General features: G+C 36.4%; 1 long non-coding RNA gene across 1 annotated transcript; it reads left to right on the top strand.

Annotated features, from left to right (window-relative positions):
• The first annotated feature begins 78118 nt into the window (after positions 1-78118).
• LOC138723480 (uncharacterized) lies at positions 78119-139304 on the top strand. Its single transcript, XR_011337876.1, has 3 exons — positions 78119-78497; positions 108382-108755; positions 137520-139304. It is a non-coding gene; the product is annotated as an uncharacterized lncRNA (long non-coding RNA).
• The last annotated feature ends 4875 nt before the right edge of the window (positions 139305-144179 follow it).

Genomic DNA, 144179 nt, shown 5'->3' with positions numbered 1-144179 from the left:
ATGACCCTTTCTGTGAAAAATTTTTTCCTAATGTTCAGCCTAAACCTCCCCTGGTGGAGCTTGAGGCCATTCCCTCTTGTCCTGTCCCCTGTCACTTGGGAGAAGAGGCCATTTGTGTACGTGTGTACATTTATATATTAAACATACATACAGATTTATACATACATACAAATCTATGTATATTATTTATTACTATATATTAAAAAAATTGTAATATAGGGATTACAACCTTTTTTTTCTTATTTAAAGACATTTGCTTTAAATCCTGCTTAAACTTAGAGCAGAAACAGTGAAACATGTCACAACTCCATGGCTTTGCTAATCATACTTTAGGACAGCTTCCCAAAGACATGCTGGCCTGGCAGGAAAAATCGTGCCACACCTACAGAGGATTACCCAGGGCATCCCGGGGATCAAGCCCACTCAATACTTCTCAATTTGTCGTTGGAGCAGGTCACGAGGCGCAGCCTGCTCTGTTTTCATCCGTACTAAACAGGGACTCTGCTAAGAATTCCTGACACATGCATATCTGTCTCGAAACTACTCACAATAGGGATTAAAGAGATGTACAATTTTACCTCAATTCATAATCCCGCTTAAATCAAGAGCAAAATAAATCACAAAAAGCAATGACAGTACTGTTCTCAGTGCTCTGCCTGTAACCCTAGCAGGTCTCTTAGGAAGTACAGGAAAGAGCACTGCGCTCGCTAAAAGAGCCTGCTGCCTGTCCACTGACTGCTGCATGATTTCCATGTTTCCAACGTGCAAACCATGGTACAGTTTGCAGTCACAGATGTATTAAGTGGACTTTCTCAAAGACCTAAATAACTTACTAGATGAAGTTAACTGAATCCCAGATATATTCCCACCTGCTACATTGGGCATGTCTCTCCAGAGATACAATCAACAGCTTCAGGAACTGCTGCTTACTCATAAACCCTGACTTTCTTCTGTTTTATCATTACTAATATTAGTAGTTTTCTGATTCCCTGATTCTAAGTGCCAGTGGTGTCAGGATCCTCTGTAATCTGCATGCTCCGTTAACTGGGCAAATTTACTGAGCGTGGCAGACATTTAACAGCTAGGATCACTGAAAAGTTGAACTTCCAGACTTCCATCTTTTTGGGAGCATCTTAACTTTTGCAGTTTACTGGGCACTTGTGATTAGTTTATGTCCTTATTGAGGTCAGAGCTGACAAAGCACAGAATTTTTTTTCTTTTAAATAGTGAATTCCTTCTCCTTATTTTGTGAGAAGGCAGGATTTCTGTAGCATCCACCCAGACAAATACAGAGCTATAAATTTATTCCAGTAACTGCATTTGTATCAAAAAAATGAGGACCAGATTGTCATACAATGCATACACTGTGCACACACTCCCCATCATGTAGAAATGAGTTCACACTCTGAGTTAGACTTTATAGATGCCCTCTCTTTGCCTTTAATAAAGTGCATCATCTCTTTTTGGGGGATAACTGGAATACTATTCCCTGCCAGAAGCTTATGGCTCTGGAAAAAAAAAAAATTGTTTTTTAAGGAAGAGCGTAATCCTATTACAAGGTCTGATGCAGCTGCAGGAGAGATAAACTGGACAACCATTTAAAAAATTTAGGCTGGTTATAATAGCCTGAGCTAATCTATTTCTTACTCACTGTATTTCCTAATTCCTTTCCTAACACATTGCCAACAGAATTTCATGGCAAATTATTATTTTTTAAACATTATATGTTAGCAATAACTGGGATGTTTGGATCTGCACTTTCAGAACATTTGAAGGCAAGTTCAGAGAAGAATTTTTTCACCAAGTGCGTTGGATGGGGGATGGATGCAAAGTTTCTATTGATCAGATTTATTCCTAGAAATAATTTCTCAGAAATTTGACATTTAAGCTGATTTTTTATAGCCTCTAGGAATTATTTAAAAAGCCCCACCCAAACTCACAAAATCTCTCTCATTCCCTAAATCCATGCTCAGATGGTCTAGCCAGTAGTCTGATCCAGCCGTGCTCTATTTTTACACTGAGGGACAGCAAGTGAAAAGGAGCATTTGTATCACTTTGAGCTAGTTGCAATCACATAGCTGTAACCACTTTGTCTTGCATGGGATGAGACAGAAGGTTTCTCATGTGCCGCAGTGACTGCAAAAATGTATTTCTAATACAACACAATACTGTGTTATATAGGTACCCGTACAAAGATGGTGTAAGGCAACACCATTCAGATTCAGTAAGAATTTATGCCTATTTTGCTGAGTTCAGAGTGGTTTGCTACTCTGGGTGAAGCACGGCAATGGATTTATATTGCCTTTGCCGTGCATATATCAGTGAAAAGATCATGGAATGAGAAGATGCTTTTTGAATGTATTTTGTAAAAGCAGAGGAAGAACTATTTTTCTCTTTAATTCCATAATAACTTCTTTCAGATTTATAAAACATTTATAGGAAAAGTTTACCAGAAAATGCTTCTGCTTCTCCTGCTTGAAAATGGGAATATTTTATATTTTTTTTTCCGAGGATTTTTTTAGTTTATTTTGACTTAGGTGTTGGTGTTTGCTATTTTATTCTCAAGCAGAAACAGAGCAAAAGTTACAATTAAAAGAAAATTCCCATTTTTTTAAAAAAAACTTACTGCTTTCACCAGACAGAACTTCTGGTTTTGATTTAAACTCTAACTTTTGCTGGCAAAATGTTTTCAGGCAAAATATTCCAGACTGCTTGAAAATTGAAGATAATTTGAGAATTAGAAACATGACCACCTACCACATCTGTAAAAGTTACTTGTTTCAAACTTTTAAAATATGAATGCCCATCCATGCATGTAAATGAACTTGCTCATGGGCAGATGTCTTTTTATCCTATGTAACATTACCAAAATCTTCTTGACTCATAGATCTTGTGCTCTCAATAGCCCTGTTTGTAATGATGGAGCACTTCTGTGCAGGAAAGATGGAGTCAGCCTTGCCATGCAAAGGTTTCAGTGGCACACCAAGAACAGCCTGGAAGAACAGAGACCCACTGTTCCTTGGCTCTAGAGTTTTCCTCACGTTCATGCTCAGCGTTTACTTTTAATGCAGTTTACATACTAAAGAGGAGCAGATCAATCTTTTGTAAATACCGCTTTTACCACGCAGCTTTCAGTCTTGTATTTTAAATCAAAATACATATTTTCATACAGATGTAAAATGCAGTTCAACCAACATCTACAGTTTTCCATTTTAGTAGACACATTTTTATCTCCAATGTCATGGAAAATAATTGCCGTTGTTCACTATGGTGCAGATGCAGTAGTGTGGATTACAGTAAAATACATGTAATATCTTTCATTTCTTTGTTCTGCCCTAGTGCCATTTAACTGTCTCCCTCTTTACACATATCTACATTGCTTTTATATATCCTTCATTTTATAAAGTGTGCTTCACCAACAGGCTAAGTAAACATTTACAGTGATATATAATGCTTACTGACAACGTCAAGCCAAATAGACTGTGATCCAAGAACAGGCTTGATTTCCCTCAGTCTCCTCTCCTCAGGCAAAGGCTTGAGCCTTATTCTGCACCTTGAAGGTCAAGAGAATAGCTCTGACAAACCAACAGGGAAACAAATTCTGGAGCTGACAGGCTTCCTCCAAGAACCTTTTGCTTCCAGCATCCCAATAACCAAACTCAAAGATTGATAAGAAAATATCCTGCTTATTATCTATTGTCACAGCACAGAATGAGAGAAAATCACTGACACCTAGATAATCGGCATGCAAACTGCAGACCCATACCTTCAAACGAGCATTTCAAATTAGGCTGGTTGCAGGTTTGGCATTTGAGAACAGATTATTGTTGCTGTTACGTGGTTTTCATGCAATTGTACGGACTTGAATGCTGCTGGTCATTATTTTTTTTAACCTCTTCAATGGTTTTAAGATATTTTAATATCAACTTGAATTAGCAAGTGGCAATAAACCACCCCCTCTGTACTATCAAGCTGCTTCCCATTTTTCTTGATTTAGCACCCATTCATAACCCTTCCTTAGATCCTTCCTTCTCCCCTAAAAAGCGTCAAATTCTCTCTCAACCAGTTCTCACTCTGCCTCTGATTTCTGATTGATTGCACAGAAGCAACAAGAGTTTGTTGAACAGACTACACAAACTGTACAGTCAGGTTCTTTGCAGGAAGCTGCAGCTCCCCATTCTGGCACAGCAGTAGGTACTCACCAGCCCCACTCAGGCAGAGGCACTGATCCTAATGAACCTGTGCTGTGCAATTGCCTAATTCCTGGGAGCACACAGTTACATACTTTAGCCTATAACTGAGTAGCTGAGAGGCCATGTAGGTGTGCTGGACGTGGAGCCCTGATGCCACTTCTGTGGCCACCCTTCTCTCACACCTTGCAAGTCTAGGCTGTCTTTTCAGGTCCTCACAGCAGTGGAGGTATTAAAGAGAGAGTATGGCAAAGAAAAGCTGGCATAACGCCTTCAGGGAAGTGATGAAATAAAGAGGAAAGTAATGTCTGGCTTTTTGCCCTCCTTTCTTGTTAAAGTCCCTCATTCATAATACTAATATTGTTATTTAAAATTGTTTAGAAATCAATTCATCTACGCTTTTCCTTCATGGGTTTCAGAAGTCAGGGATTTTTTGAAAAAAACCCAATGATACAATACCAAACCAAACAAACACCCAGGAAACATTTAAAAACATCTTTTGGAAAGCTATTCCCATAGTCCAGTCCCTACCTTTCTCTTCATACCAGAGTCTTGGTGTCTTATGTCATAGTGTCTTGTGCCATTTCACAAGTCTAAATATAGCAGGGCCTTGCCATTGATGCCAGTCACAACCACCCTGAGCATGTATGTTTCAGACCTCTTAGTTCAAAGAAAACTCCAGGATACCAAAGCAAAAAGTATCAGTTCCATGTTCAGGCAGTATTTGCAGGGGTATCCCCACACAATGCCATCAGGAAAGTAAGAATCCCCTGCAGTTTCTTGCGGGCATCCCCAGCCAGGATGCACTGAGCTGCTGCTGGGGCAAAAGAAGGCCAGCTGTGCCTGTTTGGTGGACTCATCAACAGTCATTCCTCTCTACTGCTTATTCCTCTAAGCAAAGGGAAGTGAGCTTTTCCAGTTAGTCCGTTTACTCCCACCTCTGAATCTTATAGAAATTCTACTGCTGGTCATAATCTAAACTTCTAGATATCTACACTAACCCCTACTCTTGCTTTCTTCTTGTTTTCTTGTTTGTTAATGAGGGAAAATAATATACTCCTGTACACAAAGTCACTGAGAATTCACTATTTACAGTGTTTTATTTTCATTTACAGCTTAAAACAAGGGACTAACTTGAGACTTTTCTGCAACATAAATGTAACTGAATGCATTTTATGCAATTCATATCTAAGTCTTTCATTTACTTAATTTATTTTATTTCTATTCCCTCCATTATCATGATTTTTGCCTAAGGCCCTAGTAGATGGGTAAATAATTTCAGTATAAAATATGCTATCCATACTTCTATAAATTATTTTCACATTGCCAGCTAGCCAGCAAAGAATGAGGGGAGACTTCTGCTGTAAGCTTAATGTAGCTTATTATTTTCAAGCAGATGCACAGAGCAACAAATACTGTAGCAAACATCCACCTAGCCTGTCTGTTGTAACTATTGTATTTCTGCAACTCAACTTTATCTAAGCTAGCTAATTATACTGTTCTCAGTAGGTACCCGAATACAATGCACCCATCATTCCAGGACAACTATTAATCTAATATTTGGTCAAGGAAGAATGTTGACTTTCAGTTAGAAATCATGTTGGCATTACAGATAACATGATTGTCAAATGAAAGAGACCCATGCGATTGTATCTCTGTCAATGAATCCTGCAGCTTTAGATTTACTATGGTCCTACAAACCTATATGAGGTTCTTTTTTCAATTACACTCCTAATTTCTTCCTTAGCAAAAAAAAGCTTCATCTTCTCCAATGACTCGTACATTTCTTTTTTTCCAGAAATTTTGTGAGAGAAAATGCCTCTTTGGTCCCCTTGGGACATCACGTAAGCGATGCTGCCTAAATAACTGACCCACTTCTTAATGGATTCAGCTTCTAAATGTTATTGACTTTTTTTAAAAAAACTTTAGTGAGGAAAACTTTCAGTTTCAAGATAGTGTCTCTAAAACCTTCTAGGTTACTTTGAAGGTCTAATTGCAAGCTACTTTTTCAGTCTTGGATTGTTCGATTTTCATGACAGAGGCAATTTTTTTGCACAGTCCCAGCATATTGCAGGGTTAAGTGCACCATGCCAGAAATTCTGAATTGAATGAATGGGAGCACAATTTGCATTTCCTTCAACTTCACCCTCATGAAGCTCAGTAAGCTGGATTTAGTCCCTTATTACCATGCTGGCAAGAGGAATACGCACAAACTTGCCAGAACAAGCTGATATGGCACATCTCCTTCTTTTAAGGCACATACGGGGAAAATTGCAGTAACACTTTGGTCAAGTTTGCTCTCTAAAATTATTAGTTTTTACTACTAACTACGCAGCATCTGCTTTTTCACAGTATTTACTGCTTTTTTTTTTTTTACAATGGTATTAAAAAAACAAATATCTGTTCTTAGTTCTCTCTATAGCAAAGATAAATAAAAGCAAGATCTAAAACAAGGAAACTTTGTGGTTTGGGTTTTTTTAAGTTAACTATAAAATTTAAAATGCCACCTCCAGTACATGGCCGGTATTGAGGCTTCGTTTGTATTCTTATTTGTAAGTAGTATAGAGTATCAGTCTGCATTAAAAAGCTGACAGTCAACAAACCATGTTGTGTGGTTTAAAGTTTCTCTGTGGCATCTTTTCCCAAGTAGAACAAAGCAAAAAAAATAAAAAAGACGAATTTTGCAGTCTCATTGTGCTGTTTACCTACTGAAGACAGCAAAGGCCTTCTAGAGCTAAAGAGGATTAACATGGTATTGTGTTCACTCCAGCAACACAACTACTAAAACCTTCATGAGCTACTAAGTTAAATTGTAAACAACCCTAAGCTGTCTAACAATGACCCGTTAGGGATGATCTCTGTAACCGTTGTTATCCTCGGTACTGTCAGAGGCACAGCGCACTGAACCATGTGTCTTCCCATCAGTCTTTCTTGGCCGCGACAGCCAACTCATTGCACGTTGTTTTATTGTGTCTGTCCTGGAAACAGTAGTGCTCCTGCAGTGTTAACGTGCCTCTGCCTTCCCACACCGTCCCTCCACTACTGCAGCCTCTTTAGCCCTGGGCAGTACAGATAACTATAGCATTTTGGAAAATGCTAGATCCTCTGTGTTTGTCTGGTAGTTGGACTGACATGAAGCTATAGGAAATCCAGCACCAACACAGCTGTCCCTTAAAGTTTCTAGTTCTCATACAAATGTGTGAATACAGGTACTTAAAATCATATCTGGAGGGATGAAAGGAACCCTCAGTTTTACTTTACTTCTTCAGGGCTCCTTGCAGACAGCTTCACACATATGACATCATGGGGGAGGGCAGTCCTCCCCTGCTCTGAGACACCACAGCTTCCCTCAGCCCCTGGCCACCACACCACAAAGAATTAGCTTCACTCCCCCGCACCGCAGCATCTTGGAACACAGTTGTCTTGGAACAGTGTCTCCCTCCACACAGCCTCACCTTCTCTACCCTTTCGAGTCCATTTTTAAATGACAGGTTTCTTCCTGCTGTTGTGCTGACCCTTGATCTGCAGCGGTAATGGTGCAAAGACACCAGTCAACGTTTGATAAATTTAGTGATGGGCCTGAGGGACAGTTTGCTTTTTAGAAAGAGTTTTCTGATATCACCTCTTGAACACTGCTGTGAAAGTAATCTGACCCTCTGCTTCCAAAGATGTGTGGTGGCAAAGAAACAGAGTGTTTTCTGGTTTGGCTAAAAATATCCTATAAATACTTAAGAAGTTAATCATAGTGTCAAGTGTTAGGATTTGGAAGAAAATAAAATCACTGAGATTAAAAAGCAGTCAGTAGTACATAGCATTCATTATTTTTCTGACTCCAAACCTCTATCTCCCACTTTATGGAAATATTATCTAGTTAACTTATTTATTTACCTTAGCACTATCCACATATTATCTAGCTTTCATTTCTCACCTGCCCAAATTACTGATAAAATCCAACATACCGACTTTTTTTATTAGCTTTTAAAATTGAATGTTTACTATTTCAAAATAGAGTACATTCGAAAGAACAGACTTTAGCTTTTTAGTATCATAATCCTGCTACAGGTCTGGAGGCTTCGCAGAGTAAGAAGAAGACATATTCAGCTTATTTTCACTTTTTCTTTTTTTTTCTCCCTTTCCCTCCTATTTTATGCCATACACAGAAAAAAACACATACTATATCAAGGAAAAACTGATCTCTGGTATGTTTACAATAGTCATCATCACTCAATATTTTGGTTTAAGGGAAATTCTGTGCAAGCCCATCTGAAAACATGAATACATATTACATTATTTTAACACTCAAAACAAGAAATTGAAACTTGGGCTATATAGTATAAAGACAAACCATATACGCTGATGATTTGAAAGAGGTATAATTGAGATTTATTTTCATGAACTCTTTGCAGTGCAATAATGTTATTGATGTAGAGTATGGAAACTTCCTAAATCAGTTGCTATATTAAGACCAGATATGTCCCACCAGTATTTGCCAAAAGTATGTTCTAAAATATCATTATTCTTTGCCTTGTTATCACCTTTTTAATTACAGATCTTCTGTCATCTTAAAACTGCTATGAGTAAGTAAGTGAACACATTTTAAAATTATCTTTGATTTATTACTCAGAAAATAAGGATAGATCAAGGTCATGTTTCCTAATGGCCTATATAATTTCAAATTTCCCAGTAAAGTAAGAAACTGCAAGAACTTCTACCCGTCTTCTTGAGTAATTTGTACTTCTACATTTATTCTCTCGGTGTATAAAACATGTTTAAGGTTTCTTCCTACTAATAGTAACTGTCATATAATTTTAGCAATCCTTAGGGATCCTTGAGGATGGGGAAGGTGAAGGGTCTCTCCCAAATCCCACAGTACACTCCATAGTACACCCTGTACTGGTGTTAATATGCAGATATCAGCTGTGCTTGATAATATCATGTTTAGTTTGGAATTTCAGCCTCAGGTTGTGGTGCAGCCCGCACAGTGCTTATGACCAAGAAGAGGAAAATAGTATCTCCTGTTACTGTGACCCAAACATGCATGACTGCTCTGCCCTGGGGAGGAGGGTTAACCTGCAGCCCCCTGCTTGACCCTGCTGTCTGCCCCAGACTAGCTGGGAAATGGCCGACTGCTGCTTCAGCTGGTTTTCCTTCTAAAGCTCGTGCCAGATCCTAAACAATTCCAATCCAGATTTTAGCAATGTGGCTAATACAAGTACAAACAAAACATGGTATAGAAAAAAAGACTAGGTACTTAAAATAACCACAGAATTAAAAAGAGGGAAGCCAAGATAAATGTGTCAAAATAATAGTACAGTTCCTGAGTGTTCATAATTGCCATGAATCAGAGAGATTTATTTTGACAAAAGAAAACTAGGAGTACTGTAATATGGGTAAAGATCCTCCATTGGCTATGACACTGTTAACTTGTATTCATTCCATTTGTTGAATATTACTCATACTCATACCATACAAACTCCTATGATTTAAACTCACATCATGCCACAGAAGACAATGGTAAAGAATTCAATGTTTAAAATACACAAAACCAGAAATTGCAGTTTTAATCATGAAAAGAATTAATTTGAGTAGATGTTCAGTTTGAATATATTCTTCAGCTTTGAATCTGCAAATCTGTATGGTGGTTAACTGTAAAGTTAAATGCTGCAGCTAATGTGAGATGTTTAAGCATTATTTTGTCTCCTAAATTAAAAAAAAAGAAACAACAAAAACCCCACAACCAAGTAAAAAACAAACAAACCACCCCAACCCACAAGATAAACCAGAAAACATCATAGTCTAAGAGGAGTTTCACCTCCTTTGACTCATTAGAGCAGAACTAGTGAGCATGAACTGAGCTTTCAGAAAGCAGAATTACTTCATTTATTTTTAATCTGTATCTTTCAAAAGGCAGAGAAAGGCAGAAGCAAAATACTTAGGGTTACAGATGACAAGTGACTGTGAAGGACTGTGAAAAGGAATCTTTGGCATCTGAAATGATGGAAATAACTAAGGAGAAAAGAAAGCAGGGGTCAGAAGAAGCGCTGCGAGTAAGATGGTGCATTTCCCTCAAGGCTAAAGTAAATGTTCTCGTGAAAATGAGAAACAAGTGTGTTCATTTGTCCCTTCAATGGCAGAAACTGTCTTGTTTTCTGCAACCGATTGATTCTTATCTGATTTCGAGGAGGGAGGTGCCAATGCTTTACAGAAGATGATCTATTTACCTTCAGAATATTTTAGTGAAATAGGGCATTCATGCTTTTTTTCTACAGATGGAGAGGACAGAGAAACTAAATTACTGACTGAATGTCACACAAGTCATCCCTGGTAAGGCACAAAATGGAGCCCACATCCTAGATTATGTTGCTAACCACTGCAGAGTCATCCTTTCAAGCTGAATCATTCTGTCAATTAAATAATACCATAATGAGGAATAGATAACATACACAGTTTTGGGGGTTTCTTGGCTTTGCCTTTGCATTTTTTAATATACCAAACATCTCATCAGCACGCAGGACAGTTTGGAGGGGGGTTTGTGACTGGCCAAGGAAAGTACTGGCTGGCTGATAGACAGCTGAGCGTTACAATATACATCTTCATACCAAGAAAATTATGCAAAGATTTTGTAATACAATCTCAAAAATAAAACACCAAGTGGAAAATAAATTCTCCTCAACATGTAGCAGGAATAAAGCAGGCTTTATTCTTGTTCATGAAAGAGAGAGTTAAGATGGTTTACTAAAATATTTTACAACATGGTCTGGTCAAGAGGTGCCCAGAATGTTTAGTCCAACATTGACAACAAACTGAGCAGTCTCTAAGGTGTAAGGGCAGTCAGGAGGCTAACTAAGGAACACTTTTGTCCAACTATTCCTTAAAAATTAAAGGGCAAATTTTTTCAATTTCATACCCATCTTCTTAAACTCTTAGTTTAAAAAATAGTCTAGGCTGGAGCAATGCACTAGATCTACCTGAAAACACCATAATAATAAAAAAGTAAAATCATCTTCACAAAAAAGTGTATAATTTAGTCAACATATAAATATAGAAAAGAAGTCAAAAACCATGAACAGACAACTGTACACACTGCCAACAAAAAATCTCAACACACCATACATACATCTTCAGTATCTTGAGGACTCATATGACAAAGGCAGTATAGCCAAATGAAAAAGAACAAATGTATAATTCATGAGGAATGGCTTTTTAACACACTAGAGCTTTTGGCTGTCTAGAAATAGAATTGTGAAACATAAGAAGCAATAGTAATGTCTCTAAAACTACAATCATATTTTATTTTTCTAATATTGTCCTCAGTGAAACCTATGATTTGAAGCTCATTCCTGTGTTTTATAGAGACTTTTTCTTCTGTTGATTTATGCATCTTCACTGGAAGGCATAACCTTATTCTTACCTTTACTGTGCTCTATGTAAATGATTTAGAAAAGCATATATTTACTAGTAGGTTTAAAATGTTCCTTTGAGTTATGATTTTTTTTTTTACACATGGCACATATTTGACATTAGATTACATAGTGCAGGAAAACATATTTCATGCAGTGAAATATTTCTCTCATGGTACATCATGTATATAAGATAAGTCAACAGTTGGGAATTAATGCAACATAATGGCTTTCTGATCTGACCTTCAGTTGTCCTTTGGATTCCCTATTCCACCTTCCCCCTGCCTGCTTTGCCTTTTTCTCCTATTCAATATAAACATCTGTCATATAAGTGAATTGCAATGTTACCAAAAGAAGAAACACGTCTTCCTGAGCATTTGTGCAAAAATTAGAGGAATTAAGTTCTAAATAATGGGAAAAAGCTTGACAACAGAAGCAAGGAAGATCAAATGGAAATATATATATATACACACACACACAGAATCTGGTAAAATAAAAGTAGTACTGTAAGAATAATTTGAAATTATCTTTTTGTTTTAAATATAATTGGCAGGTACCTTTGAAAATGAAAATAAACCTCATATAGCTGAAAAGAAAGCACCTCTTATAGGAGATTAGCACAAGTACACCACTGATGTTAAATACTGGAGATTTCCATCTTTATGTTAATACACAGACTCCAAACCTGCTACAGCCCAATGGACATACAGTAGCTCAACGCCAGAACTGTCAGGGTACATTATTTTCAGCACAGCAATTATTTCAGTGACCTACTTTTTCCATGACCAGTTTCCTACTCTAGGCAAGAATCAAAGCATAAAGCAGGAAAGTTTTTATTAATGTTATCAAAGATTCCCTCTCTGTTTTAGGCTCTACATTTGAATTAACAGGAAAGAAATTTAATGTGGACATTTTGGTGAAACTCTAGTGCAAATCAAATCAGGTAACACATTCAGTGCTTCCTCTGCAACAAATATGTTTCTATGTTGATTCCTCTTTTAGATTTTACAGTGATTAAGTGATGAATGGAGAGGCCAAGGTGTGGAGTAGCTGATGTCCCAATAACATAGGAAACACTATTCCATGACTTAATGCAGCTTATCACTTTAATTTTGAGATGTACGTTCAGTCTGAGGAGGAAGACAATTAAGAGGAGTCTCATCATTTACATGTCATGTCCTTATTAAGAGAGGTTTACATTTCGCTGTTATTCTCTGGTTTCTTCCTTGCTTCACATAGAAAAAAGTATAAGTAGCAGTGTGTCTACTGCTTGTGCAGGACCACTTGCACTACGAATATATTTGGCCAAAACAAGGGATACATTTGAGAAAGACTTTATCCTTTTGTTTCATATAAGGGGTGAGATTCAATCCTAGGGGACTTGCTTCCTCCCACCTGTTGCTGAGCATGACCCATTCATAGGAGCAGCTGTAATGTTACTTCCTCAGGTTTCAGGGTATTAAAACTAAGAATCAATCTTCTACCTAATTAAATCTTTCACGTATATCATCAATATAGTTTTAGTCCATTATTTATCTTTCCATGTAGAAAGAAGCCTTGTTCACAGCTGCCTGTAACCATTTCACCATCAAAACTGTCACTACTTTTAAACTTGCCAAGGGCTACTTCTCTGAGCTCTATTGTCACTGACTCATCAAATATGAAATGATGTCTCTGACCTTTGAATCAGTTGTCTTACTTCTCTTCTGACACCAATGACAACTAGAGGAAAAATGTAGATGAAACAGTCAGTAAATAACAGAGAAAGCAGGCTGACAATGCCAAATCCATACAGGAAACCATCAGTTCTTAAAAATGTTGAAATATTCCCTGTGAAATAAGGATGCTCTCAACAATTGCCACTTCCCTGGAATTCAGTTGTTAGGTTCTAAATATTTTGAATAAAAAAAATACAAAAAGCAGAATGCCTGCAGCCTCCTTCAGTGACTTTCTGTGAACACAGAAGAGTCAAAATCCCTGCGTAAGGCCCAGTTTTACCTACAGCTCAAATCTCTCATACAAAGCGAGGACAGGGAAGGAAACCTTACAGAGCACCTGGGAATAGTCAGTCCGTTTCAGCTGTCACCCGCTACAACTGTGGTCACTGTACCTAGGTAACAGAAATTATCAAAAATCAGGCTGTGAGAATGCTTCCCCAGGCAAAATGATTTGATCTGTCTCTGTCCAATATGTTTCCTGTTTTGTATCAGTTAAAATTTATCAAAAAGTATACAAGCTGTACAACACACCGCAATACATAATTAGCTTTGCACAAAGCCTGAAGTTTGAAACTTGAATGCTAAAAAATGCTAAGCTGCTAAATCCTTGTTTGGGGTCATCCAGCCTGAAATGTTGCGCTGAGATTTAAACAGTCAAAATTCACCCAGGCTATTGATCTGTATGATGAATCTCATTTAGGAATTGTGAGTCCCTTTGTGAATCCCTTTGGGCTCTCCCAGGCAAATAGAAGACTTAACTTTCCTATGTTTAATGGCTAATATTACCCAGAAAGGAAGGCAGCCCTTGCATTTGCTCATAAATCAGTTCTGAATAATTCTCACTCCAATGTCTGTCCTTCTGAACTTTGTACTCCTTGCAGGGTTTCTGAAATGAGGACATCACCCCTCCTTTTTTTTTTTTTTCATTCTGTTCTCTCTGCCAGAGATTATCAGAACAAGGTAGTAAACATTTCAGCAGAAAATAAAATGCAAAACACAAGGGACAGCGCTACCCTGAACTGTCAATTACAATAAATCTTGAGGATGTAATAGATCTCTACAAGATGAACACATTCTAATATACTGGCAAAATCTGGGTGCTGGAAAAAAATGTACTTTGGTAATAAGAAATGCGTGAAGGGGAAAAGGGAGAAATTCCAGAAGAGGAAAGAATTTCTCCTACTTTTTTGATGTTTTTTAATAAATTACACATTTCTAGTTTGAAGCTGAATTCCCCCAAAGAACTATCATCCTTCTAGATTTTGTACCATAAAGTTCATGATGCAGATTAATCTATTATTGACAATATTAGAGAGAGAAATTGCCCTTAAAATCAGACCATGCTGTTAACGATTACTAAATTTAGAGAATTAATGGGAGCTGTAAAACAATTTATTAAAAAAATCCCTCATTACATGATGTTGTCTCAGAATATGTAATTCATGTACTCAAACAGAAAGAGTTTAGTAATGAATGAATAAATTTTACTCCGAGCTAAACTGGGTACCAGTGCATTCATGCAATGTGGAGTAAAAGCCTAAAAGATAATTACTTGCTCCAAACAGAAACTTTTCTTGCTCCCTTTTCTAGATAGTCTGAAATTTGTCTTTTGAAGTTTCATAGCTGTGCATGCTTTGGGAATTATTTTAATTTCTGTTCCAGCCACAGGGTTCTTCCTTCTAAGTATTCATTTCCAATAAATATTTCTGAATAAAGGTGTTTTATGATTCTCATCCACCTGCTTATAGGCACTGAATCATATTTTACTTCATTTATTTTTTGTGTTGTCTTCTTAGCAAAGTAAATCTAGTTGTTTCTAATAGGACCTTTAGGATAGGCTTTGATGGAAACAGAAATCTAATTATAACTCTCATTTTCAGTGAAATAAACTATATAATGACTATTTTCATGACACAGAGTATAATGAAAGAGGAGTGAGCACAGTTTTGCACACAGCCTGAGCCAGTCTGTAGTTCAAAAAGAAAATCTCATGCCAGACTTGACTATTCCACTTGATTTAATTCTCCTCCATTTAAAACTTCTCAGTACTCAAAATCAATCATCCTGCATATGTATAATCTCTAAATTTAAAGTTATCAGCTTCAGGCTAAAAATCAATGTGGTTCCATAAGCACTATGTAACATCTCATGTCACTGAACAATAAAAAAAAAATGCACATGTTCTGTACTCTAAGTGGCTGGTACAGATATTTATGACACCTTACTGAATGGAGTTTACTCCTGGGTGATTTGGATTTTTAAAATATATTTTAAAAAAATTTATAGCATACAATTCCATGGTTTCCATACTCCACATGAATTCTTGCCTTGTTCCTTTTATGACTTCTCTGACTGCTAAGCATTAAGTTTAAGCAATGAGAGAATTCATAGTTTGTCTGCCTAGTCACAAGAAAATCATGCCAGAAAAACCTAAAGATTTGGAGATCATGTTACACTCACTTAATAACGTGTTTAAGCCACGGTGAAACTGCATTATTACATAGGTAGGCTGAGATTTTGAAATCTGTATTAAGGATGTACACACCAGTTTCTTGATAACAAGTCATCTAAACCTCTTAAGCATTAAAAATGTTATTCAATTCATGAAGAATCAGGACAAACGTTTGTTGCCAGAGATAGTTAGCATTGCTAAAATCATTGCAGTTCTGAATGTCAGCAACATTCTCTTCTCCAGGTGTCAAACGAAAAACTTCTGTAGAAACACTTCATTTTGTTTGAAACATCCAGATAATTCCAATAAAAATTCTTCAATTTCATCCTACTGAATTATGCAAAAGAAATAACACCTACTTAACAAATCAATTTGTTGGGATATGAATCACACATTTCAGGTTCAAATATTTTTGGTAAAACAGGTTTCCAAATGTGTAAGTGCATTTGTAGATTTTGTGGAGACAATACAGAGGTAACATCAACGTTTTTGCAGGGTATGTTGTTAGGAGTGTTACAATATTTCACAGTGTATCATAGATACTAGTCCTACGATAATTTTGAAAACATCTTTTGTTAAAAAATGGGAATATCAGTACGTATTTTCTATTTCAGATAGAGTCAGTCTGTCACTTTTTACGAACACTATGTGCTGGAAAATGTGCAATTTTTTTTTTTAAACAAGAACAAGAATTTTCTATTCAGTCACAATAATCACTTTCGAGCTAGCACATTCATCAAACAATGAGCAATTCACTAGAGTAACATATGCAGGAGCTTTCTTGTATATATTCATATTGTCTTCTGCCTGAAAAGAGTTAAATAGAGCATATAAATGATGAATACAAAGCATCTTGGGATACAAAACAACCAAAATGGGTTAATTAGTGAAAAACATGCATCAGCATATAAGGCTCAATTGTAAATGTTATGGTTTTTTTAAACCTATTATATCTACTGATAGCATTCAGGATTATGGATAATATCAAAATAAAAGATGTTAATTTTCAAATGGAGTTGAGCAAAACATATTAAAGAGTAAGAAATATTCATTGTTTGAATGAAAGTTCAGATGCATTCACATTAAACATACATTAGTGAATACATTTCTTTGACGTGCTCATATATAAGCATAATATGTAAGTGACCTAGAAAATACAGGCATCGCATAGTCAGTGACAAAAACATTGAGACAGATAAGCCCTGAGATCTTTGATCAAATATATTCTTTGGCGAATAAACAAAACATGTTACCCTGACAAAAAATATTCTTTGGAGTATTGCAACTGTGAATTCCCCAAGCGGCGCCCTCAGAGGCGCTGTGCAGCAGGCTTGCTGTCAGTGTTAGATGGGTGAGAAGATACTGATCTGGCTAACAGTACCCCCCTTAACTCCAGCCCCCTTGTACAGGGGAAATACTCTAATTCCTGTCTGATGTTCCCTATTGCCAGCTTTCCGAGTGAAGGCTGCATATCTCTTTGTGCTTTTTCATGATACAGTGAGCTGACCTGACTGCTGTCATTTTGACAAACAAGAAATACACTTTCAGGCTTGTAAAAAGATAAGTTTTATGCAGAGAAATAATGATCTGGTTCCTCTCTATTCCAATGCTGGCAAGATGTTTTAGGATTTTCTATCTTTACCTAAAAGGGTCCTCTCAAGTCCTGCTGCTGCTAAATTTGCCTATGCAGTTCTTGCCACCATATTAGTGAGATTTGCAGGTTGGATGAAATGAGTACTAATGTGTCATTGGTATTTAATTATAAATGCTCTGAGTGTTCTCTGCTCGACTTGCTGTGTACCTGTCTGTGGGTTTCTGGAGGAAGAGACATCAGAGTATTTCTTTAGAAGGGATAAATCTCCTCAAAGGTCTGTATTTGAATACAAGCGTTATGAGAGCCTGAAATACACTAACTCAAGATAGTCACAGCCATTTTGTTAAAATAATCTTCTGGAACTCAGAAAATTTGCAGTCATAATACTGTTTAATAAAGTCTTTGGAATATATGCATCATGACATAGTTGTTTGGCCATCCATGACCTGTGACCACCCTGTTAAATTTATCTTCTATACAACATGCTTATACAGAAATCTACACAGGAGAGAAGAGCAATGCTTATAAAACATGAACTTGTCCATAGAGCAGTAAAGTTTGCCAGTTAGAACAAAAGAATTAATGAACTTTTCAGCATTTAAGAAATACCTATGATTTTTAATGCTAACACTAAAGTAGAACTCTTAATTCCTCTTGTTTAACGTATGCATTTTTAAAGTAAAAACCACATAATAATTCCAAACATGTAGACGAATCTTTTTTTTATATGGCTGATCTCAATTTGTGTTAGGCAATTGACATTTTAAATAGAGGTTGGAAGAGGATATACATCAGGCTATGCAGATAGAAATGTTAAAATACATATTTTATTTTGACAAGCAAAAGCTCTGTCAGAAGGTCTTTTATTCACAAAGCTGGAATGCATTCATAGTTTTGAAATAAAATCCTCGATCATATTCACTTCTTAGACAGGTTAATGTTTTAAAAACAAACAAATGCTCATCAGACAGAATCCTAGCCTGATTTTGCTTGAAGAGCTGTGAGAGTAATAAGAAAAAAACTATTATTAAGTAGATTTAGCATCAAAAGGGGTAATAATTTTTTCAGTTTTTACCTTTTTGTCTGAAAAATGAATTATGATATTATCATGTCTAATACATGACATATCTAATAGGAAACACATTCAAATTACCATTTTCTTCATTCAAAGGTGTTGTCTAAATATTTTCTATTGTCCAAATATAACTGAAGTCATATTCCAAACAAATATATTTCAGTGTAACCCAAATAAATTAACATGACAAAGAAAATAATTATGGTTTATACTAAAATATTTCCATTGGAGAGACCAGATTATAGCTGATGCTCAACAAAAGCTTTTTAAAGAGGAACACTGCATCTTCTGGAAATGCCTTCCCATTGCTAAGTGTATTTCAAATCCTTTTTAAATACTGTAATTGCAGGTTTATTTTTTTACTCCCGATTTTTAGTCATCTTGTAAATTATCCAGATAGATTCAATGTTTAACCAACACTACATATGTATAAAATACTTAGAAACTAAGAATGTATTTTCCACCTCCTCTGCAAAAAAACACCTTCTTTTCAAATTTCTGCTACCCCAGTCATGGTGTGTAGTTCCTTATTACACCTCAGGACAACTTCTTTTTGTTGACCATCCATGGTGTGAGCTTTGTACTACCAGAACTAGATAGCAGGACTTCGGGGTCTTTGGATTTAATTTATCATATTCACTAATGGGCAACAAAATCAGAAAAGTGTCTTGTAAAATTCTGCTGATATGTTTATAACAGGGTCACAAATCTGCTAATTTGAGTAAAAATATACTGAAGCCAGAGGATAAGCGACAATGTTCCTGTGAATCTGATGTCTGACCAAGATGCAGAAATACAGAAATTTTGTGATGACAGCGTGTAATAAGTAAAATAGACACAATAGAACAGAAGTCTGTCCACGGATTTGTATTCCCAAAGTGAGACAAAGTCAACAGCATAACATTTTATCTATATTATTCTCAACATAATTCCAATATATACCAAAATTCTCACTTGCCCGTGATGGAGATCTTTGAACTAAACAAATATAGATAAATAGGTGTGGAACCTATCCATGTGAAAGTTCCAACAGTTTTCTGTAGGAGGTTTCAGAAATGTGTTTACCTGTCAAAAATCTGTGTCTTTTACAACAATTAACTTGACATTTCTTGAGGCAAGACATGTTTTATTACAGCACAAGCAAGCATGTACCCAAATCACCAGCAGATAAATTACTGAAAGCTACCCCTACCTCTCTTCTGTATCCTTGTGTAGTCAAACATCGACTGAAATAAGAGTATCAAGACTCTCCAAAAACAACCAGAGCAATGAAGGGACTTTCTCACCTCACATTTAAAAGTCAAAGGTTAGCTTTGTCACACTGATCCTTCTTTCTTTAAGTCAAAATTGAAGCCAGTTTTGTAAGAGCCAATATATTTCTAAGTCACAATCTGAAGAAAAAGACCATGTGTAGCTCCAATAGCAATTGGAGTCAAAGATGTGTTTTTCACTGCAAAATTGTACAAGGACCAAAGCCTCAGTTAAGCTCATATAAAGAATCTATGGAGCTGATAAGTATCAGTAGATGTAGGAATGAAATAAGACAAAACATGAGCTGGTACACAGAGAGGTTCATCTGTTTTTTTCTCCACTGTAAGGGAGAGGAAAGGCACGTGGGCTCAGGCTTTCCAGAGCCCTTGTCACTGTGACAGAGGTGCTGAGGCTGGCTGGTGGTGTTTTAGGGAGGGCTGCTAACACCAAAGCTGTTGCTTGACTGGAAACATCAGATGTCACATTGATACCATGACCATGTAGAATTCAAAAACAGGCAGGCAAAGAAGCAGGAGGACATGAACAGTACTGTGAACATACAGAGGCTTCATTTCTGGGAGATGGGATGGTGACAGTTACCTTTCTGTGGCCTTTGGTGGAAGGAAAATTCCCATGTGCTTTCAGGAGGACTGTTGGACGTAGAGCCTTATTAAGACCCTGGAGCTAGGCGCTGTGCCTGTGCACACACAGATGTGCCTCAGTAGTACTTCTTGGTCAATTCCCATAACAAATACAGTGTAAACTGAATATTTTACAGAGGTATATATGACAAATGGATAATCAAGATGTCCCACACCTGCACAGCAAAACTCCTCCCAGCATTGCAGCACATGTGACTATTGGCATGATCCAATCACACAGCCAGGAAGGAATGGCATGACATTTCTCAGCAGATGGTCAATGACAAGCAATCGGGATATAAGGAGCACCTGTCTTTTTGAATTAGTATTTTTTCCATCTTCCTACCTATCACTTCATATAGTCATCATGTCTGTCTCTTTGGTGTGTTTCTCACTTTTTGGTCCAGTAAAACTAGTTTAGGTTGTTAACCTGATCCTCATCCAAAAGGTATCTTGCTGGGACTGATTCAGTTCCATACCTTACTTTTTGGTGACTGGGTCTATGAAGTGATGACTAACATTGCAAAAGAACAGGACAGCCATCTACAACAACTAGTGGACTATTTATATGTATAACAAGAAGTTTTGTGTATTTCCTTGTATCTTAGAGAGGCCCCAAATATCACCAGAAACAGACTCATTCAGATAGGTCACTACTTCTTTAGGAGTTAACCAAGTCTTTCTGGAGTGGGTAGAACCTTTATCACATATTAAAAGAGCTAAATGAAAATAGCCCTATCTTATTTTTGGCTGGAGACTTCCTTCAAGTACCTGCTCATATATTACAATTCCAAATGGAGAAACAAAACAAAGCAGCCTGCATAAATTGTCTGTTAGGAACAATGCAATTAGAAATATAACCAGAAATAATCCTGCATTTGAAAAATAATGGTGAAGCTTGCCTTATTAAAATCTAATGTCTTTGCCACAACCACAAAGTAAGAGTCTGGATTTCCATAATAAAAATTCTGTTCTATTAAGGGAATATTTTCTATATTAAAAACCAATTGATTTGCTGTAACTAAATTTCAGTAAGTCTCTTACTAAAAGAGAATGCAACAATCAATTAAATGCCAAGAAAAATGAGAGAGAAAAAAAAAGAAAACAAGATGAGATGTTAGCAGATGAACATTCCAGGATTTAGGCTTTTCTTGTAGATAATTAACATGCTCACATCATTTAATTAAAACTTCATGCACCCTGCCACATGTTGTTCCTTAATCAGTCAACACATATGGACTAGGCTTGCAGCACAGAAAAATTCTTGGGAATCATGGATTTAAAGGTAAGATAAAAATGACAGTTGCATTTTTAAGTGAGGATATATAGGATTGGGTAACTACTAATGGTCACTTTAATTAAAAGCATGGCTATGTGATGAATTTACATTGCACAAGAGATTATGAAACATATATAGCTAAATTTTTGTGTTCTCACTTTTGATACTTTGACAGATTGCATATAAACTCTAATTCTAATAAAATAAATATTGAAATCTGGCAACCACTATGACAAACAGCCTTGTAAGTGGCTGAGTAATTCCATTATTCTCTCCTAAATTTATCTTCCTCATTAGTGGTGGTGCAATCCGATAAACTAGAAGAGCAAGGTAGGTCAAACATTTTGGTTCACCTTATTCTAAGCAGAATGCCAATCAGAAATCAATCAATCAATCAATCAATCAATCCATCAAGTCCGAGGGTTGCATTCCAGCAATTACCATGTCTGAAGAAAGAAAGGACTACGTTTTTTTGTTTCATTTTGTAACATTTTCTACTAATTTCAGTATGTTTTCATCATTCATACATCAAAAATATGGAGCCTTGTCTTGGTGCACAGCTACCTCAAGACAAACACACTGCCAACATATATCCAATAGTATGACTTGAATCTGCATGCTTATGAAGAGGACTAATAGGTGACTCCTCTACTCCTCCCCACATGCCTTGAGGATGTTACTTCATAATGATGGGATATGTGCAAATTAAATCATATAATCATAGAATAGTTTAGGTTCTAGCCAGACTTCTCCCAGTCTGGAGCACTGCATAAAGTTTTTGTGCCCCAAGTGCAGGACCCGGCGTTTAGCCTTGTTAAACCTCATGCCATTTGACTCAGCTCGTTGGTCCAGCCTGTTCAGATCCCTTTGCAGAGTCTCCCTACCCTCCAGCAGATCAACACTTCCACCCAGGTTAGTGTCATCCACAAACTTGCTAAGGGTGCAAGGGTGTTGTGGGGGACTGTGTCAAAGGCTTTACAGAAGTCTAGATAGATCACATCTGTTGGTTTACCCATATTCATTGCTGTGGTTACTCCATCATAGAAAGAGATTAAGTTGGTCATACAGGATTTGCCCCCGGTGAAGCCACACTGGCTGCCACTAATCACCTCCATGTCCTCCATGTGCTTTAGCAGAGCTTCTAGGAGGAGCTGTTTCATGGTCTTCCCAGGAACAGAGGTGAGGCTAACAGGTCAGTAGTTCCCAGGGTTGTCTTTTCTACCCTTTTTAAAAATGGTCACAACATTACCCTTTTTCCAGTCACCAGGGACTTCTCCTGATTGCCATGACTTTTCAAATATCATGGAGAGTGTCTTGGGAACGACATTGGCCATTTCCCTCAGGACTCTGAGAAGCATCTCATCAGGTCCCAGAGACTTATATGTGTTCAGGTTCCTCAGGTGGTCATGAACCTGATCCTCCTCTGCTGTGGGAGGGTCTTTAACCCCTGGTCACCATCTTGTTGTCCCATGACCCATGAGGGGTGAGGAGAGTGGTTGTCAGTGAAGGCTGAGGCAAAAAAGTTGTTGAGTACCTCAGCCTTCTCCTTGTCTGTTGATACAAGTTCACCATTTTAAACATTCTCTAACCTTCCTCTTCTGACTGACGTACCTGTAGAAGCCCTTCTAGTTGGTCTTCACTTCCCTTGCCAAGTTCAGCTCCAGCTACGCTTTGGCCTTCCTGACCTCATCCCTACGCAATACATGTCCCAGGTTCCCTGTCCCTGCTTGCACTGCCTGTGCAGTTCCCTCTTGTTCTTGAGTTTAATCAGCAGGTCTTGAATGAACCACACCGGTCTCTTCCCTTGCCTGACTGATTTCCTACATATGGGGACTGAGCGCTCTTGTGCCTCATGGAAAGCATCTGTGAATATTTTCCAGCTCTGTTCTACTCCCTTGTTCCAGGGGTCCTACCGAGTAATTCCTTGAAGAGCTGGTAGTCTGCTTTCCTGAAATTTAGGGTCCTGACTATTTTCCTCACCTGTCCCATGTCCTTCAGGACCTTGAGCTCCACCAGTGCATGATCACTTCAGCCTAGGCTGCCTCCTAACCTAATGCCACTGCTCAGTTCACTTGCATTAGTGACCATCAGGTCCAGTATTGCATCCCCTCAGGTGGTCTTTATTAGCTGGACTAAGAAATTATCTTCAGTGCACTCCAGGAGTCTCCTGGATTGCCTACAACTTGCCGTCCTCCTTTCCAGCATATGTCAGGGTGGTTGAAGTCCCCGAGTAGGATAAGAGCTTGCAAGCATGAAGCCTCCTGAAGCTGGAGGAGGAAGGCTTCATTGGTTGGCTTTCCTTGATCGGCTGGCCTGTAGTATACACTAACCACAAGGTTCCTGTTGGTCAGTCTTTTATTCTGACCCACAAGCTTTCGCTTTGTTCGTGGCTACTCCCTTTCCTGACATGGAGGGGAGCACCGCCACCTCTCCTCCCTGGTCTGTCCCTCCTGAGCAGCCTATAGCTGTCAATAGCCACACTCCAGTCATGCGATTCATCCCACCAAGTCTCCGTGATGGCAACTAGATCATAGCTTTCTAGAATGTAGCAAAAAGGAGCATGCTTCGTGTCTACGTAAAGGCAACAAACAAGAAGATGTAAATCTCTTATCCTGCAGTGATATGATGCTCAGACTGCACCACTTTTGTCATGTTAGAGGAGAAGGGAGGCCCTAGATTTCCTTGCAGCTTACATTATTGTAAGGGGACACAGAAACAGTTAAATACACTTGGCAAATTCTGAAGGATATGAGCATGTCCTGAGGGTTTCTGATTTTGCCTAGTAATTTTATGATAAACTGCAGAGAGCCTTTTATCTGTGCTTTGCACTCAGTGAAGTCACATCAAAGGAAAGAACAGATCATTTACATCCATTTGGAAGCTACTCACCATACGCCTGGGCAAATGCACTGCTGAACACCCTCTCCTCAACCCCCTGTCATTAAGAGAAAACTTGTATACACATAAAATCAAGCTTCAGGAAATGCACAGGCAGCCTATGCTCCCTTCACCAATCTCTAATTACTCAGAGTCTGAGGCCTCTAGAAACCCTCACACCAATCACCATGGTTTGTGCCCCCAAGCATCCACACAGCCACTTCATCGCTGGAATGTGGCAAGGTCTTCAGATTAAAGCAATGAGATGCAACTGAGACTGAAAAGTTGACTGATCACCTTTATACTGCATCTAGACTTACAGTGAGGTCACTAAGCTCACAAGGTTCTTCTTGACTGTGCATGGAACTTCATAAGAGAGAAATATAAAGTTTTTGGGAGAAATCTCTCCTAAGAAGTTTAAGAAGAAAGGAGCAGAGTTGATGCAATGCCTTTTTCCATGTTCTAATGAAGTTCTTTGTTCAGTGATAGGAAAAAGATGACTGCTTTTCACAAGGGAATATTTCTCTGACTAAATTAGCACTAATTTTAGAGCCTCCAGTGAGGGAATGGAACAAGGGGGCTATTATAACCTCTGGAGATCTTAAAATCCCAAGCATTTCTCCTGACATAGAGGAATAAACTCCACATCTAGACATAACTTAAACATCTCATCAAAGTAAAAGTAAAACTGAGCTGGTTCGTAGAAAACTTTTGGTGAGACAAAATTGAAGTTCAGTTGAAGACCAGAAGTTTCTAATTCTCTTAGTTGCGAAGGTTACATTCAGAGTTTCAAAGGCTGTGTTCTAACAAGCAGACAGCAGAAATGATAGCTCTAAGAGGAATTGTCCATTCCCTAGGGGGATGAATTAACTTCAAATCCAGTCTGAAGTATTGATGCTAAAAGAAAAGAAACTTAGAAATATTGGTGCTTGCAAACATCTGCATGCAGTTTTTCTGTTATACTTTTCTGAAGTACTGAAAAGAATTTAGAGAAGTTCCAACATAATTTTTATTTTTTGATAAAATACCAACAATATATTGTTCAGCACTTGAGGACTGAGCTCAAAAAGACCATTCTGGGGACAAGAGCTACAGTAGAAGAGCGAAGCTGGTGTCTGAAATGACTGTTGTTTACTAGTGTAAAGGTAACTACAACACATTACCTCTTTAGTCACACATGAGATGTAGGCATTGGAGGTCTCAAATGGTGTTTTTGAGTAACAAGTAAAAAATGGAGAAGTTACTCCTAGTCCATCTTTCATACCAGCTCAGTGACATCATTACTGAATCACTGATACAAACTACAGAGTCGATACTCAGTTCTGGGGAACATGAACATAGATTTACTCTCTGACCAAACCCCAATCAAAAAGATAAAAAACCCCAACAAACAGTGCTGTCTTTACCCAAGTTGCATCATTCTCGACCTGGAATCCATTCTACACCTAAAGTTATGAGCACGAGCCCATCTGTCTTCTCAGGTTCCTTGGTGGTTTCTATTGACAAAACTTGGTCTTTGTCAGCCTCTGTGTGATAGATTAAACGTATCTAACATTCAAATTATGTCTCTTCAAGTTATACTTCTCTACAGCCTTAGATACACACACAGAGTATACAGATTAAGAACAGACAAATATTTCCTAATATACTAATTTTGTTAAGAAAAGAAGTCTCTTAAGATAACAGGCCATTGAACATTCAAATATTACTTTGTTTCTGTTTAAAACTATATGAACTTATATTGGTCTAAATGATAGCTAAATTACTAATAATAGAAAAGTCATTTGATAAAAAAGATATTTCCTTATTTACAGTTTTCAAAAGAGAAAAAAGTTTTCTCTCAGGTGAATTCAGACTCTTCATTCTTATTCATATTGAAGACAACATTTGAAAAGTCAGGATCTTAGAATGTTTCTCAGAAAGGAAATTTTGATACATTGTATTTTAATGTATTGTCAAAACTAAATTTGTAGCAATAGTAGAAGTTATACTTGAAATATGAATACAAGTAAAAATGAAATTATGATATAACGGTGAAAAAAATTAACTCACTGTTAAAATGGATTGTCTAACTGAAAACAGTTCCATCAAAACTGATTTATTCTTCTTTCCTATATAACTGCATTGTCTTTCTGCTTTCCCGTAGAATGCTTTTATATTCCACATCTTCCAATTGGTAAAGGAATTATTGATTTAAAGAATACAGTGGACTGTTATCACTATTCACTTTTTTTTTAGACACAGATTATTCCATAAACAGTTTCCCCCCAAAATATTAGTGTCATACCTAGGAGTCTTTCATGTGCTCTACAAAGATCTTTCAGAAGGGTTGAAGACTTCCAGAGACAGAGACAATTTTACACATCTATAAGTAAAATCACTCAATGTTTACAGAATAAAAATGAAGCAGAATCAATTTCTGATGTAGGAACATGTATCAGTATAATAATAACAATCTAAAGAATTAAATATGATAATTTCAATTTAGATCTAAAATATATATCCTTGTAATTAAAAAAATGTAAATATGCTAAAGCTGATTAAGACAGAATAAACCAGAAGAAATATCTGTAATTCTTACTATAACCAACTGTCCCTTCCCACAATTATCTCTTTGAATACTAAAATATAAACTAGAAAGGTTTTGAGAATGAAAAATAAACTATGACCAGACCTGTTTGCTAAATATTTCAAAAAGTTTCAGAAAATGGTATGACATTTCCTCTAAATCCCAAATAAAACAAAATATGACTACGTATACCTAGAACATACGGCATGTCATCTTTAAAAGGCAACAATCAAAACAATAAAATAAGCTTTTCTAAAATAGGAAAGACTTAAACAGTGAGGGTTTTTTTAGGCGCTGGCACATTAGGAAAAAAGTGAAGCTCCAGCCATGCTTGCAGTGTTAAGTTTTCACAATTTGGAAATGTAGTCATCACTTCTGCTGAAAAACAGCCACTGAATCAGGCTGTGCAGAACGATGCCTTTGTTGGACTTGATACGCACTGACAAAAGGCTAATTCTTTGCATTGTTAGGGGGACTGACTGCTTCAGAACAAACCACCACCATTCAAAGTTGTCAGAACAAGCTTGGAGAAAACTAGATAAGAGCACTTGAGTGATCTGTATACAGAGACAATTGAACTGGAAGGGAAGTTACATACACGAATGATCTATTGTGTGGTGCAGCTCCCACTGTCTGAAACAATTCCTTGGTTTTGTTCATAGCAATGATATTCCGTTTACTAAAGGTCTTATTTGATGGATGTTTCAGGGTATACAGCTTGCATGTTAGTGGTCTCTAACAAATAGAATGCTGGCAACTTGTGACGACAGGTATTTCACATACGATATGGAAATATTCATTTCTGAAATATGGAAGCTTGTTTGAATTTAAATACAGTAATTATTTATTTTAAGTAACTCTGCCACATGTTAATCTGTGTACAACACATGAATTTCAGAAATGGCTACAGAGGGAGCTTTCCTGCACAAAAAATAGATCTTTATGAACTGCACCTATTTCTAGCAGCAGAAAGATCTTGCACTGTAGTTCTTATGTTGCACTAACAATTAACAGATTAATATTTAACTGCTCTAATCTAACAGTTGGTATTAACTGGGGCACATACATCCCTTGAGGTTTTAGCCAGCAGCAACCTAAGCACGTGTTACTGCATGCATACTTGTAGTCTGGGATGTCAAACAAACGCTGAGCATAAAAGAGAAAGGTATGTTCATATAATAAGGAGACACATTTGTACCTCTGAAGCTCTGACTGGAAGAGGCTTTAAGGGAAAGAGAGATTTCTCAAAGTGTAAGCTAAATGTGGAGGTTTTTATTCAAGTGACACAGAAAGAGGGGAAATGGAGGGAATGGGATTTATGGTGATGTTGTTGATCTAGATTAAATTTAGAAATAAAGCACAATGACATGCACGCAATCAGTGTAAGTGAAAATGAACACACAAGATCAGATGAATAAATATAGACCTTCTGCTGTTTTCTATATTTTATTCACTTAGTAAAAACAATGGGTGTCTAATCCCATACAATATTTTCTGATATCAGATCATTGGTAGTTTCAGGAAGCAGTAGCTTAATTAGTTTTGCATTATGTGTATATAGCTATCTCTGGTTCACATGTATCAGAATAATATATATAATAATTTTGACTGTCTGGGTACTAACTCACATAATTATATCAAATAATACCTTTCAAAATACTTCAGTGCATCAGCACATTGATCTGAATAAGCACTTAATACTTATTTTCATGCTTAGAAAAGGTCTAGAAATGTCACTTGACCATCTGAAAAGTCATGTTAGTCCATAAACAAACGCATAATACTGTATTATAGCCAAATGGACAGAGAATCCTGCACACACATTGGTGAAATAATCAAATCTGCTATAAAGTACATTCTGTGTTCAATGCTTCTACCTCAGCCTTGGGAGATAATGTGAGACACTTTCAGAAAATCTTGTTGGGTTTCTTAAGTTCTTCAGGAATTCTCATTTTAACTATGAAAGCTAACTTCTTTTCATGGTATTTCTTAGTATTTTTCTTACATGACTGATGACATAAATGCCAGGAGAACAGTGTGATTAGGTGAATATAGTTTTTTTCTCATTATAGCTATTTTAACAGCAATTTAGATAAATGATCATATTTCTAAAGGGTAAATAATACTTTTCATGTGTAGAATCCTACATTCATAGGTGAGGTGCGCTTTACAGAGATCCAACTGCAATAATACAAGTTGAGGCAGGTATCCTAATTTTAAGGTGAATATTCATCAAAATTTAATACCAATATGATTTTATTTCTTTTTAAACTCTCATCTTATGTTTCATTCCAATTTCCTCTTTTGATTCTAATTTGCGTTTATTGTGGGAACATAGTAACTGACAGCTTATTCATTAATTACGTCCTGCATACTGTTTGCGACAGCTGTAGACTTGAATCATCCCCTGCGTGAGCAAAACAAAAATTTCCTAGACGTGCATCAAACTGTATTCAACCTAGATGTGAGTGAGATGACTGTTAAAACTATAGCCCCCAAGTCTTCAGCAAATGTAGAGGCTGTCATGCGAAATTCGATGTGGATCTTAATGCATGGTGTTCTATTGAGCTACTGTACTCGGCTCAAAACTAAACTTGGATATCAGATAATAAAATTATAATCACAAAGCCTTAAGGGGAAAAGAGAGAACACAAGAATAAAGCATTTTTTTTCCCTAATGTAGTGGTAATGAAGAACCTTTCCATATAAAGATAAGGTCTTTTTTTTTTCCATAAAAGTCTATGGCCAAATTTGCTCCTGATATTATTCAACGGACCTCACTCTCACTGCTCCTGTATTCTTAGCTGGCATTGTTACCATTTACTACCTGTGGAAAAAAAAAGGGGGTTTCTTGGTTCATATATGAAATGAACAGACTTAGACCTGGAAGAAAAAAAATAACCTATCTGTATTTAGTCATTGTGGACAAAAGCCTCAGGGATCAAAAAGTTTACTCTAAGGTAGACTGGAAAACTGTTCATGTAAAAGAAACACAAGTCAACTTTCTGAAGAAAGCTCAAGGGTTTCTAGAACATCACTTAAACCTGAGACACAGTATACAAATTTAAATGATATAAACTTCCACTGTTTTATGGCTATATTAAAGTGCACAGAAGTGTGGTAAAAATTTACTGAGGCTACAAAAATATCAGCATTTTTATATCAAAACTTCCTCATTCCCTCCAATAAAAGGAGAGAAGTTACATGCTTTTATACCACCCCCAGCAAGCAGATGAACATTTTCTTTGAATCAGCAATTGCTGGACAGAACTATGCAGTACTTGGTTTTCCAATATTCTCAGCTTTCACAGCTCTGAATTTACTCAGAGCCACTGTAATTTAAGATCTGAATGCACTGCAACTCCCTCAAATGTTGAAGGGGGGAAAAAAGCAATTAAAAACTCTACAAAAAATTGTGTTTCAGATTTGTTTCGTATTATGTGCTTTAGAAAATTTTAAGTTTTAAACTTATACTGTCACCCATGCTACACCTATACCTACTGTATGTATCAATAATTCTGCAGAATGATTTTCAGCCCAGTAAGTTTAAGAGCCATAGGGGTACCTGGCAGCATAGTAAATGGGCCAGGGATAACAATGTAAGAAGCAGGGAAAGTGCAGATAAGGGCAGAAGGAATTTAGTGATATGCAATGTAAACCCATTGGATTTACAGGGTACATAGACTGCTGTTCAGAGAACAACTTGTTTGGGTAAGCCACATTCCAGATGGCTTCGAATAAGGCAATATGTATAAATCCTACAAAATGTACTGAATCACCCTAGGTATATACTAGCTATAACTGTCCTCCAAAGGTATTTCCATCAAAGCTCAAAAATCCCTACCTTTAGAATTGAAAACCAATCCCAGCCTATTGTATAACTAGACCTGGGTGATGCTTGAGTCCAGTGCCTTTCAAACCTTAGCATTTGGCCTTTGTTTCTATAGAGTGGGTGACCCAATGCCCTATATGGAGAGAGCTTCTGCCACGGGAAAATCTGGATTCAGAGCTGAATTTTTGGGGTCTTGGGCTTATGTCATGAGCTGGTTTGGACAGAACATAATAATATTTTAGATAGTCTGATTCAAAGCTTTCTGGCTGCCAAATCATACTCATTCTTCAAGTATGCATATGGAAACTGGTCTCAATCTTCTGCTTAAAAATACACCAATACTATGGTTTATATAAGGCTGGGATTAAGAGAGTTGGATAAAATAGCAAGACATCCATCAGAAACTGAAATTAAGCCTCCTTTAACATCTTAAGAAGAAAGGAAGTGGGTCACTCAATTATCTGTGCTTAAAATTAAGCATTTAACTTATTTCAGCTTATATCAAATTCTTTAAATCATTCATGGGAATTCATTGATCATTCAAATTAAATATCTGAAGTCACAAGAACTAGGCATTTACAGACAGCTGTATCAAACACACAATGGTTAATAAACAGGTTTTGATTTATCAATCAAAAATTAATCAAACTTTTTAAGGGTGAATTCAAATTACCTGTTTTTTGAGGAGAAAGGAGCAAAAGATAAAATGGTCAGGCCTACTCAGGTTGAGAGGGGAAGAACAGGCTCTGTGAGGAGAGCTGGACTGCACAGCCCCATCATGTTCTTGTCACCACTGTTAAGCTGCGACAGAAAAATGGGAATGAAAAGTGCCGGGTAGAAAAGGGTGCTCAACTTCAGTGTTAACGCTACAAAAGGCCTATAAATAAAGGCTCAATAAAGGCCTAATAGATGACCGTATGTCTCCTTGAAGTTCAGAGTAGCCTAGAAAACCAAAACCAGGCTAACAAGTGCTAATTTCAATGAAGTACAGTATCAATTAAAACAAGTTTGATAGGAACGGTTGGACTCGATGATCCGGTGGGTCTCTTCCAACCTGGTTATTCTGTGATTCTGTGATTCTGTGAAGTCAGTATTATTAATATGTGTATGATTAATAACCACCTCAGTAATTGATTCAACCATAACAGAAGCCAGTTGCTGATATTAGCTTTGATCTTCACCAAAACACAGAAGAAGTACCCTTTCTACATTTCTTTCTAGCCCCACGACTCACGATCACAGTGACCAAACTCCAAAATAAGCCTCATGTTTCCGACCTAATTACTTGGTGGGAAGGGATGCAGAGCACAAGAGAGACAGATCTCTGCAGATGCAGACCATTTCCATACCACCACACATTTTTTTCCATACCACCACACATTTTTTTGTCATCACCCTCACAGGGTGATGACAAGGTGTTTCAAAAGGACATTTGTATTAAGCCTATATTCCCCTTTGCTTCAACAATCTCACTGATTGCTGCAGGATCTATAGCTTTAGTTTCCATCGCCTACACTTCCCCCCCAGCTTTCCACAAGGCGATGCATTAGCTAAGTTCTGGGGTAACACAGCTGTAGCTAGGAATAGGAACAGAACACTTCAGTTGGTATGAAAATCCTTGAAGCTTGTGTGATGCTTGTTTCAAGCACTTATTGCCTGCCAGATTGCAGCTGGGAAGGCATTTCCCCACAGGGCTGCCTGGCAGAAGTGCCTGGGCTGTGGGTCTCCCCTGCTAATGCAGAGCCTGCCCTGCACCTGAGGCTCACCTGGAAATTTCACTTAGCAAGTTCCCTGCTAATGTGGTTTCCTGTGATACCAATAAAGCTTCTGAGGTCTCCTGTATTCCTCCTCTGGCACAATTGTAATTGGGACCATAGATCTTTCATCATGGGTTTAATCTTGTTACAGGGTATTATAAGTGCTATGCAGCCTCTGGGAGGAGGAGCAGCAGATGTGCCCGGGGCCCGCCTGGATTAACTACTTGTTACACAACTGTCAGTCTGACAGCCCACTTGCTCATTCTTATGGTCAGGTTTCTAACCTCTAAGTCATGAACCCAACCTAGTAACAAGAAAAAAGAATATTCTCGATTTTTTGTACATTTTTTTCTGTTTCTGTTGGTTTTGTTTTGTCTTGGCACCACTTTTATAGACCCACTTTTACTCTTCAGAGAGAAGTCATAAGGAAATCAAGCTTAAAAAAACCCCCAACCCTCAAACAACTCATTCTGTTTAAATAGGTAGCTTAAAAACAATGGCTTAAAATGCCCTATTAACCAATGTAAAAGAACCTTTTTTATAAGGAAGAGCTACATTTTGTAACATTGCACATATATCTTGCAGAAGCACAGAAACTGAAGATGGAATCCCATCACATTAATTATTCATTCTCTTCCAAGGCAGTTCCCTGTAATGCAAGTTTTGAATAGCTGAAAAGTTAAAAAGGTTTTAAAGTTAGAAAAGTTCAGAAGTTTAAAAGGTTTTAAATACTTGTAAATGGCTGATAGAAATCAAGCTTTCCCAAGTTTCTCAGCAAGGCAAACCACATGGATATTAAAGCACTGTTCTAGTCTCTCTGTTTGTGTTTCTGTCTTGAATTGTTTTCTTTTGCTAAAATATAGCCTTTACTTAGAATAAATGAGATTAATTTTGTTTCTTTTCCCATAACGATATGAATGATATATTTGCATGAGGGAAATTTATGCTGCCTTCTGATAGGAGAGAAGAACATAGATTGGACATAGAACCTGAATACAGGAGATGAAAAAACCACAAACTACATTGCTGACTTTCCAATTTGTACTAAGAAGACACACATCATTGGCAGACCAGATTTATAGTTTCCTGTTTGTTTCTCAGAGAAAAAAAGAGGTTGACAAGCATATTTACATGTATGAAACAATGTGAGTCATGTTCTGTCACTAAATGTTTTCAAGTGAGTGCTTCCTCTGTAAGTTTGCAGATGACAACAAATTGGGTGGGAATGAAGATCTGCTTGGGAGTAGGAAGGGGGGTGGTGGACAGGCTGGACCAATGGGCCTAGGTCATTTGTATGAAGTTTAACAAGGCCCCATGCCAGGTCCTGCACTTTAGTCACAACAGAGCCATGCAGCGTGAGAAAAAGACTTGGAGGTGCTGGTGGACAGCCAGCTGAACATGAGCCAGTGGTGTGCCCAGGTGGCCCAGAAGGCCAACAGCATCCTGGCTTGTATCAGAAAGGGTGTGGCCAGCAGAGTAGGGAAGTGATTGTGCCCCTGTACTCGGTGCTGGTCAGGCTGTGTATCAAATCCTGTGTTCAGTTTTGGGCCTCTTAGTACAAGAAGGACGTTGAGGTTCTTCCAGATAAGGGCAATGAAGCTGGTGAAGGGTCTGGAGCATAAGTATTATGATTATGAGGAACAGCTGAGGGAACTGGGGTTGGTTTTTTCTGGGGAAGAGGAGGCTGAGGGGAGACATTACAACTACCTGAAAGGAGGTTAAAGTGAGATGGGTGTTGGTCTCTTCTCCCAAGTAACAAGTGATAGGATGAGAGGAAATGGTCTCAAGTTGCACCAGGGGAGATTTAGATTGGATATTAGGACAAAATTCTTTACTGAAAGAGTGGTGAAGCATTGGAACATGCCGCTTAGGGAGGTTGTGGAGTCTCCATCCCTGGAGGTTTTCAAAAATGTGTAACTATGGCACTTTGAAACATGGTTTAGTAGGCATGGTGGTGTTGGGCTGATGGTTGGACTTGGTGATCTTAAGACGTCTTTTCCAACCTTAATGATTCTATGAGTCTATGATTGAGTCAAATGACAGTATAATGGCAGAAAGATTAAACTTGCACATTTTAATAGTCAGTCAGAAGAAATGATGACTTTTCTGAGCTGCCTGCACCATTTCTGTACAGATCTATACCTTTTGTTTCACATTTATAACATGCATTTCTGCATTGCAAAGACCATTTGCTTCATAAAATTCAAATATCTGTACAGTGAATAGTAAAACTGTATGTTCACACATTATGCAACATCACTGCCAAATAAATTCTTGGTGCTACTTGGGCAGCATCATTACAAAAGATTAAATCACAGCTTCACTAGTAATCTGTGAAATTTTGTATATTAAGAATGTTTGTGAAATGTTTCTGAGTTTTGAAACTGCTGTAAAGGACCCACTCTTCTGGTTAAGAACTAACAGTCGAAGAACAAAGCATAAATCACTTTTATTTGGCAAATATCATTCAAGGGTATATTCTTAGGTAAAACGAATTGATCCCTATACATATACCACTGATAAACAATATACAGTTTATGTGCTATTTTTTCAGTGGAGGCCATGATTTTTGCACAGCAGTACAGGCTGCATAAGGATTTTGATTTTAGATGCTGAAAAGTTTCAGAAAATTATGTCCTTGAGGCCAATAATCATTTCAATTAGTGGAAAAAAAAAACCCAAGCCCAGAATTTTCAGGGTAAGGAAAAAAAAAAGATTATTCCATTCCTTAAAAACTTTGTAACCACACATCTTTTTAACACCTCATTGTGTAGTGGGTGAGAAATCCTGAGCAATGTGTAAGAGTCAGCTTCTACCTGATCTGTATCAGTACCTTGATGTGTAACTTAGTAGATTATTTTTGGAAATGTCTATGCAAAGGGCAGAGGAAATACTGTTGCACTTCAACTTCTTCATGATGGCTATAGTTAAACATGCTCCTCCCTCATTTTCCATCAGGGAAAACAAGTTTGCTCTACCTGTCTAGTTTGATCTATACAAGCTAGAATCAAACCTCTGCCTTGCTATCCAGTAAAGCCTGGAAAAATAAAGAATGAGGGAAGAGCTGCCAGTGCTGCGCATTTCTCCCGCTAAATGTTTCACATTCCGGTGAAGGTGAGGCTGCCCAGCTGCCCTTCTGCCTCAGTGTTTGGTCAACAATGAGCAAAGTACAAGGCAGTACAGCAGTACAGCAGGTGACTGCCTAGTGTCTTTCTATGCTTCACACTTCTGCTCTAAAATGGAATTGAAAGTTTTCCTTTATTCAGTTTATGCAGGATGATATCAGGGTTTATTTCATTTTTTTTTTTCCCGACTCTACTGTTCATTTAAAACAGCAGCATGGAGACTGCATGTCTGATATTAATTATACAGTGGAATTTAATGCCCTTCCCAGACTTGTTACGTGACTGCTATCATGAAAGGGAATTTTGTTCACAGTCTTTTGAAGACTGAAGAAAACTGGAGATTAGGTCAAATAGAAGATTTGTTTTAGGTAACTTCTGTCATTACTTCCCAGCATCAGTGAGCATGCTCAAATATGCCCAATGAATTCACTTGAATTTCCCTCTAGGCTAAAGAGCAAATGCAAATGCATGGTTAAAACCACGCAAGTGCAATGGTTAAAATGCATAAAAGATGTTTGATGCCTGTTAGAAAAGACAGCAAGTCTCTTTTCTGGATTTTCCTTTTCATGTTATTTATAATTCAAACATACTTTCTGCAGTTACTTGTTTAAAAACAGAAACTCTAGTGAAAGGAAACAACGCATTAGGAAGAGGCACTGTGATACACAATCACTTTTCAGTTGAGACTTCATTTACCATACTGAACTAGTTTCACACAGTACGACAACCTTATGACCAAAGAAGACAAAAGGAAATCCCTTGTGGGGATGTAGGACTGATCAAGGGAACTTCTTTTGCCAGAAAAGACAGTTTCATCATGGCAGTTAGAGGTTTTCTGACTAGGAAGAAAATTGTGTTGGACAAACAATTCTGCTAGAATTGCATATACCACATTGTTATGACAGGGACTTTAATTTATTTTGTACTATGCTGTAGTGTAGCTCTATAAAACAAAAGAAAATATTATGGGATATGCTTATATTTTAGTACTGAAAGGAAATTAAATCTTTACATGAAATAATTTTCAAGCTAAATATGTACTTCCATTCCACTTTGATAAACTAATGCTATAAATTATCCTTTTATTTGGAAAACTCTTTCAGTGCTTTGTTTCAAAATGCTAGATTTAAATACATCCAGATACAAAGATCTACAACACTCTAAGTGGTCCAAAGCTTTATGACAGAATCCTCTTTCACAGCATTCCCATGGTAGAAGACAGACACGTATTGCGAGTTTATAATTTCAGATTGCTTCAACCTTTGCTGCAAATTTTAGTAAATATTCAGTTAAGTTACTAAAGCTTTGTGGGAGGAGGGCAGGGTGGCCACTAACCATACCAGACAAGGGCAACATTCACTTTCTGATCTCAACAGAAACACTAGTTTGAACCACAAAATAAAACCCATAAAAGAGAACATGCATATTTTATTGCAGGTCCCAGATTTTCTCTGTAGTTGTATCCCAACAACGAACTTTGTATTTCCCTCATCACAGCATATTGTCATACTGGTTCTAGCTCTTAGAAAAAGGGAAATGCAGTACACACATGTGAAATAAAAGAAAACACATATGTTTTCGATTAAGCTGATTTCAAGATGTTAAATCCCAGACCTGCTCCATAAAAGAGCAAAAAGAGTATTAGCACCATATGATAATTATTCAGCTTGAGACTAGACTGTAAATTGTAACATGCTGTTTTTCCTAGATAATGCATCCTAATTTGGTTCCATCTTACTTCTGAGAGACATTGTCTCGTCAACATTTATTCAGTTACATTTACTGCACCAGTAAGAAGTGCAGCTATTTTTCTGGCAGCCTGCTGCTACTTCGTTTTATCCAGTGCCAAGTGAGATCATTTTTCTCATTTACTGAGAGTCAAGCAGGGAGCTAAGTTATGTCTCTTGACCTTAAATATTTATTGGGCTACAAAAGAAGTTGATTCTATAGACACCTTTGATTTGATCATTCAATTGTGATGTGGAAGGTTTAAATATTTGACTTTTCCCTACGAAACATTTTGTTTTAAATTTACTTTGTGCTATTGATTCTTCTACTTTACAATAGCTGAAGAATGAAACATACGAGATTTTCATACCTTTTCTTATCATGTAGATATCCACCAACAGAAAAGAAAAACATTTAGCCTTATTACTGAAATTCTTCTCATAGCTTTTTTATATTTTTGGTTCAGACTGTAAATTCTCTAGATCACTAAAACATTTCAGATATGTTCTTTGGACCACCTATCCCTCGGCCCAGCTTTGAGTAAATTATAACATCTAATCTTCATAAAATAGTTGTGAAACAATATATACATATATAACTCAAAACCCCCATATGTTGAAGTAACTAATAAACATGCCTAATTAGAATGACATAATTTGCAAGAAATATCATTAAGTAATTCTCTATTACAGCCAAGAGAAAAAAGGAAATCATAGGACTACATAAGATCTAACGTTTTCCCCTAACTAGGCCCAGTTGAGTATGGCTGGCAAGAAACCAGGAATTATCAGGATTACAGCATTTTTTGATGTTCCATAATTTCATTTTACTACACACCAAAATAAAACAGACCTTTCACAATCAACTAAAAATATAAGAAGATTAAGAGAAAAGGTTCACTTATTTTCTGGATTAAAGCTTGGACCTTAATTTATGTCACTGTATGTTAAGTAATCAACTCAAATAACTGGGTCTTCTGGGTTCCTCTGTTCCCCCTCTCCTCCTTATTTCCAGCATAACTTTAACCAAAGCCAAAAGCTAGCCCCGAGGGGTTCTGTTTTCAAGTGACCAAGGCTTTTGGACAGGGACTGTTTAGTTACAATACTTCTGACATAGAATGGTTTAGTTTGGAAAAGAGCTCTGAACATCATCTGGCCTAACTCCATGCTCAAAGCAAGGCTAACTTAGAGCAAGTTATTATATCATTGGTTTAAATATAGATGCTGATAACCCTTTTGCAGACTTTTCCCTTCCTTAGATATGTCTGATAATTATGTACACCTCCTTGCAACTATAACAATCAGAAATACTCTGGTGACTAATAGTAGATAATTTCAAGCCATTACCTATGTAGTTCTGATTTATATACCAAATACGAATTTCATTCTCCTCCCTAAAGCGTGTCAGCTAAAAGCAAACTATCCATAGGTGTTATACACACAAACACACACAAACTAACATTTTATTAAAAACACATATAGATTATGTGATTTCCAGACAAATCAAACTCTACTTCTACCAACAAAAATATCATTATTTTTCAGGTAACACTATATCTCATTTCCCCACTGTGTTTATTAGAATTATTAGTGGACGCCAGCACTTTTCAGTTGCTCAGCAACTCTCCAACTGTTCTGTCAGGGTACTGTAAGGAACAGTTTGTACTGCGTTCGAAGGGGTCTGCGTAAGAGGACACATTGGTGAAATTGGCCACAGTCCAATGTTGAAGACTTCTCTTCTGGCACAGAGCTGATCCAACTTTTGGTCAATGCTCTACAACATTCTCTACAACTCCATGATATTTATATAGCCACTTTTACTCAATCCAGTCCTTCAAAGTTTCATCATTTGTATTGGAAACATTCAGAATTTTAGTGAGATGTATGTACTTTCCAGTAGGTCTAAGTGAACAGTGAACAACCACAAAACAGATTGCACCGCATAGTATATGAACAGTTTATATACAATGCAAGAAAACTCTTTATCATACCCATTCAGTGAAATTAAGGAATAATAAATATATGTGCAGAAATAAAACTCCTTTCCAAAGCAGGCCCTTTTATGTTACTTTTTTTGTTTGTTCAAAGACTAATCAACCAGTTCTTTAATGCTATCAGAAGTGACTAACAAATGAGTATCAGCAGTTCAAACCGAATAATTTGCCTGACAGGCTAGCTACTCAGACTTTGAGATTAAAACATGACCTACATAGAATTAAAAAAAAAAAATTAAAAAGCTACATGTACATTACTAAAGTGTTGTCATTGTTGTTTTAAATGACAAATTAGTGGGATGGAATTAAAGACACTTAATTATCACATTAGTTAGCCAGATGGCTTATTTGAAATCCCAGCAGATGAGTATCTGATTTTTACTTTAAGTTGGGCTCAACAAATTAACAAAGGCAAAGGACAGCAAGAGTGTGTGACTTTTTTTTTGCTTGCTTGCTTTAACAAATACAATTTTGTCTGCTCAAGCCCCTGAGCAACATTTTAAAAAAAAAAATATATATAGAAATAGTGGTAGCCAAAGAAATACTAATGTTTCACAACTCTTCAGATATCTTTGGTCACTTAACAGTCTTTTTACCTCTATGATACAAACTTTCCACAAACTTTCACTTTTTTAAAGAAAGGGATTTAGCAGCAAGCTTCCATAAAAATGGAGACTTTTTTTAAAACCTGTGAAATGGTTTAAATAGTCTACACTATTTTTTTTTCTCCCCTAAATGTTTTGGAAACAAATAAGATTCCTTTTTGGATCACTTCGGGGTGGTGGGGAGGAGAGGAGTCATGCGTCAATAATCATAGAATAAAAACTGTTGGTACGACTTGGCTTAACTATGCTGTTTCAGCAGTTAGCTCTCTAGTGGCTTGTTCAAACGGTCTCAGCACATTCACAAGAGTTTCCATTAGTGTCTGCTCCAGACGTGAGAAGAATCCATCAATTTCATTTTCTAAACGTCATAGTGTGTAATAGCTGCCTTTGCTCAAACAGCTTCTCTTAATAGAGAATGTTGAATTCTGTCTGGTAACTGCATCCTGAATAAGTTTGTCTTGGGGAACAACTCATTATTCTTGGAAGACTTTCAGAAGTTTTTTGGCTTTCACAGGCTGCCTGAACTATGGACAGATACCATCTGCTTTTATAAGAATGTATATCTCTGGTGTATCATCATATGCATGTATGAAGCATATAGGCACAGAAGGGCAACATCTTTAGCCCCACCCCTACTGTGAAATTAAGTGGCAAAAATCTTGGTACGTGTTTTCTTTTAGTGGTTGAATTAAAGGAGCTCAAACATTAACAGCACCGCAATTCATTGCTTCTAAAATGTTTCTCAGATGACCCTCTGAGAACAGAAGTTTCACCTGATTTACCCACTTAGGTGTAGTCGTTGACAGGGCTTTCGTCTCTGAAGTTATAATAGTGGTATAATATGTGAGAACAGGGTGTCTGTCAAACAAATAACCAAAGATATTTTACATACAAACACAAATACTGTAGCTTGTGTAAGGTGATATTTCCAAGTAGAGAAATACCACAACTTTCCTTTCCTTAGTGGAAATGTGAGGAACAGAAACATTAAATGACTCATTCAGAATGATATAAGTATCTGTGGAACAGAAGAGAGTCATGCATTGTCTCCCATGTTTCAGACCACACACCTTCTGGATATCTGCCCAAAGAAGTTAAACTCTTTGTTTTATGTATTGCTCTGATGTAGTCATTTGTGGAACTTAAGAAAAACCAAAACAATATCAACCTCAAAAATTCAAATCCCAGTGATTTTCATTGTGACTAAAAATTTTTAGCAGTGAAATGCAAGTACTTTGAGGTGTTGCCCATGATGATCAGTACATGTAGATACTAACACAAGCAAAACATTAACTAGGATTTCCAGTAAAGACAGCACAGTTCTTGGTATCAAATAGCAACATCTATACTGTTGTAAGCGTATACTACACCCACAACTTTTTTTACTTCACTTAGAATGTAGATTGTCAGTACAAGAATGGGTATTTCTGGGTCAGAACATAAAAGTTGAGCTACTGCATACCAAATGCATCATTTATGTGTTTTTAGAGTTCTGGGGTTGCTTGCATAGTAGAAAAGTTGTTTTTCCTAAGAATATTCTTGCAGAGGCTATATAACATGGAGAAACATTGTAGACTATGCAGTGTCCTTCTTTCTTCAGTCTGGGGTCCTTCTCTTCAGTTGATATTCAGGTGCTCAGTTTTCCCTGGCTGTGAGAAAGATTACACCATGGTCTCCCTGCTCGAAGAACGATATTCCTGTAAAAACAATATTGTCTAAAACTTGCACATGCATTATTTACTATGACCACAGTATAGGTATGACCAAAGTAATCTACAATAATACTATAGATTATTTGAAAATAAAATTCCCTGCAAGGCTCTTCTCTATTATTATTTTGCGATCCTGAAATCCAAAGATGGTCAAAATAGTCCTCTGTGCAATCATTAGGTTTCCCTCTCTCAGTCAGGCCCTCCAACTTCTGACTGTAGCAAAGTTTGGATGCTTGCACCATGTGAAGACATGTGTGAACTATGACATTTGATACCTTCTTTATCATCTTTTAGCATATGAAATTATTTAGATTAATCCTAAATAAAATCTGTAACTGTTAAATTAGAAGCATGCATCAATACAGGGTGTCACAATTATCTCAAAACTAACAATCATAAATTAAGTTATGGAAATACACAATCCATAGAGAAATCTGAAGTTTGCACTATAGAAGAAGCATGAAAAAACTTCAGCTCTGTTTAATAGCTGAGACTGCTATAAACCTTATAGGATAGATAAGTAGTTTTTGGAGAACACTTTTGCACTGTGCTTTTGCTTTAGAATGTTGCTACAAACATAAACACCACAAGTGCAGCCTGGTTTTGCTGTCATTAGAGAGAAGCTCTCCCTTGTGCTTGGCAGACACCTTCATATGGATTACCCTGAGAACAATGGGATGTGGCTTCTACTCAGGGGTCGTGGGGACACAGGCTGTCCTTTATAGAAGAATGTCACTCTAAGCTGTTACTGAAAAATGCATTTCTAAATTCTGAAATATGATGACCAAAATCAGGACTGCAAATCTTACCATCATACATACATGAACACACATCCACTACATAGGACACAATTTACTAAATGCTCTTTCAAAATATAATGACAAAAAAAAAAAAAAAGACCACCCCTGTCTTGGAAAAGACAAGAACAGAGATAAAATAGCTTGCTTATGAGGATCTAACAGGTCAGTAACAGAAGTAGGACTATAAAATGCACCATCAGTTAAGTGAATCATATGCTACTCTTAAAAACTATCATATTGCTTCTCTTAAATCTCACTTGAAAGAAAAACATTGGCTTAAAGCTCATGCTGTTCTGTTTTGTCTCCAAACACATACTTCAAAGAAAAGTTGCAAATATTTATTCCAAGGGTGTTAGTGGGCAATCTTTTAGAAGCAGAATAACTACTAACAATACGTCATGTGACATAAGTGTTGAAGTTACTTAGTGGCAGAGCAGTGGGCATTTCTATGGGAAAAATAGCCTTTCTAATTTTTGAAATAGACTGAGAATGAGGGAGGAAAAGGAACTCTGAGCTGTCAGCTCAACACACTTGCAGATAACTGATTGATTCAAAGTCACTGAGAAATCTTGAACAACCCTTAAAGCAAAATATAATAGCTGAAAGAGTAAAGAAATCATGAGTGGGTGAAGGGGACTTATGACTTACAGTCATAAATGGTTTTAAATGTCATTTTTGCAGAAGTTTCACTGGGTATTATATCTTGGCGAATAGCTTGGTAATAAATTATGAAGCTAGATTCTGTTTCAAAAATCAAAGACCCACTAATTTTCTTTCATATTTTGTGATTTCCTTTGAAAAACTTGAAGGCCATCCTGTAAAATTTGATTACGTACTTGCAATTTATTGTTTCCCTACTGTTAATTCCATCTTTTCTGTGAAAATGCTGAGCTTTTGTGAAAGCTGTTAAAAGAGTGCAGCTAATCAGTCCTTTTCTGGATGGACTTTCTCAGCTAGAAATGAGGTATAAGATCTGTGGCTTTCAGATCCTACTCTCTAAATTGATCTTCCGCAACAGCTGGAGAAAATGCTTTCAAGAGTTTTATGCTTCTTCCTGTGTGGTGATGCAGCTTTCCTCTAACGACTATTTCCCATCAATACCCACAGACACCTACCTTCTTAACCACTGGTTTAACGGTTTCTTACCACTTCCACCTTTCCGAAAAAAAAAAAAAAAAGAAAAAAAGACGTGTTTGGGAGAAGGTTTACAAGTATCTGCACACCAGGCTGTTGAAGGAGATAACATCTCTAAGAACTTAAAATTAGGTGTACAATTCTTGTCTAAACAAAATAAACCAAAATAGTTCTGAATGGGTGCAGGCAGTGCATGCGGCCAAAACTATCAGTGTATACACTCTTTCCCATGCTAAGACTGCAACGGTCTTTACTGAGAATTCACAGCAAGAAAAAATAAGTGACCCTTTTCCATGCAATATAACCGTTATAAGCTTAATAGTTAATATAGCAAAGTCCACTGTTCTGAATTATGCAATATTCTTTGGAATTACAAGAAACTTTAAAAAGTAAATCTTAACAGCTTTGTTCTATCCAAGAGCTGTTATCTACTGACCAATGTATGTTGACTGCTCCGGGAAATGTAGTGTTTGCTTCATTTTCCAGAGGACTCTGGAGATCCACCTAATCGACTTCTTAACATCATGCAGCATTAAGAAAAGTGTATTTTAGCTTTATTCGGGTAAAAGTTTCACCTATAAATATATACAAAATGGAACTGAAATATTTAACTGGCGTTTCCTTAGTAACTGAGAGTATCATATCAACTCAGTAAATCAGTGTGTTTTAACATTGACATACATTCAAAAGTATTACAAATATTGTATCCTCTCTATCATGCTTATTGCTATACAGCAAAGAACAAGGGCAGCTGCAGCAGAAGAGTCTGTACATGACACAGTCTGGTAACTGTTGATATAGACCACTGTTTCATGTAGCCTGCCTAAACTTCATTTAGGGTAAAAGATTATTGCAATTCAAAAATTATAAACTATTACCTGGTTTTAGACCTGACTATCAAACCAGTTTCTATACAGAATGCTAAAGATGCCTATGCACCCCCTCCCAAAAAATACAGAAGTGCTTTTCTTTAAATCAAAACATGTAGACTCAGCGTGATGACAAAATGTAAGAGATATGCCTTTATAAAATCAGTCAATCAATAGGTAATGCCAAAAAGGAATATAATATAAAGTCATTGCTGATATCCTCTGATCTCATAAAACACAGACTGTTGACATTTCTAAGAAAGTTAAACAGATCATCTGTAAGGACTACAGTTGAAAAGTGTTGCAGAAGTATTTACTGAGTAGTAGAGATAACGTCTGCCATGAAAGAGGGGGAAAAAACCCATTAAAATATCTATTCTAAAACATTTTTTTTCAGTTGAAAATAGCTTATTCACAACCACAGAATTCCACAAATTAACCATACAGAGGAGTGAGTTAAACTTAGATTAAAAAGAAATTCTTATTACAAGAAAGAAAAGTTCTGAGCTATTCATTAACAAGGCAGCAAAATGATCACGGTTTATAGGGAAACATCTGATCCATGAACCTATTGGCCTCCCAATAGCCCAGTGCTCCGGCACTAAAAAACCTACCCAGTGCAGAACCTCAGCTACAATTTTTGTGGCAGCTGGGAGCGCTGCCAAGAGTGGTCTCTGTGGCTCTTGCAGACTCGAAGGGGAAAAAGAGCTCTGATCAATTCATGTTTATCAGTATCACTTGATTATGGACAGTTTGTGCTATTGCTTAACCACAACAGTCAGTATCTCCTCTCTCTCCAACAGAAAACATTACAAATGAATTCATAAGAAGAATAATACCACTGTTTTATCACTAATATTATTAAATGTGTTAATTTGCAGGTTTTTTAATATAAAATGCAGCAAATCTTTTAAAATACTCTATCTTAACATCAGAATGAGATGCTGCAAATTCAGTTTTTCTGCTTAGAGCATGGATTCCAATTTATTAGTTCCATGCTTCTGAGAGGTTCAGTGTAACAGGAATGCCGGAAAAATAAAGAATGGAGCTCATGAAGAAAGAGGACAACATTGAAAGTTAGATGAACAGTTCAAACAAACACTTAGTTTAATTCTTAGAAAGCTTCTTATGGTTAAGACTGAGAATTGTTTGGACTTGCTTGGATACTACAGCAATATAGGAAGGTGTGCACTGGATACTGATTTGGGAGGGTTAGTAGGAGAGAAAGGACTAAAGATCTTACTGTAGGAGGGAAAAAAAAAGCAGTACCCAGAATCTCTCACAAAATAGATGCAACAAAAGACAGCGACGTAAGTAGGTGACTGATGGTTTTTATTTCCTCGGTTATTTAGGATGATATTTCAAAGAAAAATTCTGATATTGCAGGTTTGTATTTTCCACTAGAATTTTTATAATGCAAAAAACTGAAGATGCTTCTCAGAGATGTTTTTATAACATTTAGTGAAAATAGCTTTATTCTAATACATAATTATAAGTTTTTAGCAGGACATCATGATTTTTCAGCTCCCATAATGATTATGTTAAAACATCAGAAAAGTTCATCCCATGGCTTATTTCCCTGTTACTTTTCTAGTTCAAAAAACATCTCATTTCTTGTTTTTATGCAAGAAATTAAAATGAGATGTTTAATAGAAGTGATACAGAATTTTTCTACTGCAAAAATCTATCTGATTTTTTGCATTTACTACTCTCAAAAAAACTACTTATTTAATATTTGTCAGTTTAGTACATTTGCGTTAACTATTCTATATATATGACCTAAATTCAATTTAAAGTTGTAATTTAGACACTAAGAACGTACTTACACGTATCATTTTCAGAAATTTTATTTTATAATCTTTTTCAGTTAATGAGAACCTTCATCAGTTTTAAGAGTATGGACTTTGGTCCATAATGACTATTTTCCTTGCAAAAATCTTAAAATTACCACATATTAATTAAACAGTGCACGTAACTAGTCTTGTAAAGAAGCAGCCATTTTATACATTTTTGTTTTGTTTTTAAAACAATGAACCTGTAAACCACTAAAATTGGAAATAGCTCATCATTTCATTGTAGAAACCCTACAGTTGTAGTAAAACGAGACTCAGACTTCAACACACACGTTCAACACTATAAGTAAATATGTGCTGTTATCAGTCTGTAAGTATTTGATTGTTTATTTTTATACATCACTAAGACCTTGTTTGGAAATTTCTCATACATAGTTATGCATATATTTGTCAATACAAACACTAAACACCAGCTTGTTAGCTATCACACTTTCCTTCTCTCCCTCCACAAGAAAATGTGCACAGAAACAAATGTGCCCTTTCCCCTCTCCAGCTCACCAGTGATATGCCAGAGAGCACTTTGTCAGAGCAGAGAGTCTAGCTTTCAGTCTGCATTTCTAGACTTTGTGAAAACTCATTTTGCAATATTAAAATACAGTTTAGATTTTGTAATCAATAGTCACACAAAAACAGTAAGATTATAAGAATATAAATCAACCTTTTCTCATTCCTGTGCCAGCAACTGCCATAGGATGAGGAGCTTTCACTGACGCTCCTTTCAGCCCTCATTCACTGCTCCTGTGCACTGTTATTCACAATTTATCCCTGCTTTCATGGCTAACAATAGCATCAGCTGATAATATGCCAAACCAATAGAGTCTTGTTTCATTCACTTAGGGGTAGCTTAAAGTCTTAACTGATGGGTTTTTTTTTGGTTTTAGACTAAGAAACTGGGGTGCAGGGAAGGCTGGATTTTTCTATTCACATGCTTTCTTTTGTATACATGATGGAGTATTAGCAGAGGCTGATGTATGCATTTTTTGAAAGTAAAAAATATCAACATACATAAGCCAAGGAAACAACACAGCAATGTGAATAGGGGCCATTCACACAGAATATTGAGTAAAAATAATCTGCCTGTACTGTAGATATTTTTATAGGTGGCTGATACACCAGCTATTGTTGTACTTCTTCAAAATCTCATGGCAGAAGGAAAATGTTACTGTTTGTCTCACCAAAGCAGCCTACAGAGAACTCCATACCTTCAACACCACTAGAAGATGCCTAATGATATCACTGCAGTTTTAAGGTGATTTGTCCAAACCATACCAGAAAGAACATCCATAAATAAGGTGAGCAGCTCCCCAAGACACAGGCGTTAATACGCCTCATAAGCCTAGTCTTCATTAGGATATAAAGGTTACAAAATAACTTGCCACTAAGCATTTTTTGAGTGCATAATTTACAGCTGAAGAATTCCACCTTTGGTCGTTCACACTAGCAGCTGCTGTTTTCAGCCCTCACTGTATGAATCAAGTCTGGACTGAAATGTCTCACATTACTGCCTGCCACCACTCAAATCCAGGGGCATGAAATTCCTAGTAAGGAGGGTCACAAGAGTTTCTGCTGTTCTACTGTATATTTTACATTTGTTTTATTTTTTTAAATAGTCTACCTCACTTAATTCATTCAGTTTTGTTGAGACAAGATGTCACTGGTAACATTTCACTAATTTTCACTGCTCACCAGGTTGGCACAAACAGCTGACAAAATATATCCTTGCTTTTCACCCTTCCTTTTTTTTGCTTTCCTTTCCCCTCTTTTAAACATAAACCAAAAATATTACCTTTGCATTATACAAGCAATCCCTTTCCTGTACAGTCAAGAAGTATAGGCCTCGATCAGTCTTTTTCACCACACTTTTAAAGCCTCTTTAACATTAAGGAGCTCCATAACTGCATGGCAACTGGCTGTCTGCCAACCACTGCAAAGCGAACGCATCAGGTATTGACATTAGACGCTCCTTGATCATATTCAATAAAGGGCCTTTGATGTTAGCACTGTTAGGTAATATCATATTACAGGGTCTTGAGGTACAGCTTATCAAGCCTGTAACGTAAATCATATAGACAGAAAGGACCCTCTAGTGTTAGAATAAAATAAAGGTTGTGTCTTGTGAAGTAAGAATAGTATTTATAGGTGAGAAAATGTTAAAATACACATATCACCTATGATTCACCATTTTTTGCATAACATTTGCTGGACCGCAGATCCCACCTTGTCTAATAAATACCAAGTAGTTTTCTCTTGTTATCCAGCCCTAACAGAGAAGTCTCCAGGGGACACTAAACGACCAGCCATGCTTGAGTGCCTTTCTGCCACTCCATACCTGCCTGACTGTCACCCTGTATCCTCCTAAACTGTCTTTGCCATAGCCAGCTAGCTGGCCCTTTTTCCCCCTTTCTAGCATTCTCTCAGAGCAGTCTGTCACACAATGTGGGACTTCAGCACTTGGCAAGCACAAAGCAAAACTTCTAGTGCTCTGGCACTGTGGGCTGTCTGGTTTAGCAACACCTCATTAAGTACACGAAATTGTGAAAGTAGAGAGACTAATAGGCCTCCCAAAGTTTTCCAAAACAAAAGGGACACTGGCCCAAGGAAAAAAAAGATGCAACACACAATGTCTTGTTTCGGCATCCTCAGTGTTGGGGAGTGACCTCTGAGAGGGTAGAAACCTTTCAACATCCTATACTTCAGCAGAAATCATCTCCATTGGCAACTCAGTGGAGTCACCATGTTTTTCTCACATCTTCAATTTTCCGTTCTGCTGTGGGAAATCCCCCAAGGGTGTAGGTGTCTTGTCCTCTTTTTCAGCTATTGCAAAATTTCACCTTTGCCAGCCCCCTAGAAGTAGAACAACTTCTTGCCGAATATGACCTGGAAGATACCTTCCAGCACTAAGCTGGAGAAAACAACTTCTCGAAAATACTAGTAATCTCGTTTTCATCTGGGCCAGGTCTGTTCATAAGCAGGTAAAATGACCCTGCTGGAGGAAGCCAAAGTACTGTTATAGCAGACTTGCCTCAGACTTGCCTTGCTGGCTATCAAAAGATGCTAGTGAAGTGTATAAATACCAGGCAGTCATATAGTGATAGTTTTTCTATTATACTCTTCCAGCTTACAATAACTAGAGGTTTACTAGCTCAAAGATCTCTGAAAATTTCTTTTCCTTCTTTTTTAATAACAGAGAAAGAAGACAGAAAAAAGCTATCACAGATAGCTTACAAGAGAAAATAAGACATTCTATTTAATTTTTGTGAAACCACACAGACATAGATGGAGATCATCATCTACTAAATGCTGGATTATGCTCTCATATTGGTCTGACTTAGTCAGAACAGCACAGCCATTCTATGTCATTATACCTAGCCCCATATGAAATAGTTCACATTATTCTACTCTTTGGGACATGTCTTTCTCATCCTCTGCCTCCCCAGTTCAACAACAGTTGCCTTTTCACACCCACCACCCATCCACATTCAGTGATATTTTCACCTTAGGCTCAGCACCTCATACACACACAGGTCAGCCATACCTCACACTCAAGGAGCACTGATAGCACAACGCTCTCCACTTCTGAACACCAGTGAGAAAATATCTCACACCTGCAAGCTCTGAAATATGACTATCCTATGTAACAGTCCAAGACACTAGAAATGGCCTTTAAATCACAAAAAATATTTCCTTATGAATCTGAACACTGGGAGGAACAACTACGTATTTATTTTCCAGCTTGCTGCAGGAGCCATAGAATCCTAGAATCATTAAGTTTGGAAAAGATCTCTTAAGATTATCAAGTCCAACCATCAGCTCAACCCCACTGTGCCTACTAAACCATGTCCCAGAATTGCATGTCTACAGATTTTTTAAAAACCTCCAGGGATGGAGACTCCACCATCTCCCTGGGCAGCCTATTCCAGTACTTCACCACTCTTTCAGTAAAGAAATTTGTCCTAATATCCAATTTAAACCTCCCCTGGTACAGCTTGAGGCCATTTCCTCTCATCCCGTCACTTGTTACTTGGAAGAAGAGACCAACACCCACCTCACTTTAACTTCTTTTCAGGTAGTTGTAGATCTCCTGGCTAACCTGCACTTGCCTTGTGAGCGCACTCAAGATGAACCACTCTACGACCTTCCCTGATGCTGAAGTTAGGCTGACAGGTCATTTAGCCTAACTGATTTGATGCCATATGAAAAGATATTGTAAACTAAATAACAGATGTATGCACTTCCTTCAGACGTGAACTATTCAGGTTACCACATTACATACATAATATCCAAACACTGTCTCATGAAATAATCTTAGCAGTGAGGAATTTCCCAGTGCCACAGTCTCCAAAAGAAGAAAGATCTCTCATTTGTCCATTTTTGTATCATTCTCCTTCACAAGCTCCATTCTTCAGGTGAACATGGTCTTGTGAGTTGTTTTACATTCACTTCAGTAAGGTTTCCTTAAAATGTCATATTTTCTTTGAAATACAAAACAGCAGAATAAAATAATCAGAATAAACTATGACCATACTACAATTAAAATATTTTTAAGAGAAAAAAATATCTCATAAATCAGTAATATTTCTAATTTGGTAAAGAACTGAACTCAACTCCACAAAGAAAGTAGAAATGTAAGATTGCCCAAATGTTTTATACTACGACTCAGTTGCTTTTTAACTATGTGCATTAATTAAATCATTAAAAGCTGACAGTTCTTATTAAAATTAATTTTATATTCCTTTTTAAATAAAATATTGCCTGAGATTGAAAAATACATTTCTTTAGAAGAAGAAAGAAGATGTTAAGAGTGGCCAGCAAATTATATAGTTCTGATGAAACACAAATAGTACATCCAAGAGTGTTAACTTAATAAATTAATTTTAACTACTCTTTCCAGATATTCACTTTAGATGTGGCGACTCATAGGAATGAATGCAGTTAAATTTTCTCAATAAATCAATACTTATATGTTGTTTTTTAAAAAAAATTAATCTTCCTAGACTGCATCTCTGTCCCTTTCTCAGTCAGTTCCATGGAAGAGCCTACAACCCTTATAAGTACAAATAGTTATGGAAGGCAAGTTTAAAGGCACGTGTGTAAACATTCAAGAAAGTATTCATGTTCAGGCAAAAATATTTGCAAAATTGGTACCTGTCCATTTGAAAAACAGAAGCAAGCATTATCACACAGAATAGCTGATCGTCCTGATTTCAATGGCACACACCAATTGCTTGCACAGAACAGCTGATGGTTAATTTTGACAGACAAGTTATAGCTCCCAAAAAGTGCTAATGCTCCCCAAATAGTCCATACACTTTGTTAAACAATTTTCTGAGCACTGGAAAATGCTTTTAGTAGTACCCTTAGAAGAAGGGAGATAGGGTTATAGTTGAGTTGTAGTGGAAAAAAAGGAATAAAGAACATGAATCCTTGCAAATGTCACTTTCACTATATTTAAGAAGGGGTACAAAGGCAAAAGAAGGGGCACACAGTGTCAAATTGCCAGACCTGCAATTATCACTAATGGTTTCAACTGTAAAAAAAAAAATCGCATTTACAAAATAATTATGTCTGTCATAGTTGGTCCCCTTTCTAAAGGAAATCCAGGGTAAATAAGTTGTATATCTTAAAGAACTACTCCTAATTCTGAAAGCTCATGAGATCTCCAAATGAAAAGCTAAAATGTCCAAAGAATCTAAAGTTACTTGCAAAGACAGCTGGTTTCCAGGTGAGTCAGTGTGAGAGGAAAGTTAGAAAGGGTTGAAGTTGTGATACTTCTAAATAAATTAATAGATTTGAGTTGAGCCAAAATAGAGCAACTGGTGCGCTTTAAAAACTAAACAAACAAAATTAGATCTTTTAAAAATGCTTTAAATGTTTCCTGCATTTTCTTCATTTCTAAATCTGATTTCTAGTACATACTGAATTAATATTTTATTAATTCTGGCCTTACTGATCTGACTTCCACTTCTGCTAAGACAGAAGGAAAACAAAAGTATCCCCCTTCATGTTTGCAAGGGTTCAGGTAAAGGATTAGGAGCAGAATTTTTTTTAAACAGTTATTAAAACAAGATAACTGCCTCAGAAAGTCAGAGGTATTTCTAGCTTATGAGAAACTTGTCTTTAAAGGGCCACTCTTGTTTTTGCACATTTCTTATGTTTGATAAACATTAATACATGAAAAATAAATGGTATTTATTTAAAAACTAGATGTATAGGAGAAATTTTTGACAACTAGAATGATTTTCAGCTTTGAACCAATGAAGTTCCTTTTTATTGTGACAAGTTAATGTGACAGTCATATGTATGTTTACAAACTTCACTTAATATTAAATACTAAAGAATATTAAGAGTGGAATTTTAAAAGGTAGCACACGTGTTCATTAATATAGCTGGAGCAGAGGTGGAGATTTTTGTTTCTTCAGTGCAAGACAACTTTTAGTTCGCATCATAAAATAACTGAAACCAAACAATCTGGGTTTTCTTTTCAAACCTACCATATGTTTTTCTAAAATAACAAATTTAACCTTCAAAGATATGTATGGCATAAAAGAGGCAGTCAACTGGTAGTTTACTTTGCTTTTTATAGCCACATTACTCTCTATTTTCTCTGAACAAGGCCACACATGCTATTTTGAAGTCTGATGACTCTGGTCTTTTTAGTGTAAACCCTCAGCCCCTCCCTGCCTTCTCCACAAATCCTCAGACTGTCTGGTGACTTGAACAAAGTATTGCTTTTTCTGCACAAGCATCTCTCTCCTAAGTCAACAACTATATACCGATCCGAACACCGCAGCCCCGCCTATACCCTAGTGAAGGTAGCTTCTCATTTCCTGTCACAGGATACCTTCTAAATTACCCTTTTCTTTTTAGGAGTTCAGCAAATCATGTTTCAAGAAATGACCATTTGTATTTCCTTTTTTATTTAACATGTTAAAAATAAGCACCAGTTTTCCTTCATGGTAAATCCAGAGCCAGATGAAGGTATTACAGATCAAAAATAAACATAAAATTATTTCTTCTCCCAGCTATAAAAACTTACATTTGAAGTTACAAAATAAAGCAATTTTTAGGTTCAATATTTTTAAACATATACAGAATAGTAGAAAAGGGATTTGAGGAAATTACAGCTTTTTATTTTTTTAAGATTTTATGTTGGAGTACGCAATCTTGATAGATAAAAAACAAATGTCTATAAGAATGCTTATTATACCTCAGATTTAAATTTTAGTAATCCAAAAGGTGTTGAAAGTAAAAACAGCTAGTTACAGGCTTCCACACCAAGAAGTTTTCTTTGAAGTTTACAAGATTTTAGAGTCGGATAAGAAATTGCCACACATGCTGTACGGTTTTCACAATTTTAATCTCAGAGGAACTGTTACAGCCTCAAATTCCATGCAATGAAATTGATAATGGATTCTATGAAAAATGTGTGTCTCAACTGAGTGGCCAAATCAAAACTTTTCTAGGTTTAGGCGTTATGGACAATTTAAAACTATAAATGTTTTTAAGCCAAAAGTAAAATATTTACTTTTCCAAGAAGTCATTGTTTTCTTACAATGAATCAGCTATTCGTTCACATTTTCCTTGACAATGAAGTCAGGATATCTCTTGATCTGTCATCTTACCAATTCACAGGTCACTAATAATGCCAGCTTGCTGGAAGACAGCTAGGTAGGGTGTTACCTGGCTGCACAGACTCAACTGCAGTGGAGTGAGCTGAACTTGCCAGGATAGGGGCTGGGCCATGCCAGAGGAGTCAGAATACAAAGTGATTTAGGACACACTCACCCAGAAAAGACATTTTATACAATCCTAAAGACCTTGCCATAGGAAACTGAGGACTATGTTTTAACTTCCCTGTCTCTACAACTGGTCATGTGAATACTCCAACAGGTTTAGCCTCTTCTATGCGAGCAATTTATTTCTAAATTTAAGCACATGCAGATTCTGTTTCACTAGTTTCCAAATACAGTGAACTTCATGTCTGTCAAGATAATTTTAGAAATATTTAAAGTTTAGATCTAAGAAAACAATTAGTCACCATTCATCAAAAAAATGCGGCTTTAAAATATTTATGTTCTGAGGAGAAAATGAAAACACAATGAAGTTCTCCCATTTCTTACCTCTAACCAATGCTGCAAAACCAGTAATATTCAAAGGCTTTTTTTGTCTACTGCCATCCCTAATCTCTGAACATTTTTTTTACGTCTGTTATATATTGCCCTTTTACTACACTTGAGACTCAAAAGTGGTGGTGGGACCTAACAAATCATCATTGTTCCTTCTCTAAATCATAAGGCAAAGTGCTGACTCTGCGTATCTTCTTCTCTACTCTTTATTCCCATTTTGGTGGAAAAGGGGGCAATACAAGTTTAAAATCCCTCTACAATCTACTTCAGCATAACAGCATTAACCTGAAAAGTAAAATGTCTCATGCCAATACAAACATATGGATATGTTTCAGAACAGGGATGTTCTACACAGTACCATACCACATTAGTTCATTTAACTTTTACTGCTAACCTGGCTTTAAAGTTTTGGTCAGTTTCTGAGGTCTCTAATAAGGTCTCTGCTCTAAAGTATGGACTTTTTTTTTTATAAATTTGTTGAAGGTTATTGAACATTAGTTTCAGTGTGGAAAACTGGATGTTTTAGAGAAGCACACAGACAAATTTCCAAAAGTAAGAAATAGCATGGCTTTGCCACATGTTGATTAAGGTTAAGGAAAGCTATGAATGTCCTAAAATGTGACCATGACTACATTTGTGCTTTCCACCTTTACTGGATTTGTCCAGATCTCTCACATGACATCTCTTCCTCACAGGTACCTGTCCTTCACTAGTTAATGAACACTCCAGTTTATTCAATTTGTGAGTATGAGAATCTCATGAAATTTCAGAGACTGCTTTTCTTCTCTGGTGTAACCAAAGTCATTATTAGCACATTCAGGAGAGTAGTGCAGTGCCCTGTGTACTTAATGCCTTTGCTTATCAAAATAGAATCATAGAACCATAGAACCATAAAATAGTTTAGGTGTCCCTCACAGTGAGTAGGGACATCTTCAACTTGATCAGGGTGCTCAGAGCCCTGTCCAACTTGAATGTTTCCAGGGATGGGACATCTAACATGTGCCTGGGCAAATTATTCCATTGTTTCACCACCCTCATTGTAGAAAATGTTTTCCTTACATTGAGTCTACATCTACATTCTTAGTTTGAAACCTTTACCCCCTGTCCTATCACAGCAGTCCCTGCTAAAAAGTTTGTCCTCATCATTCTTATAAGCCTCTTTTATGTACTGAAAGGCCACAATTAAGTCTCCCCAAAGCCCTCTCTTCTCCAGGCTGTACAGCCCCCAGCTCTCTCAGCAGTTCTTCATAGGGGAGGTGCTCTGAAAATTATCTCTGATAATTTTTGTGGTCCTCCTCTGGACCTGTTCCATCAGGTTCATGTTTTTCCTGTGATGAGGCCTTCAGAGCTGAATGCAAAACTCTAGAAGGGGTCTCACCAGAGCAGAAGGGCAGAATCCCCTCCCTCAATCTGCTAACTATACTTTTTCTGATGCAGCCCAAGGTATGGTTTGCCTTCTGGGCTGGATCACACATTATTGGTTCATGTCCATCTTCTCTCAAGCTGCTCTCGATCCCTTCATCCCCCAGTCTGTATTGATACCAGGGCTTGCCCCAACTGAGCTGCAGGACCTAGCACTTGGTCTTGTTGAACCTCACAATATTCACACAGGCCCACATCTCAAGCTTGTTCCTTTGGATGGCATCCTGTCCCCCAGGTGCAACCACACCACTTAGCGTGGTGTCATCATCAAGTGATGACAGTGCACTTGAACATGCTGTCTATGTCATTGCTGAAGATGTTAAACAATACTAGTCCTAATAGAGAATCATAGAATCACCAGGTTGTAAGAGACCTACCAGATCATCGAGTCCAACCATTGCTATCAAACACTATACCATAGCCCTCAGTGCCTTGTCCCCCCGTGCCTTAAACACCTCCAGGGAAGGTGACTCAACCACCTCCCTGGGCAGCCTGTTCCAGTCCCCAGTGACCATTTCCGTGAAAATTTTTTTCCTAATGTTCAGCCTAAACTTCCCCTGGTGGAGCTTGAGGCTTGGATACTTGGGAGACAACACTTGTCACCAGGCTCCAGTGGGACACTGAGGCACTAACCGCTACCCTCTGGATGCAACTGTCCAACCAATTCCTCACCTGCAAACAGTCCACCCATCAAATCCATCTCTCTCCAGTTTAGAGAGGAAGCTGTAGGGATTGTGTTAAAGGCCTTACAGAAGTCCAGATGAATGACATGAGTAGCTCTTCCCTTGTCCGCTGATGTAGTCACTTCATCATGGAAGACCTCTATGCAGATCAGGCAGGAGTTGCCCTTGGTGAAGCCAAATAGTATTGAGACATCAGTAAAAGAACTACTGCTACAACAGTAAACCCAGTTAGCGTAGGAAAATGTGATTATTGATATTTCTCTTTATTACGAAGTGAAAGAAAAGCTTTAGGGTAAAATAAAGCTTTTCCATTAAGCTCTTTTTCCAACTATACAAAAATGATGCTATAAAAACTACAGTGGTTTTTGCTAATACAGTGACTGTTAATTTACAATCAGATCAAAAGTAAGATTAGGTGTTTGAACTTTTTCTTTCCCCACTGCTGTATTTTAACTAATTCCATCAAACCAAATATCAGCCTTACTTTATTTAAACAAAGCTCATAATTGCTTAAATAGAAGTTGAGTAGTTTTATATTTGGACCCAAAGTACAATCAGGTTAGTAACAATGCTCTCATTAAGTTTAAAAGGGCTCTAGCTCAGGCATTTGCATGGTAATAACTGGACAACCAAGAAGATGGATGTCTGTTATAAAGCTAGGAGCATTTTACATCAGCTTTGCCATTTATCGTGTTAACATAAGGATACCAATGACTTGGAATACAAACAAGAGACTACAGTATTTCACTGAAGGGACTAATAGCTATTGAAGTTCTTAAGTGATTTGATGAGGGGTCTATTTTTTAAACTCAGGAAACCTAAACAGATGAAAATCCTGTTGTTATATATGGAAGAATATGGACTTAAACTCAGAATAATTGCAAACAGAGACGCCTCTTATTTCACTTTTAACTGCACAAACTCCAAATGTTCAACTGGTTATTTCTGTCCTTTCCTGTCCCTCTTCCATGTTCTCAGCTTTTCTTCTACACGCGCAGTCAAGCCTTAATTCCAATATTCCTTTGACTTTAATGAAGATGATTACTGTGTTATAGATCCTAGACTGTTTGTCACAAATTTTCATCCTAGTACTCCATGTCAACAGTAAGCCACTTACCCATGTTGGCATGTCAGGTTACCGTTGGTTGTTTTTCTTTGCTCATGCATGCAAGTGCATAATTCGTATTTTAAAATCAGCACAATCTTTAGTCGTAAACATGTCACATTTACCACTTATTTTAAAGCCAAAGAAGCTGTCAATGCAATGTTAATGAATGACTTCTAGTGTGGTTAACATAATTTATGAAATTATGGAATGTTCATTAATGGGTTACACTGTGAATGGCATAAGATGGCTACGGAAGCCAGCTTGAGTGAGCACAGGCCTGACTACAACAACTAGCCACATTTGCCATAGACTAATTCATCTGCTGCTAGCCACATTACAATGAAAACCAGTAACATGGTAGCTAGATTTTCAGATCCATAGTCCTTCCGTGTAATCCCCTCTTTCACTGCCAGCAGTGTGCATAATAAATTAGTAAATAGCTTACCACGCTTAATGCTAGTCAGACAAAAAAGAGTGTAAAGGAGTGGAAGAGCAGAATCAAAAAGCTTTAGACATCAGGCACTTACCTACAATTTGCAAAGTGAACATTTTAGTTCGATTGTGTTTTAAAATTTCTGCTAAGAAGAAAATTGAAGCTGTAAGTGTGCTCCTCTTTGAAGAGGTCCCAGGAAGCACATAAACACTTGCTCAAAAACCTTTACTCACTGTTGTCCAGATTTCCCTTTCCTGTAACATTCATTTTGTACCTCTCCTCCATTTTTCAGGCCTCCCAAGTTTCCTCTTTTATTGCTGTAAACTTTCAATATCCTGACATTTTCTTCCTACTCATTACCATTTTCTACCGAGAGGTTTCTCATTGCCTCTAAGGCTCGCTCTTTGCACAGATAAATTTTGCGCCATCCCCCCCAGTTTCCAGTCAACTGTGCTAAATCCAGACATTCCAGATGCCACAGATACTTGTCCATTACATTATCTTCCTTCAGCCCATCTGCTAAAATCAAATTTGCTGGATCGAGGACTAAACAAATGCTTCCCCTTCCCTGGCCTCTGGCAGCACTAAGCCAGCTTAGGGTCAGTAATAACAACAGAACTTTGAACTTGGGACTTTTGGTTTTGCTAGAAGATGACCAACTCAACATAATTAAAACTAAATGAACAATTCAGTTCTCATGTTAAATACTGTTAGATTGTTGGAAAATATATTCAAAATCTCGTTTTTGCACTATTTTAGGACCTAAAAGGCCTAATGTTTGAGCCCTAGAATGGAATCGGAACTTGCTAACAAAGAAATAGTAGCGGTAAGTATTTATCAATGCAGTCATCTTTGTAGTCCTCAATAACCACACTGCTATTTTGTATACACATGCACTGCATACCATCTGCTGATGTTTACTTTAATTCACCAGGAAAGGCCTGTGTTTAAGCTGGAATTTAAGTGACAGAATCAGAACAAAAGGAAAAGGGCAGCAGAATAAACTGAATAAATTCCAAATATGACTTGTAAAGGCAGACAATATAAAAGCTATAATCTTAGTTTAATCCCTACATTTTTAAACATAGTAATTACTAGACATCTGCTGGTAACACTGCCTTGCTATTGGATAGCCTTAATTACCCTGTAATATTTCCTTACACTCCCCAAAATATGCCCTATGGATAATAATTCATTCACGGTTCAGCCCCATTATCAGCTACTAATTCAAACAATCAAGACAAAGACAACGAACAGATGACCTTGAACAATTACCCACTCACTGAAGAGAATTTATTTCATGCTTTTCAAAGACTTTACTGCTTTCCTGGTTTCATGAGAAGCACTCAAAAATTAACAAAATGCAAGCAATAAGGGAGCTGCAGAATAAAAGAAGATTTGCTGGTGTACCCCAGCTCCATTGAACATAATTAGCCTACATTAACAACTTAATGGCTACTGCAATATATTTACTTTTCTAAGATTAAATAGGACCTAGGCAGACTAGGTGCAAATCTCAATACTAATGTTTTATTAGACTGGATTTGTAAGATCTTTAATTATCTGCAGGAAAAGTATTGGGAGAGATGGAATAAAAAAAAAAAAGAACTAAATTCACACAGGTCAAATGAATAGAACTCATGCAACTGTTGCAGAAGCAGATACAATATCATTGGCTCCAGTGCTGAAGCAGAGGGCTACAGAAGTCTGAGGCTTCTCTGTGGGCTGCCCAGGAAATATTTCAGGCCACAGATCATACTTTGTCCTCAATTTGAGCTTCCATGACCTGATGACCTCCTTTCTGACTTTATAGGTAAAACCAAAGCAAAAGATGGACCAGCATTGCTCGATAGACCTAATTTGTACTAATTTGGATGTTACTTGTCTAGTTTATTTTGAGAAATTATTGTTGTAATAAATATGAAGGGGGACATGGCTTTTTAAATTATTATTATTACAGTAGTCCATTTTTGGATATTCTGTCTTCACATTAGGATGAGAAGAAGTTACACTGGAGAGTGTATAAAGTTGTCCTTTCCTCTGTACTTCAGTTAATTCTCTCTTGCAACCTACCTGAAAGTCAAAACATTTGGGTTTAGCTGAAATAGGAATGGAAATACTGAACTGGGAGGAAAATAAGGTTGAAGTAAAATATAGGTAAAAAAGAAAAAGTAAATGACAAGTCAAACTCAAAATGAAAGAATTATTTTTCAAGGTGGGTCTGAGAATGACAATGTCATTGTTGAAATGTAGTTGAATTTCTTAAACATGGGTTGAAGCCTATGGCAAGAAGAAGATATAAATAAAATAAAAGCATAGAAAGACAGATACTACAAAATTTCCCCATGTAAAATCAGAACTATGATAAAAAATGGCTTTGAAGACCTATTTTTTTATTTTTATGCGCTAATCACAATGACTTTAAAGATATTTTTTACGTTGTGAAGTTTAGGGTGGGATAGTTAGTCCTAGTTCTAGCCAAACAATAAGAAATTTGTAGATAAAAGGAGAACTACAGTTCTCTTTGATTTGAAAGGCATGCATTCTGCAAATATAAAGCATTCCAGGAAAGGTGAAGTAGAAAAGGATTTTGTTTTCCAATGTAAAATGTGAGACTATAATATCTTCAAAGAAAAATACTTATATCTATATGGCTTTATAGACTATTTGAGGCTTCTTGTTGAAGCTTTTTCCTTTAGCACACTTTTCTTATCTACATTACCTAATAAAATTTCTGAGATTTAAAGGTCCACCTCCCAGAGATGGGATATATGTGACAAGTTTCTCTTCTAGTTCCAAGCAGGTTTGTTTGGGTTTTTTTTTCATGTTTCCATTACCCATCTGAATGTCTACTTCAATGATGGCATTGAAGTGTAGTAACTCTAAGAGTGACTTCTTCATGAAATCCTGACATCAAGATCAGAAATCTTCCTAAAAGACAGTTCTGGAAGCATTTTCAGTAGCGATATACTGGATTAAATTTGGTATAGTCCTTTTGGGATCAAAATTAATTAATTACATCAACATTCCTCTTTAACTTCTTTTCTTTTGGTCATATTTTCCTGTGTACAAGCCAACAAAATAATCTGTTGGCCATGGGTCAGGAATGGCCTTTTCTAATACATAAATATTCATAGTATTATTTTTGATGGGAAATCTTGAAGTACACTTGTGATTAATTTCTATACAGACCAAATTAATGGAATTTGCCTGAAGCTCATGTCCTTGTTCATTCAGGAACTGAAATGCCATGCACAGAAAGATAGTTTTACTTCTAATTAATGTGGTCATGAAACAAATGAAACACAATATGCAAATAAGAGTTGTGATGATTAGATAAAATGCTGTCCCTCCAGGAATAAAATGCTCAAAATAAACTATTTTCATACAGTTGAATTTGAAAGGCCCATCTGTTAAAGCTGAAAGTATTTTGCTTAAATTACACCTGGTTACTAATAGGTACTGTATTTCAGTTATTCAGGGACGCTTAAAATACAAAAGTTTTTGCTAATTTTCAGGTCCAGGATGAACTACATTACTGTGTTCTCACATGTTTAGCCTGAGATGTTGGGCCAAGCTCAAAATTAAAGTAACAGTTCTGTTCGCATCTGAAAAGCCTCCTATGAAGTTATATACCAATCTAGATTTCCCTTTTGTGAATGTTATAAGCCAAAAGACATACTAAAGTATATAGAATCTAATTTTTAACCTCTTAGTCTTATGTTTGCTACTGAATGCCGTAAATTCAATGCAAAACAACCAAAACTATGTAAAGAGTGAAGAGTCCTTAGAAAAATATGATTCTAAGAAAAATTAATGTCTTGCACCAGTAGTTCCATCATCATTTAGCACGTTTGACCTATTCTTCTGGAGCACTCAATAGTGAGGGTCTTGCATGATTATTTAGTAAATAAATTTTTTAAATTAATTCAGAAATAGGGCAGAAAAGTGGCCAGATTCATTAACAAGAATTCTAATTCAAGCATTTCTCTAGACAACTAGTTCAACAGGGGATGGTGTCCCCTTTCAGACTGGAGAGTGTCAAGCTGGTAACTAACACCTTCATAGTAGAAATTAGACATTCCTCCTTTTTATCTAATGGAAATTTTACAATGGTCCTACCAAGAGTTTCACATACTGGACCCTTATGGGGTGAAACACCATATCCTAGAGTCAATAATTTCCTGTTCCTCATTAAAGCTTCGCAGAAAATGGGTTTTTCATTCTGTGACCCTGGAAGCTTTTATGTTTTCAAAAATATTCCATTCCAATGATCCCTTTCATTCCAATGATCCCTTTCAAGGTGGAAAAAAATACAATGGAGAAGATGACCATTTCCTCCAGAAAATCCAGTAAGCCAGTGGATTTGCCTGACATGTAGGAGCCCAGCATTTCCTGGAATGAATCAGGTACAGCAAGACTTGGTGTGCAACTTTCTCCATCATAAGCAATTAATCTGACCACCAAATTGTATTTTTAATTAGTTTTGTCCATCTAGATAGAAAGATTTTTTCCAATGGAATCCCATCAAAACTGTTATACTCCTGTTAGAATTTTTAAATTCAAGATATCGGTATTTTTCAGTAACGAGTATTTCTGCTGAATTTAATTTTTCAAGTAAGAAGTTTAAAGCCCCTTGGAAAGTTATAGAAAGCAGTGTTACTGAAGTATCATCTGAATACGTAAAGATGATATTTTGACAGAGTAGAGTTTTTATACGCAAGAGAGTCGTCCAGACCCGTAAAGGACCGAGCAGAATTTTATTTCTTCTCAGCTGCACTGTTAAGCAATAAGGCTTCGGACCTACTAAAGCCTAATTCACAAAACTCGGTGGAAAAGCTGAACTTCAGTTGCTGCCACCTGTTTTTATTTCTTTGGATTTTTTCCCCTTTTTTCTTTCTTAGACCAAGTGCTTTTTCCTATTTATGTTTTCTCTCTCCTTCCTGGAGTCATGACTGGCTGCTTTTATCTTCAACATAGTTAATTCCTAGTCTATACCTAAGACTTTGTCTATGAAGTATTTTTTCCAATAGATATAAAAAAGCCTGATTGCTTTTCTACTTCTCCGTGCTTCTGATACCTCCTTTACACAGCCCAATTCCTTTTACCTCTTTTCTTAGTTGTATATATACTTTTATATCCTACAAAAATGATTTGCTTTATTCCTTACTATCTCTCCCTACCTTTATTTTCATATGCTCTCTTCAATGCCCAAATTTGGTTTATACTGCAAAGCTTAAAGGATTTTTTCCCCCCAAATAACACTTTCATCTCTTAATATTTTAATGAAGCAAAATACGTTTTGTCGTTTGAAATTAGGAAAGATCATCCCACTTTCTGACTGGTGCAAACCAACTTGAATCACACAGCCTTTTCTTTGTGAACCCTAGTGCTGGATTCCTGAAGCACATTTAGAAATTGCATCTGTAGTTTTGCCACAGATGTATTACATCAATCTGTTTGCTAGTTTCCTATTTGATGTGAATTGTTCTGTATACAGAACTATCATTTTAGTCCATTGCAATCTGACTTAAAATGTTTCTTCTTGATGATTTTTACATCTGTTCAATGCAATGTAACCTGTACCATTGCAAGGTAGACAAGTCATCATTGTAATTAGTTTATTTCATACATTTTCTCTGTGAAGTAGAAATTTAACCATGTGTTAAAAGCCATTGTTGGTATAAGGAGGCAGCTTTAGCAAAACCAGTGGTTTTTCCATTGCTATGCTGCCCACTGAAACTCAAACATTGTCTGGCAACTATCCTCAAGGGCAGTTGTCTGGCCAACTTAGCAGTGGGCCCCCTGCCATCCTAACAGATGGGCACCAAGTGTAAGTAGCCATAAGACCATATAAGTGCATTTAGTGTGAAACTTGGGGCATAATTCCCAGCCTTGATCACCATATGGCTTTTCCATACTCAGTTTGTGATAAATGGGATGTGCAGTACTAACCTAACATTGAACATGAACATCATTAAGGAAAATAATAAGAATAGTTCCCACCATGTAAGAAGCAGGGGCTAAGGTTGGAATTAGCAGGATCAGTAGAAGAGTAGAATTATTATAGACCAGTATCTTACCCACAATTTTATTTCTGTTAATCCACTAAGCTGTCCATGACAAAGTCAGCTTTTAAAAAACAAGGAGAATGAGAAAGAGAATGCAAAATTTACAAAATTTACAGGGAAAGAGAATGCAAAATTATGAAAGCCTTCAAGAAAAAACCTTGAATTGATTCACTTAGGCCTTTAATTGAACTTAATCCACATTTCACCATAACTTCAATATTGAATTTTGTAGGACAATTTTACAAGAGAGGCTCAGGATTTCATAGACTTATTTACTGTTGATGTATTAATGCTTTGACTCCATATTAGTACTGGATATAGAAAGCATTTCACATCCCCTCAACACAGGTTATTTCAGACAAGTGCCATATCTGATCTAATGCTCAAGGAAAAAGGAACCATCTTTATTCAAAGTAATTCCAAGTAGTACATGCCTCAGTGCCTATGGATTTTAGTTATTGCAGCAAGCGTTTTTAACAGAAAGGATCGAAAGCGAACAATAAATACTGAAATAGGGATTTAGTTCCAGGAACATGAATCTTTTAAAAATTCATACATTGACTTTGAGTATTTTTATAGAGTGCTTCTGAGTTTTAGTTATTGTCAACAAAAGATGTTCTTTGTGACCTTTGAAGAGTGAAATTAATCTACTTTCATCAAGTCTTGAGAGAAGTATGAGAACTCTGATGAAGCATTCATCTAGATTTAAGAGTTTAAGTCATAGGAAAATGTATAACATATGTACTTGCCTTTTCTCTCTATCATACTTTAGGATGGAGTTCATGGTTTATACACACCAATCTAAAACCAAGCTAGTAAAAGGAGAAGTCCCACCTCTCCTATCCTCAGGTACATACTTCTACTGGAAATAGCAGCTCTGCCTTTTACTGAGGTATGTTTTAAGTAGTTTAAGGTGTTTACAGAACCATTATCCTAGACAAAAAAAAAGAGAGAGACTTAATCCAGAGAGAGACTTAATTTTGCTGGAAACAGTTATAGCTGTTCAGCTGAAGGTCTAACACAATATATGTCTCTATGTTCAGTTCCTACATCTGAAAAAGCAACACCTCTTATGAATACTTATTTGATTTTACTTGCTTTCAAATAGTAGTCAAATAATCAACACTGCTGGCATGAACACTTGCAGAAAGCAAATGAAAAAGTTGCTTATGTGAGCTTTTCTGGAAGTACAATTTAAATCTGGCCCTCCAAGAATTTCAGTTGAAATGTTTATCTAATTAGGAAGAGAGATAACTGACAGGTAGTATTTCATCAGAATCCTGAAGCAACCATAATAGAGAATCAAACACAGTCACGGGTTTTATTGATGTATATGAACTTGTTCTGAATTAACTTCTTACTACCTGAAAAAAGAAGAGTTAAATTAATGTCTGTGTGTGTGTCGGCTACTTTAGCTACAAATAGCTGTTTTCCTATATGACAATATATAACCAGAGCCCATTATGTTTACTTCCTCTTGAGACTGGAACTTTTAATTTTCTTTTTAACAATTAACATATAAAGTCTGAAGCTGAATTGGTCTGTTTCAAATATGAGGGAATTACCTAGGCAACAATAAATAGTATATTTTTGCAGACTTATGCATTGACAGGAGGCTTCAAATATTTATTCAACAGTTGAAAAGGTGAGAGATAGACTATCCAAACATATCAATAGAACATGTCCTAGTCAGCACTGGAGTAAAATTAATAATGTAAAATTCCCATGGATATACGGAATCTACTACAAGAACTTGGAGGTATGTTTCACAGCAGAGAGAATGTCTTTGTGCTTCAGTTGTGGCTCTGTTGAGAAATCAGTCTTGAAGTTGCACAACTTCCTGTTCACTATCTTTTGGAAACTTCCAGGTCCAATTTACTCAGTTATCTCAAAAAAAAACCCTGCAAGGCTGACCTTAAATATGAGAGTCAATGCATGGGCTCCTTCTGATGAATGAAACTAAGAATGCAGCACTGAAAATTGCAGTTAGAATCACCATTACTCCCTTTTCATGACATAAATTACTTCATAACCTGTCCATTGTGAAGACTTAAATATGCCAAATTCATAACTCAGAAAGAACAAAAGAAAAAGGACTCGAGTAAGACAAAACTAGGTATGAATGAAGTAAAAATAATAGCAAGAGATGCTCTACTAGGCATTTATGATCCTATAAAACAGAAATGTTGTACTTCCAATAAAACTGAAGTTACAAAAGTTAAACCTTTTGCTCATAAAGAGAGAGAGATACATTTTTACAACATAACTAACCTGCAGAACCCACTACCTACAATTGCTTAGACAAACCAAGAGTTTAATTTATTTAATGGCTTAGATATTTGCCTGGATAGTGAAATTAAAGAGGTTCTTTACAAGAGAAAAGTGCTCATCAACCCACCGCTTCATGCCATAAATCACAAGCTTGGGTGAGGCCAAGACTGTGCATAAATTTTCCTGCTGGACAGCTGACCTGCAGAAGTTTCTGATGTTCGCAACTATAAAAGCACTGAAAGCTGCATGCTTCTTGGCCATATTGACAGAGTTTCAGTTTCTTCACATTCTCCACATAGCTGACATGTGCAGCTTCACTGCCAGCACAGGTTGTGATAAAGAGCAACCCAGAAAGGACACAGCCCTCCATCTGCACCTTCTTGGTCATCTACAAACCAGTGCACAGGCAGGTCTCCAACACCCATGTGACCTCAGGGATCCAAATCAGAATAGAAGTTATAAATCTAATACAGAGGCAAATTATAAAACATTGGGTGCATCTTGAAAGGAAATAAATTCTGTTTTGCAGCACGTGTATTCAAAATATTAGGCACATTTTCAGAATAAAGAATCAACCAACTATTTTAGAGAAAGCATAACGTCTCTGATTGAAATGGCATTGCGTTCAAAACTGGCAGAAGCATATTTATAAAGTTGTGGTCATTGTAAAAGGCTGAAAAATGCTTTATTTCTCTTTGGTTTTGCTGGTGTGGTTTTGATTCTTCTTTGCCAAAATAGAAATTAATTGTGATTTAACCTTTCAACTGCTGGGATCCAGTCAATGGCCCAGATAACATTAACTGTGGTGCCCGTGTTTGTTCTTATTTGTGTAACAGCTGTATTGAGGGGTTCCTGAGCTACACCCATTTGCCACCCAACACAGTGGGAGCTGCAGAGCAGCAGGGCCTGTGGAGGCTGTGTGTGCCTGGCCAACAGTTGTACTGGGTGCAGGGCTCCCCCTCCTGTTGCTGCCCCTCTCCCAGCACCACCAGTTCACAGCAGCACAGCATCCCCAAGGCACGCCAACATACAAAACGCTGTGAGTTACTGCTACTGCAGATTCTGGGGTTTGATTTTTTGCTTGTTTTACAGTACTCAGTTCATGGTTTTATGACAATTCTGAGCAACTTGGTGTCCACAGTCATTTAAAACTGGAATTAAACTTTCTAAAGCCGCTTTTGAAAATTAATTTAAGAAAAAATATTTCCTTATTGGCTACCTTGTAATAAATTAGCAATATTTTATAATGTGTTCAGAATTTTCTCTGATAACTTTTGCTGTAAATTGTTTAAATCAAAGACACTAAATTCAGAAATGAATGCAATAACAAAGTTTGTATTTTAAAAAAAATGTCTCTATGTCAGTTTTTCTTCCCAAAATATTTTATTTTCTAAGGTATTGATAATTTGTTCAAAATTGCAAACTGGACAGTGTAATGCCCTTTTCAGATTCCACTTTTGTAATCCACAGAATCTTTGTGTTTAATCCTTTGTTAGACCCTAAAGTTCTTTGATGCATGCACATTGTTTTCTAGTGATTGCCACCACATGAAAAGGGTGTTAATCCTCTGCTAATTAACAACTTGTTGAGGTCAACAGGGGTCAGCACTTTACATTTTTGGATTTACTGAATTTTTGCTTCATTGGAACTTGTTCTCTTCAGTTCAGCTATTCCATCTTTTTTTTCCTTGTTTTATTTTGTTCCATGTCAGTGATAACATCATCTTGTGCTCCTGGTCCTCTAAGAACTTACTAAAAGCTTTTGGTTTGACATGGAATTCAGTTTGCTTGTATTTTTTGAGTAGCCACACTACCTACTGTACAGCTACCCAATTACAAAGCCTATCGCTTCATGCATACTGGGTGTTTTATCTAGTCAGGAAATAGTTTCCACTGCCTACGGTAGTCTTACTGCATACATCATTCCTCAATAAAAATGTAGCTCAATACTTCCACAAAATCATCAACAGATTATAAAGGATATTAAAAAAATTCCCATTGACCAAAATAAAATAATTGAAGAAAGTCTTGCTGCTTGCATTCATTCAGTAAGTAATATTTATATATAAAAATATTTCTTTATTACCTTATTAAACTGAAAACCAGCTTAATTTATTCCAGACAATTTGAATTTCTTTCATCATTACATTCAGAGTGAAATGGTTTACATAGCTGAAATTCCATTAATCAGATTTCAGGAAAAGATTAGTTTCTTTTTTCACCTGATATAAAAAAATTGTAAAAAGTTAACTTTCTTTAGGAAAATGACACATGCCAAAAATTTTCTTATTAAGTAACAGCAACAAGATCCACGTTTTTTTTCACTGTGTGTCTGTGAACTATGCTTATTTTCTAAAGTACCATGTAAAAAACCTTTCAGGGTACTGGAGAAATAGAACTACAATGTTTTTTCTGTGTATTTCCTTAAAATGTTTCTACAATTTGAAGAAGAGTAGATAGCAAGACAGTAGATATCTTGTTTTGCATTCAGTTCCCACAGACTGGAAAAAGCACATGAGCAAAAGCATCCTTGAAACAGTTCAGTAAAACTCGATGGGATTGGGATAAAATATGAATAAATAAAAAAATGGAAAAGCATCAGAACAGTCCATATCAATGTAGTAATTAAGAAAGAGTTCTAGACTTGGTAATTTTTTAGTGAGTTCCACATTTTTATCTTTTGTTCTTTCCTAACATGAGAATTTGACTTTTCTGTTTTCAGATCAGGTTGAAGACCTCTCTCATCCCTTGTAAGAGAGATGAGAAACATGAGCATTCCAAATCTTTCTCCTCTACAAGCTTCAGTACTTTGCATTGTTTTTTCCTCATGACCCATTCTAATTCTTTCGTTTTCTTAAATAATTAATCCTAGACTTTGCAGTTTCCTTCTCCCAAACCCTCTGCATTTACTTGATTGGTTTTATCACTAATTGAAAACCCATATTTCTAAAATATCCTAACAAGGATGAGAAAATTCTATCAGGAAACACTGTGTATTAATCTAGCTTAAAATTAAAAGAAACTGCCTAGAAAGAAAAACAAAACAAAAAAACCCCAACAACATACCCAGCACAGCCCTGTGGTTGTCACTCATAATTATTTCTTCAAAAATTCTTAAAAAAACTAACAAAACCATCTAAACCTGACATGTAGGCTTAGTACACACCTGTGACTAATAACATGTTTTGTAAATTGTGTCTCACAGACAGCACTGTATAGGTGATAGACCATTAAGACAATTTACAAAGGGAGCTTAATCTTTTGAATGTCGATTAAAGGGGGGGGGGAGTGTGTAAATTGCTTGATTTAAAATAATTTTGTTTTCTGAAGCTCAGTAAAATCTTAGCGCAACCGTGGTGATTCAAGATCCAGGATATCTTTATATTTCTGACAAACGAAATACCTCCAGGGTGCTGAAGTTCTGTGGCTCTTACTGAGCCATTTGAATGATGGGAGAATGATGATCTCCCTGAGGTGCCCTTACATTGCTACTGGATGCAAACCTTCTGCTCCCGTTACAACAAGGCACAATCTCCAGAATTATTTTTGGTTGTTTTTTCTGTTGAGAAGGAGAAACTTCTGAGATTCCATTCATACAGGTATATGTTAAAATGAAAGCAGCTGAAGAAAGAACACTTGTCTGTCTTTTCCCTATTTTCTTTCCAGAGCTTTATTAAAGAATTTTCCCGTTTTATTTAATTATCACTTTTTATTCATTCTGCTATTCATTTGTAGTAATACAGATTTCCATGCAGATAAACTAGTAATTCAGTTGAAAGTCATTTCCTTATCCTATTAACCAAGTAAGGAATTTTAGTGTAAATATTGACATTAAAACAGTGCTATAATTTTGGCATGTGAAGAAGTTTCATTACTTGAGTTATTGAAGTATTTAGATAGTTAAATTAGGCCACGAGAAAATATATTTTTTAAAAAAGACGATGACCTAAATGGTGAATTGTGACAGCAGCCAAGTAAATAACTTAACAAGAAAAAGCTTTGCAGAATATTGATTTAATGCATCACTTAAGCAACAGAATATCTCAAACCCGCATTATCCATGCTCTATTTCCCTGTACCTTGGACAGTTTATCTATTCACCTCTCTCAAAGGAACAAGCACATATTTCTACATGAATTGTTTGTCTATGTTGTACAGTTTTTAACTATATGATAAAACCAAACTTTAGTGTAATTCTACTTTTGTGGAAGATACTGCTTTATAGAGATTTTGACTTAATGGATTTAAAAAGCTACACAAATTTGATCAAGGAATTTTATACATTAATTATCATTTTAACTGTGAAAATGCATCCCTGCAAAATAAGGATCTTCACTGTTTCAAAGGATTGTAAACTGCATTTCAACTTCATTGCACAGTTTCACAAAAAGCATTAGAAGAATGCCAGAAATGTGATACAAAATTATGTTGATTTTAAATTATGGCTCGAAAAGTTACATTCAGGACAAAGACTGTAAAGGTGATGCTGCCTCACAGAAAGAGGGACAAAAAGCTGGAAAAAGTACCTGGTTTCATTTTTGGATTTATTTTTTAGGAAAAGAGTGAAAGAATTTTTTTTTTTTTAATAACAGTACGGCTTATTATCCAAATGAAAATTTGGTGCTATAATGATGATTTCAGCCAAAATTAGCCTTTATCACTCTTACGCCATTTAAAATGCATGAATGACAGCTTGATGGCTAGAGAGGCAACCGGTCTGAATTCTCGGATTTCCTCTATGTGACTACAGAGCTAGAGCTACTGCTGCCTGACTCCATGTCACCCAGCTGCCACATCAGGTTCTGCACGTAGACAGGAGTGTTTTCACAGCAAATGCTTAAACAGTTCTACCAAAGTCTTACATGAATTACAAACATTATGAATGAGACCCTTTCCTACATGCTTGTCCTGAGGAAGCATTTAAACCATCTTTTGTCCAATGGTTTTGGTTTTCCCTGATTAAGCACTCAGTTTTATGGAAAATGAGCTAAGAAGATAGAGTTCCTGAGAAGGTAGTACAGGAATGGCACAAGGTAACAGAGGCCCAAAGGAAACTATGATTTTCATGCCATTTTGCAAAGACATGAACAGTCACAACATTGTTCTCAGAACAGGATTTAATCGCTATTCATAATATCTTCAGTTATTTCCATCAGTGTCACCTGTTTTCAACGATATCTCACCAGAGATCAGCAAAGACCATGGAGGTAAATTCAGTACTCGTGACACCAACCACAGCTAAACTCTGATTTTACCAGTAGAAAAACTGTTTTAAATTTTCAGGTCTCCTCTCAGTCTCAGAGGAGGTGGCCACAAGGTTTTTCTGATTTCCCTCCCTCCTTCCACGCTGTAGTAAAAAGTTCCCAAGATATTTGTAGTCTACTCTTTGCAATATCTGCAAAGCAGATTTAAGGAATTACAGAAGTTGCCTCCTGGCCAGCTGTATTTATCTTTTACAGCTAAAGGATGCTCCAAGAGCATCACTGGAACCTTTTTGACCACCCTTAGTGATCTCTCCAGCTGAGCAAGGCAAGGAATAAGACTCATCTGTTCACCTCATGTTGATTCGTCATTTGACATCTGTGTCAGAGCAAAACCCTCTAAGAGCAGACACTTTGATTCCACTGCATCTTTATCTCTGTCAGAACTCTATCTGGGTGGATTATTTACTGTGAATAATTTATTCAGCACATTTCACCCTTTCTTCAGTTTAAGAGTTCTCTATACATGTCCTAATTAGAAGACATAATTGGCTTAATACTCAAGCACTTCATTCTTAGTTGTTCCCTTTGTCCAGACGTGTCCCGAATAAAGGCAGGGGTGAAATCCCTGTGCCACTTAAGACACTGAAACCCATTCTCCTCCTTGATTTCACTAAGGTCAGGACCACAGTCAAGGTCCCTCAAGAAATCTCCAGTATAGATTGCGATAGCCACAAATGAGGTCCATATTTAAACAGTGGGAAGGAACAAAAGAAATAGAATGAGGAACACAGTCACGGGATATTTAGATACCATAATTATGGCTATATAAAAAAAAACAACTACACCACAACAGAGATTACTTGAAGTAGGAGAAGATTTAGGAGGGCTCAGGGTAGGTTTTTATTCTCTTACAAGGATCAGTCAAAAGGGTGAACGTACTTTGGTGACTGCAGTTATTTGAACAAGTGCAGTTTGCATTGGCTTCCACTCTCTGCCCTTCTGCTTTCCTCCTCTCTGCCTAAAAACCTCTCAGTAAAGGAATTCTTTGGTCTGTAGTGCATAAGAAATTCATTAATCAATGTAGAATATATAATACAATATATAATTAAAGATAAAATGTCATTACTAAAGTAGCAGTTCTATTCAACTATATAATAATCTGTTTCTGAAAGCATCTCTACCCTGCATGCACCTAGCAAGCATCAGTGCCTGAAGGCAGCATTGAACTATATTCTCACAAATGTCTAGTGTTTTGCTAGCAATTGCAAACTCCTCTGTTCTTCAACATTCAGTCACTAAACTATGCTGCTTAAATTATTAAATCCTTTTAATTTAAATTTTCATAAGCTACTAGAGGAAAAATGCACATCCTTAAAGTAACAGGTCTGGCTTCTTGCAAGGAAAGTATGGCACTGGTATAGCTTTTATGCAGTCTTAGCTTCCCTTAAGAAAATAATGGAATAAATTATTTAATTAAGGAGTAAAATGTGGAAGGCAGATGGTTTAAATACTTTTGAAACTCTCCTGGTTTAGGACCACCCAAAATTAAAACAGAAATGGGGCAAACTGTACTACCTACTATACTAATCCCTAAAAGACTGAGATATCAGACAGGAATAATGAATTGAAATTAGGAGATCTCTTTAGACCAAAATTATTGAAAAAGAAGAAAAATTATCTCCAAATTTTATTATATTGGTCCTCAAACAATACATTACTTTGAAAAAAGTTGTAGTATCTTTTAACTTTAATAAATTTTTGCTGAAAAAGAAATGCAACTGTTAATGAATTGTTTCTTTGTGATGTTTTAACCTCATCAATAATATCACACTTATAAGGAAATTGCATTTTGATAGATAATTTATTATGTATATGTTTATATATTATTCTGGGTTAAGTGGGGGTGAAAGAATTTACCTGAAACCAGAAAAAGTTACATAACCTTGTAAGAGCAGTTTGAGGGAAGAAAACCTGTTAAAGCCACCAAATCAGACTGCCCCTATGAATTCCTTCTATTTTTTTGATGAAAACTTGGCCAGAAGAGTTTCATATCTGTGTATTTTAGGGCAAATAATTTGTATCATTCAATTTCATCTGAAAAATACTGCATTTGCCAACCCACTATTTACATAACATTCTGTTTTACTTGAAAACAGAATTTTCTCCTACAAACACGGTTGCTAACAGATTATTTTAATTGTCACTTGACTAAACCTTGCAGAAATTTTAGAATGTTATTAGTTCATCTGAATGACATGTTGGTGAGATCTGAATTCTTCACCAACAGTCCTGTAACCAGAATCAGTTTTATAAAAATGAAACAAATAATAGATCAAAGTATGCATGAATTTTATTGCATAAAGATCAAGAACCTAGTGAATCTGAGATGTTTTTTGCAGCCACATCATCTAAGATATCCACCAGAACTTGATTCTAAACAGAAAGAAGGCCTGCAGGGAAAAGAGGCATAAGTCCTATCTCTGATTTTCACTAGTAACAGGATAACAGCTTCCTCTCTGCTGGTTGGAAATCTTCATATGGTTTTGTTGACTTTATCTACATAATAACTAGATGAGACAGAGGAACAGAAAAGACTACTTTGAAAACAAAACAAACAAAAAAAAACACGAGCAAAATGAAACATAAAACCAAACAAGCCCAACAAAATCAGTTGTTATATTAACACCTTTACTGGTAATTTTTGCTTTATGTAAATAATAATAACACTGCAACCTGGCCAGCTGGTTCATGTACAGCACAAATGACTTGCTCAGACAGCAATTCAGCAAGTTTCACCCCTCCTGGTGTAGGAGATGAGAAAAAAACCTTCCTTCACAGCCCTCCTATACCAGATGCATTTGAAAAACTCATGTTAACTCAGGGCTATTCTTAACTAGAGTATAAAACCATTCCCAGAATATATGCACACATTGCAAGCGATGTGTGTGTTTCCAGACTCTGATAATTCCTCTCTGTGAAATGGCTTTTGAGTGCCCTTTGTCCACTTGACTGCCCTCAAAGATTTTCAATGATTTTCCGTCTTGTCTGCCTTTTTCCAGCTCCTTCAGTATCTCTTGTTTTTTTGACTAAATTATTCTTTACTTAGGCATTATCAACATTGAGGAATTTTACTAGCAGTGACTAATATAAGGTTTAAACTTTAGCAGATACCACCTACTGCTGAATTATAAAAAGCAAAGGTGTACAAAACAGCAAGAATTTTCTGGCAAAGTTGCAAGCAAATACACAATCTGTATAGTAAAGTTTAATTGTTTTCCACAGAAAGAAAAATGCAAAGGCTTAAAAGTGCTGAGCAGCATGGAATCTACGTCATACACTCAAAAGAATTGTATTTGTTTTTCCAAAGAAATAGTTAAAACGTATTCAGAAGTATCCATTTATATAGTACAACACATCAACACGTGAACTGCATATGTGCCTTTATTCTAAATGTTTCTGGAAGGAATTTATCTGATTTTTTTATTTTTTATTTTTGCCTTTCTAAATGTAGAATGCATTGCTAAAAGGAAGCCAAGGGGCAAATCTCTGTCTCCCACCAAGTAGTCATTGACAAGAAAAAAATATCACTGTTTTGTATATTTGTTTGGGAATGCATCCCATACAAGAGGATCGAGGTGTTTTCCCCCACCCCTCCCCCCGCTATATGATCTCTAATAATTCCAAAGAGCTATTTTAGTGACTGCCATTTCTAATTTGCTTCAGTCATCTCTTCTATTTCATAGAGTTCCTGGCAAGGGGACAGTGAAAATTCTTAGGAACAGGACCTTTCCTAGGCAAGAGTTAGGTGTCTTTACCAGTCAGTGCTAGATCAGGGAAAAAGCCCAGACCCCCAAAAGCCCTAACCCCAGACCAGAAACAGAAGTCCATTCCGTCAATGGATGGAGTCGTAGAGGACCACATAGCAGTAACAGTACAGTCTCCAGACTCCAGCAGCCCTGATCATACACCAACATCTTGTCTCACATCTTAAGCATCACCACAATGACAGAATTTGCAAAGCAGTCCTATTTTCCACACTGTGGTAATTTTATGATGTTCTCATTCTTTGTCTCTTACAGTGATGAATTCTTCTCTTGTAACCAATAACAGAGAAAGAAACTCTTTATTATTCAAGGAGAATGAACATGATGCAGTCTAGGTCTTACACATGTAAAGATGCACTTCTCTCTCTGCAGACAACAGTGATGCTAAACTTTAATTTTGTCTCTGAAATACTGAGAGTCACAAAAATGTCTACTTGTATCACTTAAGCCTTTGATTCATGGGTCAAGAAGCACAGATAAATAACCGTTGCTCCAGATTCTCTAAATTTCCCTGAAATTCACTCATGAGTTGTTTGGGGAAAGAGCTAAACAATATAAATGAATTCAGATGTTTATTCCATCTCTTTAAATAGCCTTTCAGTATTTTAAAATCAGAAACTGACATTCATGAAAAAGATATATTTAAGACAAGACCATGTAGTGGTCTTAAAACCAGAGAGTTTACTGCTCTCTCGAGTAAGATTTCATTTACTAGTATTGCTTCCCACTTAAATTGAATTAAACAACAACAAAAAAAGTAACCAAAATTATGAAGACCACCAGCACTGAGAAAAAAAGAAAATGTCTCCCAGGGTTTTCAGTTCTCTCCCCTCAGTGTTCTGGAGTCCAGATGTGGAAAGCACAGCAAAGCTGAGAACATTTTTGAAGGGAGAAGAGAAAGTTTTGATGCTACTGCTGTGGCTTTATTTTATCCAGACCAGACAGTTACCTTTCTTCATGAAGATTAAAATTCCAAATAGCAAGACAATCAAACACCACCTTTTTTATATTAATACTAAACATTATTTTTAAGTGAGCCTGATGAAGATAAATAAATGCTCTGCATCATCTTAGAACTTAAAGCAAAGAAATCCTTACAAGGCCTTCTTGATTCAGAATAAAGCCTATAAAGTATTCAACATCTTTGAAATCCTGTTTGTCAGGTGCGTAAGTACATTTTTAAAATATATTTTTTTTCTGCTCACATACCAAGCAGACATGTGTTGATATACTGCAGCGATACCAGAACTCAGGCTATAGCAGAACATTACCATGCCTTGTGCAGCTACACCTGGAATATGGTGTTCAGCTTGGCGATGACAAGGGTGGTCAGTGAGGTGATGATAAAAGTCTATAAATAGCTTAAGAGGGTGAATTTCAAAGAGGAAGAAGCATTGTTTTAAGGTGGACTAGTAGAAACAAAAAGAGGTCCTGACACCCAGAGCCAGGCATAAACTGCTCAACAGGAGCCTGCATGTAGTATAAATGCCAGCAGTACAGCCTGCCGGTGCTTGGCCTTGCAGATGCCACAGGCATATAATGAATTTACTATTCCAGAATAGTTATTCTGGTAAATATCCAAGTATAGTTAAACCCTTCAAATGCTAAATTAGGCCCTAAGTTCAACAGTCCACCAACACAAGCCACATGTTCACAGTAGTTAGAGCTACACCAAACAATGCTCTGGAGACACAAAAGAGGAAATAAACCTGCCAGAGACGAGGATGGACACTAACCTTCACAAATCTTTCATACCTCTACTTTCTGTGGTTCTAGGAAACATGTATATGGGATTTGGGAAAGGTCTTTTTAATAAGGGTTAATTGGAGAAGTATGTCACACATGACTGAGTACCATTTCAAATTAATCCTCATGCTGGCATAACTAAATTAGGCAAATGACAGAACATGAAAATAGGGAAAAAGGAATCATCTTCCCTCCTCTTTAATCTTTATAGTTTCATGATTCTCAAAATGACCAAATATGAACAATTATACGTTTTATGGAATTTGTTGTTTCTCTGAAATATTATTATGACTACATCATAATATTCCCCAGAGATACAACAGTTCTGCAAAATATATTTGCTGTTGTCACTTGAACTATTAGGCTACGCTTTGGAACTGCTGAATTCATTTGTCTGGCTTATGTGATGCAAAAGTTCAAGTTAAATGATGCTGATACAGCCCTTTCTGGGCTATAAAAAATGTATAGAAAAGAGAAAATAACTACACATTTGCAATTCAGAATAGAGTTGTTCCAGTAAAATTATACTGTAAAAATCATTGTATGGTCTGCATTACTCTGAAAGTCAAGTCCCTGAACCTGAAGAAAGTCATTTCAGTTTCTCCGTGCTGCCCAAGTTAACTGCAAGCATTTCCTGACACACAGAGCGCAGGCAGAAAAAGGAAAAGCGTCGACTCGAGAAAAGCACAGCTTCCAATCCCCACCCACCAGCTTCAGTCAAAGGGATGACTTCAGTCCCTTTCTTAACTAATCCTACCACTGTAAAATCCTACAGTCATTCTTCCACACATAAAGAGAAAACGGACTCACTAGGAGGACCGAGACTATTTCAGCTTGAACTGTTAACCAATGGTGGAAATGCAAGAATGCTGAAGTTGTGCCTTCGGAGCCAATAGAGTGGATTTGTGTGTCCCACATGACTGTGTTTCCCCAGTCTTTCACATGGGCAGTATTTAGTTCAATTCAGAACTGCAGATAGTATAGCATGCAGAGCAGCAATGGGATGTCTGAGCACAAGTGGCTGACTTCCAGGCGCCTCCAGGAAGCACATTTGTACATTTCTTCTGAATTAAACTGGGATTCTGCACCCTTGACATCCTCATACCCTCCTTGTCTCTGCAGGAGGAGACAGCGACCTGCACAGCACAACAAAACTGTGAGTACAGTTTTTTTTAAATTTTATTTTCACCTAGAAAAGCAAATACGTTAAAATTGTCAAAATGGTATGTGCATTAAGTTGATTATTACTTTTTCTGATGATACGAGCAAGTATCTGAAGTGCTATTCAAATTCAGGAATATTTCTTCCATGCTTCAATTAAAATAAAAAAAAAAAGGCGGGGGAGCTGGGGAGGGGGGGGATGTAGAATAGAAAGAGAGTTATCTTCCAGGGCAGTGCCTGCATGCACACTGCATGCCATACTGCTTCCTGACATGCCGCTTTGTTCATAAAAAAAAACAAAGACAAAAAGCCCTACACATGTATGTTGTTCACTTTTATTTGTACTCTGTGTCTAATCAGGCCTGATCTGTCCCTAAGGGGAAAAAATAAAGGCAAAGTTTAACTCCGCCAGCAAGGGCAGCCCAGACTTTCCAGACATCTGACAGTTATTATAATTAGCTATGAAAGACAGCAAAGACACTTTGGGGCAAATAGCTCTTAGATTTGGAACAATGAAGTCGAGCAAGGTTCCCATCCCACCCCTTCCACGGGGGGAGGGGGAGAGGAGGGCCAACGGGGGGAGCGTAGAAAAGGCTTATGGCTGGACTGAAAAACACAACTCGTATAATATCTGGGCTTGCTCAGCACGAGGAGCAGCTTTTTCATAAGCAACTTTAACTACCTCTAGATTGCAGCTTGCATTCATTCCGATTCCTGGTCGGGTGGGAAGGGTGTGGGGCTCTTAGTAGCATAACGTCAGAAGGTCGGGGTGGAAGGGGCAGCGGGGATGAAGGGGGCAGAAAGAAGAGAATATCCATAGCAAGAGACATTGTGATTGCTTCCCAGAGCTTTGATGGCCAGATCTCCTTCAGCCCAAGTTGCTTTCTGGGAGAGATTTATGAGAGTTCTCAAACAGAAGCAACAGACAAAGCAGAGCTGTTTTGTTTTTTTTTCTTCTTCTTCTTTTTCTTCTCTGGAAAAGAAATTGAAACCAAATGGATAACTGTGTAAGAAGCACTGATTTGTATTTTTGTTCTTTTTTCTTCCCCCCCCACGTGTTCATAAGACCTTTAACAAGATCTTGCCTGCACACTTCTTGCTACCCGCCCCCGCCCCTACCAAAAGTTAGATTCCGAAAACTACCATTGGAAGAGAAAAAGCAAAGACAATAGAAATCTGACTCGGTCCTGGCTGGGCTGAATGTCTAATAAAGCATGAAGTGAAAACAGTTTCTAAGTGAAAGACGAGCAGTGTTCTTTAAAAAAAAAATAAGTGCAATAAGGCGAAATTGTTGAAAGACTCCAGACGCTACTAATTATGGCTTAAATAAATCTTCCTGGACAGATGTTTGCTAGCTCCCACCGTGGGGAAAAGGACGTTAAAAGAAGCATTTTTTAAAAAAGGATTTGTCATGAATTTTTTGCATATGAATTTTTTTTTTAAATACACCATTTTATTCTTTGTCTGCCCTCCTGTTATCTCCCCCTCCCCCAGCCGCCGCCCACTGTGAGCTGAGACACCTGAAGGCTAGACATAATGATCAACAGAGCGCTGCGCTCGCCTGTCTGGATTCCAGCCAGATTTTTTTTTCCTTTCCACAATCAAGGAGCCTGCACGCAATGCACGGCAAGCCCCATGCTCTGCTATGTGCAGATCAGACAGAAGTCTGAACCGTGCTGCAGAAAGATTAAAGACAAACACAAGCCTTTCCTCCTTATGTCGACCAGGCTCAGTTTCAACTTCATTGTGATTCGCCAAAAATATGACATAAGAAACTTTGTTAATATATAAGCGCATTAATATACAAAACACGCACATATGTGTACAGGCTTTCCAACACAGTGTAACTGGGGTCATCTACTATTTCCTATTTTAGGGTGATTTCTACTCTAGCTTTATGGTAAATACAGTGCTTTATGTTATATTCATGCATCACTTGTGTAATTGCTGTATTTACAAATACTAAGTAAAGATTTTCTATATGTATGCAATACTACATAAAGGCAAATAGTTAGTGTGCAGACACCTATATCCGAAAGGTAGTCAAACTGATATGCTCAGACATATTTAGGTTTAGAGCGATTAGTCGGTTCTCCTAGGCAGTTTTGTGGCATTTTGAAACAAGGCAGTAGCGAAATGCTTTGCGAGTAGGTTGTCTTCAAACCAAAGAAGGGGAGCATGGCAGGGCACTGTTTTATTTAGCTGGCCCTGCAACCCTTGGCCTCCCCGTTGCCACAGCCCAGAGGAACTGGCCCAGTGTCATCGTGCCAGAAAGTTGGTCTTGGGAATGCAGTGCTCCCCAAAATAGTTGCGCTCCATTTGGTGTGGCTATGGGTGGGGTTAGCAGACACATCCAGCAAAAAGGGAGATTCAAAGCATTTAGTCTATTTAATTTTTAAATGTATGCTGTGCGGACCCGTTTTCTACAAGTTCTTTGGAATTGCATCATCTTGTGATACAACTTATGGTATGATATAAATAGTGATTAATTTTTACTTTTTAAGATGGGCTTTGTGTGAAAAAGACTGACAAGAAAATATGTTTTCATGCACACATGCACATACACACATGTACGCCTCTTTTAATTTAGTCTTTGAAAAGGCTTAAACTATATATTAGTCACACTAACAGATATCTTTAATAGAAAGGATTTGCTTTACCTTTTTTTTTTTAATATTGCTAAAAAACACTGTTAGGAAAGGAACGCAGCTTAGGTAAACTTAGTCTTAAAAAAACTTCCTTTCCAAATAGTAGCAGAGGCATACAAAGAAAAGGTTGCATGTAGTGGTAACCATATCTACAGGCAAGATAAAGATTCTAGAAAGGAGATTTCAGAGAAAGGAAGAGAATTAATTGAGACCTGCAATCAGATTTGTATCCCTGCATTTAAAAAAAAAAAATCCCCAAGAGATTTAACACTTTTCTGGAGGAATATTTTATACGCTTTAAATGAAATATACAAGCTAACTCGACACGATGGTCATGCAGAGAAGTATATACTTATAAATTACACATCTATGTATATATACAAGTTCACTAGTATTAAGTGCTAATTTCCTTTCTACTTTTCCTGGCATATTATTCTTGAAAAATAAAATTTCTCAGTAACCTTTCACAAGGATGTTTCACAAAGATATTTCACAAATATATTTCAAAATACTGCCTGCAGCTACGTTTTGAAGTGCTGACTTTTGTTTTCTTACAGTAATGACAATATACAACACGATTTTATCCATTTCCTAAAGATTGAAATCCTACGCAAATCAATTCCTGTAAAGTTCAGAACCTATTTACGTGCTACGTAGCATTAGAAGGGATATTTCAGCTGGCAATATATATATGGTTTATCAATGCAAAAGTAATGACTAATCATATAAGAGTTAAGCCTTAAAGTTGAGCATATGAATACAGGGCCCTTGCCTACATGTTTAGTTCAACACTCTCCTCCCTGTAAGTCTTTTGGTGTTCAGCAGCTCTGACTGAAGTAGGTAGGAGATGCAAATACTCAGTATTTTTGCAAATATGGCATTATCCTCCAGCTGTTGTTGTCCAGGGCTCTAAGATTCAGAGCTATGTGCTTTATATTTTTACACAAAGATTTTATTTATCTTAATGTGAAAAATTCTGACATGTGGGGTTTTGCTGACTTCTTTAAACTTTTAAATAGTTGATGTTGAAACAAAGCAATCATGGCAGATCGTGCACATTTATGACTCCATTTCATAAAAATTTGATGTCTGTTATAGCTCATCTCTTAACCTATGGCCTCCAATGGGTTGAGCAAATTCCGTGGTTTCACTTACACAAACTTCAAGTTCTAATTTCTCTTTTTAAACACTTCTCTCCCCTCTTTCTATCGTGCTTCCTCTGTTGAATCTGTTTGCTTGAGCCTTTCCTAGTTCAAGCAGAAGTACAATTTTCAGTCGTAAGCACAAAGTGCTCAGGAGAACTTCCAAAATTTTTAAAGATTGGCTGTTTCACTTATACCTTTACACAGCAGAAGTAACATGAGAGCCTACCAGAATGGGTTCAAATGGGCTTATGCATTACAGATAGGAAGAGAACTGTGCATTGCATTTTTATAGATAAAAAGCAGTGTGTTTTAATGTAAACAGATTTCTGTTTGATATTTTGGCACACTGTTGCAAAGACCAAACTACGGCTGAGCCAAAATGACTTTCGGCATGGTACAGTTAGACCAGATGGCCACGTGTTCTTTTCTTATTTAGATGAGACTTTTCCTTTCAATAACATCTTTCTTCCTGACCTGCTTAAAAATTCCAGTGAATGAAATCAGCACAGGATTTTCAATTCTAATTGACCATGTGCAGAGGAAGGGCCAGTAGAGAAATCAGTAGGGCCATTGTAAGGCACACTGAATCAATCTCCCCTTTGTCCTGAATCTTATCTAGCATGAGCAAAAATAATTAAGAATGTTTAATTTATAGTATTTGTAAAGCAGCAAATGTTGTTGCATTCAGGCAAAAATCATCGCAAGATCCTCTTTTACAAATGTGCGCAACAAGGAATGAATGTCTATCACACACTAGACAGAGGTAGTCAGCATCATCTCATTGCCAAATATTTAAGAAAAAGAAACAAAAATCCTCAAGCAAAGAGTGAACAAAAAAATTAAAGGTGTGGGTGAATTAAAGCATAAGCTGCCTTGCCTTTTCTAATTAAGTCAGAAAAAGTGAAAGATACAGTACTTCTCAAATTAAAAAAAAATTTTAAAAAGTCAGAAAAATATAGTTTTCCACTGTCCAAAATGCTCACCCTTAAAACATCTGTAATTTTCAATTGTTATTAATTTGCTTACATAGGTTTTACACACACGTAACCCACCCACACTCCATAAGTTGGTGATCATGGTCTCTCACTTGTGTCTGTGTGATCTACATACAAAGTACAGATTGTAAATACCATGTGTGTCACACACAAACATTACCTATGGACATAAATAAACAGATAATATAATTACAGTCTTACCTACTCTTTTATTTGGATTTAGTGAGCTAACTATGGAGTAATATAACAATATATTTGTTGAGATTTAGCAAGTAGAGTATGCAAAAGATGCACGAAATCCTACTCATATATCTACATAGCCTGTGGATAAGGTAAGTGGGTAAAAATGAATTTCTCAGAAGAAAATGTGGGGAGAAAAGACCAGTTGAAAGGAATACACAGCTGGTGTAGTTGGGTTTTTTTTTTTTGGAGTAGGTTTTTGGTTTAGTTTTTTTTGAGGGGGTTGCTTTGTTTTGTTTGCTTTAAACACAAAGAAAACAATTGGCAACAGATTTATTATTCCTATACTATTTTGTAAAAATTTCCTTTATTATTCATAGTTTGGTTTAACATTCCACTTGAGTGGTTCATGATTTCAAATTATCACTATAAGCCTGAATCAAGAAACAATCAAACAGCTCTGGAAAATAATTTCTGAAAAAATAATTATGAATATGGCTTCAATAAAATATCTATCTTTTCTTCAGTTGTATAAAGTTTTCCTTAAAACCCCAATCATTTTTTAAATGTAAGGTGAAAAATAATACAGGAGAAAATGCAGCAGGCAGCACAGCCTTTCCTATATGTCAAGCATGCAGTCCAAGTAACATGTGCATGAAGAAACATGTCTGAGAACATGAAACAAAGCACACACTTTGGGACTGGCCAGGCAGACGTGGTAAAAGGCCTGGTTTCAGCTCTCCAGCAAGATGCTTTGTAGCCTTGGGCAAATCATTTAACTGCTCATCTACGTCATATTAGTAGAATTCAAGTTTTGAATTTGTGATTATTATTGCGAGGTTAGCATTGAGATACCACAGCAAGGGGTACTGAAGACACCTCAGACACTTGAAAAGAATATAAAATTCCAGAGAAAACAATAGTCTTTGTTGTTGTTGTTTTTATTGTTATTAAATCAGGTCATTTTTGGTGTAGTGTTTCTGTAACAAGACAAAATACAAAGCCTGTTTCTCAAGAGGTTCATGTAATTCAGTTCTAGCTTAATTTTCTTAAGTTTTTCATGTACTTGAACATTCACTTTTTATTTGTTGCAAACATGCAACAAAACATCAGAATGTAGGATAAATGGAAAATATTACTTCATCTGTCATTCAACATAAAGTGCTGTCATGCAAGGCCCAACTCAAAAATGCTGACTGCTGTAGAGTGGTGACTTATTTAACACTGTCCCATGGTACCAGTGAGACCAATGGCAGGCCAAGATGCTGCACTGTGTGACCAAGAGTACCAAACCTGAGCCCTAGACATTTACTTCCTCCAGTATTTGTTCACCAGGGCTCTGATCTTGCAATGACTGTAAGCACATTCTTACTTCTAAAGCCTGAAGGCAATCTAGCAAACCACTTCCATGGTCAAACTTCAGCACACATTTGAAACATCATGCGTAAATAGATCTTTAATTTCTACAGAACCCTTTGCCATGAGAATTAAATACCTTTGCTGGGTTCTACCCTCTTTGCTGTTGGTCATTAAATTGTGCTTCCAGTTTAATCTTTCTGTTTCTCTTGATGATTCTTTAATTCCCACTGTTGAACAGACCGAATCAGAAACCCTTGGGCAGCAACTCTAAAAATCACTGCTCAGAAATCAGTGGGCCTGAAGATGATTGTGAGATTTCACACATGAGCCTTTCAGGGCACCATTTTGTGACTAACAGAAATGATAGCATCGCACAAATGGAACTGAAAACTTTGTTTTCTCTCCATAGGCAAATATGAGGGATCTCAGTGCAAAAGAAAAACAATCTGCTTATTGTTTCTAATTACTCAATCTTCACGCACGGCATGAAAGAAATACTTAGATCAACAGTTATCTTTTGTCAGCACTGTTCTTTATTTACAAAAACTAATTGAGAAAAAGGCACCATGGTAGATCTGCTGGTCCTCTCGGTGAGTTTGCAGAAGGGGTGGGGTTGTGAGAAGTAAATGAGAGGGAAATAACCTGCGTGGAAGTATGGCCACATGCAGTGCTCAGAATGAGGAGAGGAAGTCAGCAAAATATGCATGGTTATATCCAATTGATGGGTTGTATTTTACCAATCAATTTTTACTGTCAAGCATCCAGACTATATTAGGAGTCTATCCAGTCTCTTAAGCCATGGGATCTGGATAATGGGATCAGGTAAAATGATTAAAATCAGTTTGGTCTCATGACTGCATCTAGTAAGTGTAATAGATGAAAACCAGAAAGACTTGAATGATAGAAGTACAAACACCTCTTTGTGTTTTACCTCTACATTTTTCCAGTTTAAAGAAATAATTGATAAGGAGTGAGGGTTTTTTGTTTTGCTAAAAAAAGCAATGGCAAGCAAGATGATTGTCTACTTACAGCATCCCAATTGAAGCTGTTTCCATCTATCCAAAGAAATAAGCTTGGAAGTTGTGAAAACAATTTTTTTACCATATCCCATAAAATATTTTACATAAAGTCAAGTTAAGAAGAGTCAGAAAAAAGGATGCATTTAAGCTGTTTACAGAGTTTGATAACTGCCTTTTTTTAGAAATAAAAATCTGATGATTTCCCCAAATGTCTTATGCATACACTGAGTTTGTGTTACTGTTTAAGAATTATTATCTAGTTAATTTGAAACCACTTTCCTAAGACAATAATTCGTAAAAAAAAAAAGAGGATTTAAAAAGATGAGTAGTCTACTGAAAGATAACAGTGTAGAAAAGCAGTTCCCAAGGTTGATTTAGAAGACATAAAAAGGGTTAAAATTTCAGACCTTTATGCAAGAATTAAAAATGAAAGGAGAGTTAAAAAGGGGGAGAAGGGGGGGAAGAGCTAATCTGCTGGTGACTTGAGTGTATTTATGGATTACTATGTCCTGAAAAGAAGAAAACCAGAGTTGTAAGATGACACTGCAGGGGTTGTCTGGACTTTTCACCGAGTGTAAAGTCTGTTTAGTCAGTATCTTAATGCCTAATGCTGACCTTTGCCCTCTTCACTCCTCCCTGCTCCAGGTGCAACATTTCTGCAAGTGCTTTAGCATTATTGGAACGTTTGTGCAGGTTTCACACTCTGCAAAGTGCGCCCAGCATTTCACACAACATCCATCACACACACCCAATATCAAGGCTTAGCAGATTTTTCTTATCTGAAGTACACACAATTATTTGTTTTACACTTTTTCCTGTAGTAGTTATTACTGTATTAAATTAAATAAAAACAAAAGCTTCTTTTTAAGGGTATGCTATTTGCATAATTCAATGCAAGGTACAGGATTAAGTTTCAACTCATGTCGCATATTCTGAGCACTGGCTTAGAGCAGGAGCATGCAACGTATGCTGGCAATGCTATTGATCTCTCTTAAATTAATTCTCTTTGCAATGGAAATTGGAGACAAAACCAGAAGACATTGCTACAAAACAGCCAAGGTACTTGAGTGGATTTTTCTAGGAAATAAATTGATTTCTGATACAATTATTAATTATATTGGGATTGATAAAAATTTTAAAGAAAAACACAACAGTTTTACATAGCAGTAATGAAAAGAGCTAAACTACATAAGGTCTGTAAATGTTAGTTTTGTTTTACAAAAATAAGGAATGTAGTAAAATGTGTATTAAAATGAGACGCTATAAGGTCTACAGTTGTCAGTGATGCAGATAATATAAAAGATGGTTTATGCATATGTGATGTGTATTCATATATGCCTTATATTTAGCAGATGGTTGCTAAGATTTTAAGGGCTTTCAATTTGACTTTGCTGGGAAGAAAGTATAAGCTGGGTACCATTATCTTGGAGACCATTACTAATTTTGTGTTTCAAAAAAGCCTGTGAAGAGTGTTTCCTGCCACTGTGGGCAAGGAACCCTTTTTCCCCATTTATAATATGCTGCAGCACTGATGGCTTCTTCAGATGTGGACCTTGAATTTAAGATCTGTGAGTTTTCCACCACATGATACTATGTACTAAGATGCACTCTGTACAACTGCAGTATAAAGCTTACTGGAAATCACAGAACTGTACAATGAGTTTCCTGCACTTCGTGATCTATAGCAGCTAACTATGCCTAAAGAAAGTTTTAAAATTATGATTTAGACATTTAAAAGCTTTAAATAACTGACTTCCCCTGCATTCCTTCCTCTCTGAGTTATGTTGGGAAATGTTCATTAAGCTGAAGGAAAAGAAAAGAGGAAAAGGATAGGCTTAAAAGAGGTGAATAGCAGCAGGTAGTCTCTATGGAGAACCTTACTAGTCAGAACTGTCTAGCCAAGATAACCCAGGATAACACCTCTTCTAGGCACAGCATTACTTCAAGGTGAGAGTTGCATAAAAAGAGATCTCATGAGGGTTTATATTTAGGGAAGGTCCATGAAAGAGATATGTTTTGTTCTAGACTAAAACATTTATTTATAAGATTCAGCTGTGACAACCAGGCTACTGGGTACTGTGTCTTTATCAAGGAGTATTTTATGGTTACCCCATGACATCTAAATATAAATTGATTTAGGCCATCTTCATTATCTAGACTGTTAAAGGGGCTCAGTTTTTGAGATTTTTCTTTGAAATAAAACAAAAATACCCTTTACTTCATGGACCTTACTATACTAGTTTATTCTAGGAGTAGGCATGTGTCAAGCGATCAAAATATTTTGGGAAGTGCCCTCAAAGAGTTTTCTTATGTCCTTTGATTTCATTTGTAACATTTGGATTACCAGAGAATCAAGAAAAAAATTGAAATTTTGTTTATTGCATGACTGACTATTTCTAGAGCTGGGTAGATTTATCTCAGCACAAAGAGTGCTCCTGTTCACAGTGCAGCTGCTAATAATTCATCAACACCCCTTGTTTAAGACTAGGTTACAATTAGAAGTCAAAACTTTAAAGCAACCTGCAATGTAATTATTGCAGTAAGCTATGGAACTGGATTTGATTTGTAACCAGGCTGTATCTCTTTGCTCCTGACACTGTTTACAAGAGATATTTAGTGCAGGTGGTACTCTCCTTAATTCCACCAAAGGTCAAGTGTACTTGTCATAATTGTATTTTTTGCACAGCTGAGAATTCAACTACTTCTGTAGACTGAAACCAGATATTGTTTCTGTGAAGGAAACACATAACACTGAAAATCTGAACTTGAAATAAACAGAATGATGTAATTTTTCACAATGTTTTGTCCTACTATCTTACCAAGATCATCACTTTTGAGGTATCAGTGGAAACAGCCATTTGAGTCCTTGCACTTAAAAAATGTCAGACTCCTGTGACTGGAAAAAGTGATTTCATTTGCTTTGCTTTAAGTTGCTACTACAAATTTTTTTCAGGACTGCAATCTGAGATGATGTTCTTGTAATGTTTGTAAATTACTGATTTCTCAATAATTTGCAAGTATAATATCGAATAAAGCTAATATTACTCATGTTTCTTATTTAAGTAGAGAATAAATAACTAAAACTATGAATTAATTTAGTCTTCTGTTTTGGAACATCAAAATCATGTCTTCCAGAGAAGACTGATGTAAGGCTTATTCTGTGTAAATTCTAAATTGATTTGTTACAATTGTTGCATAATGTACCAAATATAAAAAAAAAAAAAACAAAGCATGGTAGAAGTAGTACACTATTCTTGTGTCTTGATTCATTTATTCTTAGGAATTATTAGCCCCTTCTACATGCAATAAGTGCACCTATAATACAGGAAATTGCCCATTGAAATGTCCTTTTTGTGTAACTACAAATTTCCCTCATCCTCTAACTTACAATCATTCCTAAAGCCTTCACTACACATTTTACCTGAAGAAAGGAAATTAAAGCACTCCCCTTTTGAATTGTGCTCAGTTTTAAAGTACTTTTCCGTGCCAGTTGAAACAAGCCATATGACCCCCACCCCGCCCCCCAAAAAAACAAATCCAGGTGCCTCCTTCTGTAATTCTTATATAATACTTCAGTCTTCATTACACTTAAAATCATGTTTCTTCTAATATGTGACTCCCTAATATACCATAGACATGGAAGAGAAGAAATCCTAAATTACAGATCCTGTGCACCACCAGGATCAGAACTCAAGTGTCCTCCATAGCATCAGGTCACAGAATTCTAAAACTGGGAAAAGATTCCTTTGTGAACTCCATTCACTGGTGAGCTACTTTGTACCAATCTCTTCTACCCTCATCCAACCTGTTTCTTTAAACCCCTCTGCCCTAAATTGTTGTATTACTCTGCAACGAGTGTGAAAGATGTAAAGATCTAAAAATTGGAACTGGTTACCATAAATATGAAATAGATAGAATTAGATATTTTGAAATTTTACTTATAGGCATAAAAACAAGTAAAATATTGCCTTTTTGTGGGACAGTTAAGTTTCAAAGATACATAAATATTTTTATTAAGAAATATTAGGACTTCCAATCTACATTTTTCTACTTGCAAAAGTAGTGACAAATTTCCTCAAAACACTTAATAGTACAGTAAAACAAGCGTTGTCTCTCAAAATTTCAATAAGTCAAAATATGGAACATGTTTGCTTCAGTCTTGGGATTTATCTGACATTTTGGTTTTTAATCTAAGGTTTTTTCCTCACCTTGTTGGCGATCATGTACTTTATGCTTTAATTGTATTTGGTTTTTTATTATTAAGTTACCCTGTCTTATTTTACCATTTTCAATTCTAAAAACAGTTCATTGAAAAAAAAGAGGAAAACAGATCCCTGTAAGCAATATCCTCCACCAGTTTTGTACATATATTCAGGGAATAATGCTTACATAACTTCATTTAGACAATCATTCGTCATGACTATTCTATCAGTGCCAGTATTCTAGCTTAATTTCTCAGGCTCAGTGGTAAAATGCATGTAACTTTATTAAGATATTTTTCATAAAAAAAAAATACTTAAATATATTAGTCACATGAAAGAAGGAAGTAAAATCTGATTTACTTAAAAGGCTGATAAAGGTCATGTCCTTTTCAGAGAGGAGTTAAGAAGTTTTTGGCTGAATGACTAGTTTAAATTTATACAATACAAAAAATCCTGAACTTTAAGAAAAAGTAAAAGAAAACATTGACTAAAATTAGACGTGCATCAAATTAATGAATATATTTCCTGGTTTGAGTTGGGTCCTCAAGGGATCTGGCAATACACTTGTACCCACGTAGGTTGTTTTGCAGCAGCTATCACTGGGGATCACATTTAGCATCATTCCAGTAGGTTTCAGTGGGTTAAGACTCCCTCTAATGCACATGAAGACCCCTGGCAGAAGGAGCCCGATGCTTTGCATACACAGATTATGAGAACATCGAGGCAATTGATATCACCAGAGGGACTTGGCTGAATTCACAAACTTTTTATTGTATTAAGACCCAATGCTCTGTTCTCCTCCAAAGCCTGTCTGTTGGGCAATGCTCTATGTGGTGCCTGTGTCCTGTCCTTTTCTTCCCTTCTTTGGGATTTATAAAGAACAGACAGCCATGATTTCCTGGTGGATGCCCTCAGGATTCACTGCATGTTTTGGACATTGCAAAAGGAAAGCAGACAGTCAAGAAAATTTGACACTTTTATGGGAGAGGGGGTTGTGGCCTTTGGCTACAAGATCTTAATGAGCTTCCTGGTCCTTTTTTTCTTGGTTCTCTACAACAGGAGGTGGTAAGCATAACGAAGACTAGAATTGCGCATCCTCTCTTTGCCAAAGATTTGTCATCCAGTATTTTTAAATTTAGAAACTTAACTTGGCTGGCATTTCTTCTGCTGCACAAATGTAAAATAAGTGAGGTTAACACAGCATGAAAGAGAAATGTAGGGTATACCTACTTCTCAATTGTTCTGTTTGAGAACTCATACTTAGTTCCATAAGCAATACTGAAAAAGGCATTCTGCATTGAAACATACTGGGCATTCTTCATTATATGGGAATATTTCTGCACTAAGACCTTCTGTATTGTTTTCCATTTCCTTAAGAAGGCCCCAGACTGTACCAGCTGTCTAAACATATTTACAGTCTCTCCATACTGCTGCAAGCCCACTGTAGTGGAATTTGTGTAAGGGTCAAAGGTAGCATAACTAAAGAGTTTTTGTTTTGTTTTTTGTTTTGTTTTTTTTTTTTTTTAAGACAGAAGAAGACAACCATGCATTTACTATAAACATAGCTATGCATTTAGCTGTCTTATTATAGAAACATTTGTTAATTTAGTTTAGAGATACAACCTTTCTGAGTGACTGTTAACCATTTGACAAACATTTTTTGTAAATTTGGTGCCTGCCACATTCTGCATCTTGCTTTTGGCTTACCTACTTTGCTCTCTATTGCCTTCTTTTTCCATTTTTTTTTTCTTTGTAAGATAGTAGTTGAGCCACAGAACAAACACAGTATCTCCTTGACAAGTTAATTTCACATTTAACTACTTGTTTAAGTTGGGGGAAAAAAATAAAAATTTCAGATCAGATGATACATTCACATCTGAATCCAGGAGCTAAGATAAAATCAGACCAAGCTTACCTAAAAACAGTTAAAGAATTACTGAATAATCAATGTGGTGTATTTATCACTTGAATTAATTGCTCGAAATTTGACAGTTAATATCTTTTCTGAAATTGCTATTTGGAGGATCCCTCCCCCATCCTCCAGGAAAGACATCTGGCTAGTACTGAATGGAGTTTAGTGTTTGAACATCCCATCTGGTTTCATCGTGTTAACACATGATTCCAAGTCATTCAAGAAGTATGAACAATAGATATTGTATTCCATAGAGCGCTATGCGGATTTAATCTTTAAAAGAGGGTGGCACTGTAGAACTCACCCTTTTAGTTTAAAGTCAAAATGTTTCATGGACTGAAAACTTATTTCCCATAGCATCAGAAAAGCGTCACATTTTATCCTACTCCAAAGAAGGACAAGCAGACATCTCCCTTATACTGTGCCATTCCCATTCTTACATATCATAATACCTGTCTTGATAAATCAAGAACGTATTTCCTAAACATGGCAGTGAAAAACAACATTAAGACACCTTTTCTTCACTCATTATTTTCATTCCCAAATTACTTAAAGATTATTTGGAAAGAAATGCAGAAGTCTGTTAGGAAGCAAATGGAAGTTGCGCTCCTTTGCCTTCTAGAGCTAGTAACTTTACCTTTCACTGAGATTAATACAATTTACAAAGTTTTTCTTCAAAAGACACAATGAGTGTTTTCTTCAACAGACCAGCAATAATCACAGTGATGCTTAAAGAGTATCTCATTTGTCTCTTTCCTCCTGAATAAAAAAATCAAATTACAATTAATAACATTTCTTATTTAAATGCTTTTATATTTATTTCTTCGTAAGGATGATTGACCCGTTGTCCTGTAACATTGACATTAACAGACCTTTTTCTGTATTTATTAAAGGATCTCCAGCAGAAGCAAGTATTCAATAAGTGGCTTGCTATGAAAAGTTAATAGAACTGATTTCAGACTAAACATATTTACAGACTAAAAGAGAAACAGAAACTTCAAATGTAAGCAGGTATCTTAAGTATTTGCTAGCCATCCTTTAAGCTTTTAATAAATTTAGATTGCTTCATTTGAGGATTTAGGAAACTGAATGGATGCTAGGGAAGAAAATGGAGAAGGAATACAAATTTGGGAGAGAAACATTTTAGTAGAATGAAGCAAGGCAAACATTCTTTAAAATTTACACAACGCGTGGATAATGTAATTTTTACATCAGACTGCTGAATATCAACTCACATTTTATTTCTGGAAATAAATCTAAAAGATTTGGTTTCTCATCAGAAATCTCTGGAACTGGACCAGGAAGAGGGACTAGTTTATCCTCAGAACTGTGAAGCTGGAATTCTAGCTGTGTAACAAGACATTATAAATTTGGCCGATGAAAAAAGACAAAGAGAATTCTGTGGAGGCTGATAAAGGAGATTAAATTCCACCATCCAACTTTTTCTGGACTCTGCTGAAATGTACCCTTTCTTTAGTGTCAATGTAATTACCAGCCATCTCTCAGGGCGAAGTAAATTAGACAAAAGTGGACAAGAAAAGTGAAGTGGATCACATGACAATAGGATTTTCACACCAACAACTAGATCAAAAGTATTTGAGAAGCTATTGACGATGCTTAAAAGATCACTTTGCATTGTTTGGGAAATCTGTTTACCCACTATGTTGTTTCAATTGACAAAATCTACCTAGAGGATCAGGACTACTCAGTTTGAAGCACCAGGGGCAAATGAGGAAGAAATGTACTTCAGTTTAGTTTATGGAAGCTGGTTGAGTACTTCTTCAGCACAGATTTATGCAAGCTGTAGCCTGTGTCAGAAAGCCTCCAGTTTGTTTGTCTAATTCTAGTACTCTGTCTAGAAAGGCATTGCTTTCAAGTACGCAATACATATTCATCCAGTTTCTTATGTGCACAGACACCAAATCTCCAAAGTACAAAATATTTTTCTGTCTGTAATTATTAAGGCAGAATATATTAGGTATTTCTCACCATCATCTGTAACACCTGAATTACAACAGTCACTTGTCATGCACTAAACAGAAAACAGGACACTGAAAAAAGAAAATTTAGGAAACCCAAGTCCTAAATGGAGTCTGTCTGAAGGCACTTTGAAAAGATTTTAGTTGTCTGTGGCCTTAAGACACGAAAAAATGTGCAAGATCTTACTTACAAAGAACATCTGAAAAAAATCCTGTCTTCTTGAATTTAGGTAGTTGATTGAATCTTGTTGGTTCCATCCAAGCACTTTGCACAATTTGACTCTTCATAGTGGAAGTGTTTTACTTTAGATTAGTCTAGAGTTACAGCTGATTCTACTCATGATCAGTTTCACTTAAAATGTAGCAAAAGAAACTTGAAGATATAGCAGGAGTTTCCAAAGGAGACAGAATTCATTCAAATGCCTTCCTGCAAGTTAGACCATTCTGGCATAACTAGGCAACACAAACTTGATGCCAAATGATCCTCAAGAAGATTAGCAATACATCCATACCCAAGAGGACAGTAATACAGTGCCTAATAGAACTCTTATTATTACATCAATTGTTCTCAGATTTGACAGAAATTGTGCGATTTTAATGATAATTTAGTTCTTGAATGGAGTAAGGAGTATTTATTTCCTAGAACATTACATTCAATCATGCTCCTACGTATGATGTTTAACTTCATAAAAAATAGAATACTTTCACAATTCTATTCTGCATTAGCAGGGGAGGAGCATCTCAGCAGTTTGATTGAAGCTTTAACTTTGAGAGAAAAATAAGTGTCTTTATTGAATGTATCTACTCTTACTGGATATCTACATAGAGCTACCACCATAAACAGGAACTAATTCTGCTCCTAACATGAAGCCTTGTAAGGACAATCTGAGTTTTAACATGGACTTCGATTATTTGAAACTCGTGGCAAGCCCTATGAAGGTTTTGAGTGCGTTATGATCCAAATAACTAAATTAAACCTTAAATATCACCCCCTTCATTAATGCAATTAATATATTTGTGCTCTGCACGCATCTGAAATATAAGTTTCTCCCCTTACCAATACAATCCCATTCTCCACATGTAAATGGCAAGCTGCCAGTTGGGGAAGTACATGTGCTGAAATGCAAAGGAAAATAAGTAGATATGTCTGTATGTATTAACTAAAAGTCAGAGTATTGTCTAGTGCAGCTGGAGTGAAAAACTCTCAAAAAAACCCTAATAACAACTCCAGTCTTTATTATTATAAGTCAAAGCTTTTCTAAGCTAGTGTTACATTCCTTACTATATCTTATTTCTTGTTTTTAAGTCTTTGTTTTCCTTCTTACACTGATTCAAACTTTTGAAAATAAAATTTTATCAAAGCTGTTAAAACAACAATAACAAAGTTATAACAAGGCAATTTATCAAATTATATTATTAACAGCAAAATTCTCTTAATTCATTCCGTTACCCTATGGGTGAGCCTTTTTAGTTTCTTTTAGCCATATGTAGAACAAAATTCCAGCAGAGACATTGGAATGTCATTAAAATATTTAATAAGTAAAAACTTATAGCATTGATTAAAACATTTTTTCCATAAAGCTTCCTTTTCCACTTTTTTGGGAAGGAAAGAGCAAGTTACTGGTGAAGCCAGTAGGAGATCCAGGTTCTTCTGGGCTTGCATTCCAAATTCAGAATGATGTAATATAAGATACTCCTCTTCGATTATTCCCTGACTGTCAGACTGTGGGAGGGTATAGTAAGATTATTTCCCTTTATTCATTCTACTGTAAAAAAGGAGAATTGGGACTGTTTGGACACTGCTACAAGGTTACCAAAAAATCTAGGGAATTCTATCTGGTATGTCACGCACACAGTTGTGTATCACCCTGACAACCCATCAGTAGTAATCTAGTTCAGGATACTTATGAAAACAAATGAAGTTAACACAAATGAAAAATATGTTCTCTCTCTGTATTTGTCCAGGTATTGTAACTATGTTGCTCATCTACAAGATCACCATATTTGTTGAGCCTGCTAAAATAAAACTATAACCATAATTATATTTTATTCAGCCTCCTCTTTGGTTAAGAATGAGAGACTTAGCATAACTAAATTTTGTGGGCTCTGTAATCTCCGCATGACTCTGCTGCATTCTCCTCTCATGAAATGCCTGGCATATTCTTGTGCCACACTACTCAGTGTAAGCTTCTTTTCTGTAATTTGTAGACCACTTCTGTACAGGACAGTTGCCATTTTTCATTTGTAAAAGCAACTATATGAAGTGATAGAACTTTTAGAAATGGAAAGAATGTGTCCTACTTTTAACTTAACAGAAAGCGGCATTTCATCTTATAGCCTTGCCAGTATACTTGTTAGTAATGTGATGTGATGTGTCATGTAGGTTGAAGTGAATTTATTTGCCTCAAGGATCAAGTGCCACTTCTCACCAAAAACGTAAGAAGATTTCACTTCATGTTTGACTCCTAATTCACAAATAGTGTAAGTCGTTGAATATCAGATTTTCTGTCAAGCCGGAAGACGGTGATTCATGAAATTAAACTTCATTTGAGGTTGTATCACTTTTAAGGAAAATTTGGAAAACACTTCTGATGATTAAAAGGGATTTCATAGTCAAAACTAGATACATTGATTCCAAAATAGCTGTTTCCCATTCAGTAGCAAATCAACTATTTTAGATAGATCTTTTCTTTCTTCATAAATTTCACTGAAATTTAATGTAGAACAGAACTAGTTTTAAACGTAAAGTTTTGTGGGCTGGAAAAAGTGAGTTTTATGCTTACCTGTGGTCGTGAAGTATTTATCAGTCTGGTAGTTAAAAAAGGGAGCAATGAATAGTATACAGTGATTCATTTCTCTATATGAAGGACTTAATAGAAATTAGCAGTCTGGATTCAGTGGTCACATGAATTTAATGTATTGAGCCATGCTACTTTTTTTCACCCTCATACAAACATAAGAATAACATGACCTCCCACTAACTTATTTAATATTTAATTCAATGAGCCAGAAGTACCACAAAGTTGCTTAGCAGAATTAACAACCCAAGATAGAATTAAATGCATAATTTGTGAGGAACTTTAGCAAGAAATTATACAGTGCAAAAATACCTACTGCAAAATTTCTATTAAAAAGCTTTTAATCAATTTTGGACAAGTGCAACTACTTATGTAAACTTTTAAAATTAAGCATCCTGTAAAACCATTTAGTAAAGTATAAAAATGCCCTAACTGATCCTTCTGATAGTTTATTTTAACCATAGAATTAGTAAATCTCAGATGTAACCTCACTTTTTAGGTATTTTAAAAGATTTTAAAAGAGAGCTGGGCAAATTTATTCATGGGAGGGGAAGGATGACGTTTTGGACTTTGATTAGTGTAATTTCACATGGAATAGGAAAAGGACTGAGAGCCAGCTCTGTATTTAAAACAATTCTTTTGCTGCCAGAAGATTCCATCATCACATAAATGATACCTGGAAAAAACAAGACAAGATAAAGGCTTTCTCAGCCTCTGCTTATGACCAGAGCTAAGGAAATGCATAGTTGACAAAGGGCACTTGATAACCTTTTCCAAGGTCTTTGAAAACTTCATCATAGTATTATAGATAACGAGGCGTAGGAGATGCTACTCTTACTGAAAAGCATTTTCAACAGTTATCAAAATTATGGCAGGCTGCCATTTTCCGAGTCATGAAACTGCGCTGTTTGGCTGTCAGGTAGTTCAGGGGACTTCTTACGGAGAAACCTCTCAGGTTTCACAGGAATTCAGCAGAATAGTCTAGCTATTACCACAGACTTCACCTTCTGTTTTAAATAGTTTTAAGAGGGCTCAGTATATACTTGAAACAAAAAAAGGGGAATGCTTGAGAGGATATGTAAAGAATGATGTGTTTGAGGTATGACATGAGAAAAAAAAATCTGGTAAGTACAAAACCTGTATGTATTTTGAACTCTTTTAATATTTAAGACAATTCTATTAAAAGCAATTTATCACCATGAATTATGTACTGCACTTGCTCTCATTGTTTTTTAACACTAGCCACTTGCCTCAGAAGACAAAAAAATTATGGATGTTTATTAGAGTATCACAAAAAAGAATATTGTCCAGAAAAAGATATAGTTATTTCTTTACAAAGACCAAAACCTGTACAATTAGGAAGGTTTCTATGATTAAGGGAGAGATGTGCAAATATTTTATCAATATACATCTTCTAATACATCTTGGTAAATGCAAGGCAAGCATATGGCACTATGTTTTGGAATAAAAGGTGAAGATAGACTAAAATTTCTGCTGGCCTCAACGTTTATTTGATGGGAAAAAAACCAACCCAAACCAGCAAAATTTGCATACACCCTACTTTTTGTATACTTCACATAATTCTGGTAATTTAGGTTGTCTTTTTTTCTTATTAAATGGATTTTTATAGAAGGTTCTCCATAAATCTATAAGACAGAAGGGTTAGTATAACAATTTTAAAGGAATAATCACTGAAAAGACATATAATTACACGTTTAAGAGGAAAATTACTGTTAACAGTCAATTAAAGTAACAAAAGGAACAAAGAGCTGGTCTCACTTCACTAAGAACTATCTGTGTTTTTTTTCTGGAAGTGTGCATAATGCCGAGTCATAGCACTTTTCTTCAATGTCAGAAAGTGTCATGAAGTAAGATGTTTTTGCTGGATATAGAATTAAAATTTTTTTTCTAGTTTAAAGAAGTAAAATGAACTGTTAAAACCTTTTCAATGAACCAACATCCCTACAACAGGCTATCGTATCTGCAATGGCAGTAACATCTACCAGGGCTGTTTTGCTGTTGTCAGAGTAACTTTTGATGGAGGAACAGAACCAAAGCCCAAATTCTTTCAACTAATCAAAACTCAGTGTACAACAATATGCCCCCATGCATTTGCTTCCCTCCCATCTATGACCTCATTGCAGGTGAAGATTTAATTCTGGAAGTGAAACAAGATAGAGAAGAAACACTGAAAAGTCCTAACTAAGTAATGGAGCTTCCACATGGTAATGTCTATATATGCTAATTTAATTAATAAAATTAAAGTATTACATGCCATGGTACTCCAAAGCAGGACTTGCTACGTGAACCAAAATATTATTTACATAATGGAATTAAAATTATTTACTAAAAATTTCTTGTTGAACGGTATGATTTGTGTACTCATGAAATAAGTTTACCGCGTCAGCACGACTTCCTATACTAAGTTTACTCAAGGAAAAAGTATTATACAAATCTTGACAACAAAGTCTGTAGCTTTCTTATTTAAACAGAGCTCCCTTCCTCTATCATAAATGAAAAATTCTGCTACACCTATGTCAAGTATACAAGCTAATAAAAGATGAGGACTTTCAAGGAAGGAAGGAAGGAAGGAAGGAGGGAGGGAGGGAGAATTTGTCAGAAAAGTGAATAGAACTTGCTCTTTGTGAAAATGGAAAATTATCCCCATTCAGGAAAAAAAGCAATGGAAGAGGAAAGTACACTTGACCTTTGTGCTGTATCCATAGTTGCTTTGCCACAAACCCAAAAAATCCACTTATTTAACTGGTCACATTATATTTAGGTTACCTGGGAGAAATAATGTTTCTGGAGAGAAGCATCGCAAAGAAGTTTTAAAAACCTTTATGAGAACTTTTTATAAAACAAACAAAAATCCAGTTTCATCATCACATGCTCTAATCTTCTAGGTTTTCAAAAAAATACAGGTAGTTGTGCTTAAAGGAGTAAGAACATCATACACATTGATTTGATGAATCTGAGCTTAAACTAGGACATCAGCAAATAATAATAGCAGCAGATATTCCCTTACTCCTCTGCTGCCAAAAAAAGATGCAGCTCCTGACTGCAAATTATTGCTTCCTTCTCTGACTGACAGCGGTGCACATCAGTTAGAGTCTCTGATGACTAAAATGGATATTGCAGGAAGTTTTATTTTTGTTTTTAAATTATTATTATGCATAAAGCAAAAAGCTTTCCTTCCAGAATCAGCATTTCTTTTGCTTCTTTTGACACTAGTACTGTCATGATAGAGAGAGCACAGTAAGGACTGCTCTCAACCCCTTCTGGGCTGTATGACAGAGAGAAAGACTTCAGAGAGCCAGGAGCGTTCTCCACTCTATAGCATCAACCAGCTCTTCCTGCTGAAATAAATGCTGTAGTAAGCATCTGCCACTTTACAGAAAATAATAATTGAAAAAAATCTTTTAATGTTAACAGATATTTTCTGTTCCATATTTTACAAACAAGAAAAAAAGTTTAATTATTTTTTTAAAAATTTGAATCTCTAAAGTGAATATCTTTGAAAATTGAATGCCTGAACTCACATAACCTATTTGCAAATCCATAGTTTTTATTACCTTTTGGCAGCCTGGAACATTTTTAATTTTGCACTGCTCTTGGCATCCTGTAGAGCCACTGCACACAGTAGGATGAACTTTCCAAGAGGCGGCCAATATTACTCATGGTAAAAGTAACATTTCAGGCAAATTCTTTAAATCATTATCCAACTGCATGCATCTTCTTTCACACGTTTACAGTAATTTACAGTATTTTCACCTATGCAAAAATTATTTCACTTAAAAGAAGGATAAATGGGAATACTGTCTTTTAAATTGCTTGCCAAAATTAGATTAGTGCTTAAAAGAAATAAGAAGAGCTTCCCAGCTTCTGTGAATTAGAAGGATTCGGAAAATATTTCTTAGCCTAATGTGAACCACTATAAACACCTAGTACACTTAAATAATAATCTATGATTAGAAATTTTAATACTTGAACCAAATGTGAATGTATTGTTCTTTCAATCATAGAATCATAGAATCACCCGGTTGGAAGAGACCTACCAGATCATCGAGTTCAACCATTCCTATCAAACACTAAACCATGTCCCTTAGCACCTCATCCACCTGTGCCTTAAACACCTCCAGGGATGGTGACTCAACCACCTCCCTGGGCAGCCTCTGCCAGTGCCCAATGACCCTTTCTGTGAATTTTTTTTTCCTAATGTCTAGCCTAAAACCTCCCCTGGTGGAGCTTGAGGCCATTCCCTCTTGTCCTGTCCCCTGTCACTTGGGAGAAGAGGACTTTCACTTCACTTGGAAACTTTCACTTGGAAACTACGTGCCACCAAGCTTTAAGATAATAAAATTCTGTTACCAATACTTAGTCCTGTGAGGACTGTGACTTTTCATATTAGCATCTTTTAGATTAAGCTCGGTCTGTATTCTGGTTCTATATTGGTAACCTTATTTTATGCTATTCTACTATTTATTATACTTGTTAGTCTCTCTACGTGTACTGGTGCGCAAAACACAAATATCTAATTTGACAATTCAAAAAATTCAGACTGTCCACTGATGGATCACATTTCTTTCTAAAAGAAGCACCCTAAACAGGAAAATTTCCTCCTTTATTATGCACAGAGTACATCAAAAGCTGAACAAAAATATACAAAAGCTTGATATAAAATTTTTCTCTAGGATTTGCAAATCAAGGTACTCAATTTGTTTATTCTTTTAATAAATTCTTTTAATAAATTCTTGTACATAGTTTTCTTTTTAATTAAAGTAATTTCTAGCCCTAGACCTATTACATGCAGCATATAAACACCTGATTTTCAAAGGTTCCAAATAAATGAAAAATTCACACCATTTTCTTCAAATCTTTACTGTGTATTGTAACATTTTTTGTGGTAAACACAATTCACCTTGTCCAGAATAAACTTCCTTCAGGAACTGACTACTTAATACAGTTCTGAGCTAAGGAAAAGCCTTGACACAATACCTTATACTTACCCTGAAAGTGCACTTTCAGCAGTCGTCTTTTTGACTTTTCCTATTACAGTAGTCATTTGAAGTGACATCTGAGATACTTATTTGCAGTAAGAATCCAAGCACTTGTGCAAAGTAGCAGCATATTCCATAATCTGTCTTATTTAAAATCTGTAAGTCTAGCTGGATACTGGCGTGTATGATTCAAGGTGACAGAACTCAGTACTTAGCAGAGGTGGGAAATGCATTCAGAAAATAATAGAAGTCCAATTACAAACTACGGAAGTAATAATGGAAATAATAGAAAGATCCTATGCTTAAATTTACGTACATGTGCTCAAATCTCTCACCTAATCAGTGAACAATAAAAGAGTATCTACCAGTAAACATTTTAGCCTGACAAGGTATTGTAAATATTGTGTCTTCTCTTTGCATATAGTGTGCTGCTTTCATAGTATTAGCTGCAGCTAATGGGTAAAACAAAGTTATGGGACATAATGTTGGGATACTTTCTTTGAATTTACTGAATTGCTTCCAAAATGCCTTATGGACAGACTATTTAGTATTCATCGCCATGCTCCTGTACAGCAACGGCTGTTAATCTTCTAAAACGTAGAGAAAAGGGAAAACATTAGCTCTACAAACAGACTTATTTTGGCCTATCTTGTTATTTTTAGTAGATGAGCTGTTGGGGTTTCTACAGTAAAAAAAAAATCTAGTTAACTGTAAATTAAATAGCTAAAGTAGGAATTTACTGCCTAGTATACCTAAGAATCAGTGTAACTCACTTTTCATCTTTTCATGGTCAGCACTAAGATGACATACAATCTGTATCACACAGCTGTATCATGTACTCGACATGCGAGACAATGGACCCATAATTCAGCAAGCTCAAACTTCAGATCCAGCACAAACATGGAGTTAAATGTGCTTTCCAGCACTTCTGAATATTGCATTCAGTCATTGCTGCTCACTAGGAAAACAGCTTCCCCCTCAACCACACACTGAGAAACCTCCTCCTTTTCCTCCCCATCAACCTCCCCCTGCCAGTGTAACCCAAAAACCAAAGGAAGCCATAAGTATGGCAGGCAAGAGCAAGGATTAATTTTTGTGGCTGCAATGTGGAGTAACTGAAGTGACCTTAACAGCTCAGTAAGATAAACGGCACTGCTCTAGTTTTACACTGGTACAGAAGAGATGAAGGTCTAACTCCCCTTTTGTTGCTTAACTGATTTTAACCGGAGGAACTGGGGAGGGGGAAGGAAGGGTTTCCAACTACTTTCTGAAAAGGTATCTTTGAAGGGAAAACACTGCCTTCCAAAAGGAAGAAAATTAAAAGCTTTTCCTCAAGTTTCCTTTCATTTCTTATCTTCCTAAAATAGATATGTACAGTTTGTTCCAGGAAATGTCTGAAATGCCTTCTGGTAGCTTTTAAATAAACATGAAAATCTCCTTTTGAGTTCAAAGAGTTTCAAATAATGACTGGGGAAGAGTTCTTGGACTATAGCACAGATGTAAACAAAGGTCAGGAATCACTCTCAGTAATTAAAATTAATTATCGTTACTTTTGGATTTTTAGTCTGCTATCACGTAAGTGAATTAACTTGAGAAAAGCTGTAATGTACTTCCACCACAGTCTTTTCCTGTACATTAAAACCAACTGACCTCAGCAACACTGCTCAGCTAGGAGTTAATGTTTCTGAGTACATGTTACTCTTGCAGTTTTATTTGTCAGTAAAACCTTATTTACTTGCTTCCTGTTATTAATTATGGGAAACAGGATCTCTTCAAACAGTAGAGAGGCTCTTTTAACTCCTGTCTAGACTTTTCAAGACAAAACATTGATGAGCCCTTTAATGTTTGTGCAGAAACATAAACTGAGTGAAAAAAACATTGTTACCTCAAACAGCTTAAGACTCCTTATCACACATTCACAAAAAAAAAAAAAAAAATCCTTTAAATCACTCAGGCTCACATCCTTATTGTTAGTCACTGAAGTAAGTTTTTCTTTCATAGTTGGATACTTTCTTCATCTGTCACACTGATTAATTAACAGCTCACAGTATGAGCCCTGAGCTTAAATAGCCTACTGAAACCGGGAGGAGAGATCAACATTAATATTCCATAAAAAGCTGAAGAGGAAAAATGCTTTCTTTCATAAGAAGGGATCTGTCTTCTAATAAAAAAAAAAAAGTAACTAATTTCTGTTTGGTTACATTACTCAAGGAGATGAAAATGCACAGCCAGTGAAGGAATTGCTGTGGAGGATTAAGGCAAAATTTAGAGAAGAATTAAAATTTTAAATTAAGCTTTTGGCTGGAAACAACTAGGTCTTGAACACCAGACAGATCATTTTCATCACCATTAAAAAAACCCAGTTTATCAGCACACAATAAACAAGTCGATAAGCGCAATACCATTGCCTGTAGAGATATATGGGGAAAAGGTGTGCAATTACATGAAATGGAGAGTTTCTAAAAGCTTAAACCTAAAGATGGTTTTAGCCGTTTAGACATTTGTAGTTTCTCCTAACACACATGCCTTTCCCAAACTGTTATATTCCAGCAATTTTCTCAGGAGTTTGACTTCCAACAGCTACAAGCTCTCCCCCCTTTTCTAAGCCCCTCCAGTACTGCTGAGTGGACAAAAATTACAGATGCAAGGAAAGCTGACAAATGAGTGCAAGGCTCCTCCTCTCTAGTGCCTCGACAGTCAGAGCTCCTGCCAAAACATGCCTGAAAGCCAGTGAGTAGACAAAGACACAAAGATTCCATTTTTCTCAGGGGAAAATAGATTTCATGTAGAAACTACCGTGGAGAAGAATAGCGCACTGGCACGTGTGTCATTTCAAGAGCAGAGCAGGAATTAATGTTTCAAGAAAAAATGAAATCATATTTTTGATTATTCAGTGGGCTCAATAAATGCTATTTAACACACGACTCTTTCTAAACTGCAAAGTGCTATGAGGGGCAGGAGCAGGGGAAGCTTATAAAGCTGGAAAAACATTTGCAGTCACGGAGAACCTCTGTTCAACACATTCCACGCTAAGAGTTCACCACTGTTGCTCTAAATCATCATCTGATAATGAAGTAGTACACATGAACCAAAACAAAGTAAATCCAGCCTTTTAGCTCAAATCTGTTTGAATTTGTTTACTATTTAAAGATTCTTCCCCCAGGATGCCATTAATAAACTTGCAATGAGTTTTAAACCCTAGCACCTAAACATTTCCAAGTTTGCAAGCTTTTCATAGCAAATTTACTACTTTTGGCTTGTTACATTGCTGCGACTGGCACTCACCACTGGGCTGGAACGGGTTTTGCCTGGGAGTAGGGAGATCAGCAGTGAGGTGTATGAAGACGAGCAGGGCAGAAGAAAAAGCAAGAATGTGTTTTCTCTTTGAAACTAGTCAGAAAGTTGGGACAAAATGCAACTGATGGTGGGAATATTTGAGAAAATTCAAGTTTCTCAGGAATAAAAATGATATTTACGACATCAGCAAATAACATTAAAACTATTAACTACTTAAAGTGTGATTCCAATCCATGAGGACTCTGGCAAAATTAGCTGGTGTTAAAAATAGCATGAGCTCCCACTGGAGTGTGGATTTGGGAAGCAGAGGTGTAAAATGGAGGCTTAGTCATCAATAAGGTTTTCAAAATATTCCTGGCTCTGATAACTACTGTTCATATATACATTTCGCATTCTTGCAAACTCACTGCTTATAATAGTCCTTTTTTCTTTTATGTGCGGCTGCTTCTACACATCTGGTGGCAAAGCCACCCGTATTCAGCCTAAGTTTTCCAGTCTTTCAGCAGAAACACCAATGTAGTATAAACAGAACATAGAAAACGTTGTATAGCAAAACTGCTAAAAATATGATTAATGTCCTGAATTTACAGGTTTGTGATTGAGGATAGAATACAGCTGCTGAGAGTGCTCTGTGCATCACAGACAGCGAGACCAGCTCTCTACCCTCTTGTCACCCTGCTGTTGCCCCCACCTTCAGCCCAGCCACTCAGCATCACATCTCCCCTGCCCACCCATGTCCAGGACATGACGACAGGGCACAGTTCCCACTCTGAAATGACACGCTGCCTCACAGCCCTTGTTCTTCCCTTCTGTCTGCTCCTGAAGACTGCTCTGATGATAGGCTTAAGAAGGAAAGGGCTGGTAATCTTCTCACCAACTAATAAAACCACTTCAGGAGATCAACACTAATCATTACACAGGGATTGGGACAGTCAAGAACAATATATGAAAGAAACAAAGATTGTGCTGAGAAACAACTCTATTCTTCTTATTACGTCCAAGATGAAGGATGGGGAGCACAAGAACAAACTTTGAATGTTATGTATTTAGTTAAAAGTTTACATTTCTTTTTAATTAAATTTATTTTTAACTACATTCCTTCACAGCCATTTAGTGGATCCCACTATCTCCCCTCTTGCTAAGTCCAGGCATTTTTTAAATCTTCATAGCCAGACAGTATCTAAATGCTTTTTGCTCATCTTATTCATTTTACAATCCAGCCATCACTCAGCCCCTCCTGATCTCAGGTTCCTGCTGCCACAAAATCTTCTCATCTGCTCTGAAAACACGACATCTTCCTTATGCACAGCTATTTGTGTTTGGTTCTCATTCTCAACCAGACCAAACCACACCACTATCACATTTTTGTTCATTAGCACAAAGGGATACCAAATGCCAACTCACTGCAGAGATATAAAGGAACGGTCTGTACCCTACCAGTCTGATCCCTTCACTGATACATTATTTTTCCTTCAAATTCTCATAAAGTGGGTAACAACTTCCTTCTCTGCTCCACCCATAGAAAGTAAGTTGCACTTCAACACATAGATCAAGAGTGATTTGATTGCCCGATTTCCAGAAATACTTCAAGAGGAGGAAACAGTTCTTGGGTCAAAATTTGTAAAGAACTCTGAAAGGACTTGTAAAAAAAAGCCATAGGAAAAAAAAAGTGTAGCAGCCATTGACTCAGTAAGAGGTACAGTGAAGAAAATGAAATAAGAAGCAAGATATATGAATAAAGAGTTCCCAACATGCTTTCTCTTAAACAGCTGGTAAACTCATTCTTCAGACAAACATTACAAAGGGATCTTTTGAGAGAAAACTCAAGTCATATCAGATTATAGAAACACTGCAGTAGTTGAAAAATATTATCATTTATTTCACAGATATAGTGGCCTCTTCCCTCACTCAATTAACACTATTTGTACCTGAATGCTTTTAAATATTACCCAAAGATCAAAACCTAGAGTTATTTCAACCTATAAAAGCTGTTGAAAGTCAAAATGACATCTTCCATCTTTTTCCAATGCCTGTCATTGCAACCGAGTTCATTATCACGACTGCATGTCCAAGCAATACGTGGCACAGGGCTTGAGAAGGAAGGAGACTTATGTTTTAGTTGGCACAGGTACAGCATGGGTCTTTAGCATAAAATTTATTAGCATTAATGGGCATTATGTAATTAAAGTACAGTGCTTTAATTCCCAGAGGAACAGCAGCAGTTTTTTCATGTCCTATAAAATAGACAAATAACAAATGTGAGACTTTTCAAAGCTATTCAAAGAATTCAAACTTGCATGTTCCTCCATTAATCATCATGAAGAAGGTGTAGCTGAACAAGATGGATCTGAAATCCTTGAAATGTCTTCCATAAAACTGCATGCAGGTTAACACTACAGGCTAATCTTTTTAGGCATCTGCTGTATAAATGACAGTATCTTGCAGACTACAATTTCTTCAAAAAATAATCAGACAAGTGCACATTTGGAAAAATATTTTTTTTTGTACTGTACTTACTTGATACCAGCCTTATTCAGATGAGTCCAGTTTAATGAAGTGGCTTTAAAAATGCTCACATATTTGTTACTTGAGCCTTGGCATTTTTAATCCTGTTGCTAAGAATTTAGAAGGCTTTGGGAACCCCATCACCTAACCTACTGCACTTCAGGGACAGAGGATAGTCGTGTGTGGAGTTCCTCAGATGTCTTTGAACATTGCAGGATAAGGTTGAAACAATCCTTAGGGGTATCAAAAAACTGTAGAATTTTTTCGTATTTCATCAGGATTGGTGTACCAATATTAGATTATTATCTAGACCTGTGTTTGGGTATTTAAGAAAGAAAATTAATTATTCTTAAGAAGGAAAATTAATTCAAAGTTATGCTATGGAAAAAGATTGATGCACACAGGTTTCATATTTGAGTTTTCAGAGAAGGATCTTACCAATTCTTACCTGCAGCACTGAAAAAATAAGCCCAGAGTTTATTTTCAGGAAAATTTTTATTGTTTTATATGTCTCAATAATCTCACAAGAACAGCAAACTAGAACAGCATGAAACAAAATACCTAAGTACTGATGATGTTTAAATTATTGAAAATATAACGTTTATTAACAGTATTGTATTTCAGTTTGATATTCTGAGTAATCTAATTTCATTCAGAGCTAACTTGAAGCACAACATATTTTACCTGAAAATCCGAAGAAAAGAATGAGTACAAAACCACTCAGACCTCTACAGCAATACTAATGATTTTTCCTTGTGTAATGTCAAGACCGGTTATCGGCTGATCTATTGAGTGTATCCTAAGTTATTACACAAAATCTTTTATTTCTTTGTCTTCTAGACAAATCAACACAAAGGTGGAGACCAGTAGATGAAGTGAACTGAGAGCAACTGACCATCGTCATCTCTGTTGGTTCCCCAGAAGTCGATGAAACATGTTATCGGGCCTCCAAGGTACAACCCAGAGATCAGTTGGTTGTGCTATACAATTACCAAATGATTAAACCAAGCTGGTTTTGTTGATTACATTAAGATCCTTGCAGCAGTGAGAGCTATTACCTTATGTAGAAGAGTGTACCTTCCCAGATTATGTTGTTTCTTAGAACTTTATTATAAACAATGAGTCGCATCAGCCAAATGATCAGGCAGCACTGCTGTGTCAGATACAAGGAAAAAATCATTATGAAACTCCACCTACTTCATTTGAGCAAATAAGTAAGTACATCTGAACCCATAGATTGGACAGAAATATTTGAATGGTTGTTTTCATCTCAGGCTTTTTTGAGTATTTTGTGCCAAAGCCATAAGCTTTTTTTGGAGGAATCAGCAAAACAGCAGAGAGACTGAATTAAAGAGACAAGTTTTTAAATGGCTAAACAATTTTTTTTTCTTTTTCTCTTCTTTTCTTTTCATAAGAACAGGACTCCAGGTAAATGGTGCCTTCTAATGCAGCACATGAAAATCTCAATTATGGAAATCAGTATTCTAGGCACTGTGTGCCTTTTTATATTCCCAGCAGGATGTTTTTCATCTCATCAAGAGTTTCCAAGGCTGTTTAGTGTTTCTGTATATGCAAAACATATTTAAGGGCCCCAAAAAATATCTGCTAATTAAAAAGCCTTGTCAAGTGGTCAGACAGACTGGAACTTGAGGATTATAGGTAAGAGGGATGAAATGAAGGCTTGGAATCTGTAATTTTTCTTTCTGTGGTAGCAGCAGAAACAGCTGTTACAGAACAGACAAATTAAAGATGTGGCTGACAAAGACAGCAGTCTGGAAACAAGGCATTGCAAAAACATAACAGCAAGTCATCCGCACCCCACTTTCAAAAAGCCAAAAGTGCTGACCATTCCTTTTTTTCCTTTCTCTCTTCCTGTTATTCTTATCTGTCATAAATATCCTCCAGCTGGTACCCTTCCAGCCCTTGCTCACCAGTTCTAATTTCCCACCCCCGTCTTGGGGAGTTAATGGTAATTCCTGGGACTGTGAACAAGTGCTCCATTGTGGGAGTTGTCAGCAAACAAGAAAGGACATCTCTGAAGGAAGTGCAGGTGAAATAACAGAGTTGCAGTTCTGCTAATTTTTTTGCATATGAGAGTTGTTCGTCAAACATGTAAAAACAATCTTTCCATACTGAACAATATTTACCATTCTTTGAGAGCAGTATTATCTGCCCAGTAAAATCAGCATCCAAATATAGAAAGTTCTCCAATTAAAAACCAGACAGATTGCCATTACATTTTTCAGATACATTGGTTAAGTGTCTTGTAATTGAATATTTTCACACAAAACTTCTTTTTGTTCAGTGCCTAGGCTGTTTACACTGAAGCTTTTTAAAATAAGTTAAAAATCATTGGGGTGTACTAATGAGGCTATATATTGGTTTCCATGCCAGAAACCAATGAAGCATCTACAATATATTGCAAAAATAAGTTACTTAAAAAAAAAAAACACTCCCAAACAATTCTTCCTCTTTTCTCAAGAACAAGTATAGATTCCTCTTGGAAGTGGAAGAAATATTAGTTGCCTTTTGTAGACAACTTTTAGGTCAAACAGTGTTGCTAAGCTAGAATTTGTCTCAATTTCTAGTAGCATAATCCTGTGGACTGTATTTTTATCTCAGTTTATACTTCATGAATTAATAGCACCTGATCTGTTTCCTCAATGTTTATTTGTACTCAAAAAACCCTCATCATTCCAGATTTGTGGTAGATGCCTTTTTTAAGTGCTACTATAATGATGTTGTTAATAACATTGCTGGATTGAAACATTGCATCTGATTTAAGGCACACTCAAACTCTCTGCAAACAATAATTAATTAAATACATTTCAAAGATGTTTGAGATTCATACCATAAATCTTTAACAGGCATAAAATTGATACAGGCTAATTAAGATCCCCATTTCTTATCAGAAATTAACTTTAGATTGCATGAGGCCTTTCTCTGGTGCCTTTACCTGGAATACATCAATTGCTATTTTGCATTTTCATAGAAGTCTAAGAATATGAAAGTACAGTAAAAGAATTCTAAAAGTTAAAAACTTTATTCAGTACCCTCCCCCCCCTCACTAGAATGGGTATTTGAGGATGTTCTATACATCTCCTCCCACGCAGTTTCTCTGCTTCACAGGCAGGAGACAGCTGCTGGTTTTTCAAGTCTAGCGGTTAGTTGACATTTACCATTAGTTTATGGTTTCCATTCTATCTTGGCAAGGAAGAGCTAGAAAATTACTTCTAGAGAGTGAAGATTACATCTTCATATTTCTACAGCCCTCAAAACTGGAGAAGCCTGCAGCCAAGGTTTTTTGGTCCAGCTGAAGGAAGGGGCAAAAAGTCAATGTTGTGCAGTAGCACAGAGAATAGGACCAACAAGTCCTGGCTTTACTATTACTATTCTTTCCCTTAGCAAACACCTCACTGCAACTCTGATTAGCACTGATGATTTTGTTATTTATTTCCTTTTTATTCTCAGTCTCTAAAAGTGCTCTGTAGAGCATTGGTTACATTTCTGACTCTATAACTTGGCAGCATTATTTAGTAACTGCTATAAAAAGAAGAAAAAAAAAAGAGTGCTGCCTCTCTGTATCACCTGTGATACGGTGACGTGATTGTAGAGAGGGGAGAAATGAGACAGAAATCTAGGAGACACCACAGAAAGCATTTTACTTTTGAAGAGCAAGGAAAACATCAAGCCCACCTGAAAGCTATGCAAAGTAAGATATTAAGTCCTGCAAACACTTGCATAGTGCTCCATCATGAAGGGTGGCCACTACAGTTTAAGTGTCCCCATCCAGACAGACAAGAACACACACACACACAAACACACACACACACACGCACAGCCCTAACTTAGTTGTTCCCACATAAACACACTGGTAATGGTCTGTTTAAGGTGTGACTTTCTGAAATTTATCTTAAAAAGAAACTCTATCATAAATTTTAATAGTATTAAATTCTTATACCAAAGTATAGACACAAAATAGCAGTGTCATGACCACTATATCAACAATGAAATACACTTTCTAAAATTACTGCCAGATTCATAGATATTTTGAATCATAACAAGAAATTACATAGTTAGAGATAGCACTCCTTCAGGGCAAGTTTATACATGAAAGAGTCACAAAAAGAGATGATCTGGTAAGCAAAACTGTCTCTCAAAAAAAAGCCATACCTGTAGTTGTCAACAATGCACTAAAATAAGCTGTAAAACTAAGCTCTGAAGTCAGTCAGCTGGTAATACTGTGTTTATTTAATGGACTTTTACAAAGCAGAAATCAAGGGTAAATATCCTTTTATCTGATATTATTTACTAACAAAGAGGTAGCATTAGCAAGATTGCTGCAGATACGACAAGTAACTAGGAACATGTAATTACTGAATGGCTCCAAACTTTATCTGATGTGTATAGGAGTCGCAGAAGAAAACTGTCTAAGACAGCTCAGTACAGAGTGCCAGAAAATACCACATCTTTTTTTTTCCTAGGTCTAGGTCAGGACCTTTGAAGACATCTATTACTATATATGAATTCTTTTCCTAAATAAAGGCTTCAACGACTGAACATCAGAGACACAATTATAAAAATCATATTAGCTCACAACATCTGCAGGAGCTCAGTAGTGCAGCTGTTCAATGCAAAAGTGTTAAACAGCACTAAAACCTGCAAAATCAGGTCAAAGCAAAACCAAAAGGGACCTGAAATTAAGAATTTCATATAGATAATAAAATGTAGAAACAATCTTTTCTCCAGGTCAGCAAACCGAAAGCATTAAGAGAAAATTCCTTCTGTTGTATATTGCACTTGTGGGACACTAGATTTTTCTAAACAGTATCCAAAGCATACTTTCAAGTCCAGCCAACAAACATCTGAGTGTCACAGCAGCCTTTCAAGAGTGAGTTACAGTGCTGTGAGAGTCTAAAGAAAGACTGAAAAATTTCAGAGAGATTAAATTTCAGAGAGATACCCTAATGCTACCTCCTCTTGTTCCCTCAAATTAAAAATGAAGAGCAGCTTATCTGGAAAGCAGGATCTAATTAAAAAATGTCTTTTCTAAAGAATAAAGGAGAAAAGCATTGATCTTTAAACAAAGTGAAAACCCATCTGAAGATGGACGATGATGTCTGTTTCTTTTTGCAAAGTAATGACTCAGAAGCACACCCCAAAACACATTAAAATGATGAATATTAACACATTGAGTACTAAAGATAAGGTGCATCATATGGGAGCACGATCCAAGCATTACCCTTCTTTCCCTGATGACAGAACTTTTAGAGAAAATCAGACATATCTGTGTTCAAGTAAATTTAAAATAATCTGTGCTATCTTAGCACACACACTGAAATTTTCCAAGGTTTTGCATGTATTTGTGTGAATGGAAGAGAAGGATTCAGATGTATACAGATATATTACTTTTTATTCTTCCATGAAGTGTCACTTTGGCTTTACGAACAGGATGTGTTCCTCACACTTGGTTTTTTTCTGTTTAGTTTTGTATTTTTTAAAGGATTGTCACATTAGTTCTAGTTTTCTTTATGCATAAATAAAGCAAAATATAAAGTACATATACAAGTGAGCAGATGGCAAGGTGCTGCTTTGCAATACTCAGTGGATTAAATGCAAGACTTTTCCATTGCTCCAAAAAGAACTCTTTAGCCACAGCTGCAGCACCTTTCTCGCTATACATGTACAGCCGTTTTACTTCATTGCTCACCGCGAACTCTAGACATTGTTATAGTTTCTTTACTTGACAAGAAAGAATGGATCTATTGATAACTGTTAAGACTCATTAGAAAAAATATCTCTTTCTCAGATAAAAATAGGTTTTGAAATTTCTTCCTCTATATTAGACTAAAGAAAGGTGCATCTAAATTATTCTAATTTTCTTTTTGGGAAAAGAGGTCATAGTAAAAGAAGGAGGAGAAGAAAACCTAGGTAGCACGATCTCTTTCCAGATAGATACTAGGCTGATCATTAAGAGTTTCACACATGGTATAAGAAACCCAGGATCCAGGCCCTTCTCCAAAAACAACAGAGCCATGACATTCCTAAGGCACACTAAAACCATCAGGCTATCAACCATTCTGAGGCAGCAAGGGGTCATTTTTTCTTCTCCTTATGCTGAAGACCTTCCCAGAAAAACGTCCATTGAAAAATATATTTCTTCAAAACCTCTTGTGCTTTCCTCACAGGGGAAAAAATAGTTTAAATTTTTAACCAGATGTAATTACATTTTTGTATACATCTGCAATTCCAGGGGAAAACTCCTAACAGAATGAGAAAAAAAATATTCTTTCTATATAAGTTCTAGTAATACCTTTAATCACATTACAAGATTAATGCATTACCTTAATTTGTTAAATTAACACAGTTGGATTTCTAGATCAAAAAGAGAAGAAAGATTGTCATCCAACAAAAACATGTTATTAAAATGTTATTAAAACATTGCTGTTCAAAACAGGCCAAGTATTTTCTTGTGCTTGAACCCTAACAAAGGGGGTTTTCCTTAAGGCAATTATTAGCTGGTTTGTCTTCATTTTGTTACTTTTTCAGTGGGAACACCTCAGTTCTTCTGCTCAGTTAAACACACTCTAATCCATTCTTATTCCTGTGAATATCAATTGTCTTAGGACACTTTTTTGTTTTGTTTAAATAATAGTTGTGATAGGATTACTTTCTCTCAAGTTTGTATTTTACAGACAACCACAGGCCTCAGAACATTGCTGTGTGGAAAAAACACCCTGGGTCTTGACAAACAAAGCACAGCCCTGTTCAGTATTCCTTCTACTCTGAAGCAGTCTTACATCAGGTAGTGGAAGATAACCCACTTATTTCATTGCTGTTGAATGACTATTTTCCCCAGCATCCCCATTCCTTTTAAGCATAATTTACATTTTATGATTCCAGAGAGTTATCTGTTGCTGCAAAAAGATGATGCAGAAATTCCACCGCACTATGTGCAAAGGGGGCTGATTATGGAGGCTTCCACACCTTCCCTTCTCATATAGCGAAGTAAACTCCATTATAATTGATGCAGTATGCAGAAAACACAAGAGAGAGCCAATTGAGTTTAAAAGCTATACAATTGCAACCTCATTCAGGAAATGCCTGAAGGCTTACTTGAGCATTTAGTAATAAAACTGGACCACAAACTAAAGTGAATGTCCAGCTTTATATCCACAGGAGGAAAAGAAGGTACTTTTCTCCACACTGCTAAGCCTGTGTTAGCTTCTCCAGTCTTTCTCCAACAAAGCAGGATCCTAGGAATCTGGGAATATTCATCCCCATTTTTCTTAAGCTGAAGGTGGAGCTAAACACTCTTGACTGTTTTTATAATCTTAATTAGAAATTTCTATTACAATAGTACATCAGCAGCATTACCTGAAATCAAGGTCCTGTGTTGCTACATCTTGAAAAAAAAAAAATTAAAAGCAGCCATTTTCAGACTAAGCAGATTAGGAAAATAGAAATGGCCACACAGAGTTTAGGAATAGAAACAAAATTAATGTTTGGTATTCCTTTTCTGCCATGAGTGGCAATTATAGCTAATATCCGAGAAGCTTCCTGCCCTTGATCAACTGTTTGCTAGGACATTTAAAAATCATTTAAATGATCGGTAGTGGTTATTTAAAACAAGATAATCCACAATCGGAATCCACAGCATTTAATGGAATAATTGAGTGTGGAAAGAATCCAAGATCGGCCCCCAAACCAGTCATGAATATGTTCATGAAATTTGAACACATGCATATTCAACAATGGTAGAACAGATTCTGAAATAATACCAAAAATACAGGAACAACCACAACAGAAGTTGTTCTCACATGTTGTGTAGTCTACAGAAAAGAAGGCTGAGGGGAGACCTTATTGCTTGCTACAACTACCTGAAAGGAGGTTGTAGCAAGGTGGGTGTGGGTCTCTTCTCTCAAGTAACAATGAATAGGACGAGAAGAAAGAGTCTCAGGTTGCACCAGGGGAATTTTAAATTGGATATTATGAAAAATTTCTTCACCAAAAGTGTTGTTAAGCATTGGAACAGCCTGCCCAAGGAAGTGGTTGAGTCACTGTCCCTGGAGATATTTAAAAGGTGTATAGATGTGGCACTTAGGAGTATGGTTTAGTGGTGGAGTTGGTAGTGTTGTGTTAAATGAACCTACGATTCTATGAACAGCAAGTTCATATCATTGGCTATGTTACCTTATATGCTGCTTTAGACACTAGTTAATCCTTCCCTTACATGGGATTCAAGATGCCATGGTTATATCCCAAAATCTAAGCACTTCTTGCACTCACTTGATCAATATGAATGCATTTAAAGACTGCAATCCATAAAAGTTTCCTTCATACTGTATATACACATTGCCACAGCCACAGCGAAAGTATTTCAACAGATACATCATTATCAGATAGCCAAATCATATCTTTTCTGTCCAACAGTTACAGCACCACTTCATAAAGCAACAGGAACATCTGGAATTCTGCTCTCAAGGGCAGCTGGGACTGCACCACTACATCAGGAAGTGAACTGTGTTCTCCACAGGGTTTTAGTTGTTACAGCAATTACTCAGGGGCTTTAGCAGAAAAGTAACAACTATTTGGTTACTGAAAGAATTACTTGTGTACAAGGCATTTATTAGGAAAAAGTGATCTAAGTGCATAATATGCTTGTATGACATGGAGAAATCATAGACATTCGCTTTATATTTAAAATCCAGTTGAGCATGAAGGCTAGTTCCCTTTCATTTCAGAACTTTTTTCTTAAGTTGAAAAATAGTGTTATACTGATTTTACCAAACCTGCCACAAAAGATTTTTTTTCACTTACTCAATGTTCTGATATTATTTGAAAAACAGGTTGAGAAAATGCTAGGTATTGCTTCTCTCAATATGTGCTTTGGTTTCATTTTACTCTTCACAGAGACTTTGTGGCAAAAAAAGTGCAAGAAAAATTACTCATTTCTCTTCAGACACACTCTGTTACATGACAGGGAAGCAATCACTTGCAGCCTTGGTCCCTATCAGGTAAAAGAAGCCAGGTGAGAATAACTTCTTACCAAAACAGCTGTCATGTCTTCTCTAGCTTTGTCCAACACCTATGCATATGCATATGTACACCTCTACATGCTTTTCTCTTCTGTGCAGATAAATCATGGGGCCGTGGCTCACTAAATATTACATTACTGTTCATTTGGCTTCACAGATTCCCACATATCTGTAGGCATTAGATACTATGCACATACTACCTCTTTGTTCTATGTGAGGCATAGGCACATCACCCTTGCATATCCAAATGCTCTTAACTAAATTGTTAGCTAATCTTTGAGCTTTTTGGTTTCTTTGTATTTTTCTACTTTCAGCAACTGATTAATGTTTCTGCTGATTATGCTGTTACAATAGTTTTCAGAGTACAGAAAAAGAGGAAATACAACACTGCTTTAAAGACCATCAAACCTTCTTCCATTCAGATTCTTCGAAACAGTACCAGTAATAACACTACTGCTAAGAAATCAGTACCAGCCCACCTCCATGAAGCACATGTATTTTCTGATCTTGAGGGCCCAAGTTATGCTGACAGAGAAATCAGGATACTGCTTCTGTGCTATTCAAGTTGATTGATAGCTTCAAATCTGTTAATAACTTAATATGTGCAAGTATATGATAATTTCTGAAATATTCTATTCAATATTTTTCATTTCAAATTTTCTTTTTCTCTTAAAAAATCATGCCAAATCCCTCTGAGAATTGTGAAAAAATTAAGGCAAAGCAAGTTGAAGAGGGTGGTGCAAATACACTACAAATTTTTGTAGCATTTCCCCTAAATTTCCTACTAGAACCTGTTGTAACTTAAAGACCTGAAGATTATGGCTATAATATTGAATTGGGCTTTTCTTTCAAAGTCTGTGACCCCTCACAGGTTTTAGCAATTTTGTTTGTGAGCAGCTGTTACAACACCCCTAAGCTCTTCCTGACTCTTACTATTCTTACAAACACTTCCACAAACTTCAAGGAGATTTCAACATAGGCAATTATGCTCTAGGTAAATTCTAGTTTTCTGTAGGTTTCAAGAAGAAGGGGAAAGGATTTCTAGCTTTCCAGGCCAAGCTTCTATGACACGGGTGCTATGAAATCGTTATTTTTCAAAATATACTTACAAGCAAACTGTAAGAATTTCAAAAGTAGATGCCACACTTCAACACTATTTTCAGCAATTTACCTGTGTAAATTCTACATTTACACAACATACGTTCCCTGCCATTTCTATCATGTATCAAAAGGCATCATAGAAATTAAAGAAACAAAAGTTTACCTGAAGTTCACACTTGTAGGTTCACATCTGTGTAAATACTATGTGATCAAGCATGAGCTACATGCTCAGAGACACACAAGTCTGTCTGCAAAACACTAAAATGGAAAGTCCATCACATGAAGTCATAAGCCTCTAATTATTTTAATTGTTTTTTTCAATAATAAGTACACAATGGTTGTTTTAGTCACTGCAACTAGCCATCGTGATGAAGTGCAGTCACGCTAAGCCAAAGAATTTTATAAGTTATGATTCCTTTGAGATAGCAAGGAAAAAAATATAGAGTAGGAGCTGAAAACATAAGAAATCTCATTTCTTGCACTACCAAGCAGAAAGACAAACTATAACAAAAATAGAGTATTAGTATATTGGCAGAGCAGTGAAAGCAACTAGCAACAAATATAGGACGAGGAAATAAAGGAAAGCAAGGTTTTCTCAATACTTGTGCCCAAAGACCCAGAATTCTGATATTTTACTCATGACACTTCCAAATAATAAGAAAGAAAAAAATGATGTCTACAGCAGAGGAGCCAGAAGTGGTGCAGTTCCCCAGCATAATCTAAGGTTATATCAATTGAATTTGCTGTTAGAAGTTGAGAAAACTTAACCTTCCAAAATTTATAACCTACAAACATAATTTCTAGTTAAAATTCTTGGATTACCTGACAAATAAAAACTTTATTTAGACCCACTAAATATTTCTTTGAAGAATGCTCACTGCACCCTGCGAAAAATAAAAATTCCTGGTTGTAGTAGTGTGTAGTTTAAGTGAAACATTTTCACTAATATTCAGAAAGAAATAAACACAGGCAGTTCCTTTCACTTGGCCAATATACCTTTTTGCATTTTATTGATTGTTCTGCTCAACATTCTTTCTAAACCCAAAGTATTTATGAGATTTCCTTTGTATATTGTAGTATTGGAAGAACCGGAACTGTTTGTTATAGGAATGCACAGGGTCGTTAAAGAGCCATTTCTATGATCTCGGATTTGAAGGACTGTGCTTCAAAGAGGTAGCTACAGTGTCAGATATGAGGTAAAGATAATCCTCAATAAACAACTGATTGATCCAAAGTTTGTAAATTAATTCAGTAGCTTTATTTTTCTTCACTCTGCCTTCAGTATAAAATAGATCCATGTCACATACCTTTAGCAGAGATATACGCATTGATGTTTAGGTAGGATTTGTTTTTAAGCAAGAATAGAAAGGAATATCTACCTGCATGCATTTTCCATGCTTAGAATGCGAGGCTTGCATTATAGAGACAGCTCTTCTGAACCCTCATAACAATTCCTTAAGCAACAATGACTATTTCGTTTTGATTTACTCAGAGAACAAAAGTTGGATTTAAACTTTGTTAGCATTGCATGAATATTTTAGAAAGAGTTGGCCTACTTAGCCAAAATTTGAAACAGTTAGTGTATACTTGGTGCAGTACCAGACATATACAATAATCAGTTTAAAGGAAAAAAAAAAAAAGCCCTAAGTACAATTTACAAAGGCTTCATTCTTCTGTTTGCATTCTATCAGTATAAAGAAATAATGCAACTATTACAACAGTCTCCCACTAGAAATGTCAGAAAACTTCGAGCAAGTTTCACTTACACAGCATTTCTTGTCATTTGGATTACGTGGTAAGAAAAAAAAAGATCTTCACAATTAACATATTGTACACATTTTGAAAGGTTCTCAAAGATTGGGAACTGTTTCTGGAAAGACTCACTCCAATCTGGCAAACAATTACAGCACACATTACACTAAGGTGCATTAAATGTTTGGCTTCTGTGAAGGTATGGAAACATGTGCTTAGCCACAGCTAAGTTCAATAAGCAAAGCAAAATCCGTTATAATTTAAAATGGTGGTTAAAAATTAAAAATAAAACAGAGAGCAAGAGAAAGGGCAACAAGTTTAAAAGGCAAAGAACATTACAACAGTCAAGTGGAAACAAATGCGATATTATGACTGGGATGCAGTCACAGGACCATGTGTAACTCTGTTACAGCTAAACACCAATAGCTTCTGGTGAAATTAGTTCTGTGTGCTGCTTTAGGAAAAATATAAAGAAGCATATTCAAATGCCAACAAACACAAAGAAAACATAGTCATGACTATTCACAATAGCTAATTCTGTACTGAATGTGTGAATGGGACACGACTTAGGCAAAATACAAGCAGCCTCCCTTTGCCTGGGATCTTTGTAGTGTCACAAGCCAAGCAATCTAAACACGAAATGTCTCTGTGGTAGAAGGAGGGGAAGATACAAAACCCCACAAAACCAAAACTGCTTTCCCCATGGAAGAGTGGTAATTTTGGAAAACATTTGGCACCACAAGTTCAAAGACCTATTTTATCTGCATTGTAAGTACAGACCCAGAGGTTTTATAGTATTCCTGTCTCCTTGCTATTGCTTTTTGTGCCATTAATGGCATTTAAATTATAGACCTGCTGCAGCCATGTAGTCAAAACATCACGTCACCCAACGAGACACTGTATTATAATGTCAGTGTGTCTGTGTTTTAGCTGTTCTTTCATATGCTGTACTTCTCGTCAATCATCCTCTTTCTCTGCCAAAGAACAGTTACAAGAGACAAGTCTATCTTTAGACTACACTGAAATTTCTTACTCAGACAGCTGCAATGCTTCGTTCATCACATAGCGAAGAATCTTATTTACAACAACAAAATTGTTAGAGATGCAAATAGTAAAGAGCCAGATTAAAAAATGTAATATTTAATTTAAAATGAAATTGTAGGATATGGTTAGGGAGTCAGACACAAATAATGTGCTTTAACCAAACTAGCTTCTGAACCAGATTAGGTGGAATTTTTGTTTCTTTTGTTTTAAAATATTAGGTGTTTCTGTTCCCACTTTCGGTAAAATATTCTAGTTGTATTGAAACACTGTTTTCATCAGGCCAAACACTCAAAACTTCAAGTTAGTGTTTCAAAGAATTCACACTAAGGAAAAAAAAAAATCACATTATGAAACTACAGTCACCTGTTTTTATCCTGTATTGGCTTATTTCTTATTTCTAATGTCATATGCAAAGTAACAGTGATTTTTTTCTTATTAAAGACATAATCTCAACTTAGAAATGCTAAATATCAGGAATTCATGAATTTTTTTCAGCATGTTCTAAACTTGCCAAGATTATCTAGGGCAACTGAATATATTCAACAGTTCCACTGAACTTTTAAAATTTTTTCTGGAAGGGGTGGAACAGCTGGGAGGGGTGGGAATTAGCTTATAATTTTCTTTTGAAATATGAAATATTTCTTTTTAAATATGAAATACTTTTTTCCTAGTTAAAAAGATTGTTTTATATTTTTTGAGTGATGTACCTTCTTTATTTCTTTTATTTTTCCCCTCCGATGTCCTTTATTTCCCCCTTGCAGTCTATTTTAATCATAATCCAAAGGTACAGTTATTTGGCATTGGATAGCAGAGCATGAAAGCAAAACACTCTGCCCCCCGGCTATTCACTCATCCCTTCTTACAGTGAAACAACTGTAACAGAAAACAGACCACACTTTAAGAATTGGAGGTAGCTGTGCACACCTATGAAGCTCCTAAGTGTAGTTATTATCCTAAAGTGTTAATAGTCAAAAAGCTGTATTTCTTATTCCTGATGTTTAGTACAGAAAGCTCAGAGTGTCCTTCAGATATGCAAGTTCTACTCAACTAGCCAATAAAAACATGTAGAAATAGATCCACTTTAATGTCTTGAGCTGCCTTAAGTATTTTTGTCTATGGAAATGCCTCTTAAGCAGTTCCATCAGGTCTCATCAATACATACTCAGGATGACAGAAATCAGAGAGATTTCTGAAACAATGAGGTTGGAAGGAACCTCCATACCTCACCTATAACATTGTCCTGATCAAACCAGAGAAAAACCTAGTATTACCCTACAGTGACTGCCTTGTCCAAACAATTTTTAAATATCACCAAGAATGGAGATACCAGGCTCTGCTGACATGTCAGTAATAATCTGAGGCAAAACTTTAAACATTTATTTAATAACAGCTCTACGCATAGGCTTATATCATCATCCAATCACTAAAGTGGGAGAAGACCTACATTTTAGCTATAACATTCAACTGTTTTTCATAACTTATGGTCTACTTTGTAAAAATAAATAACTGTGGCATGTTAGATACTACCCCATGGTAGCTCTTGGTAAATGCTTTCAGTTTAGTCTAGACCACTATGAAATGACGTACTAAATGGTTTAGTAGTGATCGCTGAATTTAGCCATGGATGATACTTTGAAGATACTTCTAGTTTTTCCATCATTTTAATCTGACCACATTCATCATTGTCTTATTAATATTTAGTTTCTTTTAAATTAACATCATTCACTAGAACTGCCTCAAAGGCTCTTCATAAGTTTGTGCAGTCAGCCCAGACTGGCCTCATTCCAAGTACTGATGGTTTGTTCTGACAATTTGATCTGAAAATCCTTGCACAGAAGTAATTAGTCTTTCCTAAGTTCAATTCCAAAAGTCAGCATAAAAATTCCCACTTAACTTTATTGAGAGCAGAGTAAAGTAACATTAGGACCTTCTGAAAACCTTCTCTGAAGACATACTATTTAGCCTAAAGCTACCCCTAGAGCAATCCACTGTTTATAAGCAGATATGACAACCTCTCCCAAAGAATCAAAGTATTTAAAGCCCAGTGTAGCTGGGCTATAAAATGGGCAAAATGGGTAAAAATACTAGGTATCCTCTTCAGGCATCTGCTTGAAAAGATGTGGTCTTACATGACAAAGATTTAACTCATGCTTGACTGCTAGCTGGCTGTAATCTGTGTTTCAGGCATAAAATGAAAGAGTTTACTGAGGAAACACTAGGTACCTTCCCTTCTATCCTGACTCTGAACTGGCAAATCAGGTCCATTTTTAAGCATACTAATATGTTTACTGGCCTCATCAATAAGCATTCACTGATAATGACGACAAAATAGGGAGAGAACTGCATTTAAATACAAACCAAAATTAAATGATGATCTGTACACTCTTACAAAACACAAGTCTCAAGTTAGACAATAGATATTCTTGATCGTCAGGAATATTAATGATTCCACTGTATACCTTGTTATATACATATTTTTGTATCTTTTTCCTTTTTAAATCCAGGAAAAATACCATTTATTATGAAATTTAGGATGTATTGAGACAAAATAGGTATACTACATTTCTAATACACACATACTTCAATACTTGTATAGAAAGGCACAATGTGAAATACTTAAGTCAGTACATTTGCAAGCCCATGTTATTTATGGAGTGCTGATGTAAACATGTAAACAAGCCTTACAAAAAATAATGCAAAAATATTTTGGATGTTTCTCAGCTATGTAGAAAGTTTTTGCTCTAGGAGGCCCAGGAAACAGACAAATATATTTGATGTGATAAAATCCTTTCTCACTCTTTACCATATGAAAAGTCTACTATGCTTGTGTTTCAAAGATCACCCTTTATTCAGTACTGCTTACATTTAGTCAAGCTCACAGTGACCAAATTTTGAATTTCTTTACAAAATATCTCTGTTCATTTGTTTTTAAGAATTTAGGCATATTTGCCTGTATTCTCTAAATAAATACCTTGCCTTCTTTCATTTTTCAACTTGCAAGCAAGTGTAACACAACTATCTGTAACATGTGATTTGTATGTTCAAAAATCATGCATATTTAATCATTTTCTGGCATGGTTGAGAAGCAAGCACCTATATTGAGAGCCATGTGATGGGATTGAAGGGGATAATAAAGTAGAAACTATCTGTCCACTCTGGGTTTTTCACTGATTATCACCACTCAAATGCACAGGGCTGCAGAGAAACTTATAGCACAGCTACTATACCTGTGACTTTTAAATACCCTGGTAGATTCAATGATATAAAAATCAAACAAATTAGAATAAAGTTAAACTAACATACTAGAGAGGTCTTCCATATCAGTTTAATAATTACTTTTATAAGCAGACAGTTTGCCATACTCTCTTGAGTGAACATGAATCAGCATAATCTATGAACCATTTTGCTGAGATTGTCCAGAGACTTCTTTCTAAGCTGCAAATTTTGATGCACAGTTTTATTCATGTACCTGATAATAAATATCATTTTCATTATTAAGTACCAAAGCCTGATTTGAAAGAAATATGGAGACCCATAATTCAGAAAGAAAGAAACCAAAACCAACCCCAAAGCTAAAAAGACTTCCCAAACAGAGACATCTATCTCCGCATTCTGGTCCTGAAAAAAATCTCTCTGATGCCTGACCTAGGACAAGGAAGAGCTTTCTGGTTGTTTTTTATTCCTAACACAAGAAAACAGGAAACAATGTGAAGAAGTGTGATGAACAAAGTAAACCTAAGTAGAATCATATCTCAGGTGAATCGCTGTGAGAAGTTTAACAAGAAATTATATAAAAAATACACTGAGTTATCTTCAGTTTATAATTACCAACATGTCATAAGCCACAAACACATAACCCCTTGTGATGCAATCTACTTTGCCACAGTTCACAATAGAAGGGTAGCTCCTGAGGCTGTTATTTCCCTTTTCCCCTTCTTGCAGCGCATTTTTGCAACATATTTCTAAGTTTTATCATTTTATCATCTATCTGGAAGCATGCTTCTATTGCCAACTAGTATTCCCCAACAAATTTTTCATCCTCCATGAAGGGAAAAGAAGGACTGTACTACAGTGGTGGAAGAAGCAGGGAAAGTGAAGGGATGAAATACACAACCAGGCACAGTAATCCTACCAGGCCTGTATCAGGCAGCATCCATCTTAGTCATAACAGCTCTTCAGCTGCACCTCATCATAAGCTATTGCACACCACACTTCTCACAAGAATAGGCATGTCTTCCATGTTTCTGCACTCTCATTTTCATTTTACAGAAGCAACATTTGTGTGAAAGTGAAAATTTAGCCAGATTCATACTATGGCACATTTTTAAATTTTTTTTTTTCCAAGTATCCCCAAAGGCATGTAGAGAAGAGTAACTAGATTATTTTCAATTATCTGATATTCTGAATAATAAACAAAAAATATCATCATAAAGTTTCAGTAACAAAGCAGTCTAACAACTTACTCAAGCAGGTGAACACAGATAAGGAAGCTCAAAACACAGTTAACTCCTTCAAAGGCAATTAGAAAGGAAAATCCCTTCTTAGAAAATCCCCAAGTAAAAACGAAAATTCCCCTTTTTAAGACAGACTCCAGCTGGCATACTCAGAGTAGAAGAAATGTGCATAGCACTTTTTAAGGCTCAACTCTGCAGATAAGCAATGTTCCATACATTGAAGGTGGGTCATAACATTATCAAAATAAAGGTTATCAAAGGGTTTTGGGGCTTTGCTTGTTTAGTGTTTTTTTCAAACGCACAGGAGAAAAAACTACCTTGAAGGTTATAGGTTGCTCCCACAAGTAATTCTCCATATTAATAACTGTAACACAAGAAGTATATCTCAGAGATGTTTCCCATTGTTTTAAGTCCAGAAAAGAACTTTTAAGAGATAAGGAGCCTTCTGTTTTCATCTGGGCCAAGTGACTACATGCTGGCAGAGTAATAAATAGAAATGAACTCTGAAGTTTGGTACTTTTAGTGTGGCTTTTTTCAAAGCTAATTTTCATATTAAAAAATCCTCCTGGGATGCTCAAATTCATATGGTAACATTTTCAGCTACCAAAATTATGTACATAAATCCCAGGTTCATACATTAGACATATAGAATTAGCAGGTGAAGATAAATCCTTTGATAATGGAAAAAGACTTTGTGGCTCTGAATTACCTGCTGAACCTCTTCATGGAGAACTATCCTGCTGCAGAACACATCCTGCTTACAGATTTCGTCTCTGTGCCATGTCACATGTCAACCAGAAGCTGTCACTTCAGCAGAAGGACCAATATCAAGTTACGCCTAAGATAAAAGCACAACATCCAAAATGAATACATTAGTCTCTTTGTTAAGGAGAAGAAGAATCAAGCAGACCCCAAATTGTTAAATCCATTCCCCAGTTAGAGGGAGAGGGGAGGGAGGACAGGAAGCCCTGATGGTAGGTTAGGGCAATGTAACAACTAAAGAAATAACAAATGTTGCATTTGCCTTCCAAGCACCTATATGAAAATATCCATAGAGATTTATATCTAGGCAGCTATATAAATTCCTTAAAGAGCTGCGCATATAAGAGGACTTCCAGAAGTCAACATGGTGAAAACAGCATTTCTAAATCACGCAGGGGAATAGCGAGAGCCATGGGTCTAGAACTGCAGCTTCAAAACTTGATTTAATGTTGCTGCTATTTCAGCGATAAGACCAGCAACTATTTTCTGGAGTTTGTCCCTGAAAAGAATCCTGTCCCAACTGACAGGAACAAGCACTTTTACTATCTCGCTTCTGAAGGAATAGGTTACTCATCCAGGACATGGAAAACCTAGATTCAAGTTCCAGCTTCATCAGTGGGATTTTGAACCCGAATCCCTCCCCACTAACTGACCAGACATTCTGATTGAGTGACATTCTCAAATGTCTCCTCAATAAGCTTTCACAATCTGCACAATTAAATATTCAGTTGGCAATAGAGAATATGCTCAGCTACAGTTTGGTGATTGAGACACTGACTTCCCTCTTCTTTGGGATTGCTCCAATCACTGCTTCTGAGAGCAGAAAGCATGGGGAAGGGAGCCATGTGCTCCTTCAGGCTATTGTGCAAGACATGCTGAAGTGAGGCCAGCAGGGCACTTCTGCAGAGTGATGATCAGCACTAGCCTGGCCAAAACAATGGGGAATTCATTTTGGTGGCCAGAGGCGTTGGGCACCTCCATAGTAAGACAAGCACTGAATAGGTTGCTTTGAGAGTTCAGATGTTGAATTTAGGTACTATGTGCTAGTTAAGATCTTAATCCAGCTATCGAAGATATTTAAGCAAAATAATAGAACTTCATTTGGTTTTCACTAGGCTAGTTTTGTCATGATTACTTTAAATGCCTACTAAAAATTATTTGCATATTTTAAGAATGATTGGAAAATTCATTCTACTCTTACACAATCAAAAGGCTCTCAGCACTTTTAGGAAGGTCGTTGGATATTATAAAAACTAGAAATTTCCCAAAGACACATTTAAAACAGTGAAAAGGATTTGTTTCATATTAGCCTCTGCATTACTTTTTCTGATATTAGTTTCAATATTACATCATTTTAATGTTCTGTATGCCAGCTCCTTACAGACATCATGCAGGTGGTGAAAGGTGAGAGCAGCTGACTTGTTTTGTAGGTACTCTGCTAGTTGGCACTCTGTGCAAGTGCAAGGCAGTTTGATGTTGATATTCAGACTTTATTGGCAGCAAAACACTTTGTTTAAAACAGAAGAATTTCTAAATTCACTAAACTTAAGACTTGGCAGGTGAAGAACTGAATGACAAATGCCACAGTAGCTGAGCATAAAGGCATTCCATGTAATACAAGATACTAAAAGGAAACCAGATAGGAACTTGTTACCATTTGAGACTGGAGACCGGTTTAGCTCCTTAACTCTGCAGGATGGCAAGACACTTCTTGCATAACAGCAAATTCAAATGGCTTTTTCAAATCCTGCCATCTTTTCACTGGAGAACAGAAGATTAGACTTCTACAGACTCTGAGAGACAGGGTGTGGAGCCAGCAGAAATATTTAGCATAGAGTGACTGATTTCTGGCACCATCTAGTTTTTCTGTATGGGGAATCTGGCAGTCTGGTAGGTGCTTTTCAAAGGCGCTGATTGAATAGTTGATACTAGTGTTATACAAAGGCTCCAAACAGCACAAGAAATAACAAGAAAGAGTAGGTCTTAAGCCCTAAACTATGGTGTTTGGGGAGGGAGGAGGTGTTGGTTGATTTGGTTTGGTTTTTAAGAAAAAAAAGATAGTGGGGGGGAAAAACCCTGGGCAGAATGCCAAAGACATTTTTCATCATTCAGCTTCTGAATATGTGTCTCTGACAAACACCTAATAAATATCAAGCACGTTAGGCATAAAGAAACCATAATGCAGGAAAGACTGTTAGTTCATATTTTCATGAGACATAGCATAATCTGCAACATACAGATTTTTTTTTTTACCAATAAATCTATCCCCATTTCCATTCAGAATAGTAAAACTCCAAGTCTTTGTGATTATAAAGAGAGTAGATTTGTACTCATTCAATACACTTACGAGGAATTTTCAACTATAGAATCTCCAGTTCATCACCACCAGCCCTGCATGAAAAACTGTTGATCATTTGAGAACAGCAGCCATGTTTTGTTGTGGAATGTCAAAATGGAACCAGCTGATGAGATGTACGTGATTTGAATGCTTGTGCACTGTAAAAATTTGCAGAAACATCAGTATAAAGACACATTTGCAGACTTACACCTTGGGAAACCAGAAAGGAAGATAAATAAAGTTAGTTTGTGCCCTCAGTTGGGGAGGAAAGGGTGGAGAAAGAGTAAAACAAAAATCTTACTGGACTGTACTAGGCAAGCAAGCATAATTCTACCAATTGAGAACATTTGTTCAAATTGCAGAGTGGAACTTTTCTCCATTTGCCTGAAATCACCTGGAATATGCTTTAGGAGCTAATCCCTTCACAATTGGTTTGTTCAACATAGGGCCAGTCAAAGTAATGATTCTAAAATTCATGACCAACCCAATGCACTTTTTCATTTACTTGATCTCAACTACATGCATGCACAGCTACTGAAAGAGAAAATAAGTTATGTTTACACACAACTAATGCATATAAATTTCCAAATGGAACACAGTTACATGCTTTTTCCTATAATCCACCTGAAGTGATATTTCTTTGCCTCTCCCTTAGCATCCTCCATGTGTATAGGCACATTATCTCAGTAAAGGTTATTCTGCTACTGATATATTCGTGATCAGCCTTTGTGTTTTGTGATTTCATCCAATAACTGACAAGTTAGTGCAAGGGAGACATAGCTGCCCATTTGTTTTAATTGTATTTCAAAGGTTCTCCTTTAAAGAAGAGGCCTAAATCTCTTTTCTCTAGATATATAGGGGATTTTCGACTACACATTTTACACTTCTGTTTAAGTGTGAAGGATGTATATTTTTCATGGCAAAGGGACAGATGTTGTCTGATGATTAGCAAGTTAATATTTGATGTGTCATGAATGAGTATCAAAGCGGGAAGGAAATTCAAGATTTAGACCTCCATAAGAACTCAAACAAACCCAATATGAACTGCAAGCAAAAGTCCAAACTGAAATTTGAAACTACTCTCAAAGTCAGCACCTGTTATTTGAAGACACATTAAGTTCATTGAACAGTTACAGATCAAAATGGAAGATCAAGTAAAACCAAATTAGCTAATGGGAACAGACCAGAGAACATGTTCATAAAGGGGAAAATAAAATTGAGGCATCAGTTAAGAGTCTATATCTTCGGTGTCTGTTAATGGTTTTATCTTCAGTTATATGTTAATCAGTTGTAAATACTATGAAGAGTTAGTGTCTACATAATTTGGATGAGTCACAGGTACTAGAACTAAAGAATCTCAGGCTAGTGCATATTGTTCATTCCAAAAGATGCTTTACATGGAATTTAACACACTTCTGTGTTATTTTTGCACTCGGATTCCCCTTTTCAGTGATGCACAAAAGAAAGCACTGGAATTTTTAGCAGAAATTCCACTGAATGTTAAAGGAAGGGATCTTCAAAATCCCTTAGTCCTTTGGAAATTACGTATATGCAGTTTCAGGGTAATATTGTGTTAGAAAGGCATGGAAGGTAATTTTCTAGAAAGTATTAAAGAACTTTCACTAAGGTCATCTCCCTTCTGCCTTTATGTATGGCTATTCTGAAGCAGAGTGGCTTGCACATGCGTAAACACACACATGCATACGCGCAAGTTCTCGGCTGCCTATGTTTGTGCTCATTTGTTTTATTGTCAGCATGCCTGATCTGAAATTGTCTGCCTCATAGCTCCTCAAGATGAATGTGATCATGGGTTTTATTGAAGACATTATTGCATTGCTGATGTCCTTTTTGTAGAAGGCACCTCTGCTCTCTTCGTCCACATGATGTCAGATTTCTTGGCATGCACATATGCAAACCTCCTCCCCAAAAAGTCAGACATGACCTTTCTCCCTACTGTATTCGAATGCACCAAATTTGCTAAGTTGCAAACTTAGCTCCTCCCCTAAAAAAAAAAATACAAAGGAAAACCTACATTAAGCAAGTACTGAGTCAGAAGACACTTACATTGTGTGGGTAATCCAATATAATGATAAACAGCTGAATAAGACTCCAATCCTAACCTTCAGGTACCCAAAATAGGTATTTGAGAATAAGCATTGGAAAGAAGGCAAATAACAGAGGAGATGGGAAAACTGTTAAAAATATTTCAGAAATGGGGTACTGCTACCTTTATTTTTGATATTTAGGAGGAGTTTGTCATGACTGCAGAAGCCCACTCCCTTTTTGCACTGAATAATTCCCAGTATTTTTGTATCATCACATCTCAGATACACATACTGAAGACTTTCTAATCTTGCAAGTGTGGGTAGAGAGAAAGAGGAGGAGAGCAAAAAATACCAACAAGCTTCCCCACTCCCATTTACCTTCATGTTACTGAATGAAAATTCTCTCTCCAAATACTTGAGGAATTCACTGCCCCTACAATAGAGGGAGAAGAAGACTGAAAGGAGGTTACTGATTTGGATGTGCATCATAAGTTTCCTTTTTCTTTTATAATTAAAAAATATTTATATGTATGTTTCTCAAACTGGGTATGTGTGTGTGAAATTGCAGCTCCAGAAAAAGAAGTGACCAGGAATTGTCACAGGTTATTGCCTTGTTAAATGGATTTTACATATTTGAGTAGAATCTGGACCTCAAAAACCATTAGTCTTCATTTTCCTTCCAGTTTTTGCTCTAGAGAAGGTGAGTTAAATTGCTAAGTATTCTAGCTGCTCCTGATTCTTCTTCCTCACTTCACTGTATCTTACATTATATTAGCAGCACTGTGAACAGCATATGACAATAATACTAAGCTGTTACACAAGATACTCAGACTAGACCCTCATATACCAATTAAGCCTGATCTGCTTTTCACAATATGAAAAATAAGTTCCAGAGACATGAACAAACTGTCTATGCCCTTTCTTTTGTCAAATTATATTCCTCCTTCCATGCTATTCATTGATTTATTTCTTTGTCAGTGTCATGTTCTGTCTCCAACAGCCTTTAGGGACATTATTTGGAACCTTTAACCAGTCTCAATCAATTGGATGAGGTCAGCTATCGCATCCATGGGTCCATCAAGATTAGAACGCATTTCTCCTAAGTCCAAGTGCAGTGCCTTATTCAGACAGCTACTCTGCCTGCTAGTTATCAGGTTGAACTGAAAACAAAAGTTATAATAAAAGACAGCAGGATCATTATTTCTCCCTTCTGCCCCCCTCCTCAAGTGCCTGAGGTCATTTTCCACAACAAAAATGAAAGCCCTTCTTGGAAGTGTTTTTGTGCTAAACAGCAGTGGTTAATTTCTTGCAACTAATTAGTTATTCAAGTGAAAGTATAATGATCCTCCAACATGATTGAAAGTGCTTCAACTGAGTTTCCTGCTAACAGCATACTTCTAGAAAAGATGCAATAAATCAGCAGGGTTATGGAAATCTTTAAACAAAGCAAGACTACAACAGGAACCCATTAAAGATATAACCATGTAATATTTATGTACCTAGCTGACTTGTGCTTTTAACCTAGCACTTTCAGCTATAGCTTTTTAGCACCTAGGTCATATTCACTAAGAATGAAATTCACCCTATCTGCTAAAAGCTCGCATAATGTCTTTGCATTAGGTGCTTGGAATATAGAGCTCCCACAAGACTTAATTGATGGAGCCTTCCCACTGAATGGAATTTCATCCAGATTTTTCTAAAGGAAAATATAAATAGAACACCTTTAAGCTGCACAGAAATTGTAATGTGTGAGTTTCAAAGCCCCTGATTACCCTTAGCAAGAAAATCACTAGGTACCAAAACAAGAAAGATTTTATAAATCCAAGGAGGTATTGATGCAGAAATAAAACTTCAAGGGATAGCCAATGTCATCTGTTCAGATGATGATTTGTTGATTATGAGTGGTTACTGAAATAGTAACATTGGATCTCTTGAGATTTGTAAAGACAGTACTGACTATATGAAATGCCATCCACTTGCTCCAAAAACCATTCATTACAGGTTAGGTATTTAAATGTGTTAGGTACTGTGGAAAAGGAAGACTGTTGTGTAGAAATATAATTTGATTATGATAGTGCCTTCTGAATGTTACAGATATACAAATCTGATCCCTTCAGGTTTCCAAAATTAATTTCTCTTTCTGTCATCACATTAAGCTATGTCTGCATGTGTGTTTACAAGTATTTTTAAAACACAGACAAAAGCCTGTGAAGCACAGGGAATGGTTTAACAATCCTGACTTAGTTCAGCTATTTCTGTTTCCTCTCATCCCATTCACTCATTTACTTCATTGCCAATCTTCCAGTCAGTCTTCCCACAGTTTTAAGCAGAATTTAGATTCACAAACAGGTTTCAGTCAGGATCCCAAACATAATTTCCTGGCCTACCCTTTCTTACTGCAACAGATAGCTGCAAAAAGAGAAACCTCACTGCTGTGGGGCTGGGAAAGGGGATCTTTGGGAAAGGGTGTAGGAAATGCAGTTTCCGGGACTCTGGGAGGTAGGAGGATGGCCGTCACTCCCTCTTCCCAATAAAACCATCTTTGCTCTCACTGTAGGTTTTTAGACCAATGACCACTTTCAAATCTCACTTTCTGTTGGAAAAGTAAATTAGGAGTCCAGCTCAATTTTGTCAATAGAAAGTTTAAAGAGGTTGCAGGAGCACAAAGAGGGTTCCAAAGGGCAGCTGAACTGAACAGGAACAAGGAAGAGGGTGCAGAGAGTGCCACAAATATACAGGCAGATTTAAAACATTAAACGGTGCATCATATTTTAACAATAAAGATAAGGCTTTTAAAATAGTTCTTGCAATCTTGTATCTATTTATTGTGGGCTTTTTTCTTTAGAAAAATTTATTACTTTCAAATACTCTTGCTGGGGAAGAAAATAAGTAGTTCGTACGTGTTGGTCTTCATAAAAGAAGCAACAGAAAACAGTAAACTAACTATGCATTTCTTCCCTGCATACATGGGATTATGCATCACATTTGTGCGGTAATTCATTGTATCCAGTACAAGTAAGTGTACTGCAATGGGTTTTGCTATGCTAGATATTTAAACTGTGTGTCCAGTCCTTCAAAGCCTGAGCTTGTTCTGTGTTCAAAGCTTCGCAGAATGAGTCAATAGAGTATTTGTTTTGAATGGTTGTTCTTAGATAACAGTAACAAAAATCCAAAACTTGTTTACATCATTTAACATGCTTAAAAGCTTAGCTCAATACACTAAAAAGAAAACATCAAGTAAGCAGAAAAATGCAGTTCTTTAGAATGGTCTGTGCTGTCGAAAATAAGAAGTTACACCATTAAAAGACGAAAAGAATGTTTTATAAACTCTGGGCCAAAAACTGTTTTGTTTTTAAACTGAAGGAACGACTGGTATAAAAAGATTTCAAGGAATTTCCTCTTTTGCCTGAAGAGAGCCGTGAGCCCTTCTACTACCCCAAACTGCACACAGGAGCAAATGCAAGGCGTGCCTGTGTTGTGGGTCCTAAACAGTAACCCTTGTTTATAAGAGCATACAGAATGTATGATGGAGAGTCAAAATGAAGCAAATCTGGCAATTCCACCAATCCTATGAAAGCTTTGTTCCCATCTGAGCAGTAATTTCAGCTCTAATGCAAACATTACTTCAGCTGTTTAGCAAGTGCCCCTCTACTATTTTCTTAACTTGTATTGACATCTTAAGAACAAGATTTCATCAACATTTACACAGAGACATCCATAGAGTGTTCAACATACTATTGAACTGCGTTTACGTCCTAACTTCTGCAAAATACAGTGATATTTTTAGGAACAAAGATGAAACATAATCTCTCATCTGTTTCAAATTACACATTTAAAAAACTAAATATGTTAGCAACAAATAGATTTCCATACAGAAATTTCACAAAGGAAAAAGTGCAAGAATGCAGACTACAATTACAGTAAAGGAAATAATGCAAACAAGAAATTATTTAGCATCTTTAATTTTCAGAACTGTAGTTCTAACTGAATGCTCTTTGCCTTAAGTTAGTATCCAGTACTGTGTAACAAACAGTGTTTGACAAAGCACACTTTTTAATATTTCCATGCTACACTTGAAGCTCCTGATACTTAATCTGGATGCAGACAGAACTCAAAAAGGTGCCTCTTTTCTAGTGAAGACATGATTTCCCCTCTAAAGGCCTGGGGCAATGAGCCTCAAATGCTAATAGCCTGAGTTGTGTGCAATAGCCCTATATTGTTTATATAGCACTTCACATGTTCAAAGCAGTATGAGATATCAGCCATCACTACACTTTTATGAGGCTGTATTGCCCACTAAACATTAGAGTTTAAATTACTTGCTTTTGATCAAAAGAAACTTTGTGCAGCAGAACCATAATTATTTGAATTTGACAATTCTCACAGTCCATTCCTACAGTGACTCAAAGAAGAGGGGGATGGGATGTTAAAGCCAGTTGCTACTTCGCTCTACTCTGGCAGTGAGATACAGACACATGGAGAATCCCTAAGCTTACTTGCACTCAAATGATAACTTTTCTGGTAACTTTTAAGAAATAATTAAAACTCAGAAGCACAAATTAAACAAAATGTTTTAAAAGATCCTGAATATGTTTTTCTGAATATATGTATTTCATATAGTCAATGTGAAGAACCTAAAAGACAACATAAAGGAAATACTGAAATACTTCAGCAATCCTAAATGGGGATCCTCATTCATTCTGAAGTAGTTTGGGGTTTTTAAAACCAAGATTAGTAGGCAAGTTAAGAGGAAGAAGGTAATTTTCTGCAGGTAGTGAATGACAATATACTGTGTAATACTTGATTACAGTAGGACTCAATGACAAAATATAGAATATTTTACTCTCCATTTTTATAAATAATATAATTCCAGAAATTTAGTTGCTATGTTGACATTTATAAATCTAGTCTCAAAACATTCTGTCTCTCCATTCCCATAAAATAAATAAAAAGATAATGGAGATGTTGAAAACCAACTGGTGAATCCACAGTCTGGGTACATATGACAACCAAATAAATGCTTGACATGGACACTAAACAGGATACATCCTGAAGATTCTTCTCTCTAAAGCTGAAAACTCTTCATGTAAATATACTAACTCTGAGACTGCGTTAAAAGAAAGGATAAGAAAATTATTATCCTTTGCCTTTCCATGAAGCATCCATCCTATCATGCAATATTGTCTTTCCCACATCTTACATTAACTTGTACTCAGTCTTGTTTTCCACATGTACCATATGTTTTCTGAGCACAGCTTCACAGTTATTTGCCTTCGAATCTTGCCTGCGGGATCACATGGGAAATAGATCATACCACTACGACAAAATGTAGAGTGCTACGCACAATCCAGATTAATCAGATTAGAAAAGGATGCCCGTTTAAAGCTATCAAAGGAAGGAGGAGAATAAGAAATTCCCTTCAAAGCAATAAGTAAAGAGTGTTGCTAACAGAACCTCTTGTGTTTTCACTGAAAAGATCATGTTGCTCTTAATATTTAGGCCATCTATCATACAACTTCCATTTGACATCTTTTGGGTACAGGCCACAAAGAATTCTACAACAGTCTGTGCTTGCACGTTATACTGTTTTTATTTGCATTGCCTGAAAAATTAAGTAAATGAAATATTTGTTAAAATATTAAAGTTTAAGCATAATATCAGTAGGTGAGCATTACTTCATGGATAGTAATGTAAAAAACAGTTACCATACTCCATCTACTGATCTAAAGAACAGATGTTTGCATATGATTTATGGACACTGAAATATGTGGATATCTTCCATAAATAGTAATGTTTGCCTGTAACAAAGAGTGGAGAATTGTCATCCAAAGGGCTAGGAAACTGCAGGGAGCATTAGAATTTATTCACCATTTTCTTGACTTTTTTAAAAAAGCAAAGCTTATAGATCCAGTGCCACAATCCTGTCTGTTGGAAATGCTGACAATTTTAAACAGGACTAACAACATGAAGTAATAAATTGCAGTCGAGCTCAATAGGTCAGATTGTCCACTTAGAAGACGTGAATGCAACTGTGATTTATTAAATGAGAGTAACAATTTATACCAATTGCGGTACAGTAAGTCTAAAGTGTTCAAAAAGAAAGCCTATATTGCCTTAGGTATTGTTACATTAAACATTGTTTTGGAAGTGGCTTAATATCAATATTTAAAAAAATACTGATAGGGTAAAAGTCTTATAGTCAAAACATAGTTTTGAACTTTGCAATTAAATTATTTCAGGAAGTGAAATTAAATGTTTGATTGAACTAATATCATTGCTGCTCATCATATTTGTTCTGTTCCTAAATTAGCTTGGCTAATCAGCATCCCACCTTATAGCCTGTGTGGTAGACATGTAATATTATCTGATGGATTTAATTTCAAGAGCACAGTCAAATTTTGGATGGCAGACTTCCTGAAATAGTTAGTCAAAGGCTGCAAACACATGAACTAGCATACTTGGAGATGTCCTGGTTTCTGGGTCAGCAGAACTTTGATAGGACTCAATGAACTGCAGATTACTCTGTGATGGGTGTGCACATGAAAAAAGTTTTAATTTCATTTAATAAGCAGTTTTGTGATTATTATTTGAGATCAAATTGTGTTTTCTGATGTGTCAAAACGTTTTTTCCCCTTCATTTCATGAGCAATAACTGGGATGATTCTGAACAACCTGAGGTTTCTTCATATCATAATGTACAAAAAAGCAGCCTTGTAAAATGCAGAATTTAAACAAGGCAATCACAATTTTCTCTCCTGTCTCAGGCTGGCATGCACTAGTGCTTCAAGATGTTATGCAGCTGCTACTTTTCTCCAGAGATGGCTGTACTCCAGTAAATGGTGAAGTAACCCCTAAAATATCTTTCTTTTTTTCCAGCAGAGGGTTATAAAGATATTTCTATAGATTGAAGGAAACTTGAAAACACTGATTGTCTAGTTGGATTTCTTGAAAGACACTGGTTTTAGAATTAGTGCATTAGCAATTAGGAACTGACACTCTACTCCAACACGCTGCAGAAACAACTACAGCAAGTGTTTGTAGAATACAGTGAGAGTCTTAGATTACAGTGAAGGTTGTTGGATTCAGTTCTTGCAGTTTTTAAGACCACAGAAGAAATGTACACTTTTCATTTTGTCAGATAAAGGACTTCCTCTTGATAGCTGCACAGAGTTTTTACTTTCAGCATATAACTTAAGGTCATCCAAGAATAAATTGAAGCTCTAATAACTACAGTCAGCTGGATTTAATTTCTTTTGGTGGAAGTATAACAGTGTCAATATTTATTGAGATTTAGTATTACTGGTAATTTATTGCAGGTAAAATGTCAATACAAGATGAACATTTGTCATTTGAGAACAGTGTAATAAAAGGAATGAACATGTAACATGAAAAAATAGAAAAAGTCCTAAGAACTGATAAATGCTCATTCTACTTTTTTTTTCAGATATGCATCCATGTGCCAGCTCGTACAAATGCAGATGCCACTGATGTCAATGGAGCTGTGTCAATTTACACTTGCTGAGTATCTGATCCCAAGTGTGTTAGTGCAATTTTTAGACACTGCCACTAGAATTCACTTTTACAACACAATTAAAAACATGTCCATGCATTGCATTTCTTCCTGTCCCCAAGTGTGTAACTGAAAGCCTGTGGAAGTGGGCAAGTGTGAGGTGGAAGTAACCTACAACTTTATCCATTAAATAACTTTGCAATATGAGTATTAACAGGACTGTTCTGTTTTCTTCCCTTTATAGAAATGTATATTTACCTTCAAAAAGTCTTAGCTCCACCTTCCAGCAGCAATTCAGTGCCAGTAAAAAAAAAAAGTTGCTGTGAACCATGCAGAGTACCTACCATATAGATATGTTAAAATCTTACTGTGATCAGTGTACAATCTGAATAGACTGTTTTAATGCATTAGGAAAATTATCTAAAATCATAAGAAACCCCACAAATCTGAGATCTATGTATTCACTTAAGTATTTATTTGTAAGCAATCTCACTGCTGTACAAGCAGTAAGATTGTTAAAAGTACTAAACCAACTGTTTGAAGTAGACTGCAAGCCAGACCCATCTGTCAACTACCATTAATATTTCATCAACCATTTATGAGGGGGAGGGATAAAGAAGAAAGGAAGGCAGTAATCAGGGCAGAGTAGTACTTCATAGCTCTAGCCACTATTTCCAAGTAGGGAGTGAGAGCTTTTATTATTGTTTTACACAAGGCAGCTGTTAAACGTAATTGTACTGTATAACGGTTGCTAGTATTAACCAGTACAATGAAGTTGAACGTTAGTCTTTAGATTCAAGATATCAAGGTCGAAATGGGAAAGCTAACTAATGAGAACCAAAGATGCAGTTCATGTAGCATTGAAGTGATTGTCTGTATTTTCAGCATAACACCCATATCTTCAATTTAGGTCAGGCCATGAAGAGAAGGAAAGGACTGAAGATGAGATGCTCTACTTCACACAGTTGCCCTCTGGAAGGAATGGCAAAGGCAGTCACTTAAATTAAGTACAGGTCATCAGACAAGATATCTAATCTATTCCTAAGACCGGCAGCCCCAGCAGTCCAAATCCCTATGGCCTTTACAGCGACACAACGAACTATTTCCTCATGTACTTCTGTCAATTCATGTTAGGTTCCAATGTTTTTAAAGCAATATTTCATGTACACCATGACCCTATTGCTCATATGAAGGAAAATGCTTTGGTTTATTTATGACCTACTAACCTTAAATAAAAAAAAGCATACACCCAATCTGAATGTTCACGTAAGCCTGCAGATCTGAAGTAAAATTTAAAATAAAGCTGGCATTTGTAGCAGCAAGCTAAGCCCAGTAAGAGATTTAAAAAAAATGAAAACCAGATGAGAGAAGATGAAAGCATTTTTACCCTGCATAACCTGCACACATCAGGAATCAGGGTTGGAGCTCAGGAATACTGTTTATGTTTTTGTACTTACAAGTTTCAGCCCTTTTCAACAGAGGCTATGTATCCAAAGAAAGACTGAGACTTTTTCATTTTGGGGAGTGGGAAGGGAATAATAATAACCTGTGAAAGTAATTCCTTCTATGATGCAATCCACCCAGCTGCAATCTCTACATATTTCCCCTCCTTCCCCTATTCCCCCTCCTAACTGCCAGGTGTCAGCCAAGCAAGACCCTATATTGAAATGTGAAGAGACAGAGGGAAGCAGGAAATAAGAACATAGGAATCAGCACTGAAAAAAAATGGCACACAGAAAGCAAGCTACAATAGGGAGGATGTTGAACATGAGTGAGTCTAAAGCATAAAGTCTATTCATTTGGCTAGAACAATATTGAACAGGCGCAGATGCAGAAAAGACTACTGAGTTGGTAAGTCATTCTTTCATCCCTCATGCTGGTGTAAAGAACTCCTTTTGTAAGTTCCATGGAATTATACTGTAGAAGAGTCAGTACAACTAAATGGAAGAAAAAGAAAAAAGAAACCAAACTTCAGAGCTGAAGTATGAAGTATCAACAGCAAATATCCCATACTGCTGTATCAGGGTGGGGGAGAAAGACCTCCATATTTTGTTAGAATTTAGAGGTATCCACAGTCACAGTTGCCTTCCTGCACATGTATTCTACCATAAAGGAGAAAATTAGTTGATTTCTTTCCTTTTCCCCAAAAGGCTACATTAATGCCTCTCTATCCTTTAGATATATTTAACAGAAAATACATTTGTGTTAAATGATGTCATAAATACCTCTATATGCAGAGCAATTAGTTGAAAGAAACAGCTAGGACAAAGTCCTTGTCATGGTGTTTGCTTACAAAATATATACAGGCATCACAGATACAACCTGCAGTCTTTTGGTGCCAGTTTCCTTTACGGAAGTACAAACAATTTTAACAAAATCCTCAACAACCAGAAATGGATGAGAAAGAATATATAATGTCTTTTACCAAAGAACAAGGTAAACAAACAGCAGTTTTTAGAATGCAATAATTTCAGTGCAGCACGGTAAGAGCGGACCTAGCAAAAGATAATTCAGACCAGCTGAGCTGCAAGACCACCTTCTGCAGGAGAACTCTGCTCACAAATGCAAATAAGGTAAAATTCCTAGGTTATCATGTTTGGCCTTCTGATCCAGCCTCTAAAACCCTTCCCGTACAACATGAGTATTGCAACCCTAACATAAGTTTTTTAAATATTTATTTTAACAAATGAGGATAATTGAGTTGGAAAGCTCCAAGGATTGGAAATAAGTGTTGTGCTACTGTGGAAATTTTTAAGTATAAGCACTTTAATGTGTAATGATCAGGTTCTGGATATGGACAGCATGCTGCCATCTAACAAAAAAAACATGAAAAGAAATTTAGGTCATCAGTTCTCGACGTATGTTCACCTTTTTTCCTTCTGAAAACCATCATAACACATTCTGCATTTATGACATCTTGTAAGGAAAAAAGGCCTTTTGTTTCTAAAAGGTGTATTGAGAAATTAAGCATTCTTAAAAGAAAATTTATTTTCCATCAATCCTATGCAAGTTTAAATCCAATTGAACCATATCAGCAGAAGAAATTTTAGTCAATTGGGCAATCTATAATTGGCAACACAGATTCATGAAGCTCTTGGCCAGCTCTGTTCATATATGGGGCATTGTGTTTTCGTTTGCTATGAAGTTCAGTTTTGTGAAACATCAACATTAGTCCACTTGTGCCTGGATCCCCAGCCTAAATCCTTAAAGCCCGAGTAAGTGAAATATCTTTTCTTTTCATAGAAAGAAGTTTGGAAAAATGCCAGCTCACTGTACGAATGCTGCAATAAGACGAGCAGAGAAGGGTGTTTGTGTCGGTAAGAGAAAAATGACGGAAGTTGCATCATCTGTATGATTAAAATCACTGCGTGAAGTTTGATTTCCCCCCCTCCTTTCAGACATTTGAGGATGCTGTCAAGTCAATGGAGTTCTGTTGTAGTGGTTGCTTCAGTGAACATTCAACGCTGTCGGTGAGTTTGGAATTAAAGTGAAAACCATCGACCGTTGATTGTACCCTCCAGCCAACCATCCTCCTCCTTACTTCATGCTTTCAGGCCTTAACAGCGAAGATAGCAACCTTACCACCACATGATGTTTCTCCCCAACCCTGCCAAGCGTTACAAAAAAGGTCACAATCAACATTCATTGCTGTCGGTGGGTTTAACTATGTGGACAAGCTCACTGAACAATGAATGCAACTGTGGCCCCACATTTTACTGTTGTCATTAAGAGGAACATCAGCTCTGAAAGTGGTAGTGGGAAGCAAACTCTTCTTACAGGCTACATTTTTCTGATCAAAATTAGTTGGGGATATTCACTTTTTGCTTGCTTGTTTTAAAGTGTGTTTAAGTTATCTGACTAGAAAAAAAATAAAATACTGCATTTTTCTAGAATGTTGTCCTCTCAGGGTTCAGCATCTTTGAAAACATAAAAAATCTTATTCAGTATGTATGTGGAGCTTTGTGTATATACACTCCTAAGGACTCTGACCATAAGTAGAAATAATACTTAAATCTCATTTTTAACTACTTGTTGTGGAATAGCTCAAAAATTTCTTCTGTATTTGTCATCACAAATACAAATGGGAGCCATAGTTCAAAGGTATGGATAAAATGTTATATCAAATAAAAGATCAATTAATTTTACATGAAACTGATTTTAAGCATGTAAATAAGCACTACTAGACAGCAAATGATATTACATTTGCTTATTTTCAGGGATCTGAAAGATTACAGAGACATGTATATCCAGTAATAATAATGGAATAGTAGTCAAATTGTAAAATTACCATAAACTTTGGGCACCTATGTCACTCTCGGTACTGCTGATAGCAATAAGAAAATAAAAATGTAAATAAAGCTCACAACTTCGTCCTTATTTCCTTACAAACCTTTATTAACCTTGACAGACACTCAGAAGGACCAGTCTACATCTCTCTCACCTCAGACATCCAAGGTAAGTTCAGCCTTTAGACTTAGTGCAATCCAGATATTCTGCAATAGGAATTGCTTCCAAAAGTTAGTTGATTGCACAATATCCATGTTGTTCCTCATCAGAAAGGAGGGTCCATTAACAATATTTTAGTAGGATTATATTAAAAGTTTCCTCAGCACATCAGTTATACAAGACGTGTTGTATACTGCACTTGCTTATTTCATTCATGTTTCAGCATATACAAACTGAACAGGTTGCAAAGCTATCATAGGAGGATACACCCAAAGTTGCTTCTTGAACTTTGTGTTACCAGTACACTTAAATGACAAAATATATTTCAATCATGAAAGAGAACAGTCTGAAATCCTATGCAAGGTTGATATTAACAGGGGAAAAAAAACAGTTTCTCAAAGACAACCACATTAACAAATCAAATCCTGGAATTGTTTGGACATTATTTAAAACTGATGTTTGGGAAGATTATATTTTTTTCAGTGTAATATTTAGTAGACAAGAACTCACAGGGGTTGTTGTACTCTGGATATTAATGTGATCATAGGCAGCAGAGTTAAATATTAAAAGGAAGGGCTGCTATGGCAATACGACTTCTCAGCAACACTGTTCACAGATAAGCCTGTATCTTTAAACTTACTTACTTCTACAAAAATGGGAGCTTGAATTACCACCAACTTATATTTGCAGATAGATAAAGATCATATTAAAAGCAGGACTCAAAGCTATATATTCTATCTAGAAGGAGAAACTTTTGAATTAGGTTGCAGCTAGTATGTCCCTGCAACAGTATGCATCAAAGTCCCTTATTGGAAAACAAAAATCAGGTCTTGTTTCTGCAATACGTTTGTTAATGTTAGAGTTTTGTTATAAGTTTTTAACAGCGATAATAGTTACCGAAATAGAAGTTTCTGGAATTTGACAACACTGGAAATAACCAGCAGCCTGGGGCAAGGATGATTTTTATGTATATGTTTTCTATGCTAACTTATAGTGTCTGAATGATTACCATTGAGTGGGCAGATTCTAGTGCAGGAAAAAGATTAAGTCAATTGCAACTTTTTCTAAGGCAGTACTTTCTCTCAAAATACGCATTTTTCCCTTATTTTTTGTTTCATACACGCACTAAATAGTAAACTGCAACAATTTATACCCTACAAGAACAGGGTACAGAAAACTCAGCCAGCAGTGACCTAGATGTAGATGATAAATCCAAACCCATTACAAATATAAAACAAAATTTTCACCTAGACTGCAAATTTTTGCTGGTTTCTGAAGAACAGACTTTGCAGCAATGGTCTGTTTTAATGGTGCCTACTGTAAAATTTATCAGTGATTTTGATGACCTCATGTTTTTATATAGAGATAGAAAAATATCTTCTTGGTGTGCAGATACGTAATATTGAATACAACTTAACTAAAAGACAACTTCCGCAGACAAGTAATTTATAGAATGTTCTTTGGCAAAACAATGGTATTATTCCACACCCCACATGAGATGGTGGCTTGCACACGTCTTTCCTTAAACCATAAAGCCACAGAAAAGTCCCTTGTTGTAATGGTATTTGTAAGATATTGTGGAAAGTCTTCATGGTAATTTTCATGTTTTTTTGTTAATATGATACATGCATACTCAGTGCAATGCCCACAGGCCATATAGTCATTCTAGAAAACTGCTCCTCAGTGTCATTGTAAATAATTAGCTCCCAGCAATCTTTTTAGGTCAAGCATATCAAAGTTGCAGTAAACACAATGGACCTTGACATAATAGGAGCACTAGGCTTATGGCAGCAGAGGAGGAGAAGGAGGATTATACTTTCCATACATGAGAGCTCAGTTGCTGTTCCCCAGTGCACAAAATAATGTGCTTGAAGAGAGTAGAGGTGGTACTAACGGCTTGTTATAAGGTTGGAGTTGTTCTTTTTTTAGTTAGCTCTCAATATTCATTTTTTCCTCTGACTTCTAGAATAAGATGGGTCAAAACATGTAACACAAGAGTTTCTGCAACAAGCCTATAATTTCTTTTCAGCAAATATAGAAAGGCACTTGGTTTTATTTCTTAAGCTACAAGTCAAAGAATTCCTAAGATAGAAATAGTCTATGATATGCAGGACCATATGCAGTGGAAGACAACTTCCTTGCATAGTT

This window comes from Phaenicophaeus curvirostris, chromosome 8 (genome assembly GCF_032191515.1).
Source record: "Phaenicophaeus curvirostris isolate KB17595 chromosome 8, BPBGC_Pcur_1.0, whole genome shotgun sequence".
In the NCBI taxonomy this organism is placed as follows: domain Eukaryota; kingdom Metazoa; phylum Chordata; class Aves; order Cuculiformes; family Cuculidae; genus Phaenicophaeus; species Phaenicophaeus curvirostris.
The sequence above is the reverse complement of the archived record's forward strand: the minus strand, read 5'-3'. Positions and strand labels throughout refer to the sequence as shown.